This window comes from Trichoplusia ni, chromosome 12 (genome assembly GCF_003590095.1).
Source record: "Trichoplusia ni isolate ovarian cell line Hi5 chromosome 12, tn1, whole genome shotgun sequence".
In the NCBI taxonomy this organism is placed as follows: Eukaryota; Metazoa; Arthropoda; class Insecta; order Lepidoptera; family Noctuidae; genus Trichoplusia; species Trichoplusia ni.
In genome coordinates, this window is record NC_039489.1 from 8,085,941 (window position 1) to 8,211,339 (window position 125,399).

The window sequence follows — 125,399 nt, forward strand, 5'->3', positions numbered from 1 at the left end:
TTTTCGTTGAATTATTAATTTCAAAACAAGAACAAACAAGTTTTCCGTCATTAAACAATTTAAGGCGATGTAATCCAGTAGTCAATCTTGCGACCTGTCAAAAGGTTATTCTGAACACAACTGTAGTATTTACACTAAACTAGTATTTTTATACAAAAATAATTCTTAAAATTATATTTTTAAGAATTATTTTATGAGTATTAATTTTGTCTAGTATCGGAGGTAAAGCAAATAATACCTGACGCAGTTGATTCTTTTGAGGGGTTTCGCAAACATTCAAGTCAGATGCAGAAAGATACCCAGAACCAGGACTATTCATGCAACACACAAAAGCACTAGGCTATTAGTGTAATCAATTTTTAAAATTGATGTCAGTAAATTTTCAAACGCTGGTCCTTGCTCATCTATATTATTATTTTTTATTTGAAGTCTGTTTGGAATATTGCTGAACTAAAACTTTATATTTTTTGATTCACAGTAGCAACATCTGTTCCGGCAATCATCGGCCTAGCCTTTTCCCAACTATTTTGGGGTCGGCTACCAGTCTAACCGGTTTCAGCTAAGTACCAGTGTTTTACAAGGAGCGACTGCCTATCTGACCTCCTCAACCCAGTTACCTGGGCAACACGATACCCCTTGGTTAGACTGGTTGTCAGACTTTTTTCAAGCTTCTGACTACCTGTAACGACTGTCAAAGATGTAGGAATAACAGCCGGGACCCACAATTTAACGTGCCTTCCGAAACACGGAGGAACTCGTTATGACAAAGATGGTCACTCATCTACAGACCAACCGCGTCAAGCATAGCTTAACCTGTGATCGATTCACTTATGCGGTTATAGCTTAGCCACGAGCTATATATAAAATAGAATATATATAAAAAATCGTACAAATATTATTACTGCTTTGCGGGGTTACACAAACATATTCATATTTTAAACTAATAACAATCAGACTTAAAATAAGAGCCCTTCAACTTCAATTGTTGTCCATTGCTTTGATCAAAATCGTAACTTGCCCCTTTGAGTGGTAATTGATGTGGGACACTATCAATTCTCCCACCTACGCAAAGATTACCTATAGAATTACACTAGCTGTTGCCCGTGACTTCGTCCGCGGGGTTAGAAGATATAAATTAGGAATTTTTGAACGGAAGCCCTCGAAGATGAATAATTTTTCCACATTTTCCATTGTATATTCGCTCCTATTAGTCGTAACGTGATGGTATATAGCCTAAAACCTTCCTCAGTGAATAGTCTATTCAACACAAAAATAATTTTCCAATTTGTACCAGTAGTTCCAGAGATTAGCACGTTCAAACAAACAAACAAACAATCAAACAAACTCTGCAGCTTTATATATTAAGTATAGAGTATAGATTAGTATAGAAGTATATATATATCACAATGCTTACGGTTTCGTACCCAAAGCGTAAAATCTGAAGTCCATTATTGAACCTATATTTCCGTCCGAAATTTGGACATGTTTTTTTAAGCTTTTGAATTCCTATTGTTATAAGTACTTACAACTTGAATGGGACTAGCTTTTGTTTTTATTTAATCAAACGTGGCTAAGCTATAACCGCATAAGTGATTCGATCACAGATTAAGCTATGCTTGACGCGGTTGGTCCGTGGATGGGTGACCATCTTTGTGATAACGAGTTTCTCCGTGTTTCGGAAGGCACGTCAAATTGTGGGTCCTGGCTGTTATTCCTACATCTTTGACACTAGACAGTCGTTACAGATAGTTAGAAGCTGAAAAAGTCTGACAGCCAGTCTAACCAAGGGGTATCGTGTTGCCCAGGTAACTGGGTTGAGAAGGTCAGATAGGCAGTCGCTCCTTGTAAAACACTGGTACTTAGCTGAAACCGGTTCGACTGGTAGCCGACCCCAACATAGTTGGGAAAAGGCTAGGCCGATGATGATTTTCTATCATTGTAATATACCTGATTGGTCACTGTGATTTGTTTTCTCATCAGTATGACAAAAACCTTAACTATACAAGTATATCTCGAAAGCTGCTACAACACATCAGATGAATGTTTCAGTGTTTATCTGATAGTGACATGTGGACAATACCTGTGAGCGATGCAGGTCAATTGTAGCTGCGTCACATTATGCGAAATCACGGAATGCGAAGGCGATTTTGTTGGGATGAGACCTTAGGGGATGGAATATAGCGTGGTCTGTTGATACAAAAATTATAAATTAAAAACAAAGAAATTTAATAATACAATAGGCCTATGTCCAGCAGTGGACAGCTATAGGCTGAGATGATGATGATGATGATGAATACAATAGGCTAGACTTATTCTGTCTTGACTTTTCAAATTAGTATTGGTTACAAGTGTAATGAACTCTCTCTCATCATTTTTTTTATCTAGCCCACTTTGTCCCACTGCTGGGCAAAGGCCTCCCCCAAATCCTTTCCTCGACTCTCTATTCTGGGCCGCATGGAACCAGCCTGCGCGGTAAGCGTTAAAGTCGTCTCGCCACCGCTTCTTAGGTCGCCCACGACGACGCCGTCCATCCGTTATTAACATACTAATACTTTTTTTTTAAATAAATATAATTTAACATGACAAAATTAAAAACATATTAAATAATTATAAATTCATTACACAGGCAAATGCTTTCTTATAGTAATTCTCCTCCGTACCTAATTAATGGAAACAAAAGCTAGAGCTTTGGAAGAAAAACCGTCGTGTTCCAATGGTGAGAAGAATTCCAAAAACAATGGAATACTTGTTGCTTACATTACTTCTGCAAAAAAACTTAATTGTCTAGCTATCACAGTTTATGAGATACAGCCTGGTAATGGATGGACAGACAGCGTTACCTAGAAATAAAATATTATTTTATTAATTTATTAATTTTAAAATATTATTAATCTCACTGCATTAACAATGCAGCACTCCCACTATATATACGAAGATAATTTCAAATTTGCCTTTGAAACAAAATTGATTATAACTTTTGTCTAAGCCTTTGGATTTGTGCGAGCTTAAACTCTGTTTTCTGTACTAAGAGGTCAAAAGAGGTTTTAAGCACGTCGTCAATTAAAACTGAAAGGTCATTACAATAACAGATGTAATAGACAAAGCTCTTAATAAACGTGTCGAGACTGTCATTTTCAAAATAGTAAAACTAAATATCAATTTGAGTGGGAATAATTTTGAATTAAAGGTTACGAAAGTTAAAGGTCCGATTGGTTTGAAACACCTTAAAGTTTTAGTTGGTTAATTTGTAACGCCGTGGGTGTCTTTGCGCATGTGATTTGAATATTTGTTAAGCCTGCGCTACACAAGGTTTCCTTATTGAAGATATCCTGTATTTAATTTTAAATCAATGGAAGATATTGACAAGTGTCATTTCACACATAAGCTTAGTCGATGCTAAAAAACACAATTTTGATCCTATATCCACTGACGAGTAGTGTGATAATTATAATAAAAATACATACTTTAATTACATCCCAAATATATTTGCTACTTGCCTATACAACTATCCTAAACCAGCATGCGTTTGAATACAAATATTTTTTATTATATGCCTGCAACTTCAATATATTTATCTAAACCCGCTCAGTCCATCACTTTGTTCCACGACCATTGGAAATACAAAATAATCTCGCCTCTGTAGGGGCATTGTGTTCGTGCTGATGATTCCGAATGTTCCGCTTTGTCGGCCAGCATTACGAATCAACAGCTGGACCATTCAACACTGTTTACAGATTGTACTACAATTATTTGTGTTTTTTTTTCATGTTGTTTTTTGATATGGATATGTTGGATTTGAATTGTAAATGGAATCGAATCAATGGGCTTTGAAGAGTGTAGTTGACTTTTTCTTAACATTTTAATTTCTTTTTAGTGTGTCTATTATTTAGTGGTTTCTTAGGTTTACGCGAATGTTAAACATTGAAATATAACTACTTTTACGGATTTTATCGCGGTTTAATTTTCCCTGTTGGTCTGCCCATGACCATGATACCTGCAAAGGTGTCGAAACGTCGGAAAGTAAAATCTAAAATTAAACCTTGATAAAATCCAAAAAGTAGTTTTATTTCAATATCTGTTATTTTTGGCATTCTGCCAGTTTAAATTTTAAGTAATATTTCAGAATAAGTTTAATTAGTAATTGGCTTAAAAATTCTAAGCCAAATCGTTGTTTTGATAACAAGCAAACCTTCTTTAACTGTTGTTTTTTTTTCGATACAGAAAGTCCTTAGTCCAGTTATGTTTTTTTACCATCGGTTAAACAAGTTCTTAAGTGAAAGTGGAATTTGTAGAATGTATTTTTACCTATCAATTAATAAAATTTGTAAAACACTGTATTTCATGGGAATGGATTAATCAATATCTAATTTACTTAATACATATCCCATGTCACGATGTTAGTTACCGTACCATTCCATTCCAAAGTATTTGCGCCTCAATTTCAAGATTAGAATTGCCCAAAAACACAACGAAAGTATGGAATATAATGTATATTTCATTATACAAGTTCCGTCTATTGTTGCTAACGCTTTGTATTCCCTAGACCTTCATTAGGACAGTGAAGTTGATTTTGAAATATGGATATCTTTCAATTGGCACCAATAAAGTTAGGCGAGCTTTTGTTGGTACCATGTTGGGTAGATATCTACCTTAATAATATCCAAACTGATTGCAGATACTAATTGAAAAGGTAAGTTCCATTTATCAGCATTATAACGTAATCTACACATTAGAAATACATGAAAAAAGATCTATAGGCTCCTTAGAACACAGGTAAAAATCTAAATGACACATGTTTGACAAAGCAATTTGGCATGTCACGTTACCATTAGGAAAATTTTGGAAACCCAAACGCTGCCGCCGAAATGGAATTTTCTAGATCCGTTTACATATTCCATAAATCTGTAAACATGGTTTCGTTGTAGAAGTAATTACGTAAATTGCTTGAAATTAGACCTATACAGTTTACCTGTGAGGTTTAATTCTACTCTCCATTTTAGATTTAATTAACTAGTTTTCGTTAATTTCAATGTAATCAAATTAAAACGGAATATATCTAAAATGGAAATTTGATTTTACGATTTCACACTTATTGGGGTGGTCTCGCGGTTCTTTGGACGGAATTATATACTCAAAGGTCCAGGTTCGATCTCTAACGAAGGTAAGTATTTTTCTTTCTTTTTTGTTGCAAAACACCACTGAATAAAAAATGGAGGAAAATACCTACAGAAAAAATGGATTTCAAACATTTGGATCTAAAATCAACAAGTGAGACATGGTAGTGATCAGTGCTCAAACCTACCTTAAGAGGAAAGAAGCCTATGCCAAACAGTAGGACACTTTTCTGGTATACATAATAATACCAGCCTATTCATATGTATACCAGAAAACAATATTCAATGACTTTGGCCCCCAGCAGATATACTCGAGAGTGAAACAAACTTGAAGAAGTTTTATGCAGGAAAGATTCATTTGAGAAGTGTTCTGATATCGAAGACTTGTGCTCCTCTTAACTACTTCGCTATCCCGTCAATAGACATACAGTTAAACAATAGAAAAGTTCACATATGAGTCACGAGACGATTTTCTTCAGTGTTGTATAAGATTTCTATGTTCAGCAGTCTTTGGTTCTAGGATGACACGACAAAAGCCACGCAATTGTCAAGCTATTAACTTCTAAGTGATGTACAACCATTAAAAAAAGTATTGTTCGACCAATTGTATAGAATAGATAATAAAAAATCCATTAAAATATGTGAATTGATCGATGCAATATGAGCTATTAGAACCTTATGGACTGACAAAAACTTCGGCAGTTTGGGCAACCTTCACCCATATTAAAACACTGAGACTATCAACAGCTGAATTGCCCAAAATTCATTAAACAATTTGTATGGGATTCCATTACAATACGTCCATACAAACATTATTTACATGAAAACTGTTCGTCCGTGAACTATAATCACATCATTTATGGGAACCCTTCATATCTACCTTGGCATGAATTTAAATGGAGGCTGAATATCAAAGCGGGCTCATGGGAATCAGTGTCTTCCCACTGCACACGCGGTTTGGGCAGTCAGGCGTTAATGCTGTTTTGTAAAGTTAAGGCCACAACGCATGGCTCGAATGAAAGGTACTTTGAGTTGCGTTTTCGAAGAAATTTGAGTTTAACTTGTAAAGGAAAAACTGGGATGAAGATTGATGCTATTTATAAATTACGTAAAGGGGAGGAAGGAAGGAAAAATAAATTCAAGGATCTAGGATCTTAGATGCTATAAGATCGTCGGCTAGTAAGCCTTACCTTATATACCTTCATTTGAATTACAAAATTGAATTTCTTCCTTGCTCCAAGGATGTATGACATACATTTTAACCGTACTATGTAATTATTACAAACCAAATAATTATTTTCCTTTCCAACGCTGAAACAAAATAACAAAAACAATCTCAAATCTCCACTCTTAACGATGTTACGTCGTGTACATCATTTATCTAAACTTCACAACCAGAAAATCGTCAATGCAGCAAAATTTGTTTCGCTACATTTTCAGACAACATGTAAAGGCTTTTATTCCGAGTGACATCACTTAGCATTGCCCGCTCTGCCGATAACCAAAGGATTAATTTGTTTGGGCAGAGAACATCGCAGGCTCGCCAATTAACAATGAAAGATAGAGCCTTTGCAATTTGCTGAAACAGCGAGATTTTTTAGAGAAAAAAATATTTGAAGTTTTAATGTCACTTGTTAGTGTGATTCGCTACGAGAGTTTTGGTAATTGTGTGAAAAACCAAAAAAACTAAGAATAAGTGTTCAAAAATTCATTTCGGTTATGTGGACAGATAATTATATAATTATATAATTATAACTGCTTAAAATAGTTCACAGTGAAACAAAACTTTTAATTTTTTATTTAACTCTAATTAAAATAATGAATCTAGAGATTATAATTAATTTTGTCTATGCAAATAAATTTCAGGAATATACCTTTAATATTTCCCACAAAATTGAATAAAACTAATCAAATATATTCGAACAATATACCCAAAAATATCATTCTCATTAATAAAGTCAAACCATTTTTCGTGAATACTAGTAAGGCGAAACGGTTTCTAATTAAACAAAAATATCTCAAGGACAAAAACCCAATTACAACTCCAATTTTCTTGGGTCCCACCTAGTGAGTCTCACTAATGTGTCCTAAGCGTAAAGTCGTGTTGACTATAGACAGCCTAAAGAAACTAGGTCGGCAGTTTATAACTTTCTCAGGCCCGTCTTAACGCCATTTAAACGTCTCGTGGAAGAGAGACAATGCTCTACATTTTGTAGAGCTATCTCGCTCTTACAACTGTACCATTACTTTAAGAAGTGATGGTAGTCTGAAAAGACAAATTTGTTAAATAACCTCCAAATACCCCTAATTAAGTTGTCGTCAAAACTTTATTAAGTTTATAAAATCAAGGTGTTTTCGAAACGTGTTTTGACAAATAAATAATTGCTATGATTGTGGATTGTTGATGTTTTCAATGATAATTCTTTCAGGTCACGCAATAGATAGTTAAGGAAAGTAAAACACCTTTAAACAAAACAACTGTGGGTAACACAGATTTATTGTTTACAGTTTTGACTGTTGACGTAAAAATGAAAAACAAAACTGGGTTCGTAAATAAGTTAAATTGCGAGCGCTAACACTCATCGTATCGCTACAAGGACTCATTAGTCGAGTTATAGTGAAATTATTTGACGAAATGGGATATGATTCCCATATTTTCCTAAATTATTACAACATTATAGATTTTCCGAGTAATACCCAATACTCAATATTTTGATTGCACTCCATATGTTGGTTAATATAGGTCACCACGCTGCTATCTGCGTATATGGCTTTATATGTGTTTTCACACAGTACTAAAGAGGCATACGTGGCGACTTAAACCCTGGCGTCAGGTTGCACATCAAACGTACGAAAAAACAAGACCATACTAAAGAAATAAACTCAGGAGACATGACAGCTTAAATTTAAAAGCAACCTAAACCATGCTATTCATGTTAAGTATTTTCCTGAAAAATAAAACTCTACACCCGAATAAAGCTAACTACAATACAAGTGCGCGGTTTCCACAACATGATAATACCACCTAATTTAAAGTCGGCAGCAACTATAAATTTCTTGAGTTAAAGATATGGTACCGCATAAACTACTCTACGACTTATTACCGCAATTGCAGGCATTTTGGTAATATGAGGACTGATGTGTTGACTCTACATTTTCATTTTTTGATGTTTTTGACTTGTCAAAAGTTTTGTCGTGTGTGTATACTGGATAGTGCATGGTGGATGATTGAATTATCATAATGGGTACGCTAAGCTTGAAGTGATTGGGCTATGGGTGGGTGACCAGTTGTATAACATAAAGAGGCAGCCATACCTCATAATGATCGTGAATGCCTTTGGTTCAGAATGTCACAACCAAGTATTAAGGTTCAGGTTAAGTAAAATGTATATCTGAGTTATGTCAGATATCGGAAAAAGTTAATTATTATTACCTTAAATTATTTTACACTGGAACCAAGTATATTAGGCTTGACTTAAGTTGAACTTATGTCAGTGGTAGGTCAGATTCGGTACCAGTTATCAGTTACTAAGGAGAACCTGATTCCTACATTGTTCAACCTTTTAAATATTTTATTGACTGCGACAGTTGGTAGTCTAAGTCGTTTTTAATAATGTGACAAATGACTAACCTTAATGTCCTTAATCACTCCAAAAAAAACTGGAAAATAGTCTAAGTGATGTATTGAAGAAAATTACCTTGTTCGCGTTAGGTATAATGATAATTTAAACGGTACCAGGTGCCGGGCCTATCAAATACCTTTTGTAAGTACGCCATATAGTTAGATATACTGGAAATGATTTGTTAAATTAACTGTGAGGGATTTAGGATTGATATTAGTAGTTTAGTCTGGATCACGAAAATTTTGTTGTGAGTCTGTTCGTGTTTTTTCTCAATTAGAGAATGTCAACTAGAGCTGGCTGGTGACAATATTTATCCTATTTGCAGAATTAACTATTTAATTTAGCAACTTCAAGCTACCTTATATTTTGATTGACAATTCTGGAGTTGATCTATGAAAGAAGCTTGTAATTCTATATTCGCAATATTTTCTGGTACAGAACTGAAATATTTATTATTTACTCATTTATTTGATTGAAATAGACAAACATGTCTTATATTTTTATGGCATGCCTTTTACTGAACGGTATAAATTGAGAAAAAATACTTTACAGTTAGTTAGGAAAAGGCGGAAAAAGAGCTTGCAACGAAACGGTTTCGTATAATTTATATACAATCGTGGCAGTAATTTGATCAATTTATGTTTTCGGGACAAAAAAATACGCATTCATGATTATGCACAGAACTGAAAAAAAACTACTGCGTCTTTATATTGAAAAAGCCACTTCCAGCAAGTTCACACTAAAACATTTATCGGTTCCTAGGCACGGCACTGAAAAATATATTAACAATAGATGCCTCGGTTCCTTCCTTTGATTTATGACCATAATACAAAACGCTATTTATTATCAGCCTTCTATAATATTGAACTTTATATTCTTAACTTTTGTTCGCAAGCGTGTGAAATATTTGCTTGTCAAGAATGGAAGTGTTGGACGTTGATAGCTTTTGAATGGTTCTCAATTGTTTGATTAACGTTTCTGGAGTTTTTATTTTGAAGGTATTGTTTTTTTTTGTAAGAAGTTTTTAGAAATCTTGAATGCGTACTATGTGATATGTCACTCATGATGTGTGTGTGTTTAACTGTGTTGAATATAGTTCAGAAAATCATCAACTCTTCTATTTGATTTTAGTAAAGATTTTCATGAATATTTGATTCAAATGTTTATGTGACCCTTTGCAGTACAAAAATGAAAAGGGAAAATTAAAATTAGTGCGTATTTTCTTAGTTTATCAATTTTAAAGTTCACAAAAAATTTGACAAGATTAAATAAAATTTTTAAAAAAATAGTACTTCTTTTATTTATAAAATTAAAGCAACGACTGATTTTACCGATACCTTCTCTAATACAAAATCAATGTGTAATACCAATACTTAATACGCAAATAATTTATAATGCTAAACTAATTGATAGTGTATTGTAATTGCACAGTTAGACGATCTGCTAAACTCCTATTACCTCATTGATACTATTAAGCTCCAGTAATAGGTGAAATTAAACCTACTGAATTAGTGATTCAGCTTAACTGGAATATGTATTTTATTAGGTAATTACAACTAGTAAACTTGCGGCTTTGCCTAAGCTGTAGGTAGTATGTTATTCTAGATTATACGCACTTTCGGCCACAATATTTCCGCTATTATTAATCATAGAGTTGTTTTATGTATTATTTTGAATACAACCTGATTCGCGTTAAGTAAATCAGAGACGAGAAGCCACGCAGGTCACCTAAAAGACAAAGAAATCTTATGACCGTGTCAAATGAAGGTGATTTTTAAAGGCGTATGTCCATAAGTGGGAGTAAAAAGAGGGTTCTGAGAAAAGAAAAATATCTTCATAATTTTTGCTTGTTTGCTTGTAACTTTTCAGCATCTTAAAGCGATCCCATTGTAGAGGTTTAGCGTTTTTTGAATACGATTTTGGTAAAATCGATACATTTCAATTTCATTTCAAAATCGATACTATTAAACCAAAATATTATTCATTTTATTACTCAATCACCCACAAAAACACAAAACATAGTATTTGATTTTCACTGAGTTCTTATATTCGTTCGTTCTTTCTTTCCAAATAAATATACCAAGCTTCTTAGACTGGTAGCAGGAAATAAATCTCGAACTCAACGTGATCCGATGACCTTTGGCACTGAAAGCTGTTTCTCTTATGCCGAATCATAGCGTACATGTTACAAGGCTATAAATTAAGCTCGTACAATCCCTGCATGAGTACAAGCACGATTTAGTACTGAGCAACGGATCTAATGCAAACATTCGCTGCAGTGATTTGGGAATTCAAGAAAACGTTCGTTCAGAAATAGTTTAGAAGTTAGTTTAGATGTTTGGTTTATTTATGTGCGGTGGAATGGGAAGGCTGCTCTGCAAATCGATTCCGAAGTTAAGGCTGGAATTCCTTTGCTACTCGACATTACTTATAGGTAAAAGCAAAACAGAACGAACGAAATAATTTCTTATGAAAGTTCAGTACAGAATAAATATATCTTGTGCCTACTTCTTTTGATGCTTCACTACCAGACTTTTTGTATCAAATTTTTGCACCTTTGTTGTTGATAAATAGAACTTAGTGTAAACGATGAAAACTCACTGCTAAGGCGTCTGCGGGGTTGAGAGGCCAGCAGCGCATGCGCTACTCAGTCCGCCCCCTGCGCCTGCGCTGCTGGGACAATAGAACGTTTTACGGCGGGTTTTAATGTTTACCGCGTACTAGCGTTTTTATTATAAGAAAGAATGTTACCAACAATGTGAATTTACTGTGAGAAGAGAGTGAAAGTACCTACTTTAAATTGTGCCTGTCTATTTTTTGATCAAAAAAAAGTTTGTGGTAAAAATAATGTATAAGAAGAAGAGGGTACATCGCGAGCATGCAGGCTTTGTCTACCCACCGTTTCTAATGAAAGGATATATCAGCAATTTAAGCAAATTCAAGCAATATACAAGTAAGATAACGTAAATTTATTTCAATATTTGTTTATTAGCTTCAAAAACGTAAAATAAAACTGATACTATGTAACAAGAAAAAAATCTCTCCGATAATAAGGGCGTCTTTATAGTAGGTAACCAGATAACTAGTTTGTTACTCGCGTCAGCAGTTGTGCTTAGTACGATGAAAGTAGTTACATACACTGCGAAACAAGGAGCAACTATCACTAAATACTTCAGTATTTTTTCAACCTATACATCATCTAGATCATTCACCAGATCAACCACTAATGCACCCTCAAAAGTCTCACTAATACGCCAAAATCAACGTAAAGACTTAAATTTTCCTCGTAAATTCCTAGTTGGACATCCACATTCTGCAAATTGACTACCCATAAATTATGTCCCATATTTGACTAACGGGCTTCGTGTAGGAGCAAATCGAATTCCAGCTCCCTCGCATCACTGTCGAACAGAGCTGCACTTATTAGGGTAATTAATATCGGGCCAAATTTAAATTCAATATATTTGAAGCCGATTTCAGCTTTTAGAACATCCAGTATTAGTCAGGTTTTATTAATATCGATTTGGTCTTTGGTGAAGATATCTCTTTGATCGATATGAACATCAGTATTTCATTTTTGAACACTTAAATTGGAATCGTCACTATTATTCGCCGTCGTATCGATTTATACCACTGAATTTTTGTATCGATTCCCATCGATTAATTCGTTTCTAGAATTACAAGTTTATTGAATGTTAAGTCATGTCCAGTTTTACTTATTACATCATCCAATAAAACTTTAAGGGCTTTATTGAGGTTATAATCAAATCGATCAAAATAATATAACCTAAAGAACTAATCATGCATTTCAAACTCGACTGCCATACCCGTAGCTGCTTCAGTAGTTACAAAATTCGGTAATATTAACACTACGCTACGCCGAGTAAATCCTGAATTGACAAAATGATTCAATTTCCTCGTCTAATCAACTAGCATAAACCAATTAAAGGCACTACGGGCGACAAACAATTTAGTAATCAAGACGATGGCCGCTTATAGTTACCTGTGATAACGTCATAGTGTCACAGGTAACTATACCTTAACCCGTAAATGCCGACGTCAGATTCGCGTAGAATTGAATTGTGTTCAACGTTCAGTAATGGTGCTGTGGTTTGTGGCTTCCGAGCATTTCAGTGTTGGATGATGGATAAGTGTTTCGATCAGTTAATATTGTTATAGTTTAGTGAATGGGTTAAGCAATTTGATGTTTGATTGAAGGATTAATTAGATGTTTAATATGTTATTAGCCTTGCCTTGTACGTACTTAGAGGTTTTCAATATCGATCTAAATTGGGATTTGTTTTGGATCTAAAAATAAACGTAGCTAGTTTGAAAATAATCAAGATGTTTGCACAGCGTTTTTTGTTTGTAGAAAATATTATTACAGTAATATCAATATCATCGTTTTTTTTAATACTACAGTTCGATTTTCAAAGACATAATTTAAAAATAAAATTGCTAAAGGTTAATTAAGAAGATTTTGTTCCAACTTTAATTAGTTCTAAACCAAACGAAACGAAGAAATTCTATTTTCATTTCTACATCAAAATAACAAAATCTAGAATAATCTCTCTCATGCCAGTATTAAAATTATTACGTGCGCCGTCCTAGATTCAAGGCTTAAATTCAGCTAGAAAATGTAGCTTGATATTTAAGTTCAAAATAACGATGTCACTCAGAAATTAATTAGCTAGTTCCAGAGGTCTGAAATGCATTGTCAAAGCTTTAAAATTTATTTAAACGCTAGTCGGGAAGCCTACCATTACATTTTATATTAATGTTATTGCAGTTGTGGAAGAGTGACAGCGCATCACACATAGAGCGGCATCTCTTTCCCACACTACAATGATTATACTTTAAGAGGTGGTGGTACTCCCTCTAAAGCCGCGTAATACGCAGCCTTATATGGCTCATCAAGGATTCTATTATGAACTCAATGTAAGGAAGTATGTATTCATTCATTTGCGAAGAGCGAATGAATCTGTTTGGACAAAAATGCAATGACAGATTGTTACGAATGTAATTTTAGTTGATGATATTTTTTATTATTTTGTAGTTCGGTAAGAATATTTTGAGTGAATATCAGGAATTTTGTTTTGTTTCCTATTTTATACACTTGATGATGCCTTTAATAACGACATCGTTAGGCAAAGATACATTAAACGTTTTTTACCCGCTTCGAGAATCGGTGCATCGATTTCGATTGATCGATTGATTCATAATGTTTTTAGACATATTCGCCACTAATAGCAATAAAATTTGATATTTAAACAAAAGTAACGAAGAACAAAAAATAGCCTCAAACATTTATTGTACGACACAAAGATGACAAATACATGAATGAAGCCACCAGATGTCGCTAGTTTCTAATACAATCACTTTACTGTAAATACTCCACGAATAATTCCGTTGGCAGAGCAAAAATCATAACTCGAAAATGTTTGCCCATTTTGTGAAGTTACAAAATATTTGATGAAAAAACACGTTCCCTAACTTCACGAATTTAAACCTTCATGTTGCTGTTTATCGTTATTAATGTTAGAAATAGCAACAAAACGTAATAATAATGCTCGTAAATAAACAGTGTTGATTTATCGTCAACTTTCTGCGAGGTTTCGCAAAAAAAAGTTTGGTTTTTCGTAAAACTTTTTTTTTGTAATACTGAGTTATTTTATTTGGTTGGTGTTTATGAATTACGAGCGGTTTTTGTATTTTGTGCTTTATTTTCGTTGATGTAGAACTCAATTTTCTTTGATGGAATAAACAGCTGTTTCGCCTCAAGTAACCCTGTTAAGTATTTACTGTACGTAAGACATTTTTATAGTTACCTAACAATGTTTACAAATAATTTTCTACTTCTCAACTTGTTTCATTTTTAACGTTGATGTTTAAAGAGTTAAAATACTTGTATTTTTATTCTTATTTTTATATTTAAGCACTAATTTAGATGAGTTTGCATCGTTATTGTTACCTACTTTTACAAAATTGTTTATTGAATATCGGTTTAAATATACGTGTTTAGCCCAACTAGTTTTGGGCAAAATCGGGGTCCCTAATCATGAGTTGACCCCCCGGCGGAGTCACAATTCGAACTCGCGTAAACCGCTTACTCAAATAAATGTAAATGCAAAATTACTTATAAATGAATATAAATTCGCCTCAAAAAAATTAAAAAGACAAATACACGTGTACAGCCTTTCTTGGAGATAGTTAAATAAATATTGTGTAATATTCTATGTCTGCGTAATATTGGTAGTTGGATTCTTCGTTGTTATTTTATAATTATAAAAAACAAATGGTTTCATGAAACCCAGACATCCTTCGAATCTTATTTCTGTGCCTTAAATGAACATCTTTTTTTTTGCAGAAAGAAAAACATTGTCCTTACAACTGAAAAGAAAACTGTAATGTTTTCCAAAAAAGGTATTTTAATTAACTAACGACAACTATGTCTGATGGATCCAAATATCTTTTATGAGAATTGATTGGTTTAAAAGGTTCCAAGCCCAAATGGTAAAACTGACGTCTATTCCTAAGATGTTGTGTCTCTTTGTCCTTTCTCCGGCCATTTCCCACGGTTAAACAAAGCTTGGTAGAAATTTTCCTATAAAAAAATATTTATATGCATCATAAATTAAATACGACTGAGTTTTTGGAGCTTCAGTAGAAAAAACGTTTTCGTTGATCCAATAGACAAAATATATCTCAAGCAGAAATTTAAACATGAAACCTAATATCTCTAGATATTCTAACCTACATTCACTTACACATCTCGTGGAACAAAACAATAGATCCATTTGAATCCCTAAGGAACGAATTTACCTTGAACGCCCTATACGTGTACCCGTTATATATTGCAAGGTATACCTGAATTAATCAGGGCCCTACACGATTAGATTAACCAGGCAAGCGGTGGAAAGGGTGTTTTATATCCTTCGCTACTTATTTAATTTTCAAGACCCAATTTTATAACATGTTCTAGAAGTTTAAATGCCGAATCGGAGTTTTGTTGGTTTTGAATGTGTTTTAAGTAATTGGTTGTCTGGTTTGACTTTGAAATTAAGGGTACCTAATAGAATTTGATATTTTTTGGTCGTATTTATTTCTTGATGATGATGAATGTGGTGAGGAGAAAAGGGGGTAGAAGACATAAAAAATAAATGAGGTGAAATAATCTTCTATTCGTATAGTTATTTCAATAGATAAGTCTGGAATTAATAAAGAATTAAATATAGGTAATTATTATTTAGTGTATAAAATAAAATATATATTTTCTAGAATTTATTTCACAAACTTCAGCTTTTTTCAGAGAAATACAGCTATAGAGATTTCACTTGATATTTTGATCCTCAGTTCATGGATAAAGAAGGCGAAAGCTTGAACCAGTCCAAAATGATCCGTGCACCTACATAAATAAAACACGCCGACAGGTCAAACGGATATAACGTTTCCTTAACATAAAATTCTTAGTAACAGTAGACGTTTACTTACTTGAAATAAATGGCAACGAGGAAAAACCTTTTTATTCTACCACGGAGAACCATATTTCATTTACAATGACAACACACGAAAAAAAGTCGTTCAAACCAAATGCTCACTCCTAGTTTAATAGATTTTACACTTGAGGGGGTAATGGAAACCAATTTTAGGTGACCCGTCGTCTGAGTTTGCATCGGTCGACTTTATTATGATTATCTTTGAGCGAGCGGGGGGAATAGTTTCAAGTTATAGTGGACGTGTTTAATAACGATCAGGGGGTCTTGTCAAGCAGTCCCTGAGTATAATGGACGAAGTTGGACAAAACTTGGACCATCAATAACTGATGGCATAACTTGTAGAGAATTTTTACTTATAATAGAGGATAAAGACGCGGCTTTAAATTTCTTTCCTGTAACTCCTGTAAGTAGGAATAATAGATGAGCAGTTTGAGGTATAGTAAATTCGACGAAATATAAATCGGAAAATAAGTTAAGCGGATTTTGAAAGTTTTCCTCTACTTTATTTAAACGAAAGAGGTTTTTTTTCTGGGAAAGAATGATTAATAAAATATTCCAGTTTTGGTTGGTAGCGTGTGTAATTTTTCCAAGAGTAGAAATGAAGAAAGACAGTAGAAAGCACATTATGGTGAGGGCTTAGTTTGACATGACACTGTCCCCAAAAGCATAATGACGATTTTGAAACTATTATTTCTAGCAGTAAGGCGATTTTCAATAACAAACAAACATGAAACTACACAAAAACTAAAACAATAACGCCAACGGATGCCACATAAATAACAATGGATATTGATATCAAGTCAAGAACATATATTTTGCAGAAGCTACAAAATCAAGTGTGTCATTTTTCACATTTATGGGGTGAGCCCTTCTCAACCTAAACTGTCAATATTAATATCGGGATAGTGCATTATGTGAGGGGTAATGTCATCGGCCATATTGTGACCCATTTTCCCGTTTACGACTTAAGTGGAACACAAACTTAGTTGTTTCCTGGACAACAGGCGGTGTTGACAATATTTTTTGATGTGTGTGTTGTAGTTTGAATTGCATTTTGTAGTTTAGATGCAATATTTTAAAATCATTTGTCATATTTTTCGTTTTTAATATTTTTTTGATTCAGCCTTCGACAGGCAAGGACATGTTCATAATATTACCGCACATTTCCATTTTAAGTCGTTGCAGTTGTCTGACCGTCAGCTTCTTCTGCAGCACCATACTCTAAACATCATCGTCATTATCCTAGCCTTTTCTCAAGTACATAATATGTTGAGGTCGGCTTCCAGTCTAACCGGATTCAGTTAAGTACCAGTATCTGTCCTCTTCGACCCAGTTTCCTAGGCAACACGATACCCCTTGGTTAGACAGGTTGTCAAACTTTCTAGCTTCTGACGACCTGTAAAAAATGTAATATGAATTCAATATGTTGTGATTATCAAAAAATGATAATACATTTATGCATTTACAATTGATAAATTCACAAAAACAGGCCAGCGATTGCAACATCCATTTAAACACATAATAAACAACTTTCGTCACAGATTCAAGGAAATTGACATGTTAATGTGGGTAGAAGAGGAAACGTATTATTTATACCGTTCTATCTTCCCCTTCACGTCATAAACAGTCGCATTAAGACAATTGTGGTTCGGTTAGTTTATTTTTGGAATTTCCACAATTTTGATGAATGCTTTGAAAACAAAGGTTCGTTTGATTTAGATTTAATTATAAATAGACATGTCTTCTTAAGATGTTTTTAGGATGGTTATATGCTTGTCATTAGAATTTGTTCGGTTTTTTTTTATGAACCGGTGGTGGGTGTTTTCAGTCAAAATATGGCCTAGATATATTTGTACTTAGTTATGAAGTTTATTGGTACTGAAAATTCACTAATTTCATTATAAAAATACGGTTCAGGCATCATGTTTATTGTTCCGAGAACTTTCATAAAACCTTGAATTTTGGATCCGTTTTTTAATACACAGTATAAAAAGATCCGAAGATCAAGACTGAAGTCCAAAAAGTTTACTGCCCAGTAGAGCAATATGCCTTAACACATAGACCTTTTACAATTCCCTTAAGATTGATCGTGAAATAAAACTGCACCAAACAGATCGTAAGATGCCGCAAATTTTGTACCCCAAGGCTTACTAAAAATAAGGTTTTGTCCATGGTAAAGTATGTTCAAATGACCATCGACCTTCATATATCAGTGCATTTCCGGAGGCAACCCTTGTTACTTTTATCTACAGGAAATACAGCCTTATGTATAATAAAAAAGGAAGATAAAAACTTTTCGCCTCTGGTACGCATTTCCGAAGTTCCGAATGAATATGTAACTAATATTTGTTTTCGTGATTGGTATCGGACGAAGTTGTTAACGTTTTATTCTTGCATTTTATTGAGGTATAAAATGTGAATAAAAGTATAAGTATGAAGTATAAAATATAATAACCTCAAGAGGCTCTCGTTAGGGAGCTGGGTCAAGGGTTCGAACCAGAAAGTTGTAGTAGGACATGGCATATATTGTTTGGAGGTTGCTCTCTCTGGACTCTACACTGGGGGCATCTTAGATCATGGATGCCTGAAAATTGTTCTCATCCAATGTAAAAATATGTATATTTGGTCCAGAAGTCTTTGTTTCCAATATTGAACATTTTGGAATTTCAATTAAAAAAGTATGAAGTCCAAAAAAAATATTAAATGATGTAACGGTTTACTCACGCGTATTTATCGGGGTAGTCCGACTAGTTTCGGACCCAACCGGAGTCCTTAATCATGAGCAGACGCGGCAGACGCGTAAATACGCGTGAGTAAACCGTTACATCATTTAATAATGAATCATTCTCACGAAGGTTACTATCCAAAAAAATGCTGAACAGTTAGGTTATAAGCTTCCAAGAAGTCAAGGATCTCAAAGATTGATTGAGACCTATCTATTTCGGACAAATCAAATCACATGTCCCATATAGCTAAATTACAAGTACCAATCCCATCAAAGTAACATTTTCTAAGAAAAAAAACTTCAAAATTATGAACATTCGTATAGGTACTTAATAAGGGTCAAATGATTTCATAAGATCAAAACTTTGATAACAAGAGACGATCATTCGGAATAGCTGTTCGGGAAAGTTTTTTCATTAGCTACTTGACTTCGCGAAGTCAGGATATTATATGATTCATAGTAATTGGGTTTTGTTGTAATCTATAGGAATAAGATCTTCGAGGAGACGATGGAAATTAAGACTTGCCATTTTATTATCTAGTGTTTTTTATCTAGTGGTTATGGACTAATGGTTTTTTTTTATTATATCTTAATATTAGAAGGTAGTAGGTATATTAAAACGAGACAACAAACAAACTGACTAGATACTGTTGTTAGACATTGTACCAAATTGAATAATTGTATTTTTGTAAAAAAATTAATAAAATTAAAATGAATAGATGTTAATAATAAAGATTATATCAAACCCGCTCGAGCAGCCATATCCATTGTAAGACAGAAACGACTTCCTTCTTCATTGAAAACGACTTCAAATTGAAGACTACGAAATTAAACGATTTCATTTGTGTTTCTGAGTCGAAAGGCATACACCATTCTTATAGTAACCTAATCATCCATTCAATCTTAAGTACAATATTTCTTATCTTAAGTATATCAAAAAATATTGCAAAAATATCCCAAAAACATGACATGTCAAAAGAATCCTCGCATCTCGATTCAAAATTACAACATTCTCATGAGAAATACCGATTGTAAATTCCCCAAAAACGGGAAAACTGTTCGGTTTTATCGCAAGGGGGCGAACGTTCAAATATGTCGACGTATCGACATTATTAAGGCTAAAGGGTTGATACTAACCCACATTTGTTAACAAGAACTTACAGCAAGGGGTTTTCTTGGCATACTTTTTAAGAACATATGTTTCAAGTAGACAGCTTTGGGCTACCACGTTTTTCCAACTTTTGTAATAGAAATTCTTGAAATTTCGATATTATTACTGTAATTTTGCTTGTTTTCAGGGTTCCGTACCCAGAGGGTAACAAATTTGCCCTATTTCTAAGGCCCCGCTGTCTGTCCATCCGTCACCGGACTGTTTCTCATATAACGCGACAGCTAGACAGTCGAAATGTTCACATATAATGTGTTTCTATTACCGCTATAGCAACAAATAATGAAATAAAAATTGAGATCAAATAACAGAATACATAAATTTGATGTACGGGCCCGTTGGGGCCCTTGGGGCCGTGAGTCTGACTCGCACTTGACCGGTTTTGTATTGGCTGATGCTTCGACTTTGATGTACGTTTTTCTGGCTCGACTTTTTTTTCTATAAGTTTGATATACAGTTGCTCTGCTCTAAAGTTAGTCCATTCAAATATCAATGGTATTCAAAGAAAATTATTTGAGGCTTTTCTTTATCTTAAATATTTTTTTATTAAAACGACCTTTTTATATTTAAGTTCGTAGAAAATTGCGTGATCACGGCCTGAATGTGGCCGAATACACCTCAAAAGATAAAAAAAGATTATTCATTGAACATTTTCTTAATTTTCAGATTACAATTTAGCCTAAAAAACAGCGTTAAATGATTATCACACTCACTCACGACTATTTGAAAGATGTGGGCTATTAAAACATGATTCTGAACCATTAACTTTGCTGATAATTGGTTATCGCCAAGACTATTAGTTTTCAAACCCCAGGTCAGATCGACCATTAATTTAATGGAAAAAATATTAAACTAATATGTACTATGGGACTGTATGAAAATAATTGGATAAGGTTTACCTTTAGGACACTAAATGTCCCAAGTGTGTCTTTAATATAAAGTTTCTTCAGTAGTGTATCAATCAACTAAGCCTATTGTTATTCTCTGCTGGACAAAGCTCTCTCCATCAAGGCGCACCTTACCCTCTTAACCTATCATCGGCCTAGCCTTTTCCCAAATATGATGGGGTCGGCTTCCAGTCTACCCGAATTCAGTTAAGTAGCAGTGTTTTTTTTCAAGGAGGGACTGCCTATCTGACCTTCTCAACCTGGGCAACACGATACCCCTAAGTAAGACTGGTTGTCAGACTTTCAAGCTTCTGACTGCCTGTAACGACTGTCAAAGATGTATGAATAACAGCCAGGACCCACAATTTAAAGTGCTTTCCGAAACATGGAGGAAATCGTTATATCAAAAATGGTCACCCATCTACGGACCAACCGTGTCAAGCGTAGCTTAACCTGTGATAGATCTACTCATGCAGTTATAGCTTAGCCACGAGCTCCACGTTACCCTCTTAATATAAACTTTAAATCATCATTCATTCCCCAAGGGCTGGATACTTCACAGGCCCTTACCAAAATGTGCGTTTGTGTTCCACGTTCCACCTTAAAGAGATGTCAGCATCCTCTGTGGAGCTAATGGCTGCTGAAATAGCTGGATTATTCGAACATGTCTTCGGTACACGAAAAGTAAAGGAAGGAACATATTTTAAGAAAGAAGATCCCCCATCACGTAACCCTAAAGAAAAGGCTTATGGCACTGGTACTTATCCTTCGTTAAGGCAAAGATATAGTTGCCATACATCGATATTATTTCATAATTAGCTTATTGTTCGAGGCTTCTGAATCTTCGTATGTAGTAAATACACTACTTACTTCTATGACACAAAGGATATCTTTAATATCACACCGAATCTAGTTCAAGTGTACGTTTGAAGTAACACATATTAACACTGCTAATCCAACTGTTATCGCACAGCGTATTCTCCAAATATTTATGTATACCTTGTTTGTATTGGTTTATTACCTAAGACTGGGATCCGCACGAAATACATGATGACGCCTAAAACAATGTTTAAGGACAAACAATACCCAAAAGTAGTTTCTATCTCGACAACAATATCTCCGACCTCCCATTATACCTAGCAACTAAGTAATAAATTAATTGAATTGGAATTCTAAAAACAATTGGCGATCGAGAATGTTGTGTAAACACGAATTTGTGAACATTGAGAATTGAATCCTGGTTTAATACAACAAAAGGGGTTAAGGTGAGGCTAAAATTATGAGGTTTGTTATTTCAAAATTGTTTCCGATTTTGCCCCGAAAATTGCCTCCTAACTTTGAGAAAATCTGAGTTGAACGTAGATTAATGTACAGAGTTTTGCTAACTAGCGATGTGGGAAAACGTTTTCGTGGAGTTTTTTGTCTGATTCCGAAGTTTTGGGGTCCTCATGTTAAATGGTTAAAGTCTGTGCGTGTTAAAAAGTTATAGATAATATAGTTCGAAATTCGTTCTCAATGTAGGTCATTCATAAATTATCCTGTAGTGTGTGACAGAAAATCGATCGCACCTTAATAAAAAAACTTAACAAAATCGTCTTAACTCCTTCATTTCGCGACCTTCTTAGTCATTTTCAATACACGTCAAGCTTTTTTTGTTTTTCACCGAAGCTAAAAACAAAACACGACATTATAAATACCTACGTTTATCAATTCAAAAAAGAATTTCCTCTAGAATATTCCATTGGAATTCAATTATTCTTATTATCACGGTAAACATTAAACATCGTGTTACGTTGCCATAAAGGATCGATGCCCTAATAGCTACATTTGCTTACGCACACGAAGTATTATGAAGGTTGTGTTGATTAATAACCTAAAACCAACTAGTTGACATAATTGTAGGGCCAAGCGTATTGTTTGGTTATCAATACTGTCGATATTGTTTCAGTGGCGCAAGGTATGAAAGAAAAATGTGGCAGGAAGAATTGGATAGCTATTATTGAATGTTTACGAATTTAATAGGTGGTAATAATTGTTTAATTTTGGTTGGTGCTCTTTTGTTTTGTTTATTTTGGGTCTAAGTAGTCATGTTTTAAAATAAGATAGGTGACTTTTTGGAAATAAGATATATTCTATTTGTACTATAATAATTTATCGAAGTGTAGTGCGAACTGTCATTTTCAGAATGTGAACAATTCGCTCTAAGCAGAAAGACACTCACAATTGCGGTTATTTGGCATGAAGATGTTATGCGGCACTAAAAAAACAATAAAACAGAATGTACGGCGATTTGATGCCTAATTATTTAAAATTCCTACCATATATATCTTCCACCATCTAATCTTAAAAAGATAGCAGAAAAATAAGAAACATTTAAAAGGTAGAGTCATTCGGATTATTTAAGTCGGTAGCTTAAGGCGAACGAGGCATGAGATGATAATCTTTGCCATCATTGACTCCATTACACTAATGGTATTACCTACTATGATTAGGGCAAATGCCCTAGCTCCGATAAACGCAAATGATTGCCTGGATTTTATATTTCACTTTCTTTTTTTATCTTAAGAAGATTGTTGTAAATTGTTTACACTTTAAGGTGATTTTTTTTTGTTTAGCGGAAAAAATCTTCTTGTTATGTAAAAAATAAGCCTTATTACCTTAATGGTTTTAAATGGGAATTGCAAATTAAGTGATAACACTTTGTATTTTTAAGAGAATACTATCAACAACTTTCGCGAGGCGGATTTTTTAATTATTTATTTAGTAACGCGCTTAATCGAGATAGAGGGACTAGTCCCGGACCCAATCGAAGTCTTCAATCAAAAACCTTACCTTTATCAGAAATAATTCTTATGAATGTAACTTGATCTATACAGATAACCCATATGTTAAGATTATCAGATACGATCGCCAAATGAACGAAAAACCGTCAAATCAGCTAAACAGATTTTACATTTCTTTCAATCAATTAGAGTAATATCCACAAATATCATGTAAATGTATCTGTTATTTAACCCACAGCATTTGTTGTTACACAATGAATTTTTAACATTGCTAAATACTAATCCAATCAATAAACCTTAGGTCATTGAAATAAGGTTGAAAATTGAGTAACATTTTTGTGTACAGTTAAAATCTTTATTGATTGTCTTATAGGTAATGTCGATGTCGCGTGACGGACCGAAGGTTGCGTCAACCGTATTCGTTTAATTTGCATCATTTGTGTTCTCTTGGTAGGATTAGATGTTTTATTTTCGGCTTAACTGGAAAACTTTAGCGATGTCCTACATTCGAGTAGCGTTAGTGTCTATTTTTAGATCGCTTACTAAGTAGTCTTTAAAAGTTAGACGTTCTGTTGGAGTTTCTAGTTCCATCATTTGAATTATAGACGATATCAAAAACGTACTAAGCGACACGAGAATTTTATTTAATAGATTAAATTATTTCTTCTTTACTGCGAAATACAGGATTATCCTGAACGAATAGAATAGTTTGCATAATGCTCACTGGTCTGCATTGACATATAAAACTTTGGTCTGCGTAATAAAAATTTATGAGAGAAGAAAATTACGAAACCCTGTATTTTATTTTATTGGAGTTTTTGTAATAGTGGAACTGAAAGGAATAATTAAATAAGTGAAATAAAGTGAAAAGTACTGTGGTTATAATAAAAGTTTACGGCTTCTTTGGCGCTAGTGCACTTATTGGGAGAGTTTTAATCTTACTTATGTGTACATTTTTAAAACATAAAATTCTCTTCAACTCCAGAAAATATGCATTTTATTGGATAAAAAAACAAGAATCGTTTATTACTTTTCAACAGGCACTTTTATGCGTCGTTTTCATTTTATCAAATTATTTTAAGTTCGTAGCCCGTAGCTCATAGCACCGTAGCTCGTAGCACCATAGCTCGTAGCACCGTAGCTCGTAGCACCGTAGCACTGAAACGCCCATTAACATTCGGCCGTAGTTTTGCCTTATATTAGAATAGCTTAAATGTTATCAAATAAGTTGAGGCGTTTTCCATCTCCCATCTGTACCAACTAACCATGTCTTAATACATAATTACAATTATCTATTCACTTTTCCTTCCCTTTTTGGTTGTGCGGAAAACTTAGACTTGTTCTTAGTATACCAGGGCCTCCATAACCCTTTCAGGTAAGCCCGCTGTTGACAAGGATAGTTATATAAAAAAATCTTGCTTGTCCAACAAACCAATATAAATAGATATAATTATATATACTCCTTTATTTCTACAAACCAGCCGTGTCGATCGTAAAAGAATCTAGTAAAAATGTTTAAGCGGCATTCTCAAGCGATTTCATTGGTACGGTTGCAGATATTGGCTCGGGATGCATTCTCAAAGCTTCCAATCGAAATCCGAGATAAAATTTAGGTGGGAAGCCGTAAGGAAACTTGTATTACTAGGTAAGCCTCGTATAAGGCCGTGGTCTTGTGTAAGCGATGGGAACCTCTTACAGCGTCTATCGAAAATGAACGCTGACGTCAGCGTTTCAGAAGACCACGGTTTAGAATATTCTCCTTAGTAAAAGAGAGGTGGTATTTGATCTCCAATTACGTGTTACTATTGAGAGATGACGATCAACTTTAGTTTTTTAATTCTCTTTTTGTACTTTATGATTTGTTACAATTCTGACTTTGTAAAAATGTAGGGTTTTCAACCAATTTCAAAAAGGAACTGATCTCACTAAATCTGATTTTGTATGTTTGTTATCACAGAACTTCGGACTGGATAATTCTTTTAATTTTATTGATTCTTTCTTCATTTAACGTTAAATGGCTGTCATTTGGTCACATAAATTAATAATCGCCAAGTTTTGATCACTTATTTTATGTTAGAAGTCGATTATATGTTTTTGTTATTAAAATAATATTATTCAATTTTAGTATTGAGTATTAAAAACTTACCCTACACTACATTAACAGTATAGGACAAGTCTTGCAATTCCAGAACATTCAACTGCTGTAGTAGGTATGTGACGCGGTGTGTAGCGTGATGCTGTAAGCGGCTTATATCGCTTCTAGAAGATCACCGCCTTAGTACTATTGAAAGCTGGAACGTTACTTTGTAGATTTGTCAGCGTTTTATGTGAAAGAGTTTCTTGGATACCACAGGTTTCTTTTTAAATGGGTAGGATGAAGTTTGCTGTAATTATTTAGTTTAATTTAACTTGCATTACAGGGACTCATAATTATGCATATTTCTATAGTAAAAAAAGATCCATTACACGCGATTTTCTTCCACTTCTCCCTATTGGCGGACTATGTGATACAATCATATATGCGGCACCTTAATGCGGATTTTACCTAATCCATTCAACGCATGGGTCCATTTACTGTGTCACGTGACCTGGTCCTTTTTCCTTTCTCTCTAAAACCAGCCGTTCTTTAATCATTTTCTCGTCCAGAGACATAGCCAAGGTACTTCAGTATAGGAACTTGAATATACTACCATCTATAGATGACCCGTTCCACGTGTAAAATTAGCGAAATTAAGTTAATATTACATACTTCAACTACGTATGTTCTGATCATCTCAAGTATCAATTAATTACATTATATGACCGTGTTTGCCAAATCTTAGATCAACTAGTAATTACTTGGTTCAACATTAATTAACTTATCGATAAACCAAGGTAATGTGTTGATAGTTATTATTTATGTAAGCACCTATTAATTTTGATTGTGTATCAAATTTATGATGAATTACGGTGATTACATGTATTTCCTATTAAGAATTTATTGCTTGTATTTTGTATGGCTCACAGCTCTTGGCGAAATAAAGTTTTTGAAGACACATTATATTTTTTATTATCGCTTTAAATTATTCATTCACCGAATGTAGAGTCGTTTAACAATCAATTTAAAAGTGCTTAAAAGAACGAGTTCATTGAAGTAAATTATTTTTACTTTAGAAGTTTCAATATGTTACAAAATTATAATGATCAAGAGAATTAAATAATTATTTTATATTTGTTAGTAGTACTTCATTTAAACGTCCCAAAGTGAAACTCAACGAACCGGTTCTGGATATTTTTAATTCAAACAGTCGCGGACGACACCCAAATATAAGAGTACGTAGGTAACTAGCAAGGAAGTATGAATATGAAGAAGAGATATCATAAAGCAAAGATTAGATGACTGACTTCGAACGGTTAGAATGAAACCCTGTGCTATCAACTCTTAATACTACACTTCAGTAGCTGTGCGAGAGAGTTGGTGAACATAGAATAGAATAGAATATTCTTTATTGTACACCATGGAATTACAGCAGTGATTCTTAATACATACAATGTTAGGGTACAATGGCGGTCTTATTGCTAAAAGCGATATTTTCCAGACAACCTTTCCACAATATTCCAAGAGTAAACAATATGTAGTTATTTTAAAAGTCCAATTAAGTGTAGGCATTTGATACCCATAATATTTATTATTGTCAGAACTTTTTTTGAAAATAAAGTGATAGATGCTCCATCTCATTAACGTTTTCATTAAGGGCTTGCATGTTCGACCTGTGTTCCTGCGTACGCCTTAAAAGGGATCAGGTATCATCCCATAATTTGTAACATGAATAAAAAGAAATTTTACCTAGTGATATGGCATCAGCTAAGTCCATACTTGATTTTTATTAAATCAAGTCTAGCCCCTTTGGTGGGATGAGAAGCCACGATATACACATGTCATGTACACAGACAAACTTCAGTCCTAAATCATTAATGCCTCAAGGAGGCCTATAAACCAAGCAAGATTGTAAAATGAATACTCCAAGTGATCTCTGATTTCGTGCACTCGCATGAACCCTTGACCCAATTGCCCGCACGGCGACACAGAGCTTCCCCTGACCACTTAGAACTACAACACAAACTCAATTAAGCAACCAGCATTATAGTGGGGCCTTAAATCAAGCACAAATTGTCAGAAATGGGCGGATTGCTGGCAAAGCAGCCTTTGAAAGAGCAAATTTTCATCTTCATTGAGATGCCTGTAACTGGAAGGAGGATGGAGTAATTCCGTACAAACAATTTAAGGAAAGAGAACAGAAACTTTTCAAATTATGATCTACTACATTTAGGACCGTAGAGACTGCCGTCTATTAACACTGTTCATTACGAAGATTATGATAGTGGATTACTCATTTTGAGAACCGATGATATTTTTTAAGAGCGTTGATTTTAATTTTACTAAAAACATCGCTTTCTCAACACTGACAGTTATCAAACAAATCAGCTCAGCCTTTCGTAGTTCATTGCTATACATAGACCTCTGCCAAATGGCACCACTGCACTTGATCCTCCTCCTTCCACACCCAATCCGAGCCTAGTGGACTTATCGTAAGCCTTTTTAGTAAATCGGTCCATCTAGGTGCAGGGCTTCCTAAGACGTGTTTGTCTATTTGCGGTCTCATCTCTAGAACTCGTCTGACATCGAGAGACATGATCAAAAAACTGCCAGTTGTTTGCTTCAGTTCAGCTTGTTAACTCGACAAGCTATGTCGGTCTTTCAGTTCTTTGGATTACCTCATTTCTGATTTTATCCTTCAGAGAAACTCTAAGCTTGGCTTGCTCAGTATGTCGCTTAGCAACTTTAAGTTTGCGGAGTTCAGTGTCAATATTTTGGCGCCGTGTGTCATGATTGACGAGCGGGGTTTTCCAAAATGGCAACCGCGGCCGCAGTACACAAAGTACAAAGGAAATACATTGGGGTTGGGTTTTAGTCAGCGAATACTCCTTTCCGCTCAACGAAAAGCGAGAGGAGTGATTCAATAATATCCCCTTAGCAAAAATAGGTTATGATTGAAAACACCCATGTATTGTAGACTTTCGTCTTGATATGGTCCTTAAGTTGTGTCCATCGAATTATTTTTAAAATGAGAAATGAATGCTCATTTGAAGATCAAAAACCTTTGTTGTTAGTGGTTCCTAAATTAATATCCTATGTAATTATTTAGCCTCAGGCGCTGGCCTACGAAGAAAACCAACAAGTACGTAAGTTTTTCACAAACATATTTTTCATAGGCATTTTTAATACACAAAAAATATTACTTGGCCTTAAACCCCTAATTCTTTATACAAATAAAACTTTATAAATACCGTATACCACCAAAAGTAATACACTAAATTAAAATACTAATAATAATTAAAATTATATTCAGACTAGCTTTTTCCCTTGGCTTGTGAACACATTGCTTATGCAATCACATTATTCTCTCCCTCCTTCTGCAGTTGGATAAAAATCGACTTATTTGTTAATAAAGAGTTCAGCTAATTCTGTACCAAAATCAACCAAGCCGTTTGTACGTAAAAGGGTAACAAACATTCTTACAAACTGGCTCCTTTATAATATAATACGATTAATAGCTTAAACAACTTTTTCTGTAACAATTAAGGTTTTTTTAATCCCCGCTCATTTTAAGGCCACACGCTCGAGCGCGTTCTTTGTAACTTTAATTTGTCTTTGTTAAGATTAAACTGTTCGTTATTCTTGAAAATAAATTTATCTTAGTAATATTAATGAGTACGGTTGAAATAAAAAGGGTCAGTTGGAGGCAATGTGAATGATATATACCATTACAGGAAACCACTGGACTTAAAAATGAGAAAAGGAGATTTCAAGTCGGACTGAACTTTTCCACGGTATATTTGAGTCGGTTTTGTTTTTCGCATTTATACTTATTCTTATTTATTGCTTTTGACATTCGAACATCCAAAATTAATTGCTGTTGTTAGAAGTGACTGATTAGTATCCCACTAATATTATAAAGGTGGAAGTTTGTGAGTGTGTATGTTTGTTACTCCGTCACGACAAAATGGCAGACCCAATTATAATTAAAATTTGTATGGAGTTAGCTGACACCCTGTATTATATGTCACGATTTATTACGAGACTAAATCTTATTTTCTAACATGGCCGAATAGGAAGATACATTTATCATTAAAAAATTGAATCACTATAAGGGTGCCTTTTTAACATAAAACATAAGGATTTCATACACCAAGAAACACCATACTTCAACCCTTCCCTAATAATTCAATTTCAAACCATAATTCTACGGCAAAGAGAATCTGGAATAATCAAACAATTTGATGATAGAGGTCAAGAGCCTTAATTGCACATGAGTGATTTCGGAAACGTTAAGGCGTCCTAATTAAAGGGGTCAATGTGTATTCATTTACACTCTAACCCTTCATAATAGGGGCCGATTGAGGTCATTAACGTCTGAAAAACATAGAAACATGAAGATTACTGTAATGATCGTATTCAAATGAATATTCAGTAGTAGGGATAGGCTCGTGTATTTACTTTAAATATAACTCAAAGATTGGTATCTGTGTTTATACTAGTTGTCCGCAGGCCCTACTGGAGCCCACAGGACCATAAAATCGTGATAAAAATATCCTATGTGGTGTTTTTTTTTACTATTTTGTGTGTGCATAAATTATGAAATAAATAAATAATACGGCTTTTGCACACAACTTATAGTTAAGTATGATATTACATAAAAAAGTCATGCAGAGCAAAGTGGTCGTTACAGAGATAATAATACTCGTAGTTTTCAAGTGATAAAAAAAAATTGGATTGAAGCATAGCATTTTATATCTAGGAGAAATGACCATGGACAGAAATAACAATACTTCGATAAATATTCGAAACTTATTAAAGATTTAATACGCGTAGGGCGTATCATATTGTACATTCATAAGGTAGAAATAAAACGAATAATTTTCTTTGTCCAAATTTAGAACTCTGGGAACGAAAATAAATTGACCCGTATCGAACAGAGTTCGTACTGAGTCGCAAAATTCAATTTCCGTCCCCCGAATATTTTCTACACCCTGTGCCAAACAATATTGACAAACTATGTACTATGTTTGTATTTCTTAGATTTTACCCCTTTTTGACAAAAGTGTATGTTTTTTTAACTGAAATGTACCCTTTTTAATCGTCTTCAAAAAAAGGTGGTTCTCATTATTATAATCGGTTGTATTCTTGTTGTTACAACAATATTATAGCAAGTCTGAACATAGTTTAATTTTGTTATTCTCTTGTTTTTCGAATGTCAAAATTTTATTTAAAAATGCCCCACTATAATTACACAAATTTATATAGAGTCATTTCGTAAATAAAATTAACAAGTTTCAAATAAACCAATTCCAATAGTTTCAAATAATGGTTTTTCGAGGAATTAATTTTAACTCATTTTTTAATCACCGCATTCGACACTCTACAGTAATAAATAACGAGAAATACTAATAAATTATTACCGATGCATTTGAATAAAAAATATTTTTTTAACCTACAAAAATAAACGAATTTATCGTCTTTTTTATTTACGACCTGACTGATAATTACGTAAACTAGACTTATCTTACTGATTTATATAAACTTGAGTTGAATCATCTGACTTAAATTTAATGAGGTATTCCTAATCAGTAATAACTAAATATTGGTAGGTTTAAATCAGTCCGAAATTCCATTCCGGTCAAACCAAAGCGGGATGATACATTTGATGATATCCCATCCGAAAACAAAGATCTTGATGCTGATGTCCACTTGTATGCATATAATTATGTATATTCTGTACAATCTAAAAATATCTAACACAGTTCATCCAAACTTAAACCACTTATGAGTGCAATCCCGTAAGTGGTCCGAATAAAAACTAAGTGCAATCCATAGAATTTAAGTTTACGGCCGTCCATACACGCTAGCCCAATCATGGGCCTGGATACGTCACGTCAAACGGTAAAAGAACGTCGTAAACTAAGGGATTCTATAAATGAGACTTATTCACTTGGTTGTACGGTGGTTTTATGATTGAATTTGAATAGAGTACATTGATGGCCCCCTCCATTTTATGTAGATTTTTTATTTGAATTAAATCTGATCGCAGTTGCATAGTTTGAATATGGGGATGATGACATCCTTTTTTAGTATCCGTCTTGATTTTTTTTACTCATAGATACGTATTTCTTATTCTGTGCTGCAATTTTAAATTGATCAAATAACATTGAATGGAGCTTATGCTTGTCGCCTCTATTGTGTAAGAATTTTACGAAATCTAAAGAAAAGTTATGTCACGCGCCCCGTCCCCCATCCATTTGAAGCAGTTTATCTTTGTAATTTTTTAGGTTTAGGAAAGGGTGAAATACATCTTAAGTAATAGTTTTTTTAATAATCTAACTGAGACAGTCCACAACAATTTAGAGGATTAGAATAAAACAATATTCCCTTTCAGGACTGCGTGCATGCTACTGCAAGTCAAATATGCAAATAACTGTTTTGAAAATATTTGTGTACTAAAGAATCAATTTGCAAATTATTTAATAGCGAACATTAACCATATCCTTCAAATTGACACGCTAACTACACAACCACGTTTTACCGGCACAGTCACAATCTGATGTAAGCACTAACTTTTTTAATAAAAAACCCATGTAGAAAAATAATTTAAATTCAAATCGATCGCCCATTCAGGATCTACGGGGCCACGGATAGACATAGACAGACCCGCATAGATGTTCAACGGATATCACCTCTCTTAGAAAAAAGCTCATAATGTTGAATTGGCGGAATCGCTTCTGGCAGAACATGCTGTTCTTTTTTTGTCTACAGAGGTACTATGAAGAAACAAACAAGTGTTCATAAAGAACTTGACAACAAATGACGTTGTTGAGAGCGATTGAAGCATTTGTAATACATTTCTATTCTAGGCATAAAGACATGCATTCAATTCTCAAAAATCGCTCCAATTCCACACTTGTGAAGTTTTGTTTGCCGACTTTTAGATGGCTGTCGATCCGACGCGGAGGGGAAGAATGAATATTTTCCTGAGTTGTGACTTTTTATTGATGTTCCAGTAAGAGTACTAAAGGATTGAATAGTTATGATTTGAAATTATTAAATTGTCATTTGCAATTTGTGTTAGTATGGAACGTAAATTGCTAAAGTATTTAAATAAATCTTTGAGATTTTTTTTTAATAAAATATTAAACTACAACATTGACAATTTACTATTCCGGTGAAAAATGACCGAAATGTGCGATTGTCTACGCATACTAAATAAAATGTTAAGCCCAAAAACACATAACAATAAACTAAACTAAAAAGGTAACAACAAAATAGATCCACCAAAATATGAAAATCAGACATGACATTAAAAAAACACAAAAGAGTATGATGTGAGCATAAATAAAAAAAAACATTTAACATTTTACCTTAATACGAACGAAATAAACGAAGCGAATACATCCTGCCTCTGGAATTGTTAAAATATTCGACAACGATTCAATGAATTTTACAGTCATAAAGGTTTTTGAAGCCAAAGTGCTATGTAAGTACCTACTACACTTTGACATTTATGGACGTGACAATTAAGAGAGAATGTAGAGCTCTGAGAGTGTGTGTGTGAATGTTACTGGTAATCAATGATTAGGTATGTGTGCGTGCAATTGACAATGGATTAGTTTTATATTATGGAAGCTTATATTTATTGCATGTGTATGTAGTTAGTTTTTGACTGCTCTATTGAATAAATATAGCACAGCGAGTGTTTGACGTGGATTGCTGAGTTTAGATGATTAACGCCCAGAATTCAGTTGTAAACTTTTGTCTTGTTAAACGATCACAATTCTGGCAGGCCGAAAGAGCAGGACCTAAATTCAACAGACTATTTTGCAATTAAATACAAAAATTTTACTCGGTGAGGACTCGAATCTGGGACTCCTGGTGGGCTCCTGTAGCTTTACCAATATAGTTAGCAACGCATCTGAATCTGTTGATTGGTTCGTGACACGTCTTCGAGCATGTAGCGTGTCATGTGAATAATCTTTTAGAATTTTACTATCTTTTAATACAAAATATATTTATTTATTAATTACACTTTTTATACATTGAAAATGTACAATGGCGGACTTAATGCCTAAGGCATTCTCTACCAGTCAGGAGTCCCCCAATATGAAAAGCTGTCTGGACAAATATTTTCGAAAGATAAAATTAAGTCATACAATGAAAGTCTTCTACGTATTTATGGACACCAACAACAATAGACCAACCTAAAAATACTTAAAAGCACAGCCTGGCTACAAGATGACCAATAAAACGAGCCTAATCTCTTGGATTTAACGACACGCTTCTTAGCCACTTGCCCCACAAAACTTTACAACTTTTTGTAAAGCACGGGCAGTTTAAAGTAAATACTATTGTATATTGTCTCAATACTATAAAAATCTCGAAGTGAACAGGTGAGCCTGTAAAAACGGGGTATTTTTCCGTATCACTGAAAACGAATTGACAATAAAGAGGGCTTTACGATTCGCCTGATGATGTAACTATTTGTCTTCAAGTCGATAGGTTTTCACGCTATGCAGAAATATGGATAATAAAGTGAAAAGTCAGATGAGTGAACTTCTAAGATCTCGGTATGATGCACAGTGTACATCTATTACTTAGAACTTTCTACTTAAATTGTATCTCCTATAGAAATTAGTCTAGCACAGAAAGTGTTTGACGTGGAGTCGATTTGGATGTGGATTTTTATCGAAGAAAAACTAGCCAATCCGCCTCTCAGTTCCTCACACATATCTGGAAAAGGTTTCTAAGACTCGAGATGTAATATTTTACTATTAATTTCTCCAGACAAAAAAATATAATAATATAAAAAGCTCATGATATTATATAATTAGTTGTTTTTTTTATTTTGTATCCATCGCTCATAGGTCGTTCAAGCGATAATAATTATCCAAATTCAAGTACCAAATATTGATAAGATATCCTAAAACGCAAAAACCATATTATAATGTGCAATGACGACAACTCCACAGAACACAAGTTAAATGTGAAAACTTTACAAACATACACGTTGATATATAACAAGCATTTTAAAGCTTCACGACTGAACTCTAAGCGGTTGTAAGTTGGCAGGAACTGGATGGCTCTGATTTGTTAGATAAGTTAGAGTAGAAGGTAAGTAGGACTGCGATTAGAACGATTTAGTTTTGTACCTAGAAATTGTGGGTGAAATATAAAATGACTCAGAATGCACGGATATTTGAGTAGTATGGATCTTCAACCAATAGTTACAATCCACATAATACATGTTATTGATGAAAAAATACATTTCAGTTAAGAAAAAAAAAGGGGACAAGTGCGAGTTGAACTCGCGTGAAGAGGGTTCCGTACGATATTACCTATCATGTTTTTGGAGTTAAAAAATATGTTCACCCACACATTCCACCTGCAAATGTAAGTTGGTACGCACAATATTGAGTGATTTACCATGTTATTTTAATATCATGGACTTCTTATAGGTTTTCCTATAATTTATAAGGAGAAAACTAATTTCTGTATTTTTTTCAAAATTTTAGCTTCAGTAGTTTCGGAGATAAGGGGGGATGGTAAATTTTCTTGAATAACTTGGAAACTATTTATTTAAAAATTACAAAAAAAATACATTTAAGATCTTCTCACCAAGACCTTTCACTTGATATGCCACACGATGCAGTTTTCAGAATTTTTTTTATGTTTCCCCTTCCCCCCCAAAAATGACCCGCCATATACAGATTTCATCTGCTCACGTCACACCTCTGTGTTTGGGTCACAGGAATTGATATGTGTACCAAATTTCAACTTAATCGGTCTAATAGATTCGGAGATAATTGACTGTAAGCGACGGACGGACAGACACGAGTGATCCTATAAGGGTTCCGTTTTTGTATTCAGACGTATAGAACCCTAAAAACAACAAGAAAACATATTTATATTAATCTTAAAAATGAAAAACCAGTGAAAAACCCTCTGGTTCTGATGAAAACGAGTAGGCACAAAAAAAAATGGCACGGTTTTGTATTATGTGAATACAGGCAAAATACAGTAATTATTTGATGTATTATCTTAATAATTGTTTTTTAATTCTTTATAACTTATTTTAAGTGTAAACATGTAGATTGTAAATGTTTTAATAATAGTTGTAAATAAAATAATCAAAAATATTAAGTGATTTTTATAAAACTCCCGTAGTAGGGCCCGCGAAACGCGCTCTACCAAACCTACTGGATCACTATAGCGAGGGACATCCCTATTGTTGGTACATCCAAATAAAAATTATTCTGAAGCACCTTCTTTGTGCCTAAGTACGCAATACCAGCCTTTTCTTTTATCGAGGAAACATTTTAGATGGTCGTTCTTCCTTTGAGTGGATGGTCAGCATGATAAGTCGATTAGTACTATCAGATTTTCTGAACAACTGAACTTGGTCAAATCCAATAAACTGCCGTTGTGTTAGTAGCTAGTGAAAAGGGCATTGGCTTGTAGTATAGTAAAAAAAAATACCAGATCAAAAAATACATGTACCTGGCAGTTTGTAGATCAGGTTGTGTTTCCGACATTTTTTTGCTGACTGTACCAGACAATCTTAAGAAAGATTGGCTCTTTAAGTTCTTAGAATAGTCCACATTCAGCTTTGAAAATCTCTCGGGCGTAGGAGTGCGGCTTAGGATAGTTTGTAGTAATACGTTTATACGGATGACCGGGTTTGTTAACGAAAATAGCTTCGATTTAACGAGCTAGGTAAATGAACAAGAAAATCAAATGATGTCTTAGACTTTTAGGGGTTAACACGTGTAGTCCTAACGGTTATGTAATTAGTATTAGCTGTAACATTAGTATACTTTGTCCTTTCTATGTTGACCTTTTTGACAGATGTCATACAATTTCTTCTCCGACATTTCATGGAAAAGATTACATCCGATGAACAGAGAAAGCGTTGTTAGATATTCGAGACCTGGTAAACCGGTATCTTTTATTGTTTTGATAAATCTATAATATTCACAATGATCTACAATTGACATGCTAAATGCTTTTCTTGTAGTCCTATCATTTGAAAATGTTAAAAAAACAGCTGCCGACCATCTTATGCAAAATTATTTTTATCCTTTTATGACGCAATGCTTTCATGTACAAAACCTTAAATATTTGGAGAATATAATAACACTTAACAACCACAGCATACCTTCAAAATTGCCTCCTCAGCAATATAAATTTCGTATGTTAACTGCAAAGTCAAGCGTTAAAAACCCACCATTGACTTTCAAACATGACCTTAGAGAAAGTGAGCCATTGTGTACACAAATATTATAGGGCACCTTGAATGGGCCACTTTCCAGCCAAAAATGACTTCTTTTGTATTCAACAACAATGCATGATTTATTGTGGATAACGCCATCGAAGAAAGCTGTGACCCATAAGGTGAGCTGAAATAGGTTAGGTGTGCGATAAGGGAACCTAATTGTTTGGGATATATAGGTACTGAAGCGGGTTATGTTTGACGATCCTCCCTCCTACTTCTAAATTTAGCAAAGAGCTAGAAAAGTATTCAATCTAATGTATTAGATTCTCGTGTCACAGTGTACGAAATTGAACTATTCCAAAACGGCTAGATTCTTATGAAACTTTGTGAACATATTCGGTAGGTCTGAGAATCGGACAAAGTCTATATTTCATACTGCCTTTTTTTATTCTACTAAGCTCATTTGTAAGGCAAAACAACATTTACGGGGATAACTAGTTTATAATATATAACGTATCAAAATAAAATATTTCTGAGAGCTGAACAAAATTATGTCTCACTCAATGATCATCACAAATTTAATATCGCAGGTCCCCAATACTTACACCTCATTTTCATAATATAATTTTATCAGTGCTGATATCATATAATTCTAATTACACACCCAACTCAACTGCTATCTGAAATAACAATTTAAATACGAAATTCAGTACTTGTCAGTACTCTTACCTTACTTGAAGTTTGGACTGTGGCTATTGGGGAAGCGTGACAGCGCTCTACAATCCTATGTCGTGTCTCGTTTTCACATTAACTAAGATCTTACTTTTAGAATTTAACGTAAACGTAGGGGTAAGTTCAAATACCTTGGCAACGTGGTACGCGAACTTGAGAATCCCTCTAGGAATACCCGATGTGTTATAACGTACCGATCTAATTAATGGTGTGTTACACGAACCTTTGCCCGACAGCCTCAGATAATTGAAATAGATAAAATGTTACCGTATCTTACAAGTCGTTCATTTTAGATAGGAACTAAAATATTATTCGTAAATTGCTCTACGTAGGTAAGTAGTTATAGTTGTGGCAAAGCGTCTTAGATGTTTGTTGAAGACTGACGTTGTCAGTCTCTTTTGTTGGCAGTCGTTATGTTTCAAATATAGGACAAAACTAAATTTGGCGAGACCCCTTTAAATCGACTGCAAAATAGTAAAAGAGCTAAAAAGGAAAAGTTGATTCATCAGCAATGCAAAAGACGTAGATACATTTGTATTTTTTTTCCTTTGATGGTACTGATACATCAAAACAATTTCCTCTGAATTGAGCGTTAATTTGTCCTGAAGTCGCTACTAGGTTTATTCTTAAACGCCCCTTAAGTGTACCCAAACAATCTTGTACATTTTATTTGTTTGTCTTCAAATAAAACGTAGTCTCTATCTTTTCCGCCACATCGTCACTCGTTTTACGATATTTAAAAGCACTTAAATTAAACGAACCAAACCAACTGACTCAAACTTGGATTGTCTTTTTACGGTTTTGTAATAAATTTAACTCGAGGCGATTAAGTTGTAAAAAGTTTCAACAACCTTAAGGCAGGGTGTATCGTTCTTCTATAAATTTGTTGAAGTTATAAAATATATTGCTGGGTTATGTGGTTTATCTGTTAAAGGGGTGTGGCAGGGGAAGGGTCGATCGTGTACAAGTTATGCTGTACTAATATTCGTGCATGGAGTTGAATGGAATTAATGATTGAATTACTTGAATATTTTTAATCGAAATTTTATGAAATTTATATGACTTCAAAGTAAGGTTAAAAATTAAAAAAATAGTTTAGTTAGGAGTCTCAACAAATACAAATTAAATCATTCTTTATAGTTTTCTTAAAGAGTCAATAACTGTTTGAAATAAAATACTATGTAAAACAAAAATGAAATGATACTTAATATCGGTGACCAGGTTAATAGTGACTTGCTACGAGCCAAAATATTAAATGGGGCAGAATATCGCGAAACATTTAACGTATCAGTAAATACATCAGTATAGAGTAAATACCTTTGAATAACACGTGTATGAATACCAAAACATTTAAATTACCAAATCGACGTTCACTAATGAACTGTTATATTCGTAGCAAGTGCTACAATTGTGCTACGAATTACTACGCCGTAGTCATCATTGCCGTAGCAATACATTTATTACCTTTGTAACACGTTTTTAATTGAAATACTTACACGTAAACTAGTTAATGTTATGTTATGCTATGTTAATGAGCTTATGAGTAATTGTAATAAGTGAGTTTGCATGTAACATTACGTTCTAAAAGTTATTTCAGCTTCGCCTCGTACAAGGATTTTTGTGGTATCGTGTGTACACAGGTTAGTGAAACAACATGCATATGCAAATATAAAAACTTTACTTGTTAAACAATTGTTTAAAAAGTATGTACATTTTTTTTGCAAATGAAACGACTTTTTCTGCTTGACTGTTATCGAACAAAGAACTCTCAAATTACTGGGTTCAATTATGACTCAACAAAAAATCGTTTTTTTTTTAACAAGAGCGCATCCAAAATTTATCTGCAGCTTACAATATTCTTTGTCATCAACTCTATAAAATGTTTCTTTATAAGGCTGCGTTCATAATAGAGGAAGGGAACGACACGAAACGAGAGGTAAAATCAATTTCAGTAAGTTCAGTCGTAACATAAAGGTGGCACTGTTTTTCTTGTAAATATGGGCTAGCCCCCGATCGAAGGACATATAGCTATACTTCTTGGACCAAGTCAGGCAAATAATACAATTTTATTGGTTTTTCACTTACTCATCCATTGTTACGTCATTGCTTTTCACGTTTCTGTTTCAGCTGTTTTATATTATACTTTAGTATATGTAACTTAATTTTCGATATACCAAACATTAAGCGTGATCTATAGCTATATATATAATATATAAAGCAGAAGAGTTTGTTTGTTTGTTTGAACGCGCTAATCTCAGGAACTACTGGTCCAAAGTGAAAAATTCTTTTTGTGTTGAATAGACCATTCATTGAGGAAGGCTTTAGGCTATAAACCATCACGCTGCGACTAATAAGAGCGAAGATACAATGGAAAATGTGGAAAAAGCAGGGAAAATTATTTATCTCCGAGGGCTTCCGTTCAAAAATTCCTAACTTATATCTTCTAACCACGCGGACGAAGTCGCGGGCAACAGCTAGTAACAGGATATATTGTTAAATAGTTACATGGTTTTACAATCGGCAGTCAACCTCTGGATGGACTTAATTCACACTTATAATAAAAACATCGTCTTAACTACACTAAGGTGTATAGTTTTGCTATAATATAGAGTATTTTGTTGTAAAGTATGACCGTAAAGGTACAGAACAGACAAGTTAGTGAAGTTCGTTCCTCAAATGACGCCTTTAACAACTTATAAAACTATGCAACTTAGTTTTGCCGCAGTTAGAGCTTGGCACGCTTTAGTTGTGTTTAAAATGTTTATTATACAGTCCGCTTTATTATGAGAGAAAACATTAAGAATGATGTAACACTATACATTACTCGCGGCTTTCGTGTAACGATGAATAGTCATACTTTCAGGAAGGCTCTAGTTGCCTAAGTGGCTATTGACGCAGCAAAAATCAGATCGTAATCGAAAGTAGATGAACTGTTTTATGGTACAGAAGAGTTTAAGCTTTCAACTCAAATCTTACTATTTGCAATGTCGATTAATTATTTCGCTGCTTGCCACAAAAACCAGGTGTACTTAACAAAAATAAAAAAAATAATCATATAATAAGTATTGTTATAATTTTTATAATAACTATCGTGAGATTGATTCATTATTAAATAATGCAACGGTTTACTCACGCGTATTAATCGGGAGAACATCATTTAATTATTTTTAGACTATCCTCGACCTTATTATCACTTGCCCTTTACCCTAAATACAAACGATTAACACCGAACGCGGAAGTCAATACACAGTTGCTATTTAATAATGATACAATCGCTACGCTTAGCAACGCATTGTTACTTAATTGGCCATTATTATTGCACAAAAGGACACCTTTCGATACAAACGGGTATAATAGCTCCGAATGTTCGTCGATAACTCATAAATATAGCTTTTTCACTGCTTTATGCAAACTCAGTTAGATATTTTTGTTATTTATTACTTTAAAGTTAAGGTTATCTAGAATTATGTATTTTTACGATTGTTCATTTCAGTTTGAAACAATTTTTATTTAAATTGTTTTGCTTTAAAACAGAGTTTCAATTGTTGCTACGAAATGTGTTTTCTCCTTGAAACTGAAGTTGTAGTTATTAATAACTGAGGATTTTTTGACGTATGATGTTGTTATATGTTTAAACATGTGTATTTATTGTAACCCGACTAGTTTTGGACCAATCTTCAATCATATTGAGCTGACGCGGTGGCTTAATCGCGAGTCGTACTGTTATCATATTGTCTTTATGAGTAGAAAAAGAAAATCCTATTATCCTCCATCTAATAGCCATTCCAAAGTGATCCCTTTCACCTTGGGTAACCAGTATTGTTCACACGTTTACTCAACAACCCAATTCTTCAAAATCTCATTCAGATCAATCACACAGCCCTGTTCCTTGCATCACTTAACACTTACCATCCCATTAACGCATTACCGTTTAAAATTAAACCAAATCGAAACTTTAATCAACGCTAATGTACTCGTACAGTAATGGGTGCGACCGCAAAACAGGTGCTCTTTAAGCTAAATTACTGGTTGAACATAATAGAAGATTATCAGATCGATCGTTGGCCGCAGTTCGCCGCAATTGACCGCAATCCGATTGTGCATAACCCAAATTTTATACAGGATGGTTATTACAATAAATATATGTAACTGTTATGCTTGTGAGTCGCCCTCTATGGATGTTTATGTAACGGTATAAAACTTATGTATCAATAAACTATGAACTTTTTATCTGTATCTTATAGTTGACTGGAACAGAATGCCCGGTAATTAAGTTCGCCTTTGTATATTTTTTCTAAGGTTATCTCTAAGGTAATTTTCATGACCATTTTAAATATGAAATTAACTATCTGTCTGTTCTCCTTTCATGCCTTAACTAGTTCACCGATTTCGATAATATTGTACATAGAGATAGCTTCAACGTCATTAACATAGATCCCATAGAAGACATGGCTTCTTTTGCTATGACAATCAAAAGTACTAGCGGCAGTTGGCTAGGTCACAACAATTTTTAGTAACGTTCCTTTTTATGATACCAAACAAACTCTACAAATTTTATCATCAGTTTTGCGGTGAACGTATGATTGCTCTAGTAATGAATTTCCACCTTAATTTTAGTATGGATTTTAGATTATCTCGGTTGTCATTCACTGATGTTTTTCACCATATTATTTTAATTTACCATAGTGTTATCGTTAACACCCTGTACATACAATGTTTGATTGTTGTTCAGATAACGTTATGTAATTGCGAATGTTTTGATTACAGATTTAAGGAAAATGTTTCGTTATGGACGTGGGAAGCGTTTTACTTTGATGTTATTATATAATTTATTATATTTAGGTGAACATCTATGTTTTTAGATGTTTTTGATCCTAATGGTGTTTCGAGTGGTTTTTCTTTTGCTATTGTTTATATTCTTGATGCGAAATTAACTTGTTTCCATTTTTGTCTGGTACACTGTCATGCCGAAAATGGCTAATCTGGTTTTAGAGCTGGTATGTAATATTCTTCAATAAACCAATTAATTCAGTCGAAATTATGGATATAGGCCTCCCCCAATATGTAATGCGCTTGTAGATAAAAAATATAGACAACCTACTTTTAGTAAATAATCTATGAACTCCAATTTACTTTAGCTTTAATTTGTCTATCTTCTGTTGCAAATACAAAAATACTCTGATATTGATTTTCTTCAATCTGTTACACTTAGACTTACCTTATCATATTTTACAGTCAACATCATTGTTTTCTATATACATAATCATCATCATCATCATCATCAGCAGCCCATATTCGCCCACAGCTGCACATGAACTCCCCAATTGCACGCCACGCCCAATTACACGGTAAGTGTATTAGGGAATATTCGGCGAGCGATAGATCTCGATAGATCTATCGCTCGCCGAATATTCCCTAATACACTTACCATGAAATATTTAACCAGCATCAAGTTTATACAACCACAAAAGGTATCTAATATGAATACCTCGTAACACCATCAAACTTGTGAATACCATTGACAACAGTAAACGCGGCCACAAACCGCATCTAAACGACGCTTCGCTTTGGTTAACGACACTTTAATTACAGCTGATGACCCCTAATTATTTAAACGTCGAGTGCAATCGAGAGGCGTCTCTGTAGGTAAGAGACAAGAGGAGACAGTTGTAGCCCTTGACAAGTCTATAGACGTTATAAAATGTTAGACCATGTAGTATCTTTGAATTGGACTTAAAAATCTTTAATCAGTATACACCGTGATTTTTTAGTCGTCTTACAAAAGAAGCCCAGTTAAGTATCCAATGACTAGAACACGTTCATGATAAAAAAATAGTTATTTATGAGATCTGAATAAATTTAAAATGTAATTTTTATTCAATATTATGATGCAATTTGTAGTTTTTTAGAAACACAGCTCTGTTGCGAACGCGGTCCGAGCCTTGTAACAATGGCGAGGGGCGCCGGCGGCGGCGTTTTTATCATTTTTAAGAGTATATTTCAGATTTCTCTTGTTTAATTTTTCTTCGTACTTATTATCTTAGTTGCTGATAAAAAAAAAAACACTCCTAGGGTTATTTTACGTCGTATACATGAATTGGGCTGCTTTTGTAAGACGACTAAAAAATCACCGTGTATGGAAGCACCAGTTTGAAAAGCCTAATAAACGAACACTTATTTAAAGCCTGTTTCATTGAAAGTCTTTTTTTTAATGTGGCAAATTGAACAGTGAATCACGCAGTATGGTTTGAAGGAATGTTAAAAGGAGCTTTTAATGTTGCTCATTACATGTTTCTACTGCATTCAGATGCATTCTTATATCTTTACTCGTCAAACATACTGAAGCTGCAGAAATAAAAGTTTCATCGCCATCCTGTATACCTACCTAGTTGTGTTGCATCGCATGATGATATCACTATTTTCAAAGTGACGAGATGGAGCTCTATCTTTTTCTATGCGAAATTTGATGCTTCGATGAACCTTTCCAGGAAAAAGGTTCATCGAAGCAGTTTGTCTTTACTCACCAATACAAATTAATTAAAACTATTTTACGTTACCTGTACACCACTCTGCAAAGCTCTTTCCCGCAGACTTCCACCTCTTCTCGTCGATTGTCCTGACTAGATAATTTTGAAAACAAAAGTAAAAGAATTACAACTATTTTATAAAAAATAAAAACATTTCTAGACCAAGTTGTTATTACGCAGAAACTAATATCCACAATATTCTTTTCAATGTATATGTCTTTTTTTATATTTCAACCGTAAAAAAATTAAGCCGACTATTTTTGTTTCGTAAACATTTACCCAACATTGTTCTTCCCCTTCGACCCGACGGTTATTTAATTACAGATACAGTACGCTAATCACATTAGTCTGCCCGTCCAATTACACAGAATACATTCGGACTTATTTAAACTGAATTACATTGCTTTAAACCTGAATAAAGTTACTTTTTTAGATTATGGCTACTGGGGTAGTTAATTTTCATCACACCTTGAAATGTAGAGACCGAAAATGAGTAGCAATTTGGATTGCTTGGGTAATTACAATACTGCCATATTTTTTCTGCAATCTGGGTATACTGACTACTTAAATATGTTCATTTTACGATCGTTTCTGAAGCCAGACATATACTCGTAGCAATAATTATTAAGTTTATGAAATAGCTTACGCATCAATTATCGCTATTTTACTAACTGATTATTTTTATAAGTATATTCATTCCTCATTTGTACTTCATTGTTAATGAAAGTTAATTTCAATGTTTTTGAGTAGGTAATTAAAGTTTGGTTTTAATCAATTCGGTTTTTCGGTCTGCCTGCAGCTGCTAACGTAATTAACTCTTCCAAAGATTGTTTCTGTAAATCCACCGTAAATACTAGTACTTGAATTGACTACAATAACAGTTTTGATCTTTTTTAAGGGTTCGATTATTGCCATTATTGACTTATGAGTCTAGGTGGTTTTGTGCATAGAACTTGTTTGTTTGTTAAATCTCACGCGACACAAGATTCAAATATCCTTAGTGCTGGAGTTGTTTCACAAAACATTTGCAACAAATACTGCTTTTGCTTGTTAGCGGTAATCTGCAATATCTATTTTTCTTAAAACAATTGAATCGTTCAATATTTATGTTCGCATCAAAGTCAAAATTTGAAAGATTCCGAAGGATTTATAGGCGTCGTGTAATCTCATCATTTTGTTCGATCATTACTGCCGCCATTATGGTATTATTACGGCTCCCGATTTCCCTTTGTCTTCAACAATTTATAGCAAAACAATTTGAAAACAAATAAATTGTTTTGTGGTTTTCGATAATAATTTTTAAGACCGTTCATTTGGGATTTATGGCATTAGAATTCAATGTTATCTATTTTAATTTTACTGAGTATTTATTATGAGCTTGTAAATGAGACCTGCTAGTGTTGTGTAAGAGAGATGCCGCTATAAACAGTGTAATGCACTATGCCGCTTTCACGGTCTGCTTCAAGAACTCATAGTACAGGAGCTGCTAATAAGAGCAATTGAAAATTACATATTTCGTTAATATTTTATAACTTTAATAAAACAAGATAAATAAAACAATAGAATGGCACGTTAAATTCAAAATTGTTATTTATTCTTAATCCAAAATGACAGATAGATAATTACATTTCCTTATATATCACTTAAATTACAATATATTTCACATTATTATTATTATTATTTACATTTAACATTATTGTACTCAATTGGTATACTTCTTTTTATTTATTTATCACGCCGATAAATTTCAACTTTATTCGTTTTCAGCTGTAGATAAAAAATGTAGTTACGACAAAGGTTAATTGAATAAAATACTTAATGAAAGTGGTTAAGGTTGAAAATTCCCACTTAAAAATAACAAAGACAACCTGAGGCGATAAAACATTTGAAAACATCTTAAAATTATCCTAAGGCGAAAAACTCAGTAAACAATAAATGGCACGATATCTACTCACTAAAATAAATTAAGCGCTAGATAAATATGAAACTCAAGTGTAGAACTGCAGTAAGTGTTAATTTCTCTCAGTATGTGACCACGAAGTTCTGAAACTTAAACTTGGTCTAGCTATTACTTGGGAAGTTCGCTATATCTTGTGAGAACGAGCACAACGCCACAGTACACTTATAATAAGGAGGTTCTAATGCTTGTTTCTGTAGCAATACGTTTTAATATTCAGGCAGTTTCGTGTTAGTAGCTTTCAAAGTAAAATTAAAGTAGAGTTCTGCTGAGAGTGATATTTCTGTGTTTTGGAAGCACGTTTCATAGTGGGTCCCAACTGTTATTCGTACATCTCTGACAGTCGTTGCAGGTAGTCAGAAGCTAGGAAGTCTGACTAAGGGGAATCATGTAGTTAGCGTGTCCAGGTAACTGGGTTGAGGAGGTCAGGCAATCGCTCTTTGTAAAACATTGATACTTAGCTGCATCTGCTTAGACTGAAAGCCAACCCCAACATAGATTTCTAGACTGATTTTGAAGAAAACACTACCTTTACTTCATTGTTGTCATTGTCAAGAATTTTCATACATCTGTGCATTTTCCATCAAACTAAAATTTATTGAAATGCTACTGTTTTCACTCGTTATCGAGACTAAGAAAAGTATACAGGGGCAACCTCTAAAATGTAACGAAATACCTCTGATTCAGCCTACGCTGTGTGCAGCCATATTGGTATTTCCTTCTAACATTCTTGGAAAGGTGTTTCCATTTGATCATATTTGATTTTCATCTTTGATCACCAAGAATTGTTTTAACTGGAACAGGAAACAACAAAACAATATCGCATTTCTAGAAAGGGTTGTAAAAAAATATTTTCACTAGATATAAATATGGGTAACTTCCAGTGGAACCTAAAAAAAATTGTTGTTTGGGAAAGGAAAATTGATGATAAATTGATTCGTGATACAAATAAGCAAGTAAAATCTTTTATAGTTCAAGTCTGTGTTTGTAAGTATTTGATGCTCATGTACATTAAGACTAATCGTGGCTTTACTAAGTTTTCGTTTGCATAAAACATATACAGTATATAAACGGGAACTTTTTCCAAACTTAAAAATCAAATCAATAGCTGCTGACATTTGCTTGTCGCATTTGCATTTGCTGCTGACAGCCAAACAATCTCTTTCATGTTTAAAACACGAAACTAATTTCAAAAGAATATTCAGAGCAACACCTCCCCTACAGACTTTCAGGTATCTATCCATTTACTTGATAAAATCATTAAGCCCTGCTCTCTCCCTTTCAGGTACACACCCGACACACGTGTATTCGCAAATTGAGGTTCTGCCCTGATTTCGACTACACCTTTTATCAGCAGTACATCACATCCTAAACGATCTTAATGTATTGTACCAAAAGCCTATTATACGGAACGACTCATCCATCCACTTTTACGTTACCTTTGCCTTTGTTAAATACCTTTCAGGCTTGTGTTTGTTTTCTTATCTTTACGCATGTTTTCTGAAGGACTTCAAGCGGGCTTATTAATGGACGAGTGTGAAAAGGAAAATTATTATTTATTAAAAAAAATATTGTTATTTAATATCTATTGCTTAAAATTTTGTTATTTCAATTTTAAAATATTTCAAATAATAGATTTCAAAATTTGGACGTTTTTAGAGCCTTGTTTAAATTTTTAAACGTGCGTTTTTTTAAATCTTTTAATTCAACTAATTCTCGAGTCGCGGTGTTTGTAGTTAAGCTCCTCCGAAATAGCTTGTCCGATTCTCATGAGATTTACTGTGCATATTGGGTAGGTCTGAAAATGGGACATCCTCTGTGTTTTATAACTATTTAATAACTGTTTTCTTGTTATTCGTACGTATATTCCCTACAAATCCATTTTATCGTACAACAACGTTTGACGGATCAGGCAGTGTATTATAAAAACCAAGTACATTTATGTATATTTAAATCGGATATTGTATGATGATTTATGTATTTGTTACGATGCGGCATTTGATGAAAATTATACATTTTCATGAACTAAATTATTGTCTTTATTGCATCATAATAAATGTGTTTTATAATTACATTTAATAAAATCGTAAATCATGCTTTGTTTAAATATCAATCACTACATAATTATGCATTGAAACTCAAACAGCTATAATCTAAATTGTTAAGAGTAAAAAGGTTATTGAAAATATTTTTGAAATTGAAATTTATTTACACACTGTACATAGCATAAAGAAAAATAATGAAAACATTATTATTTTAATTTTTAGAAATAAAAACATATTTCTTATCTTAAATTAAAACTCTATTTCTATTATTTACACAATAATCACTTCAAAGCAACAAATTGATTAATTTTGATATTAAAAATAAATTCAGATTCTACCTTCAGCTGAAAACATCAACATCAGAGAGTATTGTTTTACACAGAACTTTAAATACAACAACATTATTATAATACAAGACGTTATCCAAATTCCTGGTGGTTCTGTACAATTAACATTCTTAGAGCAATAATACTGGTTAACAGTTGAATCAGTAAATGTGTCTGGTAGGTGACGGCCGAAGAGTTGTTGCCGTGTTGCATCGCGGCTGGTGTTTCACCTGGTGACAATAGATAAAAATATGATATACCTTGAAAAAGTGAAAGCATACATCGGTTCACACAGGTTTATTTATCAGAGCGCGGTAGTTTGCATCGTGTTCTCGTGGTCTCAGGTACAAGGGAAGGGTGAAGCACTCCGGTGGTTTTAGCCGGTAGGAGTCCAGCACACTTCTCCGCTTTCCCCAGGAGGCGTCATCAAAGTCCATAGGGATTTCCCCGTGTAAAAAAGGTATATTTATCGGGATAGTGCGACTAGTTTTGGACTCAATAAGGAGTCATTAATCATGAGTTGACGTGGTCTAGTAGTGGTAGCGATTGGTTGATCAAGTCACATGCATAAGATACCCGAAAGCATTAGTTGTCCTACAAGGGGAGGGAACCCACGGCACGTGAGAGACGGTGGGTGTGGTGATCTATAGCACACGGCTATTCGTCTTAAAAACGTAGTAAAAATATAATGATCTTCAACAAAATACACATTGTTCAAATAAATACATAAATATTTCACCCAACCAAATGCAAGGTTTCGTAAATTTCGTCCACGAACTGAATCTAAAAAACAACAAATTTAATTTGAAACCCTAATTAAAGTCTCTTAATTAAACAGAAAAACAAATGACAATAATGTAATTATCAACTTAAACAAATAACAAAAAGTTCGTAATTATTAAGTATCTAATTAATCTCTGGACGAATTGAGGGACGTTGAAATTAGTTTTTTCGTGATCTTGGGTACTGCAGCTAAAGGGTGCGGTGAAGGCATTTTGTATCTTTGAAAAAAAAAAGAAACAGCGGTGGGTAAGCCAAACGATTATCTATACTCTATACTAATATATAAAGCTGAAGAATTTGTTTGTTTGAACGCGGTCCAAATTGAAAAATTCTTTTTGTGTTGAATAGACCTTTCATCGAGGAAGGCTTTAGGCTATAAACCATCACGCTGCGACTAATAGGAGCGAAGATACAATGGAAAATGTTAAAAAAAACAGGGCAGGTATAAATCATAGCTTATATCTTCTACCCACGGGGACGACTCTTACTCATAAAATGGTAAGTTACAACAGGATTTTTTTTTAAACTCCCAGCAATAACCTACATGTCAAATTGTTTCATCAATTATTTTGTTGGAAATATGTTTAAATAGTGCCACTTTAATCAAATTTTCATTAATTCAACGACCAAAATCTAAACGTCAGGTTCATATTTCACTACTACGATTATAACGAAGCATTTTCTCTGTCAGTCCATCTAGGAATTGATCGTTACGTTTGTCTGTCTACAAACTACCTCATAAAATTTATTTATTTTTGTCGTTCAACCTCAAAGCATTACACTTTGTATGAATGAAGCGGAACCTTTCGTTCACCAGTCCGACTTTCCTCCGACCGCTTTTTTATGAGTCTCTTAAAGAATTAAGGGCTTAAATAAAATCCAATTACTGCGGACTTGTTTCTGCGACTGTACTTCGTCTCGGCAACGTCATTTTACATTATTTTGTTGTCTATTCCATTACATTCATTAGCTCTCGTCGCAGCGTTTCCCAAATCTTGTAAAGGACAAAAACAAAATTATGTTTACAAAATGAATTTATAAAATTATTTACGTTCAAGTATATAATCTCGTTTGCAAGTTTGAGAATCGCTGGAATGAATAGATTTTTTTATGGTTTCAAGAATTTTTTTAAATGAAAAAGTTATTGCTTTCTCGGTATTCAGTAATGGAGTTAATTTTTAGGCTTTTTCCAGTTAGCGGATGGCTTTGAATAGAATAACTGTTTGATAATTATATCCTTTTTTTCTTTTGTTTTAATCCGTATCAATTTATTATTTTTTAGAAATGTTCGTCTCAACTTTTTACTTTGGCAAGTTAAATGCCTTTTTTGGGAATAAGTAAATTTACTCTTAAATTTCTCGGTATTTTAAGAAAACCGATTTTATGACCGTACCAAGTGTTGTTTAGCCTCGATATTTATTCTTATGACAAAATACATCTTCTGTTCAATTACATTTCATGGGCTATAACTGTTCATATGAAACAACTTGGTGACGGATGAACGAACAGCGGAGCCTAAGTAATTCCGATTCACGATTTCCGATAGATTATTAACGTTTGTCTATAAAACTTTTCCCACATCCATACCACTTTATATATACTGCAAAGTCGGTACTCAGTATTGGATGCTGTGAAACGGAAAAGCTTTCTAAGTATTTGTTCATGGATTCCCTTTTATAATAGCTTCCCTGACTAGAAAGACATTATATGGCTCAATACTCACCATACTTCCAATTCTTTTCTGAAATGAATTTCTTCATTCGTATTTCCCATTTCATCTTTTATACAAAAGTGGGGTAGAGTTATATGTTGAAGTATTTTGTTTATATTAACTTGTTTTGTATAAAAAATGACTTTACCTTATCTTTTAAAATACAATTATTATAACAACAACATTATAGTATACGAACAATCTAGAAATTCATGTAGTTATTATATTGAACTTGCATCTGAACAAAAAAAAAATTTTTTGTGATCATCAAATGCTTGTCCTGATTCTGGGTGTCTTTGTGCATGTGACGGCACAAGGATTAAATTACTTTCTGTGGGAGAGGAGAGTATTTATCGGAATTGCCAGACAAGTTTCGGACCCAACCAGAGTCCTTAATCATGAGCTGATGCGGTGGAGTCGCGAATCGAACTAGTCGGCAATCGCGATAAATACACATGAGTCAACTATTGGGCTGGCCACTTGGCTAGTCAAAGTGACAGAAGACAAAAGGAGCGACGGTCGTCCGGGAGCAAGATATGTCGACAATATAGTTATGGCCTCGGGTCGAAGTCTGGATGAGGCTGGCACAGGACCACAGAAACCGGCACGAGAAAGGATAAGCCTATATCTAGCAGCGAAAGGACAACAGCTGTAAATGATGATGATGAAACCGTTGCCTTTTTTGATAATGATGATAATTTACTTACTTTGTACAACATGGACAGTGACGGAAGCCGCCTTTGCGTTAGCTGGGACGCAGGTGTAGTTGCCGGCGTGCCGCGGTTCAGCTTTGCCGATCACCAGCTCACTGGTTTGACGTCCATTGTGGACGCTGACGCCATCTGTTGAAGGAATATTAAATTCATTTTGGAACGAAAACAAAAAAAGGAACTGTATAGTTTTGTTTGAGTTTTTAATTGTAAAGTTTTGTTTGTCTCTTATCTTAATTTCGCATCTAAAGTGTTGATAGTAACAAAAAAGTTTGGTATACAGCAGGTTCTGAGATTCTTACAAAATAAGAATCCCAGAAGAGGTTTATAATTATTACTTTTTGCTTGCTACAATTATCCAATACATTCAACTCAGTGCTACGTAAGTACTCAGTAATATGCAGTGATTCATCTCCACTACTCATAATTTTGCCTCAACCCTCTAATTCACTTTTATATGTTTTGCTTATAAAACCTGTTTTGATTTGGAATTAAAATAGATTTGTAAAATCAACACAATCATTAAATAAATGAATAGTCCTGTTTTTTTTGCTAATCTAATTATATATTTCACGAACTTTGCTATAAAGTCCTGCAGATTAGGAATGCATAGTACAAAAAAGAACTATTGTTTTTATAATAACAAACCTAACGCCCCAAAACACTAATGACCCAATTTATTGTTATTTAATTTACTATACGAAACACCGAAGAATCCTTCCAGCGACTGTTTTATTCCTCCCAACTCTGTTCCTTAGGGAAATAACAACTATTATACTTTTGTAGTTTTCTTTGGTTTAACCCACCTGACTACTAATGAACTACTATACACAAGGGATTATCGAAGCTTACCAAGAATTACTTTGTCTTAATCTAAATGGTTCTGTGTAGGGATTTTTGTATGTTTTTGTTCAGGTAGTTGTAAAAATTCAGATAGCTTAGCCATTGTAAGTAGGTCCTAATTGCATCACACACTAAGGTTTTTTGAAATTCGGTCTTGCCTGATGTTGATTATATAAAACGGCTTCTGATGTTTTGATAAAATTATATTAATGAGTGGAATTACTCGGAAAGACGAATTTAGTCGATTATAAAATATGTTTATTTACAACAAACATCATAAAATTGTTGATAGCATTACGATGGGAACGTTTAAAACCTCGACTTTACTAATTCTGCATAAAGTCCGTTACAAACAAAATAATTTTACAATTATACAAAAGTCTGCCTTTACTTTAAAATTCATTTCTGCACAACACTGCAACATTTTCTTGCAAAACAATTGCCGGCTGACTGAATTGTGCATGGTTAGTTAGAACTTTCAATTGCCATTAAGCTAAAGGAATTAGCCAATCAGAGAGTCCCTGATTGCCAGGAGACTGGATAAATGTACAGGGGCATACCATCTCATAAATAAGGAAAGGAGATGGCGTTAAACGCTATGTAGAGCGCGGTCTCGCATTTTCTTTGCAACGTCTTTTTTTTCCAAGAAATTCTCCCACCCTTACGCATCTAACTATTAAGTCGCGGGGGTTTTCATAAACATTCAAGTAACATACACGATTACACTCAGCTTCAGGACAAACGTTTGTAGATCACAAAAATGCTTGTCCTTAAACTTGTCCCGTGTAATATCTTCGGCGAGGTGACCTAAATCACTCGGCTATCCATGGTGTCTAATTTCCATTAAGATAAATTAATTAGCCAATCAGGTCTTAGGTTTCCAAGAGACTGGGCAACTGTAAAAAGGCCTACTGATGAACTTGTGGAAGAAAGACGTCGCTAAACGACTCGTTTTCACAAATGGTTTTGTTTACTTTATGAGTTAGTGGTAGACCCCCAATTTAGAATTAAAATTAGAATTGTAAAAATGCATGGACTAGTAAGGTGTAGAGTCTCTTTACTTTATTTTAAAAAGAGACACTGCTTCCATCTCTTGTACCACATTATGAACAAATTTGATTCGAAGATTTTTAAGTAAATTTTCGAATCTCATTACACTTTTGACTTTAAGTAACTTTGACTATAAGTCAATAATAAATTAGTGAGTGTGTTTGTTAATTTCGCACACTTCATTAACTTGACCAATTTGGGTACTACTTAGTTTGGGAGTAGCTGACTTCCTAGATTTGCCTAGGCAGTTAGCTAATCCTGTCTCAATGGAATAATTATGTATCGAACTATTTGCAGCCTTACTATTAGTTTTCAAAAAACACATCCCTCGTTAAGTCTCCCTGGTGAAAAGGCAACCTAATTAAACCAATCGTCAAAAGGTTTTTCTCGAATATCGGACGAGCATTTATCGATTTTTTGCCGTTTTCTTTTCCTTTTTCCAATAATCTTTTTTTTATTTAATAGCAATACTTTATTAAGAGTAAAGTATACTTAAGTACCGTCGGAAGCTAAAGAGTTTTTAGCATTCCTTTTTCAAGTACCACTTGAAATACGAAATCTTTGGAAGTAGTTGTTTTAAATACCAACGGCCTATCGAACTGATTCTCAAAATTAAACGTTTGTTCAAAAATAGATTCTAAATATAGCACGAGTACGGCTTATATTCTAAAAATAGCCTTGTGTGGTCTATTCTTGTCGAAATATTTCATTTTCATTTGTTTTTGTGTTACGTTTGTTTGATCTGACTTTTATTGTGGATACCTTAGTGACCCTTGTTATCGTATTTTATTTAAAAGTAATACTATTTAGAATTAAAAGTTGTTAATGGTATTATATTAACAACTTTTTGAGAATTTATTTTAGTAATCGAAATTCGATTTAGATACTTATTTTAAGCAGATTTATTTGTTTATATTTTTGGCTGGAACTATAAACGTGTTATTGTCAAACAATAGTATTTATCTGGTTAATTAATTTTAAAATATTATAAACTGAATTGTAAGGGTTCACATTAGAAGGCGATTGACACTAATATTATTTTAAGCTCCTGCAATTTTATGTACATATTTAATACATTTTCAGGTGACCTATTTTGTTTCCCAAAAAACAAAGGCAAAATCAACAATATTGCATTTAAATTTATTTAATAAAAATTTTACGTACTAAATAAATAAATAATTGAACAACGCGCATAACTCGGTGCTAAATGAAATTCATGAAGATCACTTTGTAGGTCGTTCTATACATTTTTAAATGCAAACCTTTTTAAATATTTTAACTCTTGCTTTTTACTTATTACTGTACAAATGTGTTTGATGTACCATGAAGCTTTCGTTAAAAGGCATGTGAAACCATAATTTAAATTTTAAATTACTTTATTCATATTTAAACTGGGTTCTTGTGAATTCTTTACGAGAAGGACGTTTTTTTTTCTGAAGTCCGAGTTGGCTTAATGTTATTTAATTTACATAAATTATAAAATATTACTGATAAATCAACACGGCGAGTATTTCCACTTTAAACTTATCATGAAGTTGCATGTTATGGCGTTGAAATTTTAACAAGTTAATACGCCTTAGTTAATACGCCAGGTACCAACCAAAACTTATACTAATGTTTCCTAGATTCTGAGGGCCGTAGAATCTCTTTTAAAGTATGTTTTACATTAAAAAACCTGTTGCAAAAAAGAGACGCAAGTTTAGTCCATTAATACGCTAAATTGCTTTCACAACCACTAAGACAGAAATAATTCTCCAAAACACTTACTTAAATCATAGTTGATCATCCGGTTCTCGAAGTACCAGAAGACATATGACGGAGGCTCCGTGGACCGCTTGACGACACACACGAGCCTCAGCATAGAACCTTCATGGATAATCTTCTCTGACTCGCCGACTATCTCCGCGTATGCCGCTGTAGACAAAAATAAAGTTTAATATCACCGTCATAAAGTTTACATTAAATTGAAGAACTAACGGCAATCAAGTCTGTTAGTTTTTCAATTTAAAAACGATGAAAGCTTTTGGTGAAATTGGTAAAGATAAGTATAAATTTTCTAAGGCCATATTTTTTTTAATTTTCAACGTTATACCGTAAACTGTTCGAGAGAAAATTTTAAAGAGCGATCAAATCGTACTTAAAACTTTAAATAATAAAAGTATTTAAATAATTTAATAGTAACATTTAGATTGTTCCAGCTCTAGCTTTAACGGGCTGAAAGGCTTTAAACCATCCGAACGTTTTACTGTTTATTTATAACAAATAAAAATGTTAGGGAAATTCGAAAAAAAAAGAAAACTAATGAATACGACTCATAACAGTCCAAAAGTATCACAATAAAACTAAATAACTCTCCAACTTTCTAACTTAATTTGAACTCTAACAACATTAAAAGTTTTGATTATAATAATCTGTAGAAGAATAATCACTATCATTTATATCATTTAGTGCTTGCGTGTCTCAAATTCCAATTCATATAATAAAGTTCTTCAATATAAAGTTTGCATCAACGAGTGCGTGCTTCAAGACTTCGGAGTATAATTTAAAGTTTTGTAGAGTCAATAAACGATTTGTGAGACACGTTTATTCGATTACTAGGAATCTTGATCGAGACAGACATTGTTTTTTTATTAAATTTATTGATACCAAGTATTTATTCTGATTGATTTTTCTGTAAACACAGCGATCCGTCGAGTTATTCTTTATTTTAACGTTGCCTCTTGAGGACTACTTTTGGGGGAATACATGTCGGGCGATCCCGATGAATAATTAATAATGAAACCTCTTTATAAATTCAAAATGAAATAATGTAATCTATACCTATTAATGATCTACATTTAAAAAAAAACCCAGTAGTACCTTAAATTGATAGCTTGATAACGTATAACCATCAATTAATAGTCATTCATAATTCCATATAAGGTATTTATGTTTTCAATAAAATATCAAATTCAGGGTGAAATCATGAGCACACAACCACAATTAATAATTCTGTTGTTACGTTCAGCAAATTGGAAGCCAGGATCAATGAATTTATAATGGTAATTTTAATTGTCAATTTTCACAGAGGCTTACGAAATAAAGCACTGTAATCAATTTAAACCTGACGACATTTCTGCTGGAAATTATTTGTTTCTCTGTATCGGAAATTAAATTATTAAATAGTAAGCAGCTTTTAAAATATTCAGGACTCTTTCAATGAATAAGTTGCCCACAGTACGAGGATTTTCATTTGATAAATTTATAGATTTAACACCTGTGGCAGTTCCCAAATTACTATTTGGTAACTTAAATAACTGATAAAATGTAGCAATATAACATAACACTACTGTTAAAATTCAGAACAATATAATGTATGGAATGTGTTTTAATATGACAAATTATTAATTTAAGTATTCAGCGGACACAGTTAAAACATCATAGTCTATACTATAAACTTATAAATACACTTAATTTGAAACTAGTATCACAAAATTACAAAAACAAAATAACTTAATGCAAACGTGCATGTAGCCTACACTATTGATAAACTTTGTGGCACTATTGGTAACAGACATTTAAGACCTGATAATGTTAAAAATAAAGCAAATGTAACAAACGAAGTAAAATCTGACAAAGCACTTACCGACTAGAACGAGCTTGAAGAAGATACTGGTAGGCGGGTGTGTGGGGACCTGGCACTCGTAGTACCCACCATCCGCTGACGTCGCGAAACGTATATGTAACGCCCAGTCCTGGTGGAAATAAATCACGTTAATGGTCAAGAACTGTAACTGGTTATTGAGAGAAACTTTCGATTTCACAAAATTATATGTGAATGGTATAGAATTGGATTCGAAGTTTTGGACATTTTTATAGTGATGAAACCTTTTTGGGGTTTGATTGCAGAGATTTAATATTAAATGTAGCAAATTATGGTAATTATAGAGATAAATATCGATTTGCTGATGTCATTGAAAATGTAAAAAAATGTATAAATACTATTGCAAATCGAAAACATTGATAAGACAAAGAAGATTACGAAACTAAGAGCCATAATTCGTAAACACAATTCCGAAACATTTAACAGTCCCGATCTAAAACAATTTTCGATTTCAATCCAAATCAAGTGAACTGTATTGTAATCAGTAAATTAAACAAAACAAACAGTATAGAAGACTTTGAAACAAACCGCAGGAAACAATTCAAAGGTATTTGACAATAATGGGTGTTCTTAAACTTAAAGTCCCTATCAAATTGAATTGGCGCCATCTTTGTCTGTTCATGTATCAATTTGAAGTAATTCCGTTAGGTAGTGGAGGCAAGGGATTCTTCTATATACTTGCTTGTTTATGTATATATAATATGTGAAATCTAATGAGTTATGAGATCCGTGGTAAAAATCCTTTTATCCTAGAAAAGTTAATCAAACACCTTTTTAAGCGGATATCTATACTAATATATAAAGCTGAGGAGTTTGTTTGTTTGAACGCACTAATCTCAGGAACCACTGGTTCAAATTGAAAAATTATTTTGTGTTAAATAGATCATTCATCGAGGAAGCGTAAAAATGGAATGCATAATAAATTCAAGTTTTCAAAAAATATTATCAATGTCACGTGGGCAAAAAGTACGCAATAATTTATCTCCACATATCCCCTAAGTCCAAAAAAACACATTTCAATGTAAGTACACCAAAAATATTAAAAAATTCAAAGTCCGGACTCCAAGATACATCTTCACGAATGAAGGTAGAAAATCCAAATGACACGTAACTTTTGAAACGGTGAGATCGACGCTAGATTAATTTAATCGTGGGTTCTTCACAAACATTTCAAGGGTGCTTTACAGCTGACATGCGATGTATGGGAGTAAGTGGCCGAGTCGGGGTCCGTTGATGATTTTAATCAGGTAAAAATAAATGCGTTTGACAGGGATGGGACCTGTTTATTTTTATGTTATGTTGTCCATAAAAGTGCGGCTACTTCAGTTCAGGGTGTGATAAAAAAGGTGCAGGTGTATTCTAAATGGTGCCTTATCACATCGTTATAAAGAGTTAATTTTTCGGATGATAACGATACAGAATTTAGGTATTAATGTTATATTTTCATAAAAAGAAATTATTTTAATGTAGCAAGATATAAAAATGGTATAAAAATGGAAAGAAAAATTTTAGTCATATTTTTGTTGGTGAGAATGAAATTAAGATAAAAGTAGAGACACGTTGACAACCTTATAAAGTTTCATTAAAAGTATCATATTTATTCAGTCTGAAGACTAATGTTATACATTTAACGACAATTTTGTTTACACATTTGCTGTTCATGGAATTTATTCAGTGTTTATCTAACCTCCAAAATAAAAATGTCGTAAAGTAGCTGTGTTTTTTATCCATTAACGGCGGATTGTGACAAGACTTGGTATTACGATAGTTATCATCTATGCGGGCCAAGCCAAGGGCAAAAGCTTGTACTTACCGAACTATTCTTAAATATGTTACTTGAAGTTTAAATTCTTTTATTTAATTTAAATTAGCTACTTATATACTAACCTAAAATTAAAAAACTGGCCTGAAATCCATAATGATATCTAACATGATAATCTTTAGTTCATTGTTAATAAAACTTTTTAGCTATTATTTAATTATTTGATTTTTGCTTGTATACAATCATCACGGAGTCTAAAATCAGTATTATATACTCGCTTTTTCCCGTGACTTTTTCCGCGTAAATGTCACTTATATCTGTAAACACGTTGAATTCCTAAATGGATAGACAAATAGGCTATAACAATATTTATAATCCATGATGTCAACTAGCTCCATAAAAAAATCACCAAAATTGGTCAAATCGTACAAGAGCGAAAAATGAAACAAACATACATACTCACAAACATTCACCTTCATAGTAAACTGTGATTATTCAATACCTAACTAGCTTTCATAGTTCAAACACGTACAGTCTAAATTCCACGAAACATATTTCATTAGTATGAATCCATATCACTAGTTAAAAGGGCCATCGTGTATACAGGGTGGTGCGGTTTGTGCAATCGCCTGATAATTCATCATTTCAAAATCCAGTAATGTTTGCGATATTGATATAATCATTTCTGATTTCGTGTTGCAATGTTGATCAATCAAAGGCATTGTTTGTATTTCGCTAATAAGCCTAATTTGCTTTTGATTTTATACATCACGTTTGATCGTTTCAATTTTTAATGAAAATTCTGCAGTCATAGAGTTAAACATTGTGTCCAACCAGTAGCTATTGAAATTACCAGGTTTCTCTGTACCCACAAAAAAATCAGATAAAATAATAATATGTGCGATGTCATGTGAACGTTGTGGTTGAGGTCACCACACCAAACCCACTGTGCGCGACGTGTCGCGGGTTCGATCCCCGCGAAGGACAAGCAGGTCTTCCTATATTTGTTTACACACTGTGTCTATGTTTCCTTTTTCTTATCATCTGTCGCAGGACTGCTGGCAGAAATTTCTTAAGAAATAAGCAGTACCTTTGTACCTATTGTATTTTCATTTTTATACTTGTTTTATTCCTTCAATGTTGTGTGTACATAAACAAATAAATAAATAAATACAATAAACCAATTATTATACGATGGGTGGTGGGATGAATTAACTTTCTTTACTCAAAATTACATTTGCTTTGAAAGTCAAGTTTACTTTGAATCTGAGTGACAATTTGATTACATTCTGTGATCCTTTGAATAATATTCATTTGATAGACAATTTTATATTTAATTTAAAATTTCAGACTGGCTAAAATGTAGCCCTCTGAAATGTTGAACTCTAAAATTCTATTTGAATCTCACATAATATCAAATTTTGATTTAGTTACATTATTATAAATTCATAAGAAACAAAGTCATACTGCGACTCAAAGAAATCACTGAACATAAAAAAATATTCTCACAAAAACAGGGAATATTCAATAAAACAGTCAAACATCGAAAGGTTCAACAATACTAGGCTATTTATCCAGCAAAGCTTAGTACAAGTCGTAAAATAATATTACATAACATTCGTACGTTCGTGCTAACGGTACCTTTTGTTTCTGCGGCAATTTTTACAACTTTGACGTCGATCGATTTGTCTGCACTCTGTACATTGGGGACATGTTACTTCAATATGACTTTCTTTGGGTAACTAATATCAAGGGCAATATAAATTATGGTATGCAAATTTTCTCTCGAAATAATAAGCAGATAATTACTTCTAATTAAAAATCAGACACCCCCGCACCGGGACCTATAATTTAAATCTTGAAATCTTTTAATCGTACCACAAGGCATTGACGGCTTATAAAGTTGACATTTTAAAATGAAATGAAATTATTACTTCATATTGTAAATAATTATTATGACAAATATAAAATGTAAATGAGTTTCAAAGTACTTGTACATTGACACAAAAGTAAAGAAAATAAACAGTTTTTATAACATTATTATCTATACTAATATATAAAGCTGAAGAATTTGTTTGTTTGATTGTTTGTTTGTTTGAACGCGCTAATCTCAAGAACTACTGGTTCAAATTGAAAAAAATTGTTTTCGAGGAAGGTTTAAGGCTATTTAACATCACTCTGCAACTAATAGGAGCGAAGATACAATGGAAAATGCGGCAAAAACGGGGAAAAAGATTAATCTTGGAGGGCTTTCGTTAAAAAATTCCTAACTTATATCTTCTAACCACGCGGACGAAGTCGCGGGCAACAGCTAGTCTACTATAAAATAAAGTGTCTCCAAACCACACAAAAATTTATATAACAATAATAAGTAGTGCCCTAATTTGTTTTTCCTTCTTTTATTACAATTTTTTTTTATTACGAAGCGTTATAAGTTCATGTTTTATCAAAGTATTTTTACATGAAATACTTTATTGCTGCCAAATTTAATGAGTTTTTTATTACGTACGAAAGTTGATTTTACGGAAACATCTGCCTTTAAGTAGAACGACCTATTGACCGGCATTTTGAGAAATAAAAACTTTTTTATCACTTACCAAGTTAAGAAAATATTACACCAATAATTTTTCACAAGAATTGAAAAAAAAATATTTTTTCTTGTCTGTCTGTGAAATCTATAGTCTATACTAATATATAAAGCTGAAGAGTTTGTTTGTTTGAACGCGCTAATCTTAGGAACTGCTGGTCCAAATTATTTCTTTCTGTTATTCTTTTTGTGTTAAATAGACCATTCATCGAGGAATGTTATAGGCTATATACCAGCACGTTGCGAATAAAAGGAGCGAAGATACAATGAAAAATGTGGAAAAAACAGGGCAGGTATAAATCATAACTTATATCTTCTAACCACGCGGACGAAGTCGCGGGCAACAGCTAGTTGTTTATATAATAACACTCAAAATGGTCTTGTTTATATTGTAAAAGAGCAAACATAAATATAATAGGTATAGACGCATAGACACATATACAACAACTTTAGTGGTTTGGCCTTTTTTGTCGGAATAAAAAAGCCATACGAGTAATGAATATAATAATAGTTTTATGAAGAGCTCAAATTTGAGAGTTACAGTCATGATACCGTTTTTTCGAAAATAAAATGGTTCCTTAATGAAGGAAAAAAAACTTCTGAATAACAAAATCAGTTCAGTAGATTAAGCGAATTCTGGATCTAAATTGTTTTAGGTTTTTATTTTTATAAATAACCTTTGTGCTAATGAGTATGATAGATTATTCATAAACCCTAAGAGTTCTGTCAAACGAAGTGGGTTCGGATCATCTAGTACATTAATGCTTAGCCATACATTTATGTATGAAATCCCTTATCGTCTTGACCTGGTATTTTTCCGGATAGTTTTGTTTGCAGTTGTAAGGTAAACTTGAAATCCAGAATACCAAAATTAGAATATGGTATACCCAACGCATAAATGAATAAACCTTTGGACAGTTTTTCTAGGGATTCCAGTTTTTTTTGTTTCTATATTTACAAAAAAGACGTAAAAAAACTCATATTTTGTATATGTTAAATTTCGTCTTTGTACATGGTCATGGACAGCCTTTTCCAAGACTTTTTTGAAAGAGACAGCTTAGCCATCCAAAATTGAAATCCGTTGATGATAATTTGGTCATTCTAATGTTTAACTTGAGAATCGACTTTATTAATACTTCCGTGCATAGACGTAAAGATATATCTGAGGTACATATATTATGGAACATGTATTAGAAGTAAAAACATTAAGAAATTATAATAGCCTAATTTGAACCTAATGACGCTAGCATTAAATCTTAATTCATTTTGAACGAGTTAATTCGAATTTTCTAAAACGTTAATTAAATAAATTGCTTTCTTCAAGTTTCACCCAGTTTTGAATTGTCCTCATTCCTTATTATAAGTATCGATCGGGTGATGTCTCATACGACTTCTAATAAATTCTAAATTACTTTGAAGAACATGGGTTATTTAGTACCTGTCACTTTTGTAGCGAAATCATTATTTCTTGGCTTTCAATGAAATGTTTTTAGTAGTTAGAATTGTGCCATTAACGGTAGGGTCTGTAAAAAGCTCTATATTTTGCCATGAAAACCGGTCAAAAGAGTTAAGGAAACACAAATTTATGACCTCATCTGACCACAAATTTGTCTCCTGCTAATTAAATACTGTGTTTTTTTTTTCCTGGGTCAACTCACACACGGTTATCTGATCCCAAGCAGAGCTTGTGTTATGGTAACCAGACAACTGATAAACTTGCTTAAATATTTTTTAAATACATACATATTATATGTAGATAAATTACACCCAGTCACCAGAACAAATGATCATGCTCATCACACAACATTTGTCCTGGGCGGGAATCGAACCCACAACCTCCGGTATAGCAGTCAGGGTCACTAACCACTAGACCAACAGACCGTCATTGCTGCTTTTATAGTCATTTTCATCGCAATATAAAAAGGCACAGAGGCTTTAAATGCACAAATGCTGCTCGAATACGGGCATCAAACGGACGAAGATGACGTATAATGCAGCTAGCTATCCACGCAGTCACTTACGAACAAACTACGCAGTAGGAAAAATTGTTACACAAAAATATTTTACATATTTCAACTGCTTTTCTATAAAAGTACAGTTATTTTTTAAATTCATACAACGTGAAGGATAGTTAACTTGATAATTGCTTATGATTGGCATATTAAATATCAAATTACTAGGCACGTTACATAACCATAGTATTCAGTTTTAAAAATGAATCAAAATGTTTTACAAAAACTATGAATTAAGAAAACATTAGATTAAAAGTTTTTACTTTAAACAATTATTTCAAAAGAAAAAAGCACAACGGACAGACGGACAACAACAATGTTTTTGTGATGCTAAACCCTATTGCTAAGGCTCTCCTGTTTGTCACAATGCAGTATCTTATGAGCCCCAAGAGTTTACATATTTATATTAAAACAATAGCAAACAAAAATGTAGCAATAGTTTTATATTTCTTTAGCCTCAAAGCACCCTCAGTGTCACTTGTGCGAATCCTACTTGACCGGTATCATTCTCTTTCATTATTACATCTTATGCGTTTAAACTTAAATTAATATTATTTCTCACACCACATTTTAATAATCCCCGCATCAATGAAACATACAGTAAAACGCCAGTAATCACACAACTTCAGGTAAATAAATATTTTACACAGTGAAAATAAAATCGGTTTGCGGCTATTAATTTAGTTTATTTGCTCACTAACGACCGCTAAATTAAGGCTTGAGTAACTTTGCAATGCATTTGCACATTATCAAGTAATTAATACGAATATAAAAATAAAAGCGCATTCATTTACACAGGTAATTAAACAGGGAAAATGAATATGTTATTTTTGATGTTTATTTTGTTGATTAACTTGTTTTGCGTGAATTTTTGGGTTTGAATGTGTTTAAAATAAGTTTTTTTCTATAACAACTTGGAATGTTGGTAGCGGAGTTTTTCTTAGCTTAGTATTTTTGTGACCAGAAAAGTTGGTCTGAACTTCGGAGAAGTAACTTTACGATATGTCCGTAAAAATGACATTTCACAAATCGTCTCTCTGCTAAAACAATGCCTAAGTAATTTTTGTCAACTTTACAGGAGTCGAATAAACTGTGTAATTTATGTGGTGTTGAGTGGTTGAACGACTTGCGCGCTGTCAGTAAAATAGACAAACAAAGACCAGGTCTTTTTAAAATTATTTATTTTGGAAACTGCTATTTTAAACTATTTCCAAATAATTTATCAATTAGTACGGCTGATCCATGGATGGAGAGTTTTCTTAGAAACCTTAATTGTGAAAGGTGAATTCAAGCAACTCTGGCAAACAAACTTAACTTTTTGTGTAACACAAATAAGTCTCAATTTTAATCGTCTTACCTTGACATGCCTCCCATGAGCCGAGAAGAACCGGCTGTCAGCACTGTAGGTGACCAAACCCACTGATAACAATGAGTAGTCCTTTCTTCTTATCCACGTAACCTGTTAGGAAAAGTTTTATTGAAAGTAGTTTTTACTCAAAATTTAAAACGTTACAGAGAGCTCTGCCTTCATCAGCGACCAGTTACAACAGCTTGGACATAAAAAGAAGTTGATGTACTTAATTATTATACTGCACTTTTACGAAAAGTTACAGTGTTCGTTACCTTTGCACCAGAAACTGACAATACTCCCATTATATCTGTGTTCGAAACTGATAATTATCGTAATCTTTTTGATCTTTTTCAACACAACTTATGCCGTTGTGGAAAAAATGCTGTTCACATCGGTCACCGCACTTCTTTTGTCTTGGGTTTACTAAGAGACAGTTCAGTAGTACAGGCAATTTTTACTATAATCATTTTAATTCTATTACAGCTTATACACCGTGATTTTTTAGTCGTCTTACAAAGGCAGCCCAGTTCGTGTATCCAATGACTAGAACACGTTCATGATAAAAAAATAGGTATTTATGAGATTTGAATAAATTTAAAATGCAATTTTTATTCAATATTATGATGCAATTCGTAGGTTTTTATATATACAGCTCTGTTGCAAGAGCGGTCCGAGCCTTGTAACAATGGTGAGGGGCGCGGGCGGCGGCGTTTTGATCATTTTTAAGAGTATTTTCAGATTTCTCTTGTTTAATTTTTCTTCGTACGATTAGTTGATGATAAAAAAATAATAATCGCGCTTAGGGGTATTTTACGTCGGATACATGAACTGGACTGCTTTTGTAAGACGTCTAAAAAACCACCGTGTACTCGTACCTTCTCCAAACAGTGCTCAATTCACAAATCCAAGTTGCAAATGACATCCCTATTGTCCGCGTCATGCTTCATATTATTAGTCTAATTAAAATCTACATTGCCTGATACCATCTGACTACAATCACTAATGTGTATCATTATGTTAATGGTATCTAACTATTGTGCCATCTGTATTGTGTGATTGATTCCTCTTTGTAATCTAAAGAGCTATGTATAGTAAACATTCAATAATGTTAGTTTGTTGTGCACTTGTATTCTGCTGTTTGGTTCAACAGAAATTATGTCGAGATATTAATTGTTTTGTTTATTTTTATGAATGTAACACCAAACTGCTTATTTTGTGAAAATTTTAGAAAAGGATTTTTTTCTTCATGATGGACAGTTCTAAAAGAAAACACTTGTCTTTTAAATGCTTAGACTTAAACTTATGAACGTTTAAAACATTTATGCTATTACTAAAATCAGTAACATGATTTTAAACCTGCCTGCTACTTAGTACTTTATTGCCTTCATAGCAGTACTCTTTTTAATGATGTTTTATAGAAGAAAACACATAAAAAACTGGGCATCACCTGAAAAATCCCAAAGGACTTTCGTCATTTGTGTCAAACGAATTTATTTTGCTCATTTCGCAAAATGCTTCAAACGCCCACACGTTTCAAACCGGTTATGAATTACGTAAACAAATTTTTGTAATTTCCATCCGAACAACAAACATTGTGGTTGAAGTTCTGAAAGTCATTTGAGAATTTTAGGAAGTTACGGCCCAAGTTCAGTGCGTGTTTGCTCTCGGTTTTGTTGGTGCAAAGTTTTTAAGGAATTCTCATGTAATTGTTCCCGTTTATTAGGTGTGGGTTAAATTAAGTGGGTGAAGTTTCGATATTGTATTGTATTTCATCATTGTAGTAAGTTTTGTTTCGTCTTGAATCAAATTTATTTCAAACTTCAACTGTGTCTCAGTTTGGATTCCTTAAATGCTAGTTAGAAAGATACTGTGATCTGGTCGATAGAATCAGTTTCTAAAAATATCATTACAATTATGTATTAAAATATCAAATCATCACTTATTTCTAAATAAAGTTCAAAACTTTTAACCAAAACTTACCGTATTCTCAGTGATATCACTAACTTCACAATGGAGTATTGCTGTTGTTCCTATTTGAGCTATAACTGACGTACAGTTTTCAGTTAAAAATATACCAGCTTTACCGCTTTTCCCACTTAACTTATTAACGACTGACGCCGCTGAATCTCTGTACATTTTCTTAACTCTATTCATGGAATTAGATAGTGATGGTTCATCTAATTCCTTAATTATTTCTTCTTCTGTTATCCTATCATGTTTACTGTGTCTTCCTCTACCTATTTCATCAATAATATTATCTATATTATGTACATCGTCATTATATTCTTTATCTAATAGTAGTGATAGGCGAAGTGGTTTCGGGAGTTTGGGATATGTTGTTGGAACATATTCTGTTGTTGTGTACTCGCTCGTGGATATATCTCCCTGTATTGTTGAATGAGTTACAGTTGTCGGAGTTGATGATGTGGTTGTCGTTCTTCTTCTGTGACCTGTAACAAATTTAATACATTAATATAAGTTTATTAAGGGGTTCCTCATCCGAACGGTGCAAACGGATCCAAATGATTGAGGCTCCGTTGTTGGATCATCTATCTGACTGTCCGTCACCAGGCTCTTTCTCATATTTACGAGTAAGACCCGTTTGCAAAATACGTGATAATGACAGTATATTTCGTAATTTTTGGCGCAAAGAAGTATTACATTTTAACCTTATTAATAGGATCATAACCTTTAGAAATGGAATACCCAATTTAAATTTTAACTCATTAATGAACTTTGGTACTGAAAAGGTTATTTTCAAATCTTAAAAAACAAATGACAAATGTTGATTTCAATAAAGTTCATAGCACTTTCTAGCCTTTGTTCTTTCTTACTTATATTTGTTTTGTGAAGATAATTCGAAAAATATAGAGGTATTTATTAAATCTTGTATGACAGAAATTCTAATGAACGTAAAATAAGGTGCTTTACAAAAATAGAAACAGTAATGATTCTTTTCAAAGTAATCCCTTTATATCTTATTTAAAAAATGTTTGTGTATTTCAAAGCGCAAGGTTTCAGTACTTTACCTGAACTTTAAAACGGATAAGATTTATAGGGGTTTTTTTTTCTATATTCGCATAAAAATAACACACACTAAGAACTAACTAAAATATGCTCTGTCTTGACTGATTTTGGTCACTTCGGCTACTATCGCAAGACTTCCTAGCGGTCAAGCGTGTATACATAGAGGCGTACTCTTTACTCCCTTACCGTGATATCCCAATAAGACAGCAACACGTCACAAACGGAGCAAGATCAAGAGCAAGATCCTCATTTTTACGAACCTTTGAGAACACGAAACCTGCTACTTATATTAGTTTCTAAAATACACCAGCATATCGGCGAATGTCTTATACTCTAATTTGGGTTTTACTACGAAGCTATCACAACACAGCAAAGTGAAAATGAACTACCGCTACGACAACAATCCTAAACTCGGAGATACGTTCATTTATAATCGTCAAAGGCTGATTACTAAACACAAACACAAATCCGCACTAGTCCACGAATACTCAAAGTAATCCACCAGCCCATCACAACCAAATCACCAGAAAATCACTAGACTTAATGACAAATCCCGAGCTTAACATGGTCTATAAGACTAAACACACGCATTGTTCATCCATAATGACCTTAGATGCCGTCATCTACGTAATATTGGGGCCTAATAGCATAACAGGAACACAAAGGCAGGTTTCAGGTAATCCGCTTGGCAATCAGACCCGGATTAGGGGTGAACGACGAATGGCCGCTTCTGTAGGGCAACGGGCATTTGTTGTTCGATCTAAATTATGTCATCTGGCTTCAATGTAATGTTGTGAATTTGATTTATTACAGCCATAAGCTTTTTATGTTGAATTTACAAGTCAGCACCTGCCATTACCGCGGATTGGTACCCTAAATGCGACAATAAGTTTTGTATGATCTATCTCGTTTGGAGTGTATACGCATGCGGCCTTACATATCAAACATAATACCGCAGTATTAAAGTATAGGTATATTTGTAGGGACAGTAAAGTATAAACAAAATAGAATTTACATAACCCTCAAGCGCAACAGTAAAATTTAACAAATTTTCGTTTCGAGAAAGATTCTAAATAACTGTAAAATGTATAATTTACATAAAAAATAACTTGAACTGAATGATTTTTTATTCTAACTGTACATCTCAACGTGTTGAGACAGACTCGTAGATATGTCTCAAGATAAGTAATACAAGGTGCCTCCATACAGGATTACACGCATAGCATGTTGATATTGTATGCATACATATTAAATACAATAGGGGCCCCATACACTGTTATATTAGAGCAGAAAGTAGTAATAAAAATCCATGGGAATATCACTTTTCCACAAGCGACGCCTTGACTTCTTGGTCCGATACATTTGAGCCATTCTTCAACGTTAGTGCTTCGAGAAACATAGCTACAGACTTTTTTGTGTTTAGCAGTTCCTAGTTGCCTGCGTAAAAATTTCTACTCTGTCTGGTCTATTAGGTCTTCTATCCATTTGTGGTGTGCAACCTGTTTAATCGTGATCACGTTCTCATTAACATCTACTCCTGCGGTCTCATTCCATCCTCTGTAGAGCGTACATGACATGGCATTAAACAAAAAACTAAATTTTGGGAATTATATTCCTTTTGGATAACTACTACGAATTTTCAGTTCGATCCTTTCATTAGCTTTTCTACAGATGCTTTCATATAAAGCTATGTACAAAATTAATTTCTGTTATAACACAAAACCAGCAGTCACTGCCAATTTCTTGATACTGAATTGGCATATTGGTTCTAATAGTCAAAGAGCAGTAGCAAGTGTCGTCGAAACTAATATTTGACAACAAACGGCGGCCATTTTGAATCTAATTACTTCACTGGACACCCGAGAGCACTTCACATCGTTACAAAGGATAGCTATAGCGTACAGCAGTTGGAATAGGGTTAAGTGAGAACAGGTAATTTACAAATTAGTAATTTTTTCGATCGAAGTTAAGCAACGGTCGTTACGGTCATGAATTTGATGGGAGACCAATTTTTTTTGCAAATTTGTTTCTTCTTTCGTCTTTTTTTCTCTCTGTCAAGAGTCGGACTCGCACTTTACCTTTTTTTTGCATGTGAGTGTCGTTTCGTCTAGTTACAAACATTAAAATATCATATGAGAATAGTTTTCATGAAAATAATTAATCCAAAGAAAAAAAATAACTTATAATCAATAACGAAATCCCAAAAACACTAAGCTGAGTCCTACTTTTTCAGGTCATTCGTAAAACTAAGCAATCTAATTTATAGTTATTTATATGTTTAACAGTTCACTTCAGCATATTTCTGGTAACCACCCGACTATTTCCAAACCCAATAGCAGTTCCTAATGACTTCGAATCCCAAAGGATTAACTCCCATCGTTGTTTTAATGACATTCCTCCTTAATTCCTAACATTATATATTATTAAGATTAAACTTCAGAAACTTAGCAGACACAGCTTAGCAGGTAATTATCAAGTTTTGATTACGTAATGTTGGATAATATACATTACAGTCTCGTGTTGTGCAGACTGGAGGTAAATACAGCATTGCGATCCAAGAATGAGGTGGGAAATAGAGAAAAACAAAAGAAACTTGGTTTGGTCTTCACCTAAATAAATTGTTGGTCTGAGTCTCTCTTACCGGCTTATTTAAGTACTGTAGTTTGTATGGAACGACTGTGTATTGATTTTAACAAAATACTCGTATTTGCCAAATGACCTGATGGCCAGAATGATTTTACCACAGCTAAGGACCTATATGTCAGTCGCCTAATCGCGGTCAACAACTTTACTATGTTACAGAGGAGAAAGAAGGTATCCTTACAAATAGCACGATGGTAATAAATAAAATGTATTTTTAGCCTGATTATTTTCTTTGGGACTTCAAGTATTTGTCAATACGAGTTTAAGAGCCATGACTTGATTTAGTAATGTCTTATTGAGGAGCTTTTATGGCTACTTTTAATCCATTCATCAACTCTGCTATCATACCAGGGCATTTTGTATGCGATGTATAAAAAGGACACCATAGCTCACTTGAAAATCGGAAAGTTGGCCAAAAACTTGCAAGGCCTTTTGCCAGGCAAAGGAACAAGTGAAACGAGATAAAATCTTGTGAAACAATGTAAAACGAATGGAAAGACCGTGGAAAATACGCGAAACTTAGGAGCAGTACAATAAACATGGATATTATGTCACTAATGCGTTAACTGAAAAATCCTCAAAAAAGATCCAAGAAAGGTTTGAAGATATAAAGAGATTTTTTCCAAGCATTTTTATTTTCTCGAAAATTAACACAGTCGTTGTAGCACACTTGCTTGTAGGTGGTGGTTGGTAGGTTGCTACAACACGATGGCTTTAAGATACCAATTTGTGATTTCGTGGTCCTTGTACTGTTTCCAATAAAGTTGAACTCTGAATAAAAAGAATGCAAGGATAGCAGAGTGGTATTCAGGTCAAAATACTAAACCCACGTCTCTATTGTTAAAAATCAAATTCCAGAAGTATTCCCTTGTCTAATAAATCAGACACACCTTTACTGCCAATTGACCCTGCCTGCACTGACCTAACCTAAAATGCAGTACAAAAATCCACATTCCAAGTTCGTTTCAAATAAGTCTTTACTACTTATGTCAGCGCCAGAGATAAGGCTGTCCATTCCAATGACGTAATATATAGATAAGTGCTGAACTAACCTACGGAATGGACTTTACAATCTTTTGCAATACGATTCGGAACGATTTATTTTTAATAAAATTACCAGATAATATTGCTCAAAAGCTTTCGTATTTTGCTCTGAATAAACTCTAGGTCTATTTAAACATTATATTTACCATTTTCATAACCGATCCGTTGCTAGTCGGATTCTCAGAAACGAGAATTTCATAGAAGTAAGCTAAAGAAAAAATTGTTACTCGATTTTATTACTTCACAATTAAATTTGTGAACATGCTAAATGCAGCCTTTTGAAAGGACAGACTGACAGACATCGAAGCCTTAGTAATTATAAAAGTGTAGGTAAGTATATTTTTTCCTAAAAAGCACCAATTTTTCTCTAAAAAGAACCAAATTCTCCGTCTTAAAATAGAGTTTTGGAAAGAAGATAATGCTGTAATTGAATTAATTATCAGCATTGTAAATGTCTTGTGTCTAAAGAATTCCATTTGATTTTAAAAAGACCGATAGCCAATATTATGTTTTATCCACTTCACAGTAAGCAAAAACTAAGACCACCTTTTCGCGCTGTTTCCTTTTATATTTCCTAAAAAGCAGGCGTGTTAAACTGAAAATAAAACTTATAACTACGTAACTTCAAAACATGAAATACCTTTCTTGTGATGCCTCGTGAAGTTCCCAAAGACACTTCCAAGCCTTTGCTGATTCCTCGTCGTACACAACTCCAAAGACTTCAGGTCGTCCGCATTCTGCGCGACCAAAACTGAAGATCTCTTCGACTCCATAGCACCCGTGTTCACCAACAACTCTGCCTCAAGTAACAGAACAATAGTTGCGTAGAGTAGTTTAATTTCTCTACAGCAAAGCATTGTTTTGGCACTAGTTTTTGTTTAGGTCACATTGGTTGTTCACATGATAAACTTAAATTAATAGTCATGGTTTAGCACTGTTATCTTCTTTTTTTTACTTCGGAGCGTTGAAGGTGGTGGTTCATTCTGTGAAAGAAAAAAAATACGTTAGTAATGCACTTGAAGGTACGAAATTCAAAGGTGCCAGAATAATTGATTGATATTTTTATGGTACATGTGATACATTAAGGTGATATTTTTATAAGGTTTGCCACTTCTAAATCTATGACGATTTTGTCGTCCAAACATCATTACGAAGTCTTTTTAACGCCTCCCGTATTAAGGAATTTGGCGTGGGGTTCGAAAAACATTCAAGTCACATCCAGATTCTGGCACAAGCAATAAGCAGTTGTGAATCACACAAACGCACTCAAAACCATCAGCTCATCCGTAACGAAGTTAGTGCTAGAAGACAACCAAGCTTTTAATTTCTAAATCAAATTATTTTTTTCCCCTGTTAGCTCTCATACATCGTGTTAACCCGGATATATTTGCATGTGTTAGGTCATCTTATGTACAGGTGAACTAGCAATTAGGGCGTGATAGTAAGAAGGCCATATTCGTCTCATACTTTTTTAATACTCAAAGTATTCTGAAATATTTCCAAATAGATGTCCTAGATCGAATTTTCGAGAGAACTAGTTTCGTTATTATTTTAGTTAGAAAGTGAACGGCTGAATAAAAGTCCACTAGACCGTGTAATGTTCGGTTTTTCTTATAGACCAGGGGTGCTCAAGCTTTTCGTGATTAAGGACGACTTTTAAAGATTATTTTTTAGTGGGGATCACCTTGTAGGTTTAATAAGAATTTAGTTCGAGCGCGACACTGAGATTTCCGCACGGATAGTCAGAACCTGAAAACATGATTTCCCAAAATTACTTTAATGAATTTTCGTTGTATGAAAAATTCATTTGGCCGAATTCTTGGTACGCAAATTGTCTTCTATTTATTTATTTATTTGGATTAATTTAGTTCCCAATCACTTAAAGACACATTTTAGGGGACCACTGTCCAGTCTGCGGACCATCGGTTGAGAACCCCTGTTCTAGACGAAGGCCGTTTCAAAGTTGTGGTCTAGAACACTCGTGTTACTTCGTACTCATACGGTCAGTGGTCACGTGGCCTACATGATGTATTACTCCGAATACGTACTGGAGTGGAAGTAGTAGAAAATTGAATTGATAGGCTGTGAAAAAAGCTGCCCAGAAAATCAAAGCACAATCTATTAATCATTGACCACGATTGTTTTTTCTTTACCTAAAACAGGGATTCTAAAACATTTCATTAGTTAAACCAGCCAAATCCGAGTTGGACTCGCGACACTGACGGGGGCAAACAAATGGACTTTAGGAAACAAATCAGTTGGGTGACAAATACTTTTGAGACTATTAATAAATTTTTGACCGCAACAGACGTTGATTAACCTTGATTTTTATTTTAGAATTTTTTATAGCGGTAACAGAAAAATACAATCTGTGAAACTTGAACTGTATACATGTTTCATGAGATACAGCCCGGCGACAGACGCAGAATCAAACAGTGGGGCCTCAGTTTTAGGGTTCCGTTTTTACTCCTTGAATACGGAAATCTGCGGTACGTTACGGACGAAAAGTTATTCAAACTTGAATTTTATTGTACGTTTTTATTAAAATTTGTGGTACACTGTGATAATTACAATGTTAATACAGCAGTTTGATTTTACCACTAGACTAATTAACTTACAAGTTTAACGTAATTTTATATTGACAACTTAATTTTATAAAGCGAAAATTGAATTTATGGCAGCCGCATTATAATTACCTTTTCCTTATTCACTTTTGCAGTACTTTATTTACCTTTACAAGAATAAAAATAAACATTCATTTCTATGAAACATTTTGCTCGCAGTCGAAATATCTGCGTTAAAATCACAAACTTATTGAGAAAGAAATTTTCTTTTTCCTTTGAAGGTATAAGTAAGCTTCCTTAAACATGAACGCCTCTGAAAATCAATATTTTTACATTCATTACACAAACGGCTAAGACCTTCATAAAGTCGTATTAAGTTAATAGAACCTCCATTCTATTCCGGTTTAAATCGATACGTGGAACGAAATACAGGCTGTTTAATTCATGTATTCAGGTCAATTCAGTTTTTAGATTTGAAAGGTTTTATTTATCTATACTTCTTTACTAATATATAAAGCTGAAGAGTTTGTTTGTTTGTTTGAACGCGCTATTCTCAGGAACTACTGGTCCAAATTGAAAAAATCTTTTTGTGTTGAATAGATCATTCACCGAGGAAGGCTTTAGGCTATAAAACATCACGCTGCGATTAATAGGAGCGAAGATATAATGGAAAAAGTGAAAAAAAACAGGGCAGGTATAAATAATAACTTATATCTTCTACCCACGGGGACGAAGTCGCGGGCAACAGCTAGTTTGTAAATAAAGTTTCTTGTTGAAGTGATTTAAGGGATGAGGAAAATGTTTAACCCAAGTAGGTATATGTCGTTTTTAGTTTGGTTAAATAAAAGCTTTTTTGATCGTTTATCTTGCAGGTTTGTCACGTGTGTGTTGTTTTTTTTTTTGCAGTGTGTCAGATGTGTACAAGTTGGTTCTTGTTAGGTTGGTTTTAGGCCGTTGAACAGTTTTAATACACAAATTACGTTGGAGTTATTATTTTTTTATTGGTGGCATTTTTCAGTTATTATATTATTGGTTTTAAAGCATGAAGATGTGTGTTTGATTGTATGTTACTTTTTTTATGAGCATAACAGCTACAACGCCAAATAAAAACTTTTTGGTCGATATTTGTTTTTTCTTGGCATGTATATTTTCCTAATACATTGTACATTTAGAGTTTGGAATTTTATTCATTTGTTTATCAATTTCATTTTTCATGACTTACGTGAACATGTGACGTGACGTTCTTTCAACTGTACGTTTTTCAAACTGAAAATTAGGTACGAACAAATACTGTAGTTAAAATAATATGCAAATGCAATATATTCGTATATGCAGATTTTAATACTCTATTTCAGTAAATCAAAACAATCCCCTATTTTTAGTCCAATACATTTAAAATACAGCCATCATAATATTTTCTATTTAAAACAATCGGATGACGGATTGAAAATTTGAATGAAAAAATTTCGCTTTAAAATTGTATCGTAAAATAATCCCGTCACACTAAAACAGAAATACCTACAAATGTTATAAGTAAATTAAGTTTCAAAGCATAATCAATATCCAGTTTAAGGTGACCCTTATCTCCTAACATTACAGATGTAATAAATAAAATGGTTACGGGCGAATCGAGCTCACACACCAAGAATTCGGTATAAGTTACATTATTCGTTTACTTTCTATATCAGAAGTTAGAATAGCTCTAACGCAAACTGCCTGTCACAAAAACAATTGAGAATACTATCTTCTGACAAACAGAGGCGTGTTTACTTACTAGTAGGCTTTTAAGTCCCCACTACCAAACTCAAGTACTTTTTATCTTCTTTACTTTATAATGATCTGTCAAAATTAAAAATACGTATTTGATATTTGACACGTATTAGATTTAGTCCACCAATTGGAAAGAACCAACAAGTATTTGATCCCCTCGATATTCGGTATGGGATTTTGAAAACCGGCGAAGAGAAGAGCTCGACGCGAGGCGAGAAGAGCTGAACGCCCGACCACCCGCGGCCATCCAATATACCTACATCGGAGGAGTGCTGACTTGCAGCGAATGTGGACGGACATTTACTGCAAAAATTGGCTTTTTCAGCCACTGGAGAGCACACCAGCGAAGCTCTCGAAATTAGTGGCGATACAAGTCGCTGTGGCCGAAATCGGTCAGGATATGTATCTCTCCCCTCGATATTTAATAATTACGACTGGCTTACAAAACTAAATCCTAAAATAAGTAAGCTAACCTTAAAGAATAAGTTACTCAATATGTTATTTAAAGAATAATTTTATAAGTACTTAGTTCCATGTTCCTTTGTATTTTGTATTTTGTATTTGTATGTTTATTTTGTATTTTGAAACTTTAACCGTGTAATATCTATCGAGCGCTATTCCCGCCGACAAACTGTCACACAGTTTGGTGGGTTTAATTATTTTGTTATATGTTTTTAGAACCAATAAAAGATTTTATTATTATAAATTAATTCCACTCCACTCCATTCCTACAACTCCGCTTTTCACAATGAACCCCAAGCAATAAGTTCCCATGAAACTCAAGATACCGAATCCAAAAAGGACAAAGCAAATAGTTTGGCTTCACTTTATGTTTCAATTCTGTAACAGGTGCAGGTACAGGTGTTAACAGTAATTGTGTCTTCGGTAATACTACGGAACGTTCTGGAACTCGTAAAACCTGCTTTCTATGTAGCTTTCAATGACCCGACTTGCCAATTCAAACAATGTTGGAGAGTAGTTTGCAGATGCAAATATTTGTTTGAAAATGTTGTTTTAGTATTGGAAGGAGTTTTGTTGTGTAGCAGTGATTTAATTTGACAAATATTTCTATGTGTATTGTAGTTATGCTTGACTAGACAGCTGCGGTCCCATGTGTGTGGATTTCGATAATCGTGGTAAAAATTTGTCCTTTCCCCTATTTTGGACTTCATCTAACTTTATATGAAAATCAAGTTCTTTTTTTCATGAAAATCGATTCAAATGTTCAATCGTAATAGCGGCACGTAATAGCGTAATACATTTCTAGCTATTGTTCGCAAACCCATCCGCTACAAATCGAATATGACCCCACGTGAACATAAAATCAGGATAAAAAATATATAAACTAAATATGTACCAAGTTTCATCTAAATTCATTCATTGACCTTGAGTGAAAGAGGCACAAACATCCATACAAACTATCGAGTCAAAAAAGACACCTTTATCCCTGCCAAAGTCGGGAAACGTGTCAAGAGGTTTTCAGCATTGCTACTTTGGATGACCAAAAATAATCAGTAAATTCAAATCAGTTTGGCCAGCTATAGTACAATTTCTAACCATCGTTAGTAAACAGGTGACGACAGAACGAAAATTAATGTAACCAATTCACGCACGTAAATAATTCTGTACTAGGATTTCATGAACCGAATGAGATACACGTCAATCGTGAATTATGATGTGCCGGGAAAATGGCGACCTATGAATTAATGCTACAGTGACGGTAAAGCCAAAATATGACGTTATTCTGTGAGCGAATACACTTTGTTTATGTTGCCCTGGTAGTATTTATAGAAATGATTGCTAGATAGCCGAGTGGGATCATCACACCCAAACACTAATCGCGTGGGACAAGCATCATATGTATGATACGAATGCTTGTCTTGAGAGGTGTCTTTGTGTTGTCACTTGAACGTTTGTGACCTCCTCAACCCAGTTACCTGGGCAACACGATACCTCCTAGTTAGACTGGTTGTCAGACTTTTCTTGTTACTTTTTTTGTATTTTAACATTTAAAGCGGTAATCATTTATCCATTTTGCAAATTAAAAAATCTAATTTCTTTTTATGGAGACATGATTATGTCTTATGCATAAAGGCAGTGTGAGCCAGCTGCCTACTATATAACCTAAACAATTACGGAGATCCTGACAGAATTATTTCAGGACCTATTCAGTATTCACATCACTCGTCAATACAACACCCCATTTAGCAGCTATTACACATCTCATAAACACAATCGTGGGGAACAAACAGAAAAATTGACGCCGACCTAAATTCCTTGGCGCTATCATAAAAGCGTGCGTGTTGCTGGTCAAGTGCGAGTTGCCTTTTGAGCTACAAATAATATTTTATTTTATGTACAAATTAGGAAGGTTTTTGGTGATTGAAGAAGAGAAAATGATTGCTGCCTTGAATGGAGGACGGACTTATTAAAAATGTTGATTTAAGCAAGTAATAAGATACGTTTATGTAAATAGTAATTATTATTTGTATAGTTTAAAAGATTGGGTACGAAATTGGATTTATTGATTAAATTTGTTCTTGCTAGCGTCTTGCAAATATGTAGCCTCTGTGTTGTTCCAAGGTGCCAGCATTTTCAAAATTGAGCGTGAAGAGATAACAAACATACACACCACACATACACAGCAACATACAACTTTTCCAGCCCGTTAGCTTACGAAATCTAGTCGGTCAATCGTTTTTTTAAGACCCTCATGCCGGCGCATTTAATACTTCAACATTTGAGTCATAACTTAACATTTAAATAACATGTATAAATTATACACGCGAATAAATGGAAAATAAATATTCCATGTGGTGATTGACTCTGGCGTCAAAATGCAATCAAAGTAAACTTTTCTCACTTGACGTCACGACAAGGCTACACAGAAAATTGAATAAAAAAAAACAAAAATTACAAGAAATTGGAATGAAATTTGAGACAATACAAAAAAAAATATTGTTCTTGGACCATAAAAGAAGAATGTAGATGCGTATCAGGGTTCGAAGCAACATCTTCGTACAAAACATTGCCGGTTGTAGGAGCCCTTATGTATTATTCATGCTTGGTAGTAAGATGGGAAATATGAGTCAAACATATTCGAGTGCCATCTCGTGCGTGGTACACGTTGAGTGTGTACAGTTTGGTGCAAAAGTCTTGTTATTTTAAAATAAGTTGGATAATTAAATTGAAAAAAAAAAGTTTTCGAAAAAATAATAATATTGGAAACGTATTTTTATTTTATATAAAAAATACGAGGATATAATATATTAAAGATGGTGGAACGTATGAAAACAACAATAATAATCACTAGTCGGTGAAAAGTGTACTGCCGAATGACGTCACATCCAATTTCAACTAACTGTATCGTCTTTATGTTTTTTAAGCAATAATTAAAAAGTGCGTATCCAAAATTTTATCTAAATTTATGAAAAGGGGACTTGCGACAATTTATACAAATTCTGTACTTATATAAATGTGTCTAAAATTAAGCTTTTAATCAATTTAGCCTAACGAAGTCCACTGTTGGACATACGCTTCTCCCTAGTCTCGCCACAACACCTGACCCTCCACCTTCAGCATCCAGTGCAGGCCAGCTACCTGATTTGTTTTTAATTAAGCTTTGATACCCTAAAATGAAAAGGGCAACAAAAAAAAAAACAACAAAAAAGACACTAACAAGACGTTTACAATTTAAATCGAGTGGCTCATTCCAAAAAACATTAATCATAGTCTGAAAGCGTCAATGTTCTTTTCCAATAAAATTTATGTAAAAGTATTATGTTGCTACCAACTTACGTCATTTCATTTTAGATTAAAACAACAGATATTGAGAATGATAAATGATCTTCGCAAGTCTGGTCGAAAGAGTATTTATTTAAATGACTTTTTTTTGTAAATAATTTATTTCTGAATACATTTTGTTAATTTATTTTTGTAAACAAATGTAATAGATTGGATTAATTTATTTGGGTAGTCTAATAGTGTTTTGGGTGAAGGGCCTTTTCGGTTTAATGGTTAGTAGCACTGACTGCTATACTCGACGTATCTGCGTTCGATTCAAATGCAATGTTTGTGTGAAGAGCACAATAATTTCTTGTCACCGCTTTGAATGTTTGTACGTATTTAGGTGTGTTACATATATAGGTATATTCATAAATACTTTACTTTTTACAATACGATTTTCACGATGAGTTATCATTTTTTTCTATTAAGTTACTTTCTATTATAACAACGACTTCGATCCCTAGGAAAGTGTATTAGAAAGTATCTTCATTTATAGTTTTACTCTTATATAAAAACTGACATTCATATTACTAAAATAACAAGTAAATATTGTCACAGCCTCAAAAAGCAATTTTCACATAAAATAAATAAGGTACAAAAAACACTTTTGAAGCTGACTGTACGAACAATTCTTACGAGCAAAGAAAAACATAGTGGATTACTGGATACGAAATAATATAATTTTTACGTGGCGTTTTCTATTTCACATGACATTCGTTATTACTTTTCGAATAAAATAAGTGTAGAAATGGATTCTGCAAAAAATAAACCCAGAAAAAACGGAACGTTATGTAAAATGATAATTCTTTTGGATTCATTCGTTAAATGAGTTTGGGGTTTGCAACCTTTTTGGAGAAACTTTTCTTATTAAATGTTAACTGTTTGTCGGTCCGGGTTATTCAAACATATTTGGCTTAAATACGTAGTTTTTTTGGGTTTCGTAAAGGATAAAATGAAACAATTATGTCAAGGACTCCTTCTCCGTCTGTCGCCTCAGGAACCGTGATAGTAAAAAAAATCTTACAGACTATGTATTTCTGCTGCATAACAACAAATGGAAGTTGAGCTTAGGCCGCATTTGTTACGGTAATGTTTTTCTATATCTAGCCTATTTGTCAGGAACCCTTACAGACTCTAGTCTGACTGGGACTTGATCCTAAATGGTAGCCGGTTTGTCAATCAACACGTGTCATGAATTTTTTCGTTGTGTTGTTTATTTTTGTACCGAAATGCGCAGTTAGGTTAAATGACCTTCAAACTGTGTTTAAAAGGATTCAATGAACACGTGACGTTTGATCCTAGTTTTTATTGACTTCAAATTAATTGAGAAAAAGAAAACAGAAGTTTTTAGAAACAACTGAATGACAGTATGACTCGTTGCTTATCCTTATAACTTTTGCAGCAGGACGCTGTCAAGGTTAATGATATAGGTACAGTCATTATCTATAGTCAGTCAGGTGCCAAAAAGACGGATAGAGAACGGGGCCTTAGTAATAGCGCTATTCTCAACCTTCGAGTCCTAAACCTTAGATAGAACATCAGATTATACAGACATATAGTAAAATTATTGTCAATTAAGTAAAGTTGTGACCGAAACTCTTGACGCATAGGCTACGTAGTTTTGCACAGTTTCAGCATCAGCTTGTTGTTACAAATGCAACATGGTCGTCAGCTGTGCTGTAATTCATAGTCAAACTATCGAAAACAGGGGGTCAACATGATGACACTGGTATTATATATTGGTATTAAACACGCAGAAACCTTTGGCAATAACTTTAATGAAAAGTCTACTGAAGTCTTTTTATTATCATACACTTGAAATTCTTACAAAGTGAGTCTACACCCATTCCTGCCCTTGGAAGCGCACTACTATGAAACTTGAAGAATACTAGAATCTACAAAATATTAGACCACATAGTTCATAGTAGCAAATAGTGGAAGCCAAAACAGTTGAAGTCCACGATTATTTTTCGTTGCCAACCGCATATTTCATCTCTGCACAGGTTTCATTCAATATACATGAAATTAGAACAGAAATAGCTTGAATATCAAAGGATGTTTATAACTTAGAGCTTAAACAGATGAAAAATAAGTTATTGATAACTAAAATCGTATAATGTTAATATACGTCTGAAATCTTCAACCAAAAATAAGAAAATATGGTTTTTTTTTATGAGATTCCTTTGTTCAGCAGTGAGACATTTAAAAGGAGTAGATGTATTGAAGAAATGTGTTAATCCTGGTTATAAACTACCTATGTTTAAATCCGATCACTGGTTTATATCCCATATATCCATACGTACAAACTTTCGCGTTTATAGGATATACGATATACCACATGACACGATATTTCCTCCAATTTATTCAAACATCGTAACTCTGTCAAAACAAACCCTGGCCGAAAAATATGGAAACATAATTTAATAAATGCAAATTCCGAATCAAAATTCAAAATAACCAAAAGGCCCTCCCGTTTTTATCCCACATTAAATCCCTATGATGTCTATTCGAGCAAAAGCCAAACCTAATCCCGAACGAGGAGGTCGTAATAAATCGAAGTGTAGCGAAAAATATGCAGACTGGCGTTTCTCATTGCAGACCTGGTAATCCCGATGGCCTTGTTCGAGTATCAACCGCGGACAGAATCAATGTATTGTGGTATTCGATTTTCTGGACTAATTGTGGTCATAAAGCTTTTGGATAATCGCAAATCCGGATTGGTTTTACGTTTTTGGTAAGAGCCGTAATGAAATGTAGAATTACCATCAATTTAAGCAAAATAATTATTTTACAGTATAAAATTAAAAAGTTTTATAGTAATGGTTATGTATGTAAGTAAAATATCTTTGATTGCTCCAAATTTTTTACTCCATTAAGAAAAAAGAATCTTCGACTTCTACAAAATTATTTGACCACGAGGGATATGGATAATCGAGATTTTATTTTGATCCTAAAAGCCTTAACGAGTCCCTGAGGCAAAAACTATATAAGTCTTCGTTTCAGAACTCAAAGAAAGTGTTGAGGCTATATTTAGTCTTAAAGAAGGTTACAGTAGTGTAAGCGAGACGGATATATGTATAATGAATAAAGCCGTCCCTCTTCCACAACGGGAAGAGATCATGAAATGTACAGGTACTAGAAGGGCAGGAGAAATAAGCGTTATTGTTGACATACCCGTCCATCACAAGTGTCTCTCTCAACGTTTATAAAAATGTCACATCAAAAGCAATAAGGAAAGAAAGTAAGAAATATGTATTTGAACATTGTCTACAAGTAGATAAATGAATCAAACTGATGAATTGTTTTGGACTATACATAGCAGTTCTTATACTGTGCTAATGGATATTTATGAATGTTAATTTATTTAAAGTGTGAGCTCAACTTGCTACACTGAGGATCAGGTGCAAAATTGCTAAAGAAAAACAAATCAAAATTGACACCCAAAAAATTAGGACAGGACAGCTTAATAATACAGTTATATTTTAACCACAAAGGTTAGGTGGAACCTTAAAAGTAATCTAGTAAGTTTTGATTTCTAAAAAAAAAAACTTAACCCATTTACTCAAAACGGAATTCACAAGCAAACAATATTATTTGGTACAAACTTCAAAGTAATCACTAACTCAGTCAATATCACCATTAAAATCCGTGTTACATTTATAAATAGTTCCAATGGTTTATTTCGACACACTTCATGAATATTCAATAGTTTTTCAACCAGGTCAGGCGGCTCGATAAACTACTAGCAAACAAATCAGTGCTGTAAAACAAGACGGGTTTAAAAAGTAGAATTGACATTCCAAAATATGTATTTTACTGCACGGATAGCCGAGTGGTTGAGCTCATCACGCCAAACCCACTTTGCGCGATGTGTCGCGGGTTCGATCCCCGCGTAGGACACGCATTTTTGCGATTTACAAATGCTTGTTCTGAGTCTGGGTGTCTTTGTGCATATGAACTGCATGTTTGTGAAACACCCCGCGACACAAGAATTATATTTCTTAATGCGGGGGTCGATAACAAAAAAAAAATATCCATAAAATGTATTATGTTATGTTGGACCAAAGTTCAGGTAATATTTTAGAATTCTCATACCTTGGAGATACATGTCCAGTTCGTTGCCTCGCCAAACCAAAAAAAAATACAAAGGAATGAATCCATACAAAAACTAATTTGATCACGAAAAAATCAGCAGAAAGTAAAATTCAGAAACTAGGTTTTAGGTACTATTTACATTATCCGGACAACCCTCAAATATCTTTTTGACTAAAGAAAAGGTGGATTCACAACCCAATTTATCTAATCTAACACGGTTCCTAGTCAAACAAGACCTTTGCAAGGAATTTGAATATTCAGTCGTTTGATCCAAGTTGAGGTTGATTCGTTTTGGGACGCTATGTCTAATTGGCACTTTGAGTTTATGTTTTGGAAATCAAAGTGAGATTAGGTTTAAATACGGGTTGTATTGGCTATTGTCTGGCTTCATCTGTTTCGTCTTATGATAGGACATATTGCACGATGAGGTCTTCAAGAAGTACCTTTGCTTTCGTGGAAGCAAGTCGGTGCGATGCACCAATTATCGGCATCTCGCTTTCAAAATCACTTTCGTCTTACATTAAGAGCTTATAGTAGAGATACTTTTATCTTAGTTCGATTATCACCTATTCAAATGTTTGTTACGTGTCATCACCGCCATTTCATAATAAAGGAATCTTTTGTTTCCAAGAACAAATACTAACATTAGCTTTTAGGTGAGCCGTTTTGTATATCAATATGATGTAAAATTTTATTGGAAAACATTAGGTTTACAGCCAGAGATAGGCTACATTAGGAGCGTTATTGACTTTCAACATATCGAAATTCTAAAGTATTTATTTAAATAGGTATTTCTTTCTCAAAAACGCCCGTTTTTATCTTCCTTCATTTGAAATCAAAGTACTGCTCAAAGCAAATGGAACGAGCCCAAATTCCATAAGATTTTTCCAGTTCCTGTGTCAGATCACTTTCCTGTCCTCGTGATATTCTATTGTTACGCAGTATACATCAGAATACTTCCTCTCAATCTAAGACCACGTAGTGAGTTTAATTTAACTTAGTATAATATTTTATTACAGACGACATACAGTGACATACACATATGTCATTCTGTAAGGTGTGTCCATCTTATAACTTATGCAAGAAGTTTTCAAGAACTCAACCCACAGAGCTAATAACAAGTCTGGTATAGGTACTCCATTTTGTTTTTGCACTCGTAGAACGGAGAAGCAGGCTAAAGCCATGTTTCTTGCTGTATTTGCTGTTTCATTTTTGGCATGTTCTACGATATTTCATTTGGAAAACTCGACTTGGTATTTCTTTGGATTTGTTTTCGTTAACGTCGCTATGGATTAAAGTTGGATTGGAATTACATATGGTTTAAGTTACTACTAGCAGTATTAGCAGATTATGAAGTAGAAATTCTAAATGTCTATTACTACATAAAATCATTTATCTCTTGATAAGTCCAGTATACGTCTGAAGGAACTGACAAAAAAGGAATTCTGATAATCTTGTCTCAATTCAATTTCGGTATCCATCGATGCAAGAATTTCTTGTTTCGATTCCCGGAAAACTTAGGTAGGTAAATTTTATTTTATAAGAACAGTTTAACGGCAGCTTAGGTTTTCAAGATTTACATTATTCAAAGATTATTTTTCGGCTTCAATGGACCCTGTTAGTTCAAGAAACGTCTCTTGGATCCATTTTTAGTCTAGGTCTGATTGATAGTTTATTCAATTGTGAAAATTTAAAAATTACTCTTGGCTTCGGATTTAATTTTATATTTCATTCAGTCTTCATTTTTTCCCTCAGCTACGTTGTGTTTGGCTAAATACCGTATTTTAAACGAAATTATAGTATAAATTTCGCACTAAAACTGCAGCATAATTTACCATTTCATAATATAAAAACAATTTTATCTGACGAGCTATTGGTTTCCACATCGGTAAATAAATATATTTTTTATAAAAACGTACTTTGAGAGCTCATAATTAATTATGCTTTTAGCAAACCTTTGGTAAATATAGCAAAAAGTTGATAAATATTTACATTATAAGCTTTATTAATCCGACCTTCACAAACAACATAAATTAAGGAGAAAGGTGCCAATTAGTGAATGTTGCTGGCATTTTCATTATTTACGCAGCTATTTACACAAACAGACTAATTTGTATGCATATGCATGCAATGCGATGCTTTGAATAAATTATCATCGAGGTATCTGTTTAAGCATAACTTTATTCTCTACTTCGCAATAAGCAACTACTTTTATCACCACACATTATGATAAAAGTTCCAAGTATTTGAGGCAGGAGTGCCATTCCATGTCGTTGGGTAAGTAATACACAGTACCACGAATATCAAGTTTCTGGAAAAGCACTCTACTAATCTTAAAAATCACTTCGGTAATACGTTAACGAACATCAGGACAAGGCGGGAAAAGCATTTCGAGGAACCTTATTTAGACCTCAATAATGTAGACTATAATTATAAGAAACTAAAATGTAACTGCATGTACTTAAGGCTCAATTTACTACTGGCAAATATTAGCACGACTGCCCATTTCATGGTATGGCGAAACCAATCGCGCCAGTTAAATAAAACAACAAAATTGCTACCGCAGCAAAACTTTTTGGGCGATCTGTATCGCGCTAATGATTGGATAAAAAAAGTTGATTCGCTTTTCGATCACAATCAAACGATAGACGAAACCAAATACAAAATCAATACAGATATAGTTGGAACGTTTAGAAATAAAACAGCATTACAATCGAAAAAAAGTGCGGCCCTTATACAAACATCGCAAATTGTCTATCTTAGACTGCTGTTACAGCTGATTTACAATTAGATCTAATGGACAGAATTAAAATCAAAAACGTCAGTTCAATTAACAAATGACAATCGTAATGATCAAAATAAGCAGAGGTCCGTCTGTTATTGCAAGCTTAAAAATCCATGAGAATTTGGGTAGTTCGATAAACAGATGACTTCTATGAAAACAAAAAAAAGAAACCAGATTTTAACTTTTAGAAATCACTCACAATAATCAAGTGCGAATGTTGGTAAAGCACTCGGTTCCCGAACATGAAAGGCGTTTTACGGTATCAGAATCACAAAATGAGAACCATACTCGTACATTTTCGTAAGTCACAAAGATTCTTTCGGAATACTGTTCGACATTCCGTTTGTGATCATCGAAACTAGAGATCACAGTTTGAATATTGATGTGTTGCTTTGAATCGAATTGAATTTCAATCGATTCCGAATTGAAAGGGGGATTTTAGTGGATCTGATTGATCATCTTTAACTTTAAGGGTTGTAAGAAGTTATTCGAGCTTGTGTGGGGTTAGATGGAAAAAGTCGTTTTGAGAAAAAAGGTTCGTATTTAAATTCGTAATGCCATGTCTAAACCCACTATTGGTATGCAAAACTATCCATTAGTAATACATTTCCAAAGAATCCATTAGGTTTATAATAACGCTGAGTAAAGCATTTGGTTAAAAGGTTTGTAACAATTTTCCGAAACGTTAATATGCAATACTTGCTTTTAATGCAGATGTCAATATTGTGTGACTTGAAAATACATTTGATGCTATTTCGACTGATAATGTTCCAGTAACTGAAGGTGGTAAAACAGTGTACCTACACTTCACATCACAGAAGTTTGATCGAGTAAGCCTAATAAATAGTATTACGATAGCAAAGAACTGCTGAAACAAACTGAAAATAGATAACAAGCCTCTAACAAGATCGGAGTAAAACAAGTCTGTCTTGAAGTTGAAAATAAAATTTTCGAACTATCTACCGACTGTATCGAAGCAATAGGTATTGTTACTAAGGATGGTGTGAGGAAGTAAGTACACCTACTTGATAAGTTATGACAAGAAGCTGAATTATTTGACACACAACAAGTTTGTGGAGAAGAAACTTTGACAGTGACAGCGTCTTGAGTTGAACTTAAATTTACTGAGAAATTTGCTCAAGTTTTTTATGTTCAACTCGAGAAGAGAACTTTAAGTGGCTCCAACTTTGACCATTCCAAGTTCCTTGCATAATGCATGAAGTGTACTAATTTATATAGAGTTCAGGCTAGACCAGATGTTTATGTAAGTTTGTATTAAAAGTCATAATTTATGAGCTGTGTAGTCTAGTTATTTGTCAACTTTAGTTCAGTAGCACTGGTCGTGTTACGCGGATTTACTTGTTTTCTGTGTTCCTCTTTAATTCACTTTTTATCTAGAGCTGAAATTACCCATAATCTTTCTATACATAATTATTTCAACATTGGAAAAAGCTCCTAGAGACATTACTACTTTAGTACATTTACATTCCATGGAAAAAATATTATTCAAACAATACAAAACCATAACTAAAATACTTACACACAATATTTAAAGAAAGGTATCAAATAATTCAATTTTTCAATTCCGTCATTACCCGCTGATTTTTTTTTTTAAAGCAATGAAAATATCGAATGTCGGTTTTCTACAAAAAAAAAAAACAGTACAGACATGAAATAATACGGCGTGAGATTGCATTTCTTTGCTACTATTGCAACAGTACTATGTGGCTTATTGGAGTACTAGTGTACTCCAATAAGTATAAAACCTAATCTAGCACATACCAAGGCCTGAGAACTAATTACGTAAGGCGCCCAAGGCGTCTCTCGTGCGCCAGTGCAAGCAACTGTAATTATTGTGTCGCGTTTCCAAGTCGAACTTGATGAAAATTGGACAAATCTGGATCACGGGTGAACGTGATGTAACGACGTTTAGAGCGATAAGTTTATTTTTTGCTGTTTTGTGAAATTACACAACACTTCACTTCACTTCTTTTCGTTTCTACTTTATTTCACTTCACAATTCAATTTGTCTCATTAATAGGTAGTCAAAAAGTGAAAATACAACTCCATCCGTCTAGCTGATCTCATGAGTCGTGATAGCTAAATAAAACAACGATGGACTCCGCAAGGTCGCTGACTACTTTGACTGCTAAACGCACCAGGACAGGACATTAAGGACTCCAGTTTTATCCGAAGCTACTGGCAATGTAGTAAAAATATGGAAAACATGAGAAAACCGTACCGTCAGTGATATAAAAATTTTAATGATGTTGGGATGTTTCATCGAATCTTGTCAATAACTACCTCCAGAGCTGGTCTTAGTTAAATTTAGTTCGTATATGAGCCTTTTCTATAAATATAAAGTAAGAAAATAATTAAAAAGTCAAAGAAAAAAATATATCTGAGAATTATTTAGCATGGTTTTCACAGCAATATAATTTACACATTCCAAAAAATATGTGTGCTTTGCACAAGGTTCTAATTATAACAGCCAACATCAAAACAAAGGATTTAGTTGAAATTTCAACGAAAGCGGACTCGTGGTATGAACACATATGAATATTATAATCATAGTGTAATATGTATGAGCATGAGCGAGAATAGAGCCCTGTGTATGTAGTTAATTAAATTTGAACCTTATCATGCTAAATAGAAGACTCAAAGTTACGTCTCTAGATGTTAGTGAATACCTATATCATGTGGTCAAAACCACTTTGGATTTCGATGAGTGGCTGTAGTGGGAGCCATTAAATGAGGGCTCTAGGAGTAGTGGAAGTGAGACAATGATACTTAATGTATAGTGCCGTCTCTTTTCATCATTTCAAAGTATCAGGCTCTTTGTGTTTTAGTTAGCTTGCTGGACTTATGTACTTAAGGAGTCTTATACGAAAAGTAAAATAATTAACACTGGAATTGGACTTAATAAATTGCTGTGAATTATTAATAAGTGAACAAATGCTATCTGAATGTACTAAAAGTGAAAATGTTCAAGTTGGACTTGCGACTAGTGTTAAGGGTTTCTAAAAAATAGAATAAAGAAAAACCAGGCGGTTGGCTGGCAAATAAAACTGAACGATAATTTATGACAGTATTGAGATTCAGCGCCTTGATCTTTATTTTTCATATTTGTTGTATATATCGTCAGCAGAAACAAAAAATCTGTGAAAAAAAATATTTTTCTTCCTACCATAGTTCATACGATACAGACAGATGACAGACGAATAGACTACAGCGCCTCGGTAATAGGTATCTATTTTTACCCTTCAAGTACGGAATCCTAAAATACCTAAAGGCTGCCAAACTTAGATGTAGGTATATCACACAAACCGCTACCGAAAATACATATTTTATACAGCGTATAACATCACACGCATTGTCAGACGGTATACCGAATTCATGTCGTTACGTAAACATACCTCCTTTCATCTTTTATAAATGACCTTGACCTGGACTCGAAGAGAACAGCTCGAGAACGACCAAGTCTTATTAGCAATTCAACAAGTCAAAATTCGTGACTTATTTAAAAGTCTGAAAGCTAAGGAGAGACCACTTGTACTTATTTATTTATTTCGGGTCAGTGTAGGCTTTTTGAAGGTTCATTTTATGGCAGACATTTTGATGTGAATTCTTGACTTTTGGAGAAGTGTTAACGGTGGTAAAAATCTCTTAAAGACAGACACAATATCATTTGTTTTTAGGTAAACCCTCAGTGTAAAATAGATTCAAGCGATTTGATCAGCGTCGGCCATTTTGGAAAAGAATTTTCGTATCGGAGCATGGCAATTTGTATCACACACGGGGTTTTTAGAATTCAGCTTCCAAATTGATATAGAAATCATGTTGCTTTGTTTTTTTTTTGTCTGAAAAGAAATGTATGGTCGTACCAAAATGTATGTATCAACCCTAACCTCTTTAGGCACTCAACAGCTGACCTACGCATTCAATTATTCAAAATCCCACCTGAATTACCTTCGTAATACCCATCTAATCGCACAATTCCGCCAATAAGAGCCCTCGGTACATAACCAAAGGTTTGTAATCTAAAATCTTCGTAAGATTGCTCATATTTCGGACCTTTTTGAGTACGTGACCGATTTTGTGGGAGGCCGCCGAGAATTCAGGCTAAGAACTGATACACACGAACGACATGTTGCCAACGGCAAATAAAACTGTAGCCTATACCAATATCGTCGTCTAAGCCTGGAATTTTCCAGTGCTGGGTATTAGCCTCCGCTTCTTTGCCCATTTTGACAATTTGATCGTGACTTTTGATTGAAATCACTGCCTGTACTATAAGCTCTCAAAAGTCGCAAAGGATGTATATTATGCATCTCTCTAAGAGGAAAACGACGCTACACTCAAGGGTAAGTACCATCTCTCTTCGTTACAACGTTGGAGTTAGCTTGGTGGTAGCTCAAATTGCACTTTCTAAACTTGCAGCTGTAGTACAGCACGTCGATTCTCCTAAGTTGGGATGTCAATGGCCGTTGCCAACGTGTCCAAGAGTCACTTCTGACATTTACAACATTCCGCTCGTGTGTACCAGCTTTAACATTAGAAGCTTAAGTGACATGTATGTTTATCGTTTGCGAGTATAATAATATTATTGTTGGGTACGGCATTGCGTTTAAATAGAGCGTAAATTTAGTTTGAGCTCAGATGCCTGGCTGAATGTTTTAATAAGCGGTGTACAAAGACCTTTTTGGGTACAAAGTAGGTATTTCTAGGGACCTTTATTTAAGTTTGTTGCTCGCTTGAAAATGGGAGGGCTATAGAAAGCTTCAAAGACCTTTGAGCAAATCTCAATGTGAAACGTGACAGTTACTGGCAAAACGTTACAACTAAGACGTAATACATATTTTCATAGGCTTTGGAGCCAAGTCATAGTTTAAGTCTAAGAGATAGGTTTAAATTGTTTGTGACACAATAATTATTTTTGATTTTCAAATGCTGCTGCCGGATCCGGATAAATGTATTATTAAGGTCTCCAGCTGGGTTCAAAACTATTCTGGAAATCTCGATAAAAAAGCCTGAGATTAAACCTTTGCATTCATCATTTAATTATGTATTATCCTCACGAAAGTTATTATCAAAAACTAATAAATATCTCTATCTTTTACATTAGGGCATTGCTTGCTGATTTAAAACAACCTTTTGGCAGATACATGATCTCAAGATTTATAAGTGATTATACATAACATAATATATATTACGCAGGTACATACATAATGAATACATAGAGAGACTGATATTTTCGTCGACTCAGTCTCAAACAATAACGACTCACACAATTTTATAATACACAATTAAAACAAGGCATCTACAAATTTGAAAGTGAAATTCCCCTTTGAAATACTTCAAGCAAAGAGAACATGCGAGTAAGCAATTATATTTTAATTTGTACGTATCTCGTTACAGGAGATTGTAAATTATTTATATTCGAGAAAAACGAGTGGGTGGTGACAGTTATAGAAAGGGTTATTCGTCGAACGCTCAGATGATACGTATGTTCAAACTTTTTTGATGTTATTTAATTTATAGATATGAATCTAAAAATATTCTGTAATGATGATGAATTCGTTATAGTTACATATAACTTGAAACCTTAATACAGCTGGTTATTGTACAGTTTTTTGGTTAGGCAGGGTGGAATAATGGGAGGTGACGCTCTTTACCCCTCGGCCTCTGAAACAGCTTAGTAAATTTTATTTGAAGTAGGTTGTAAGTTTTCGTTATAAAAAAAAAATGAAGTTAAGTTTAACTAGTCGGACGACTAAAATATAAATTATAATAAAAGCAATAAAGCACCATAATTTTATAAACTGAAATACTTTTTTAATAAAATTGTCTGTCTAACCGACTTTCCTAAAATAACATTAATTGGCCTTTTAAACAATAGAAAACGTCGTATAAAATAGCTTTTATTTTCCATTTCCTTTCCAAAAACAACGAGTCATATTTTCAGCGATTCTTTTTGTTTTAGTTCGGCTACCCAATATTCAATTGGACAAGCCTGCTATTAATATCAATGCCCAAAAACGAGGCTTCTCCCCAATCTATGTACGAAGGTTTTATTAGTGAATATGAATTTCATCCGCAGTACCCGAATATATTGGGCGATTCGTTGTGTAATTAAAAAAGAACACAGTTTTGGTTGTTGAAATAGTGACGGTATTTTTGTTGGGATTCCTATTTTTAAAACGGAAGGGAACATCAAATTTCAAAAAATCGCTATGCCTTTCAAAAATTGTTGTACAACGAAATCATTAAAGAAACTGCGGATATACAAATATCGGCTTATCAACATGCTTGCATGATTTAAAAAAATATTCTATTTTAAAACAGTTTTATTTCTCAAGGCACGACTGAACTGATAAATCAGTAGAGTGGAGTTTGCAACAAAGCTGTTTGTAATCTCAATACAAGCAACGTAAATCAATTAACGCATAGAAAATTCAAATCAGCAAAAAGTCAACGCGACCACCGAAATTCTGCAAACACCAATAATCAAATTCAAATCCCATTTCCCTTAATTTACCATTTCAAACGGCTCCGTATTAATCACCGCTCCACGAATAAGTTGGCAAAACTATGCAAAACGCTGGTTTCTATAACAAACTTCGCATGCATTTAAGCGATGACATTTGGTTGGGGAAGCCAAATAATTCATATAACTGCAGATAGCCAGAACTGGTAAAGTTGCCAAGTTTCCCTGATTTTATTTGAGCTATTTTAGAAAATCCTTGGTCATTTTATTAGTTTAGGACTAAAAGTAGAGTTACATTATTTTTTATTTTAAGTGTTTTAGAAAATTTTTGCTTATTTTTTTTGTTTCTAGTGTTCTAAGAGAGTAGGCAATTGGTATATTATTTCATGGTAATATTATTGACGTCATCACAAGTTCCTTACAGCGTTCCTTACAGTAGATAACTAATTTATTATGAAAACAAATATATCTACCTTAATGAAGACACCATCAATGGTAGGACAACCACCAAAGTCGGGGTGGTGGTTCTATACACCGTGATTTTTTAGTCGTCTTACAAAAGCAGCCCAGTTCATGTATCCAATAACTAGAACACGTTCATGATAAAAAATAGGTATTTGTGAGATTTGAATAAATTTAAAATGCAATTTTTATTCAATATTATGATGCAATTCGTAGTTTTTTAGAAACACAGCTCTGTTGCGAGCGCTGTCCGAGCCGTGTTACAATGGTGAGGGGCGCGGGCGGCGGCGTTTTTATCATTTTTAAGAGTATATTTGAGATTTCTCTTGTTTAATTTTTCTTCGTACTTATTATTTTAGTTGATGATAAAAAAATTATAATCGCGCCTAGAAGTATTTTACGTCGGATACATGAACTGAGCTGCTTTTGTAAGACGACTAAAAAATTTTTCATAGCTGAAAAAATTCAGAGGTGCTGCAATTCTGGTTGCCTTTATATTCTTTTATACAGCCTGCTGAGTTTCACGCTCAACAAAGGCCTACTCTGAACCTTACCAAATTAGGTACGAATTACACTACTATCTTCAATAAGAAATAAAAATAAAAATCAAGGTTAAGCGACGGTAAGCACGATCATAAATCTGATGAGTTATTTTTTAACAAATTTGTTTTTTCCTTATCCTTTTCATATGGAACCTTCACTGACGCGAGACCAACTCCAGTGCAAAGTTATTATCATCCAAGTAATAAACAAATGAATATACGTCCTAATGAAATAAGCTAAGTTCTAGTTTATCTACCCTCCCAAGACTGGTATCATTAATGAATATTACATTACTTTGTCAGACCATAAGTTAATACCGGCCAACTCGTAATATATTCCTCAGTTAACTGTTACAACGCCCATGAGGAGCCGTGTTGTGTTTAATGAATAGAAATGTTCTCATTTTTGTAGGTAGAGTTCTTTTAAGTTTTGTTTAATAGATTTCATTATGTTTTCCATTAAGCACTTTAATCCTTGTGTCGCAGGGGATTGACACGAAATCAATTGAGAGCCACCCAGACTCAGGACAAGCACTTATGGCTCACGTAAACGCTTGTCCTACGCAAGGATTAAAGATCAAAGATTGATCTAAGTTAATTCCGCTCTCGTTATCAATAAACTCTTTTTTTTTATTAAAATTCAAGCTACCTAATCATATTTATCAGCAGAATTATCATCATTATTAATAGATATTTGATACCAACGTTTTCGGTCATATCAAGATACCCTCATTACAAAACCTTATTAAATAGTTGTCGTTAATCAAAATAAATTGTATTTTCAAACATATTAAAATGGAATAAAACGAAAATATTACCTCATACAATGATATGAAAAGCAATTTAAAATCAACCAAACGATGTCATTATTTTCATTAAAAGTCAATGTCATTAAAAAAAACCGACTAGAAGTAAAAAACTGCATTAAATCCATTAAAAACTAGATTGATATTACCTTGAATATAAATAATATCTTACATTATTAATAATGTATTTATTTAACCGTACTGTGACAAAGAAAAAAATAGTTTAAATTCCTAATAAGGTGTTTATTTTACCGCACAATGACAAAGCAAATCATAATTTGACACCTGATCCCATTCGGACTTAGGCTAAGGAGATCGTACTACAGAAATAGAACATAGACAAATCCAATCTTGATAGAAATAACGATTACAATAAAGTTTTACGTTTAGACGCAGAATAAAACGTGGGTGTGCAAGTAACCTATCACGATGTCGGACGTGTGGCCAAAAGACAGGAATCAGGGGGTCTACCACTATCTTTCAAAGTAATACTGTTGCCAGAGAGCAAGCGGAAAAAAGCTGTAGTGCAAGCGAGAGACCGCTCTACACGGTATAGTGCGGATTTTTCTTTTCTTCGAAATGATTCAAGCACTAAGGAGTGTAATACTTGTGCCGGAGGAGGGGATTGGGGGAGCTTTATCAACATTTTGTGCATGTGACTTGAAAGTTTGTGAAACTCCCGCGACACCAGGATCACGAGACCCCACATTAAGGGATTTAATTCTGGTGTCGCGGGAGTCATAAAAAAAATAGTCACATGTATGGCATGCTAGTGGATCACATAAGATAAATTTATCCTCTCCTAATAATTTTCCTTTGAGATCGAACCCGCATTAAATCGCTCATTGGGTTTGGCGTGGTAGCCTTGTGGTAGACCCCCAGGAATCAGGAGTTTTGAAAGCGTCCGTGACTTGAATTTATTGATAGACCGTGAGATGTCGCAATACGTCTTCCTTTCGCACTCCACAGCTTGCGATGTTTGGAGTTTTACATGTATTTTGTATGTTAGACATGTATCTAGTATACCATGATTTGGACGTGCCAAAAAAAATGGTATGGAACTTCCAGCCGTAAGCATACACAATTATCTACATTCATAACATAACACTAATTAATAGTAAATTAATTAGTGTTATTGAATACAGATTGTGGGCCTGGTCCATAAATTCAAGTTTGCTCAGCGTGCGATGGAGAGAGCGATGCTCGGGGTATCTCTGGTGGATAAAATTCGTAACGAAGTCATCCATTCAAAGTTACCGATATTGCTCGCAGAATCAGCACGCTGAAGTGGAAATGGGCCGGCCATGTCTGCAGACGGACAGACGGTCGATGGAGCAGACACGTGTTGGAGAGGAGACCACGTTTAGGCAAACGTAGTGTAGGACGCCCTGTGGCACGATAGACCGATGATTTGAAGAAGGTGGCTGGCAGCGGATGGATGCGGGCTGCCCAGGACCGGGATGGTTGGCGCTCTTTGGGGGGGCCTACGTTCAGCAGTGGACGGCGATGGGCTGAGATGATGATGACATGATGAATAGTTAGTCCTTCAGTGTTAAGCCGTCTTAGTCACTGTCAAATGGGATGTATAGAAAGATTTAAACGTTTTTGTCTCTAAATTAACTAAAACATATTTGAAATGTAAGTCCAATGTCAGACGATTTTAATTTGAAAGCGACAGCTTTGTTTCTAAACCCCCTTATCATTGATAGCAAGAGGTTTTCTATTTTTAAAATTCTTTCTCATATTAATAAATAACCAATGAACTATACGATCACTTTTGCAGGAAGACTCCAGGTAAAATGAAAAAGAATGAGTTATCAATCAGAGAGAAAAGAGAATAATGAGGTATTTCAACTGCCACAATACCAATTAATTACAACATTAAGCTTAATACGTACCAAAGGTACACCCTCTTCAAATATTTAATAAGACTGAAAGAAAACAAATAGATTCTCCACATACAGAAATAACAATAGAAACAGCTATTTACGAAGCTAAAGAACCAACATAAATGTACCTGTATTTTCAAGGATGACTCACGTTCTTTGTGGAGAAAAACAATTGTGATACGGTGGTACACGTCTTCTCAATTTGACGTGTTTGTCTTACTTTGATGTACCGGTAGTTGAGGACTACTGAGTATGAATACGATAAAGATTATAACAAAGTTTTTGTGTAGAAAAAAATGGTATCAGTGTCAATGCTGACGTTATCGTTCAAAATTTTATTTTATAGATATTTCAGGACTTTGGTATGGGATTTTTTTGACTTCATTAAGAAATTTTTGTGTGATATGTTTTGTTTTTGTTCAGGTGTTTTTTGTTCAATTTAGTTTAGTAGACTCTACTCCTGCGTGATAAGCTTAGCTTTCTCAGCGTCTCTCTAACCTTATTTTTTTTCTCCAAGTACGTTTTCATAAGTCTTTAATGTGACGTAAATACAACCTTTTTTGAAAATGTTACTGATAAATTAATTAAATATTCAATCGTTCTCATTCTAAAATTCATTCATTCAATATTTTACTTAAACATCACACTTCATAACACAGCCTCCAACAACATTCTCAACGCGCTCTATATTCCATTCATACTCTTCTTAAGAACTAAGACAAATTGAGTCAGGAACGTAATCCGCTTCCTCCACAGTAACACATTAAGTCAGTATGTAACTGGAACATGACTAATTACAGAATTTCGTTTCAAAGGACCGAGAAACAGGTGTTATTATGAAGCACTGAATAATACTAAGATTTTCTCTCGCTTCGCATTGAATTTCCGGAAGTCAGGAAAGGCTGAAGGAACTTATTATAAATGTATGTAGGACTTAATATTTAAGAACTATATACATTTATTTTTTGTAAGTGATTTATAGCAAAAGACTAAGTGGAAATACCGTACCGTGATTAACATTTAAGTTAAGTAAGATCTGTGTGATCCACACAAAACAGTGAGTTGATTATTTTTGACGACCTCCGTGGTCGAGTGGCTTACGTACCAGTTTCAAGGTATCGCTAGCTCTGAGGTCTCGGGTTCGATCCCCGGTCGGGTCAATGTAAAAATTCACATTTCTACATTGTCTCGGGTCTGGTGTTTGGGGTACCTTGGTTGTATCTTAATTCTATAACACAAGTTCTTTAGCAACTTACTTCGGTTTCAGAACAATGTATGTGATATTGTCCGCATTTATTTATGTCTATAATGAATATAAATACGTATGAAGGTTGCTGCCACCGTAAATTAAGATATAGTTAGATGAGAGATTTTTCCCGCTGTTACCAAATAATCGACATCAAGGCAAGCAAAACCGCGAACAACAACTAGTGTTTCAATATACATTGCTACAGCAGCCACAAAAATATGCAATCTAAAAAAAACCCCTAAAAATCAATATTCATTACAATAGCACCCAGAAACTTAACCATTCTGTGTTCCAACATAAAAGACTTGAAGACAAGTCAATTAGTTACTCAATACGAACACATTCACTTCGTTCAAGTGTACAAAAATCATGTTAGACAAACAAAACTGATTTACATTAGAATAACGTTCGTAATAAATTGTAAGCGGATTTATCGCGTACTGCGTGTAAGCTCATTAAGGGATTAGATGGTCTTGTGTTTACGCATTCGTTCCTTCACACTGCCAAATGCTTCTTAAGTCTCTGGAAGTCAAATATTTGTCTGGAGATGTCGTGTTCAAGGTCAAATATTATCTTTAATTTAGAAATTAAACATTTCATAATTTATTATAAATATTATTAGAGTGACGTGTGAGTGTTTTTACGGTTGAGAACCCAAGGGTTAAAATGGAATTACATTAGTCGGTTCCCGCAGGCAGTCTGTGTCCAGTTTTATCTTACGAAAAGATGGTGATAGGTATACAATTGAAATTTGATGGATGTTATACGTGTGGTCAATAAACATCAATTTACTAAATTAGATCTTGGCAGTTGTGGAAGCAGGAGGGCACACTTCACGACATAGAGCAGCGCCTTATTATACACCATAAATTACAGCAGTGATTCTTAAAACAAACAGTGTACGGGTACAATATCGGTCCTATCGCTGACAGCAATATATTCCAGACAACCTTTGGATGGAGAGGAGTTATATGTATTCACAGAAGTCATACTTGTGGAGTCGAAGTTCATAAATTATCACAAAATAAACCATATTTGTTCACTACTGGACGCTACCGAGATCTATCTACGGTAAATAAAATAAATAATCAAACAACATTAATTGTGACATAATATTCTGTAACTGTGTTACGACCTAACCTTTCACCTTAAACATCACAATAAAACAATTGAATATATTGTTATAAAGACCTTCATGAAAGGTCACAGGTTACATTTCTAAAGCCTGTTTAAACATTACTCTCGTAACAAGGAAGAAACATTTCAGAATTCAAATAAAATATTTATGACCATTCTCCCGAAGAGTATTTAATCTTCGAAGTAAGCTCTTGAGACCTAGTGTAAGGCCGCTTATACACGTGAAGAAAATTCTTCAGTCAAAAGTAAGACCGTGACTAGATGATTAGTTTAACGTCATACGTCTGTGCACATGTCTTTTCCCATATAGTGAAGATTTGGGCATTTGTTCATCACGCTAGCTACATCGAGTTTTCCTTTTGATGTTTTCCTTTACCGTATTTCATTAAGTGTTTTAGAACAATTCAACAGGTAAGATGCCACTTTAAAAAAAGTCATATTGTAAATCCCCTGAATTGCCGTCAAACCTGCAGTTTGAGCTTACGAATCCACCATTTTGTATATTGTGCAATAAAAAATCCAAATCGTAACGTTTTCGACTACAATTTTGCTATCTGCAATGTACGACCTAAACGGCTAATAATGTTGCGTTGTATAATTGATCGTCTATAGAACGCCTAAGAATTCTTCTTCACACGAACCGTGTACGGTAATAGAATTACGTCAGTTCTAGGTACCGTACCGGCTACTGAGTAGTGTCTAGCTCCGAAAGGAGGTTCTAGACAATGTTATATTACATTAAGCACAAGAATAGAAAACTAAAATGTATGGGAATGACGTTTATTTTCGACGAATTACGAGAATAGGATTGGTCAGTTGAATACATTGAAGTGATCAGTGTTATCAGTTAGAGATGTAACTTGCCTACATTACAGACCTGTTTAGCTTTCCCCACCCAAAGGCTAATAAATTAATAAATTATTCAGAATTAGTAATCAAGCTGTATCTTATACATGAAAATAGCTAGACTGTTGAATATTCACGGATAAAATATTTTGCTGGCGCTTTAACTGAAAAGATCACGGCTAAGCGCCCTTTGTTACGGTCAAACATTTTCTGGTGGGAGACAAATAAATGCCATATCGGGTACCTGAAAAATGGATTTGACCCCTAACTGAGTTCTTTTAGTTAGAGAGTACTGTTGTTTCTTTAGTGTCGCGATTTCAACTTGCACTATATTTCTTGACCGCCGTCATGCTAGTGTATTTTATGCAGAATTGACACAATTTTTCCGTATGCTGACTCTTCTTAGCACATAAGAACTCTTAAGATCTCTCTACATATCAACAAGATTCGGGTCCATACATAATTGACATAAATTTTCTGAATATCCTAAAAGTTATAGAGGAAATGGTTTAGTTAAAGGGTTGAAAGGTACGGCCGAAAGACATTATTGTAAACTTAAATGTTAACTGGGTTCAAGAAAGGTGAGTAGTTACTTTGAAGCAAATGCCTAAAGGTCGGGTAAGATCTCTTGCATGGTTTAATATGGACATAAATGCCTTGAGCGTTTTATGATTCAGTTTTACGCCGTATGAGAATTTTTTTCTGATGTTTTTTGAGGTTGCTAGTACAGATTCAGTGCGTTTTTATTGTTTCGTATACAAATATTCAAAGCGGAATATTAAGGCATCACTGTCTTTTCACCCGTCTATCACCAACATGTATCTTATAAAATTACCCAGCTAGATACTTGAAATGTTTATTGATATTTATTTCTGATGTTTCTGAAACAACTAATAATAAAATAAAAATTAAAGTAAAATGACGGTTGGTACGGTGGTTGGTAAATTTTATGAGTTAAGTAAAAGTTTTTTGCAATTTTTAGACTCAAATCTATTTGAAAGGAAGCCTTATTATCGCATGTGCGACTAGCACTTTAACAGGTATTTTAAGGTTAGTTAAGTGCTATACATTAAAAAAAGTACTATGGTATTACGAATTGAATGTGTTTTTATTCTGACTTATTTCAACTCACTTCACAATCCAGCTTCTAAATCAGAAAATTTTAATTACAAAGGGACCTATAGAATAAAAACCTCAAAAACTTAATACCATACTGGTTTTTTAGTCTTCATGTATACATTGAATAAAAACAAAACACAAACTCTACCCAAAATCGTGTTGCAGAAGAAAATTTATCAAACATTTTTCGTCCGTGTTTATACGGGAAGAAAGTCGCCAAAACAAACATAAGCCAAATATAAAGGTTTATCAAAATACACAGCATTACCTGCCTTATTTACCGCCCTACATATTTAATGTAAAGGACCCGAGTTTTACAAACTACGTTCACTTTTATCTGTACCTCTATTAATTTTAATGAAAATGTTAACTATGTCTCTGGAGCGTTGAATTATTGTCAGGTTTTCAGGCTTCAGTGGAAGCGAGAAGCGATTTGAAAATATTTTTTAGTCACAAATATTTTGGTCCGAATTAAGATAGAGTTGCCTCGTATTAGCGTAGTCACGAATACAAATCAAAAGCTTTAAATTTATGGGCGTGATATCTGGGGATAGTTATCTTTTTGATTAAATGAATTTGACTCTTCATTTCAAACTTTCCATGCTCGTAGTTCTAGGTATTTTAGTCACGTGCATCAGAAATTGCAAAGCATTACTATGCGCCGACACAAAATCCCAGATGACGTAGTACAGCGGTTTAGGTTTAGTTAGTAAGAGTCTCACGGTAGCCGTTGCCTCTGCGGGAGCGGGGTGTCCAAGACGTATCCCCGGTTTTACAAAAGAAATAAATATTTTGGTCATAGCATACGCATAGAAGAATACCGCTGCTTTTGACCATTGTTCAATTTGTGTTGGTTTTCGTTTCAAGACTTACAACTTACAGACAAATTTCAATTTCAGAAGCGTTGGTATGGTTACCAACTACGTTTATTAAATCGATAAAATGTAGAGAAATAATAACCCTTTTCGAAGAGTCAGGTGACTTTGACATGTCATTTCAATACATTTGAGGGTTGGCGATTAGTGTTACCGCATGTACAAATTTAATGACTCTTGTCTAGCCAGGCTAATCGCAGTTAGGCGCGGTACACGAGTGACTTAGCTAAAACAACATATGGATATGTCAATCAAAATAATAATTTATCTTCAAACATGATAATTATTGCCGTCTCAACACAAGTATGTTAGAAGATCGACTTGCAAATACTTTAACTTCTTTCTTTTTCAAAATTGTTGAAATCGTTGGGTGATCATCTTCGGGTTGAAGAATCTACAGCTTAGCGTTACAATGGTGACATAGTTAGTGTCACGATATACAACATACGTATACATATATAATATAAATGTAAAATATTTTTATTATCAAAAAAAATAATTACAGTAAGGGACAAAGTACTTGGTAACCTATAGATTAAACTAAGTTTATAGATTTGTGTCAATCTGTATATTAAAATGGACCAGCTCAGTGTTAATTCTACCCATGTTATACAGATACAGAGTTGATTTTAAGCAACACCTAACTTGTGATACGTGCACTCACAGACATTCTGTTCATGATGAAATATAAAAAAATACCTTTAACAAAAACAATAAAACCGTGACACTTTTAAAAGCTTAAAACCTGTGATATAGAAATCAGTGTCTTTGCCCGTCGCAGTAATTATAGGCCTTTATAATAGTACACTGTAACAAACTACCTGATTTTATTGGATTTGGTGAAACATTGTAATTTTGATCTAGTCATCCAAGGAGTTCGTTCATACAGAACCGAAGGTTTACCCTCGAAAGCCTATAAATCCATTTATACGTTTTAAATCCGATCCGTTTTATTTACTTTATAAGTGGGAGGCAAGTCAAAATGAGGGTCAAGTAGAGATTAATTAACAAAATAAATCAGCCAATTACGAAATACGATTCATTTTGGCTCAGCTGTATTTTAAGTAAAGATTTATTTTGGCTTTTGTTTTTTTACGTGGTCTGGATTATTTTGTGCCCTATATAGCGTTTAGGGGTTAAGAATCTATTTCATTTTGATTACATTTTATTAATACCCAGCTGCTTAATTTGAAAGTTATTTCAGATAAATCTAAATGAGTTTAAACTGAAATTCTTTTTCTATAGATGTCAATCAACTTATTTACTTTATTTTGTTTTTTTTGTTTTTGATCTGGGTGCACTAAACGGTACTTCAAAATGCAATCAATTTGTTACAAGAATTTATGACCTCCCAAAACCAACATATAATGGGCCAATATGAACCTAAGTGTGGAAAGGGGGACCAAGTGAACTACACCAAATCCAAAGATCTAGATATTGAGAAAAAGATTCCCACACGTCTAAAAAAGTTTTCAGAAAGACGAAACGCAAAATCTCAGCTACATAAACCTTTGAAGACAAAATGTGTTACTCATATATTTTAAAACTGTTACTAAGTGACTTAGCTAACACTTCAACCCAAAAGTTTTAAACTCCAGACAAGGTCTTTTCCAGCGTCTATTAGTGCTTGAGACTAGTCAAATTACTGAAATGTTTCGTTAACATTTCTTAACTTCGGTGAAGTTTAATATTGAAAGATAGAAGATTTAAACTGAGTGTTCTCAAAAAGGTTTCGAGTATTTTTTTTAAGAATTTAAGTAGAATTTGTATAGGGATTTTTAATATTTTTAAAGATCACGATATTTTAAATAAGGCTTCTAAGGAAACAACTGTTTTTGTTTTCAATGTGTTGCTATAGTTTTTGCTTTGGACAGACATACAGACAAAAATGGGATAAGGTTGAGTTGTTGCGACGCTGAAAGAACTGTGCAAATAGACTAAAGAAAAAGGAGTTTTGCAAAAAAACTGGTCACCTTACATTTTTTATACATCGTCTTACATAAAGACGAAAAAAATCCTATTTTAAAGACTCAAAAAGTCTATTACAAAAACAAAATATTACAAAAAAAATGCAATATCCTTAATACTTCCACTCTTGTAGGTAAAATTTCGGTCTTATAAACTCCATAACTCGGTTTACGCCCACAACTTGTGATAGCACTAAGCTAGTTTTACGTTGTTATGTAAAATATGAAGTGTTATCTTTCTGGGAACAAGTTTTCATATTCTAGACATAAAACGAAATTTGCATGATTAAAATCTTTATAAGATCTCATCTTTGAACTAACGTCGGCAAGCGTGTGGGGAAATTGATTAGTTTTAAGGGTTCTTTACCGTAAGGGTATTTCTAGGCAATCCTCATCATCGCGAGATCGACTCGTGGTTGATAGGCTCCCTTGTCTTTATTACAACTTTGAATGCACGGATAGTCGAGTGGTTGAGGTCACCTCGCCAAACCCACTGTGCACGTCGTGTCGCGATTTGGATCCCCGCGTAGGACAAGCATTTGTGTGATCCACGAATGCTTGTTCTGAGTCTGGGTGTCTTTGTGCACGTAATTTGTATGTTTGAAACCCCCCGCGACACAAGGATTAAATTTCTTACTGCGGGAGTATATTTTAATATTTTGACGTTCAATTCAATACTTGATTTTTATAAAGAACTCGAGTCTGGTCTTCCATCTTAAACCACAAATCGTCTTAATAACAAAGTCGCTGACATGTTTTAATATTGAAATACCCCAAAATATTAACAATTCAAAGTTAATTCACGGTGAATGAAACACTAAATTATACTCACGAATGAATGTATTTAATAACTTAATAATTTGTTCCTAGACTTGTGTATTTGTACTAATAGAAAACAAATTGCTCTTAGAAATTGTAATTGCTGTTCAAACTATTTTAATAAATTAATTATTAAATTTGACATCTATTAATACTTCGATTAAAATCCATACTTAGACATAATTTAACTTGTTAAACATATCTACTATTTTATGATCCTTTAATTTATTCCTATTAATTGTGGTCTATGAAACTATTCATCAATGACATTGATTTATTATTAATTAAAAAAACATTTGAAAATATCAAGGTCAGTTGATAAGCCACATTTCTTCGGGCGCGTTCAGTGACATGCTCACGTCATTAGATCTGTCGAAATGGTAATTAATTATTTGACTTTGAAATTTCGTCAACGAAAAATCTGAGCTCATTTGCCTATCAAATGCCCAGTCAAGGTTAGGAACCACTCAATAACGATATTTTGGATTTCTATCATATAAAAAAATTAAAACAAAAAATTAAAAAGAATATATATTGCGCGTAACCCTTATCATTTAGGAGTATGAAAAATAGATTTTAGCCGATTCAGACCTACTGAATACACATATAAAAATTGTAAAAATCGGTAAAGCCGTTTCGGAAGAGTACGGTCACTAACATCGTGACACGGGAATTTTATATATTAGAAGAAAGATTATTTTTAATTTATTAACTCACTGACAAAAATATACTAAAAAATATTTGAAGAATATTGTTATTAAAAAATGCGTCGCATTCCATTTGTTAACATGACAGATTAAACGAATTTATATTTTACAAAACCCAGCCACCATGACAGCTCACAAAAACAAATACGAAACGACAAGCAACAATGAAGATAATTGTCGACGAAAACATTAATCAAATTCAAACATCACGAATAACAAACATTGCATTAAAAACCAAAGCAAAGTTTGCGGTACGAATTCCATTCAAAGTAGGCTATTTATCACAAACTTTCTAAGAACACAGTAAACGAGACGCCTAAATTAATTTGTAATATCACCTCTTTCCTCACAAAAGGTGGAAACAATGCCGGAGGCTTACTCAATCCCAATTTGTAAAGTTTATTGAGTCTCTTTGACAAACTTGCTTGATGTCTCCCTTTGAAAGTTTTGGCGCCTATTATTGTAATTTTGAATTTTTGTTTTAAAGCGGCAATCATAATTCAATTTCTGTTCACAACTAGAACCTTAAATGTTAGATCCTCATTGAATCATTAAGTTTAGCCTATTCCTTAACTAATTTTCAGTCAGCTTCCAGTCAATCAGATGCAGGAAACACTTGTGTTTTATAGAGAGCGAATGTCTATCTGACCTCCTTAAATAAGTTATTCGGACAATACAACTCCTTGGTAAGTCCTTGAAAACTTTCTGTCTAACAGTAACGAGAAACCCGAAATTTAACGTCCTTTTCGAAAATGACATGTTGATATCCGTGCATGTTACTTAATTGAGCATAATATTGCAGTTTCCTAGAAGGCAGCATCTAGCAGGTATCTTTCAAGTTTTCATTTTCCCCAGTGGTCCTTGGTATGAGGGGAGAGTTAAGCACTGCGGTTATAGCATTGGCCTATATACCTACCTACGTCCTACTGCTGGGCACAGATTCCACTGAATGCAAAACAGGTTTTTTCACGATGTTTTCCTTCATCGTCATAGCAATGGTTAAGAAGGTAAAAATGTACAAAGTAATAACAAAGTCTCAACTAAATATGTCAGGAAATACTTTTAAATAACCATAAGAGACTACCTACAAAACAAAACAGCTTTAACATGGATCGGAAATATTTAACCCTTTCTGCAACAAAGCAAAAGTTTCAGTAAAATACTCCTAACACAGTAAAGCCAACTAACCCATAAATTCAGTATTCCTAGTACAAAAGAAAGCCAGCGAAACTAAAATATTTACTTCAAGCGAAAACCATATATCAGTTACTGGCGGCATTGATTCTGAGGCAGACATCACGAATACTTTTATTGGGGCACGTATGTAGAACATCTAAAAAGGCATTCTTACAAAGGCAGATTAAGGCCGTGGAACGTTCAGTCTGTACTAAAATCACTTGAAGTCAGACTTTAGCTGTTGTGGGAAAAAGACGGCACTTGACTTCATGTAGCGCCATCTCTGTTCCACAAGAGGCGTTTTGTAAGAGTTCGTAGTAAGAGCCCTGGATTGTTCGGATATGTTAATAATAGATTGTTATGTTTTGTTATTTTCAAGGGTGGAAAACCTTTAGGGTTGGCTTTTCCAGTCTTTCCGTGAAACCCTTTAGTAACGCTTGAGATGAAACTAACAGCTCTTTGTATAAATGCCAGTAACGGATCGAGTATATAATCGAAATACCTTTTTTTTTCTGGCGGAAGAGAATTAACATTATCTTATTAAAAAGTTTTTCAACTTTTTTCCAAACTGAAATGGAACTGAGCTGATTGCATATAGAAGCCAAATACGCAAAGGCAATTATTTATTCAGTGGCTATTAATAAAATAAAAATAAATCAGTGACAGGCTATTAGTGTGAGCCACTAATGCTTGTCTTGAGTCCGAGTGTCTGCACATATGACTTGAATATTTGTGGAACCCCCAGCGACACAAGGATTAAGTGCCTTAAAGCCGACGTAGATTCTTTTTTTGTAAAATTTCTTTAAAAAAGGCTTTACTTCGTCTTGTTCTCCGTGTCATTAGGTTTATATAATTTTATTCTTTTTGTAACTAAACATTAAATTCACCTGACAGAATGTTTCGAGAGCCGGAATTTACCTTAAGAGCTACACAATTACGTCTACGCGTTTTTTTCTTTAATGAAAGATTAAAATTGTAATAAATGTTACATCACAATTAAAAGGTAGAAACCATTGTTTTATTTGTGACATCGCCCTTAGTCAGAGGTGTCTTAAATAGTAAAAAATACTAAGGTTTAACGTTGTAAAAGATACGTTAGATACTAAAATCGGACCTGTACCTTGTGCATCCTAATATTATAGAAGCGAAAGTTTATTTATGGATGGAACCTGTAATAAGAAAAAGAGTAGTTTTTAGCCCAATTTAATGTTTCCATGGTATCATTTTCAGTTTGTAACGAGCGGCGCCGCTAGCAACAGCTAGTCATTCATTCATTGATAGGTGTGACGGTTTACATTGTTATTTTAGAAATCATATTAACTTTTAAGATTCAATTCTTGCGCTTATTATAAGTACGATTGTGTTTTAATTTTAGAGTAAAAAACATGATAGTATACATACTAAGCGTTTTTAAGAACAGAAAACAATTGAAAGAGTTCAATTTTATAATTCTTAATTTCATTTTATCTTAAATTTTAATCAAAATGTGATGGCAGAAGGTTTAGCTCTATCTACGCTTAAACTAATTACAAAAGGGATATCTAATTACCCTCAATCAGGCAACGTTCTTATCGTAAATCTATAACTAAGACTTTTTCTAGACCAAAATCTTAATTAGTCGGCTTGTCTGGAATTGTATTAAGATTATCAGTAGTGATAGTGAAACGGTATAGCACGGATCCTTAGCTTTTATTCTGCTATACTAGATAAATTATTCTTGAAATAAATTTTAAACTTCTCAAGGACATGAAAAGCTTCTGAATAGTGTTAATGAAAAATGTTCTTGAAATTTTATGTAACTAGCAGTTGCCCGTGGGCCCGCCTGCTACAAATATAAAATAATGTCACTAGAATATATAATCAGGATAAAAAGCTATCCCATATGTTAATCCAGGTTATAAACTATCCGTGCAAGTAGTTTTGTGTTTTTTGCGTGAAAGAGTAACAAACTTGAGGCTAAGACATCTAGTGAACTTACTCTTAAATGTTAAAAAACCTTAACTTCTTTTATACGACACGTTTACGACGACCTTCGTAAACTACAACTGTCGCTGCCCCGTACCTTTGAAATGACGGAGACATCTTGAAACTTAGTAAAGTACTTGACAGTAAAATTGAATAAAAGAAATAAGCAAATACATTTCTGACCAGTTTTATCAAAGAATTGTTTTATATAAATGCTGTGTGCACTACAATATAGTACCAAAATTATAGTCTTATTCTATCATGTCCAATTCTGTTTCATAGGAATGACATTTTGAAACCGAGGAACTAGAGTCATTATTGTAACGTTTTATAAGTGTCTGTCAATCGACCTATTTGAACTAAAAACTTTTTGATATTCATGATAATTAGGATAAACAAACCCCCGTATTGATACTGTGGTATTATAAGTTTGACACCGTAGAGAGTGTGTTTGTGACACCGTAGCACTTAAATGAACGAGTGCAAGCCTTAAGAGTGTTTGAGCGATGACTCTTAGATAATAATACATGTTTTGACAAAATCGGTCCAACAATTTCAAAACCGCTATGTATGTCTATGGGTCTTTGTGTTTAACAATGATTGATTTCATTTTTTACTAACGGAGGTTCATTACTATTTTACCAAGTCTTATTTGAAGTCAAAACTCATATCTAAGAAACCAAACAGGGTATCTACAAATCAAAGTTCCACGTAACCGTTAAATATTCTTGAATAATCCACTAACTTTACCTTGTCTTAGAATCGATCGATGAATCTTTAATGTCGACGCTGGCTCTTGTATGTTCATTCTTATGAAACATGGTTACGTAATACCGAAATTAGTTAAAGATTAGAACTTCAACGGAGTAAAGAGCGAATTCTGAACCACTTAAATGAGCTTTCTTGAGTCAACTTTGCAAATCATGTACAATCTTTATATTCTATATATCTTAGAATGCCATACGAAATGTAAAATAAATAAAATTATAATAAATGAAATTTTGAAGGATTATCTCCTTCAAAATTTCTCTTAATTTCGACTTTCTTCTTTAGTGAACATTTTACAATTATTATTCAACAATTAAAACAGTTTCGTAATCGAAGCACGTAACATGAAATACCCTATTGCATAAATTAATCAATTCATTGCCAGTTTCTGCGCGTAAAACATAACCATCTTTAATCAGATTTCCATCGACTATTTCGTCTGGAAAAAGCTCTATCTCTCCTCATTTCAATATTTTAGTATCAATGAAAACACAAGATACATACAAAATATCTTTAAACAAAATATTCCGAATGATATTTTCTTATCCTTCTTGGTCTCCAAGTAAATCGTGAGCAAAGAGTTTCAAGTGTTCAACGTCTACATTAAATTCTTCTTGCCCCTAAACTTCCATGAATATGAATCCTCGATCAGGACTTATAACTCGATTATCGAGTCTGCAAACAGTCCTTTACATGATAAAGTCTTCACATAAAAGGGTATTTTTGTCAGAATTCTCACATTTTTATGAGGAAATAAACAATGCTAGGGTTTGGGAGGTGATATGCGATTCAAATTTTATGATTCCTTCTCAATGCTATATAAATGGGTTTTCGTAAATGTATCATTTGATTTTAGTCCCGGATTTTATGACATATCATGTTCATTTTATTTTGTTTTAAATATTTTTTGTTAAAAACAAAAAATATTTAAAACAATTACTCAGTTCATAACGGTTCTTTTTAACAATAAAAATGTTGCTGGAGTCTTCGAAACATTGACATCATCATAATCTTTTATAAGTACTCACAGTTCAAAATTAAATAAGACTTTTACCAATATTTCGAATTATAGAAATTGAGAACGGAATTTACCTAAATTTTATTTAATAAAAGAATTTTATAATTCATTCAGTATCTTAAAATAGGATTAAGGTAGAATGGAAATGTTTTCATGATTTCTAATACGACGGTATTGGAAGCAAGTCTGTTCTATCATTCATTAATAATGTAAATAGTATTTGGTATTTTTTGAAGGAAAACCCACGCTGTGTAAAGGTCAGCTGAACAATAAACATCAAGTTGATGGCACTTATGAATGTAAAGGGACGTAAAGAAAAGATTGTATTATGAGACACGTTTATCTAAATGTAGTTTTGTGGGAGTCTTTGAAGTCTATGTCATACTAATACTTTTATTTATTTATTTATACCTTAACCCCAAATATTTGCTTGTCTGATTCGTAAATTCAATGATCAAACAAATGTCAAAGCAATAGATAAATTTATGGATCAGGTTCTTAGCTAACCTACAACTAAACAAGTTGATCCATAATATGTTAAGATACGCTTGATACGGTGGGTCCGTGAATAGGTAAGGCAAATTAAATTGACGGTTTCGGCTGTTATTTACACATTTTTGACAGTTGTTATTGTCATACTGTATTGAAAATATTGCTCCTTTGAAAAAACTGATACTTAGCCACTTTTGGTTAGACTGGAAACGCCTAGGCCGATGATATTATGGTTTCATTATTCGAATTTTAAGACGCTATGGTCAATAATACCAGAATTGCACAATCATTTAGTAAAGACCGATTTTTTTATATGCTTAGTTCCTCTAAAAGGGCAATTTTTTATTTGATTTGCAAAATAAATCAAGGGTTGCCCGTAGTCCCATAGAAAATGAAATAAATAAATACCGTACCCGGACTAACGAAATCCAATTTCTATACCGTATTCGGAGCGACCCATAAAATTAAATACATGAATATCCTTACATATAAGAGCAATTCTTGGAATGACATAGTCTAGTAAAGTCACTAACTAAAAGGAATTAGTGTGGAAAGTTTCGTTATTAAGACTTGAGAATATTGCTTTTGCGAACACCCTCTTCACATAATCCTTTACTCATATTTTACGACGGATGACAGGAAAAGTAAGCCGATTTTCATGTTTCAAATACGAGAATACCTAAAATAAAACCAACATGACCGATCCATTGTTTAAAAACGTGAAAAATATTGTTAAATTTTTCCCATCAAACAAACGACCAGCTAGCCGGTAGGTACATACATTTTATATTGTAATACAAATATTGAATCCTTTGCTTGAAATGTTTGTAGAAATTACAACTCACGATACAGGGGTACATGGACGCCTTTAGGTAACAAAATAAGCGAATACTCTTACAGATGGAAACAAAATCCGTAAGATACAATTTTAAAATTGAAGTATAAATGTTCCGTACGCATCAATTTTCAAAACTCGACTGCTGCCAAAAATAGGTATACTTTTTAAGGTTCCATATCCAAAGAATATGGTTTTTGTCCGTTGGTCCGTTTTTGTTTCGGCCCTGGTTCCAGGGAGTGGATGTATTGAACCGTGCAAAGCTGCGGTGTCATGTATAAGTGTTACATCGATCGTAATCGGGTATTAATTTTGAAGGTTCGTCAATAGTTTTACTAAAATATAAGAATACTGTTCCGTTTTTCACTCAATATTGTGAATAATTCGTCCTTTTATGGGACCCGACTGCAGCAACAAAAATTCCAATAATAAACTATTATTTCGAAGTTTAAATATAGATATATCTCCATAAATGTCATGCTGTCAGTGAACCAAAAAGTTAATGGTCAATTCAAAAGAATTAAACAATAGAATCATCGATATTTTTAACTAACGTAAATAAACGATGAAATTTATCGCATCGGTATAATCTTATATTGACATCATAGCTATTTTCCAATAGTAGGAAGAAATAGAAAAATCGGTGAAGATGTACTTAGCAATACCAAAGGACCCGTAGGTATAAAAAAGCTAAAGAAAAAATGATCTCCTATTAAATGTTTGTTTGTTCCTTATATTTATTATAAAAAAAAAACAGAAATACCTTGTTATCAGCCAACATGGTTCATGAGATACAGCCTAATGATACACGGACCGACAGATGGACAGACAGCCAGTTAGACAAATTAGGATTGGAGCCTAAGTAATGAGTTATCATTTTAACCCCCTCGGTACGGAAACCTTATAACAGAACAGTTTTTAATAAGATTACCAGGAAAAATTGCCATTTACCAAATTGTTTACGTTGCGTTAAGTGCACGTAGCATGTAGGCATTTTCAGCTCAATAAGCGAAACCTTTTCCAGCTTTGATACCTTTATACTGGCAATCACTATCTTGATATTTTTATACACTCAATGCAGTAGAAGTTATCCAGCTTAAGATATATAGCTATTACAATGATACAAGATTAACAAAATTCATTAATTATTGATAAAAAAACAGTTGTTTTGATGATATAAGGCAATATAGAAATACAGCGAGTTTTAAGTCTTTCAACAACACACACCAATTACCGCAACTCAAGTGAACCAGGATCTACTATGAAAACCATCGAATACCACACAGCACTATGCTCGGTGTTCCCCAAGGAAAATAATGTGGGACTTACAAAACAAATTAATTTAAATCTGTAGGTACATACGAACGATTTTTTTATAAAAATAACTCACATGAAGTAGATTAATAACAAAACGGTTTAACTGAAGAGTATTTATTGCATTCCGCTACCAGTTTCCTTCTGAAACTAGAAGAAGAACTATGTAGAAGAGAAACTAGTTGAGATACTCTTTATTATTAACAAAGTTACATCTATAATTAGGAGTTCTGAAAAGTACCATGATTATCGGATTATCGGGGAAACATACGCGTATTTGTTCCAGGTAAAAGGTTATTATGGTATTCAACTGAATCCAGTTGCGATGAAATCCTATCTGAACTCAGTTCCAAAAACTCCTGCTTAGAGTTTTGTTATTCGGGGCTTTGTTTAGTATTTTTAGGTTACTTCCAGATTTGGTATCGGAACAGGCTGTGCAAAATATGAAGTTATTATAAGTCAGGATCTTAAGTATTTACTTACTTTCTGGTTTAAGAATTGAGAAGGCTGGGAGCAGTTATATCTGCAAAGTAACTTTAAAAAAACGACTCCCGCATTAAGGAATTTAATCTTTGTGTACCGGGGTATTTTACAAACATTAAAATTACATGCACAAAGACTCAGAACAAACATTCGTGGATCACACAAATGCTTGTTCTACGCAGGGATCGAACGCGCGGCACATCGCACACAGTGGGTTTGGTGTGGTGACCTCAACCACTCGGCTATCCGTGCTGTCTAATTTTACATTAGTTTCAAGAATAATTCAGATCCTGAGGCTCATCATGAGGAATCGTGAATTGCACTTTATCATTATCCTCGTACATATATATATCCAAAATAAGTCAAACCAACATTAATATGATTAAAGTTTTCATTCTAGGAATAATATTAAAACAACAGACGGTTTCGTACATTCATAAAAGTTATGAAATTAATTTTGCCAGACTTGAACATCAGAGTCTATTTACCTAAACGGATGACGAATTAAAATTTCGTTTACCTGAATATATAAGGTAGGCAATCAATGTCTGGGATACAACAAGTCAGATATGATAAGTCTGGATTACCTCTTCTTCAATTTTAATGCATTATTATTATTATTTTTATTTTAATAGCACGCTCATAGCACGGATAGCCAAGTGGTTGAGATCACCACGCTAAAATTCCACTGTGATCTCCGCGTGTTACAAGCATTATTTTGTGTCTGGTTCATTTTGAGTCTGGATGTCTTTGGCGGCATGTGATTTAAATGTTTGTGATAGACCTAGCGGCTCGTCTCCTGCGCTTCCTTAATGCAGCAGACAATTTTTTTATAAAGATAGTTCACTTTTCATCAAAAGCATCAATATTAAAATTTCTAATACTGAAGCAAGCTTAATGAAAAACTTGCAATTAAAAGAAGACATAAAAGAATCTAGAGGCATATTCAAAGGACCGACTTATTTCCTTTTCATTAATTCGATAATTTAAGGTAAGTATCTAATAATAAATATTTTATAAAATAGTGACAAGCTTAAAAGAGAGTTAAAATGTATCAAGACATCAATCGAACAAGTACACATAGTTAACTCAAGGTATCAGGCGGTCAAGATTGTTTCGAAGGTACTGTAAATTGAAGGTTAATTAAGAAGCAAATTCATAACAACCTAACATTAATATAGGGATTGAGGTGAAAATACAAATTTTAGACTGATAGATAGTAAAATATAGACTGCCAAGCTACTGCCATATAATTTAACAAAATTGGCGGCATATGACAAAAAAATCCATTCTACTTGAAATTTGTCAGAGACTTAAAGGAGAAAACTCGAAATTACGCAGAAAAGAAACATTGTTTATCAAAATTTTAGCCCACGCAACGAATACCAGCTTTTATGAGTTTTATAGGGATGTTCCAAAAACGTCCACTAGATGGGGTGACTTTGGTGTTATGAATGTGCGGCGAATATTAAACTCCAAATGACATCTGAATATGAAGACAAAAGTGCTTTGGCGGTTATTGCAGAGCAATTCAAGGCTGACCTGAAAATAAATGAGAAACGGGTCAAGCTGGGAATTGGGTTATCATGGAAGGTTGGACTTGGTTTTCCAGATATGATCCGATCCGATGGCTATTGAAATAAAATTTTAACTTTGTGTTTGTATTTTAATTAAAAAGACCGAAATTACCAACGCTATTTTCTACGAGATGTCAGTTCTTCTAAAATTTTCCGCTTCTATTGGAAAAAAATAACACTATGTTGTGTTGTTTAAAAAAAAAATCTATTCAACAGTAAATTTTTATCACCTCACGAATTATCCCAAACTGAACTAAACTTTCAAGCTTATGACTCTATAATGAATTTCATACATAATAAAATTGGACAGTGAGGCATACATTACAACAGAACTTTTAATATAACCGACGAAAGCAAAAACACATTTCCACAATATCATTCATTTAACTTGGACATCACTCCTTTTAATCACTTTGCTATGACGTAATGGCCCGGCCTGAAAGCCATCTCCAATCGGTGATCGACGAAGCAAAAAGGTCGGCAAAAAAAAAAAAACATCTGCCTAACGGTCGCGGCCGACAGCAAAACATTAAAGAATGCATGGCCAGGGCCTACAGCGAATACGAAAAACTTTTTTCTTTGTCCAGTACTCCAATTTACGCGTTCTATTCTTTGTGAGCTTTGAAAATTGTTCGAATTGACGTTTTTTTAAAAAAATGAAAGGTGTAACAATAGCAGAAACGTTATTAATGACGTGAACGTTTGAACGAATGAATGAACAAATGAATCGTTGTTTTAAATACTCTTGTATATTCCTAGAATATTTGATTAATATTAGATGAAAGTAATTAATCTTTAGTTAGGCAACCTTAATTGGTGGGCGTACTTTCTAGTATTAAAACTTGTTTACAGTATTTTAATGTTAGCTAATTTTATTTTTATTCTCCGTAATTTATTTCATATCACTTTTTTTTTGTAGATCATCGTGAGTCTTGTGACTTTGCTGTTTCAAGTGTTAAACATACCCCATTGACTTATTAACTGTTACCCATCCAAACTCTGATATTTTGTCAATGATCTGCCATAACCATTCACCTCTCGTCATAGGTATATTTTTATCTGGTTTTTGGTATGTTGACGTTAAATTCTACTTCATCATAATTTCAAACCATTTCATCTTAGTCAATCGCTACAATTAAAATAAAAAACTACATCCCATATTAAATCCCTTAATGAAATGTCCAATAAAGCCTAACTACTTATAATCCCACGTAACGTCAACCATCGCCGGGATTAAGACTTGAACAACTGCTGCACTGCAAAGCAATGTTGTCCGTTTAGAGGTGGGGGGTGCAGAAACAAAATGCATGGACCAGAATTAATGATCGCAAAAGACACCAATCAGCTTAATGATCTGTGCCAAGAGGGGACGAGCGGTTACGAGGCGACGTTTTTATTATCACGTGGCTTTGGACTGCTGATGTAAAGTGGGGGTGTTGGTGTTGGGTTGAAGGATTTTGGGATACTGGTAATGTTAGTTGAGATAGAAAATAATCGTGGTATAGGTACCCTAGTCAAGTGGGATTCGGACTCGAGGGTTTAAATTTTTATGTACAGGAAATGGCTCTTTTTAGGGTTCCGTACCGAAAGGGTAACCGGTAACCGTACCGTCTGTCACCAGGTTACATCTCATGAATCGTTATATCTGTAGCCACTAGTCACTCACTCAGTTCAGCGATAAGAGACATTTAAAAAGTTTAAATTCGACATCCCTCGTCGCATTTTTAAGTCCTGTGCTCACCAATGTAACAATTTCGCTGTGATTTTTTTTATTCCGAGATCTTCATTAACGATGCTATTAATCGCAAGTATAAATTAAATGAAAATATTTTTTTTTTTATGGATGTTTTTTCCCTGATCTGTGATCACTGTCTTGGCCTTTCATCCGGTCTCAGATTATCGTTGAGTTTTGGGACACCCTGTAGGTTAAGATTATGAAACTTTTGCACCTCAAAGTATAAAGCAAGAAATTTAATAGTTTTATTAAGCGTGCGTGTGACTGAGTGCCAATTTATAAGAATTAATGTATTTAATCGTAATTTACTTGAAGGTAAAGGCCGGTAATATCTTTAGAGGTAGCCTACATTACTTTTATCGCAAAGAAATGTAATAAAACACAATGAACTAATCACATAGTAAAAAAACATAAATTTAATTCACGGTACCCTTGGGGACGTATTCAATTATAAAATAATTTATTTCTCGTAATCATAGTAATAAAAGGAGAAATGATTCAGGGTTTTGTTGTAATTTCGTAGGTACTACTTGTTACTTTATAAACATTTATATTTTAGTAGATTGCAATTATGAATTTAAAATTAACACTTTTACCCAAAATAAGATTATTAAGCAAGAATAAGGTGGTCTGGCTGTCTATTATATATTCACTAATAAACGGCTGTACCATATTTGATGAACCGTGATAGCTAGGCAAATTAGTTAAATTTTTCACAGATGGTTTTTTACTGTTTCCGCTTTAACGAAATATAATATAGTGCAGTCACAAATTTCTAGTAAGTAGTAATTAATTGTTTTTTGTACAGGACCATGGGTCCTGTACGTCCGACTCGCACTTAAATATACTAGGTATGATCTAAAATTTGATGACAATAATTTCAAAAATTCCAATCAAATGAGTATCTCTTCAAATCTCTCAAAATAGTTGCATCTAAAATAATTCATAAAATTTTAACCGTCCTTTTATTAAAACCAATAAAGAAGGATCCAAAAATATCAATAAATTAATTCAGCCTATCTATCTACTGCTGGGCATAGGCCTATTTACAAGTTGTGCCACAACACCCAGTGCATTCCGCATCGAAACGAAATTATCATCCATCGGTAAATTATTCTACCGAATCACCAAAAAACTGCAGCTTATCTTCGCGATCAAAAAGCTATTATAACTAATGACATATAATTACCTGAACCGTACCGAAGTAAGTTGGGAACATGAATGGAAATCAAAATTTCACAACGATATTTTTTATTTAGTGGTGCAAGTCACGGTATTGTGTTGGTGTTTGAGAATTTGTGCTACAATAGCTGTGATTCAACCTTTTTCTGAAGAACGCATCTAACAAATTATAATACAATCAAAATCTATTACTCTTTTGCAGAAACTAGCTATATGTACTAATTTAAGAAAAAATAAAATCTAAAACAACCCTTTTAAAAGGCTCAACCGACATTTAATCAATCCTTACAAAAACAACAATGCTCAATAATTTATTGCGATCCATAATGAACATGAAGGTCTTAAAAATATAATAATACCTACATAACCATTATGGACCCTGTCGGGCACAGCAATATCGTTATTCACCTTTAATACAAAATGAAATTAATGGAAATAACTATATTCGTTTGGGAGCTATGATGATACTTAATATATCAATCTTATAACACCCCTCTTTTTGCGTCTTATCGGAGTAAAGAAAGAAATTTCGTTAAGAGGAGTTCAAATGAAACACCGTCTCCGATAATTAAATAAGGTGACCATCAAAAAGTATAAATACAGTTCAAGAAATTGATTCAACTATCTAGGCCTGAACATAAAACCGCAGATTCAGAAGATAATAGAGACGTAAAATACCAAATAAACACATTTGGTTGAAGCATAGTAGTAAAAACTGTTTTATTGGCCATTCTTCTGATAGTATCATATAATCTCTATTTGTTATCCAAATGTAAGAAAATTACTGCTTTTATAATTCAGGATCAGTCAAGGCTGTATGTATACAGGAAAAACAGTTGACGATCAGAATACTGATAGTTTTACTCTGATAAAGGTGTCTAGAACTTTTTTTTATGAGATATAGACCGCCACACATTGGTTCTACAATGAAATCGACAAAAACTACCGAAACACTTAAGTTCGGTATGAAAACAATTAATTGCCTTCGAACCCGCAACGAAATTAATCAGAAATAGTAAAAAGGACTCAGGTGTCTAGAACTACTTATTACCTTGCTTTCTAGTAGGAACAATCGGAAGCCCGTTAGATGATCCTTTAAACAATATTGTGCAATACATTGCAGAATAACCCAAACATTGAAAAAATGTTTTAGCATAGCAATGTTTGACAAAGGTTGAAATCGGAACCTTAGAACTTAGGCACCGCTATCTCTCTCGTGATAGCTGACAGTTGTCACTATAACAACCAGCAAAAAATAAAAAATAAGGATAAGCAACACTTCGTACAGTCTAAAATTTATCGGGTGACCGATCGCTTATGTATTTTTTGTTTTTCTTTAGTTTATCTAAACAAAACCCTCAGTGCCGCAAGTCCGACTCGTACTTGACCGTTTTTAATGCATTTCGTTTACATTACTAAAACTACACTACACATTACATAAACTGCTAACGATTTTTACGATACGAAATGATAGCATTTATGTAGGTACCTTATCTAGCTATAATCTTTAAGCTCATTGTTATACCTGCAAACAGATATTAGGTAATAACGCCCACATAATACCTTTGTGCCTTCACGTGGTACGCAATTATTCTTTTGACTATGTCTTTGACTTATTTAATCACTTTTAATTTAACACAAAAGTTACCAGACACAGGTTTTCAAAGTTATTACAACAATTATTGTAATTATAGTTCAAAATTTTCAGAACTAAGGTTTCTAGACTATCCATCGAAAGCCACGTCAAAAGCGGGCAAACCTGAGGATGGTTTAATTTGGACATTGAGAAGAAAAACCAATGAAAACCTTCCATATTGAAGAAAATATTCTTTGTTTCCAGGACGTTTAAAATGGCATCTAAATTACGAATTCTAGCACAAAAAAAAAACGATAAAATTACTATAAATGAGAACCTCCTTTTTTGAAGTCGCTTAAAAAAGAACGATTACTGATCTAAGTAAAATTTTACCTGAAATATTTTTGTGTAATATGAACATAAACTATCCAAACAAAACAATCATTTTCAACCAAAAATTTAAATCACAATTATCTAGTATTACCTTACGCGTTTAGTTAAGGAAAATACAAGGCCTAAAATGTAGGTTTACAAAATTGAGATCTAATTATCTGAAACATCGAATCAGTTTACTGGTGAGCTGAATTTTAATAGTTTATTGTAATTTACTTTGATATTAAATTGTTAAATCTACTACGGTTACTGTCAGTCTATGAATAATAATCAAATTTGAAGTAAGGGGTATTCTGATAGGTCAGAAATAGTTAATTAGTAATTTTACGTATTAGTTTTGTAATCTTATACTTTGGAATAATTAAGGAATTATTAAATTGTATTCTTTGTATTTGACAGATTTTCCGTACACCGTGCCTTTATTTAAAAAGTATAAATTCTATGGTATTCTAAAATAAAATAAAAAGGATATATTATCATATACTGTACCTTCAATACTTTGTAATATATTACGACGACCGTTCAGTTTTCGGTTTTTATTCTATTTTACGCAATAGTTATTACATTATTGGAAGACATTTTTACATTACATAATTAATACCGCATAGAGAAAATTGTCTGAATGATACCCTTAAATACTGTAAAAGTTATGTAAAACGAAATTAAAATGTGTATTTCTAAACAAATATTTTTTTAATAAGTATTCGAACATAACATTTATTATTCGTGAAGGTTTGAAAAAATAAAAATACGGCTTAATTACATTAATGAAGCCGTATTGTTACTGTAATAAATTAACACGTTATAATCGTAAATGGACAAATCAAGGTCAGTGTATTAGAATTGAAATTATTTCTGCCAGGAAAAATATTTCGTACGGAATCCACGTTAATGAAATATTAAACAATTAACTGTAGTTGATATCTAGGATTCATATTTTGTATGTGTATAAAATTAAAAGTTCATAAAAAAATATTTACCTCTTCAAAATCCAGGATAAAATAACTTTCACTAAATTCACAATTTGTCACTTTAATTTTAAATCACATACAAAAATAAAGTTAGTACTAATACCACATTTCACGCTCAACAAAAATATAAAATTTTACAACCACCACAAAGTCCAAAAAAATTAATCGCACATTCGATCGCAAATATATAATCGCACGTCGCGTGGAACGAACATCCATTAGCGACCGCCCGCAACGAGCTACGAAAACGCACTGGGGGTGTCTTTACGTGCGAGCGTGCGAGAGAGACAACGATATTAAAGCAAGAGGGGTAGCCACTGAAATCTATATGGAGCTTATAAACTGGCCACGAAAATACTACGGAAGTTTCTGGCCATTCAGTTCTGATGTCAATAGGGTTTTGAAGAATATTTGGCTGGTCTAGTGCTAATGGCTTTCATCGTTATATGCTGCCTATTGTGTACATATCAAGGAGTGCATTTAAAATCGAAAACAGCGAATTTAGTTCAGTGTGTAAGTTGGATTCTCATTTTCTCACTTTAAAATGCGGCAGTTTATAAATAAAATTCGGCAGTAGAAAAAAATACTTGCCTGCGTATTCACTGGCAGAACTTTTTCTCTAAATTTAAAGTTAAACCGAAGTTCTATAAGTACTAAAATTTATTAGATATTGTAGATACCAAGAAGTTCTTTTGACGATGATCAAACGTGGTATAATATTATTAAGATTACCTTGAAGCATCTGCCTTAGAAATCTCTGGTCTTTGATCATTCGAAGCCCTAAAGGAATTATAGTAGATTGTATAGTAAAATGGACTGACGCTTCCGTTTTACAAGGATTCCTCGGCATTCTAGGTCCTTCCAAATTATGATTTATAAGTAAAGATACCAAATTTAAAATGTACGGTTTTTGGCGTCTTGAATAAATGCTTCAAAGTTTGATACTGGGTTTGGGATTTGATTAAATTTGGACTACTTTTCTTAGTTGTAAAAGGTTTTTATTTCAATAGCCATGCCGTAACAACCCAAAAAATCCAGTTGCCGGTATCAAGCCTGTCAATTTGACATTTCAATAGGGAATTCCAGTTGCCATCCAAACCTCGTAGTCATTATATTTCTATCTTTTATTAATAAACATACGTCACATATTTTTCCCTTCGTTAATCTACGGAGTCGTGGAAAGGACTATGTTGTGACAGGGTCCTTTCCAAACTTAATATATTGCAATTTTCGGACCCGACATGTTTTGGCTTTCCCAAATTTGTTTACTTTCCTAATGCGGACATTTCTCTTAGCATGTTTGAATATCTACAACAAATATTATTCTATGGACTTATTAGATGATTGGACATGGAAATGCACTAAGCATACTGTATTTCTAAGAAAGATACAATTCGGTTAAGTGTTGTAACATACGGTCTCGATAAATGGAGAAAATTAAATGCTTTGACATTTTGATTTCTGAATTTAGAGACTAAAAACAGGAAATTGTAGCTCTAACTGTAGATGCTAAAAGTTTTATAGTCGTAATGATGTCAAGCTGAAGATATCATTATCTATAACAAGGAATCTAGACCAGCTAAATACATAATAATAATCTTGGTGAAATTGGAGTTAAACATTTAATTAACGGCCTATTCAAAAAAAATATAGTCATAAACATATTTTGCCTCTCTGTGCCAAAATGATCAAGCTTCGTTAGAGCCTTTAAGAAATTCCTTTTCAAAGGATCCTTTTTCAATCCGTGTCGGGATTCAAACAGCTCTTGTACCTGCAATTACTTGGAAGCAACGTTTTTTTGCCATTACGTTTATTGTACGGAAGGCTGATCTGCCATTTTTGTTTTCACTCTTATACCTACTCATATTAGCATTTTTAGAACCTTAATTATAACGTGTTCGTATTTTAACCTTTAATTCAGGAATAAATTATTATTTACAAAACTACCTAATAATGATTTTTGGGGTCAAAGGCTGTAATGAAATGAAATCATTTATTCTGCAAATAGTATAGACGTCATAACTTCTATATGTAATTTTTAAGGTAATTGGAGTTGAATCTGATCTACTAAGACTCCGCGATCTGTCCGTAAGTCATCTGTATTTCATGAACTGTATTAGCTAGACAGTTGAAAATTTCACTGTAGACTTGGATTCCTCTTGCCATTAAAATAATTTAAACTAACAATAAAGAGTCACGAGTCCGACTCGCGCTTGGTCGGTTTATTTTAAGATTTAAGATGTTTGAATCCACTAAAATTTACGACCACACATATAAATCAATATCGTGACAATTCCTTCATCAGATTGAGTGGTATCATCTTTATTTCTGGATTATGTAAAAAATACATTACATCTGCATATTTTTTTGCTTGCGATTGTAACATAAGTGAATCACCTTTCATTCATTTATTGATGACAACCTGATTCAATGTTAAATGAAAGAACATTTGAATAAATAGATCCGGAATGTTATAAGAAAATTCTGACACATTTCTTAGAAAGTCTTCATAAATGACAAGTTTTTTTATGTATCCAACCAATTAGAAAAAAGCCAAGACCAAACTCGATTGAATGCAAATGTAATTAGTAATGTTGTGAAGTTCCGAGATACGCTTGTATGAAAATCACGGTAGATATAGTATTACTATCTCTTGGGGACCAACTCTATTAATTAATTGAGACGTTAGACAAACTGTTACTATAAATACATGTACTGTTTTGCTATAATCTTGATCTACGTTATTGATTGACCAAAATGCTTTTGACATTTAGCGCGAAAGTCATGAACAAAGTTTTCGTCATTGAGGATGATGATGTTTTTAAGTTCCGTGCCTAAAAGGTGAAATGCACTAAGGGATCGGTACAAATAGCCAAATAGGATACCAAAAACATTAAAACAAAAAAAAAAACAAACAAAATTAACCCCTCTATCATATTCGTGACAGTGATAACCGTTGTTGAAACTTTTGTTATTATAGCAGTATCAGAATACAGCAATTTACTGCCTAGCTATCACGTTCATTGGATTCAGTCCGATGACAAGTGAGCCGACATCGGTGCCGCAACTACTAACATCGGACATCCTACATAACCCAAAAACGAAAAGCATTATTTTTTCTCAATATTATTACCCTGTTTCTACGGAACTCTGAATATCGTAATTCCGGTTCACACTTGAAAGGTTTTTATTCTGTTTCAGCGCTGTTTCATATGTCATATCAATGATGATAATTATACAGAAAATCCATGAGTCGAACAAAATTACAAGTATTTTCGTTACATTAAAACTACTTCTAACAAAAACCAAACGCACCCCCAAAAAGCATTAAACTAAGTCAACAATACCACACTCTCAGGTAATCCTATAATCACTTTTTATGTGAAACACTTTAAAATAGTATTTTCTATAGTAATTACAGCGACCGTTAGCACTAATCTGAGATGAGATTCAGGAGAAAACATCAGACGCAGCTGTCGTGTGTTCCAAAGAGATATTTGAGTGAAGATTAGAAGATATTTATGTGTCCCCGCGACAATCTTGATTGTAGAGCTTTGAGAAACGCTGAAACGAGAGTTCGTTTGTTTTGGAATACGTATGTTTCTGTGCTTCTTGCACTGTTGGGTAGTATGTATTGCGTTGCAAGGGTCAAATATTAGTAGCATTTTATTTTTTCTGTAGGTACTTGCTTTTGTGAATCTTTAAAATCTATACATATAATAAAATTGTAGAAAAGTGAAAACTGTACATTGAATATTTTTAAAAAAGAATAATTGGAGGGTGGTCTAGGAACGATTCCGATGCCGAAAATATGATTTTTAGAATTTTTGTCTGTTTGTCTGTTTGTCTGTATGTATGTCCGGAAAGATCTCGGAAAGTACTGGATAGATTTGATTCATATTTTCAGAGAATATCAACAAGAGGTCCGGTCAACATAGTTTTTAATTATTATTTCGCTTTTCGATACAGGGGGTGAGCAGGAGCCTTTTATATCTATACACAAATATCAAATTATCTCATAAACTACTGAATATATTTCGTTCAAATTTTGCATGAACCTTATCGTACACATGATACAACAAATATACAAAAACCATAACGCTACTATGCAGGGGGCATGAGCAGTAAAGTTTTAAATTTTTGGACTCACCGTAACATC

General features: G+C 33.6%; 1 protein-coding gene across 1 annotated transcript; it reads right to left on the bottom strand.

The window, feature by feature from the left end:
- Window positions 1–48,705: 48,705 nt before the first annotated feature.
- Window positions 48,706–121,424, bottom strand: LOC113499320. Its single transcript, XM_026879744.1, has 8 exons — window positions 121,250–121,424; window positions 72,491–72,833; window positions 67,117–67,586; window positions 65,143–65,244; window positions 57,407–57,515; window positions 55,549–55,695; window positions 51,886–52,020; window positions 48,706–48,914 (listed from the first exon to the last, which is right to left on the bottom strand). Exons 2-8 carry the CDS (start codon window positions 72,705–72,707, stop codon window positions 48,778–48,780), a joined length of 1,317 nt encoding a protein of 438 aa, XP_026735545.1. The 5' UTR covers window positions 72,708–72,833; window positions 121,250–121,424; the 3' UTR covers window positions 48,706–48,777.
- Window positions 121,425–125,399: the final 3,975 nt, after the last annotated feature.

Bases quoted from the DNA above. Each gene is read 5' to 3' on its own strand.
- LOC113499320 (XM_026879744.1), bottom strand. From the start codon at position 72,707: ATGCTTTGCTGTAGAGAAATTAAACTACTCTACGCAACTATTGTTCTG. The intron at 67,587-72,490 runs GTATTTCATGTT...AATTTGTTACAG, and splicing joins CACGAGGCATCACAAGAAAG to GTCACAGAAGAAGAACGACA. The intron at 65,245-67,116 runs GTAAGTTTTGGT...TTTTCCTAACAG, and splicing joins GTGATATCACTGAGAATACG to GTTACGTGGATAAGAAGAAA.